At 54.6% G+C, this 140,974-nt stretch overlaps 2 protein-coding genes across 3 annotated transcripts; one reads left to right on the top strand and one right to left on the bottom strand.

Moving 5' to 3' along the window:
- Positions 1 to 30,013: 30,013 nt before the first annotated feature.
- Positions 30,014 to 105,145, bottom strand: Nup210 (nucleoporin 210). Its single transcript, XM_042679847.1, has 40 exons — positions 104,973 to 105,145; positions 96,292 to 96,428; positions 92,796 to 92,927; positions 90,090 to 90,186; positions 88,510 to 88,660; positions 86,554 to 86,686; positions 84,490 to 84,648; positions 83,814 to 83,882; positions 82,498 to 82,604; positions 81,081 to 81,221; positions 80,167 to 80,304; positions 78,698 to 78,853; positions 77,272 to 77,470; positions 73,465 to 73,610; positions 71,728 to 71,949; positions 70,709 to 70,882; positions 66,814 to 67,006; positions 66,254 to 66,360; positions 65,035 to 65,139; positions 64,844 to 64,945; positions 54,189 to 54,317; positions 52,744 to 52,871; positions 52,492 to 52,627; positions 51,225 to 51,287; positions 50,854 to 51,033; positions 48,684 to 48,764; positions 47,369 to 47,500; positions 45,817 to 45,975; positions 45,124 to 45,215; positions 43,481 to 43,655; positions 41,562 to 41,737; positions 39,678 to 39,898; positions 38,721 to 38,857; positions 35,828 to 35,951; positions 34,773 to 34,919; positions 34,105 to 34,355; positions 33,143 to 33,359; positions 31,535 to 31,630; positions 31,374 to 31,457; positions 30,014 to 30,962 (listed from the first exon to the last, which is right to left on the bottom strand). Exons 1-40 carry the CDS (start codon positions 105,143 to 105,145, stop codon positions 30,829 to 30,831), a joined length of 5,703 nt encoding a protein of 1,900 aa, XP_042535781.1. The 3' UTR covers positions 30,014 to 30,828.
- A 15,161-nt stretch (positions 105,146 to 120,306) lies between these two features.
- On the top strand, positions 120,307 to 135,798 carry Hdac11 (histone deacetylase 11). 2 transcript variants are annotated; one of them, XM_042680263.1, is made up of 10 exons: positions 120,307 to 120,411; positions 121,160 to 121,308; positions 123,818 to 123,918; positions 130,002 to 130,118; positions 130,840 to 130,882; positions 132,320 to 132,396; positions 132,916 to 132,978; positions 134,369 to 134,465; positions 134,702 to 134,880; positions 135,085 to 135,798. In XM_042680263.1, coding segments are annotated over exons 1-10 (1,044 nt in total). In that variant the 5' UTR covers positions 120,307 to 120,409; the 3' UTR covers positions 135,301 to 135,798. The 2 variants fall into 2 exon arrangements, with proteins under 2 accessions (XP_042536197.1, XP_042536199.1); XM_042680265.1 differs by lacking the exons at positions 130,002 to 130,118; positions 130,840 to 130,882; positions 132,320 to 132,396.
- The last annotated feature ends 5,176 nt before the right edge of the window (positions 135,799 to 140,974 follow it).

The following is a 140,974-nucleotide window of genomic DNA, read 5'->3' as shown; positions in this document are numbered from 1 at the left end:
TCATTCTAAATTTGGATGGCCACCCCAGGATGGGGGGACCATGGGGAGACCATGAGGAGGCCAGGTTGAGAGGAACCCAGGAGATGTGAGGGGAGAAGACGTGTTCTGAGAGAACTAAACCAGGAGAGGCTCTGAGTGGGGACCCTCAGAGGGGGGACCCCATCCTCAGGGGTTCCAGAGGCGGGGAGCGAGGTGTGGGAAGGGGCTCCGGGCAGAGGGAGAGGCAGGCACTGGGAGCGACTGACGAAGCCAAGGGCAAACTGACCAGTGGACCCAGGCCAGGCCACCCCAGGCAGTGTGGATGGAAACAGCACTCGGCGGGCGGGCGGGCGGGCGGCTGGGCCAGGGCTGTCTCAGCCCCTCTCTGTGGCCACCCACAAGCCCGAGGCGAGGCCAGGTGACGTACCAGCAGCACAGGGGTAGAGGCCGACGAGACCAAGTCCGTGCCCAGCCTCGTGCTACGTTACAACACAGCTTCTCACAAGGCTGGGGCCTCACGCACTGCAGCCCACTCAGCAGTCTCCACCCGACAAAGCCACGAATGTCACCACAGTGGCGCCCGCCCAGGGACCTCACCTGACCCTAAATACTCCCCAAAAGCCCCACCTCCAGACACTACTAACATACTTGCACGGGGACAAAGTCTCCAACACAAGAAAAGAGCATAGCAGCGGCCGAGAGACAGGAAGAGCAGGTGGAAGGGGCACACCTCCTGCTCACCCTCCACACGTGGGCGTGGACTCAGGGCCCCCCCCACCCATGTGAGGTCCCCCAGGCAGCCCCGCAGGAGTGGAGCTGTGGTGCTGGCAAGCGGCAGGATGAGAAAGCAGGGCTCCCGGGCGCGCGGGCTCTGAAGACACACCCACGGCCAAGATTTCCCCAGGCTCCTTTCTCCTCCTGGGATGTTTTGGCTGCTTTGCCATATGGCAGGAGTTAAAAATACAGCTCGGAGTGAGAGAGACGTGGCGGAAGAGAAGGAACGAGCATCCTAGGGTGGTGGGTGGAGGGCCCTGCCCCAGACCCCGCCCATGATGCTGACCAATCCCGCTACCCCACGGGTTCCAGCCCTTCAGGCCACCACCACCCACTCAGAGTGGGCTGAGCTCCGATCTGGAAGGTCCTCCGCAGGTCATGTGTACACCAGGGAGGAGGTGGGGATAGGCCCAATGGGGGTCTGTGGGGCGCCCGGACGTGCCCTTGATCAGGACTGCGGGGGCGGGGGGGGGGGAGGGGGGTCTTGGGGCCTCACCCGTGATGGGCACTGTGGAGCTCTGGTCTTGGGGAGGGGCTTGGAACTCAGGGCCCTCTACACTGGAGGCATGCCCCCAGGCCTTGGTGCCTTAGTGGCTTTTTGGATAAGGTCCTAAGAGTCTCCACTGGAGCCAGGGCCAAAGCGCTACCCTCCTTCCTGCACCTCCCTGCAGCTGGACTGCAGGGAGGTGCCACCATGTCCAGGGTATGGGTGAGATAGTCTCTCATGAGCGTTTGGCCCAGGTTGGCCTCAATCCCTCACCCTCACACTCTCTGCAGGGCAGGGCAGGCCATCATCTCCAGCGGGGTCTTCGCCTCCCATCCTGCTTCCCAAGTGTCATGGGATGAGCAGCTTCCTCTACCAGCAGGCTCCCCCTCAGCACAGGCCCCGGCCCCGGGCCAGCAGCAGGGCCAATGATGGACTGAAACCTGAGAGAAGCTGATTCTTTCAGGTCTCCTCTGGCAGTCACAAAGCTGACCGACGCAGCTCCCGGCACAGACCGGTCCCACACACAGGGAGGCGCCTGCCAGTGAGCCGCCACGGAACGCCCAGCCTCCAAGGGGCAAGAGAGCTTCAGAGCCAACCGCAGACCTTCACCCCTCCTCCACCCGACCTGGCCTTGTCCTCTGCTTAACCAGCTGGCTGGGGCAGAGGTGACCTTGTGAGACTTTCAAGGGCAAGTCACAAGAGCCTGCGCTTCCCTCCCAGGAATTCCAGAACCGTCATTCGGAGCCCCCTGGAGTACCACGGAAGAAAGGAGCTCAATTCCCCAAGTGCTGAGTGCACAGGCTGCACAGAGATGCTCTGGTCAGCTGCTCTAGCTGAGCCCGGCCCTCTAGACACCACTATAAGGGTGCCAGGCAAGCCCTCCCACCACCAGACCAGACCAGCCAAGCCCTGACCAAACTGGAACCTGCTGATCTGGAGAGGGAACACACGGCTGCCTTGTGGAGTGAGAGGCCTCACTGTGGGTCAGACTCGCGGCCTCACCACTGCCAGGCAGGCACTCTACCACTTGCGCCCCATCTCCAGCCCGCTTTTGCATTGGTTATTTTCAAGATAGAATCTGGCTTAAAGCCCAGGCTGGCCTGGGCTTTGATCTTGCTACTCATGCTTTCCTGGGTCATGAGGATGTGAGGGGACAGCACTGTGCCCAGCCACGGTGCATCCCTGATGGCGGGGTGACAGACAGCCACCACACCGGGCCCTGGCCCCCGATGGTGATCCCCCAATTCCCACCTCCCAAATAGCTAAGATTACATGCTTGAGGCACCACAGAGTTAAAATGGTGACTCTTTAAGACTAAATCTTAACTTACTATACAGTAAGAAAGCATCTAGAAAGAGTGGATGAAAGACTGATTGATCTCTTGTACCACTGATTCTTTCATTGGGAACACAATCATTAAAACCTAACCTGAAGCAGGGACCCTAATAGTTAACTAACCACACAGTCCCTGTCCTAGCCCCCAGGGAGCTTTGGGCCGGGTTCCTTGGTGCCCACTAGGTGGTTACAGGTCTATATCCATGCCTGGCAGCTCTCCCCACCTGCGGGCCGCATCCTCTGTCCAGTTCCTGTCCCCTTCCTCATCTCTTGGGGTAAGGATATGTGGGGTGTTCTGTCTCTAGAATAAGTTTTATTAAGCTCTAAAAAGTGGCCTATGAACAACAATAAACAAGGGAATTAAAACATGGCATCAGGAAACATGTAACCTACAGAAGGAAGTAGTGGAGGAAGTGAAACAATAATGAGATACAGAGAATAGCAAAATGGTATCTGTAAATCCCATTTTATTAATAATGCCATTAATCACAAGTGGATTAAACATTCCAATCAAAAGGCAAAGAGACTGACAAAATAGACTTTAAAAAAACCATATTCCAGGGGTCTGGGAAGGTGGCTCAGTGGTAGAGCGCTTGCCTTGCATGCCTGAGGCCCTGGGTTCGATTCCTCAGCACCAATAAGCAAAAAGAAAAAAGCTGGACGTGGCGCTGTGACTCAAGTGGTAGAGCGCTAGCCTTGAGCTGAAGAGCTGAGGGACAGCGCCCAGGCCCAGAGTTCAGGCCCATGACCAGACCAAAAAAAAAAAACCATAATCCAGTTACATGATGCATGCAAGAGAGTCATTTTATATCCAAAGACTCAAATAGGTTGAAAAATGAAAGGATGGAAAAAGATAGGTTGGGCAAATAGTAACCAAAAGAGAGCTAGCTTGGGCTGGGAAGGTGGCTCAGTGGTAGAGTGCTAGCCTTAAGCTGAAGAGCTGAGGGACAGCGCCCAGGCCCAGAGCTCAGGCCCCACGACTGGACCCAAAAAAAAAAAAAAAAAGAGAGAGAGAGAGAGAGAGCTGGCTAGCCAGGTGCCAGTGGCTCACGCCTGTAATCCTAGCTACTCTGGATCTGAGTAGCTGAGATCTGAGGATCACAGTTCAAAGCCAACCTGGGCCGGAAAGTCTGTGAGACTCTTTATCTCCAATAAAACCACTAGAAAACCAGAAGTGGCACTGTGGCTCAAGTGGTAGAGCATTTGCCTTGAGCTGAAGAGTGCAGGGACAGCGCCCAAGCCCAGAGTTCAAGCCCCACGACCATCCAAAAAAAAAAAAAAAAGAGAGCTGGCTATACTAAGATCAGATAAGAGACTTAGAGGAAAAACATTGCTGCTATGAACAAAGAAAGAAGTTTCATCATCATTTTATGGTAAATTTTGTATTAGTAAATCTACTAAACCCATCAAGAAGAAAGCATTATAAACATATATGCACCAAATAACAGAATCCCAAAATACATGAAGCAAATTCAGACAGAAATAAAAGGGGAAATAAACAATTCAAAATAATAGCTGGGGACATCAGTATCTCATTTTAAATAAAGAATGGAACTAGGCAGAAACTCAACAAGAAAACAGAGGACATAAACGACCACACAAATTAAACCAACTTTAATGGACACACACAGAGCTCGCCACCCAATAGCAGAACACACATTTTTCTCAAGCGCACACAGATTATTCCAGGGTTGACCATTAGACCTTAGAGTCTTTGTAAGTCCTAAATGACTGAAACCACACGTGGTGTGTTGTCTAAATACAACGGACTAAAACGGAAAGGTCTCCCTAAAAATGTCTAGATGCCAGCTCTGGGGTGCTGTGCCTGGCTGATTCTTGCTCAAGCTACCACCTTCTCCATCCCTCCCTTCCCGCCCTGTGCCTCTGTCTACCGGACATATAATGGTGATGATAATGTTCCCTTCCCCACGTGGCTGGTGGAAGTGTGCCGTCCGCCCTGGCTTCTCATTACTGATGGGTGGCAGTCACCACTGCTTCCTTCCTGATCAGGAGGAGACTTGTGTTTATGGGGTAGCGTAAGACTACAGATTGTTTGACTTGGTCCTCACTCCAGCCCGGGAGGATCATGCAGTAAATGAGGGAACGTGGCGGCGGCAAAGCCCAGGTGTAGCAGCACATACATACAGAGCTGCGGGAAGCGGGCAAGGTTACACTAGACACCCTTCTGAAGTAGGAGAGATTCCCCCAAGTGAAAGCTGGCTGCAGTAACACCTCAGAAGGATGAGGAGATGCGCATGTGTGGAGGGCTCTGAGGGGAAGAGCGGCCACCCCTGCCTTCTCCTGGGAGTCCTCCATTCACTGAAGAATACTGTCTACAGCTCCAAGCCAGGCTGAGGCTGTAGACAGAGGGCTAAAGGCACGCAGCTGGCGCCTCTTACAGGGGATGGGATTCAAAATCAGCTGTGCTGAATTCACAAAAAGGCGAGAGAGACAGGTAACAGACACACGCCCAAACCGAACTGTCTGATTCTAACCTCCGTGACTTCAACATCAAACTTCTCCTAGGGAGAGTGAAGAGTGACAGAAGTTATGCATTTACATACATTAAGGATTTACTTATAATCTTGTTAGGCAAGTAAGGAAATGGAGGCCCAGCGAGACTAAACTACCAGCCAGGAGACACAGAGCTGGTGTCAGTGGACAGACGCAACAAGACTCTGCCAGCAGCCCGGCCTTCCTTCTGTGTCCTGACCGCAGGGCTGACCCAGGCACCCAGGGGCAAGTGGACAGCGGCTCAGCGGCTCCCCACGGCGGAAGGTGAACGTGGCGTCACAGGCCCCCCTCAGCCTGCACCCATGCAGCGGCACACACCCCAGGGCAGCCTCCTGTCCGGAGCCTTTCTGCTGGGCTAGGCTGTTCTCTTCCTTCCTCCTCTCAAGGCAAGTGATGGCCAGGGGCTGTCATCTGGGTCTGAACTGGCCTGTGCCTGACCAGCTTCTCCTGGCCCAGCTAGCTGTCCCCACTCACAGACATGCCACCCCTACACCGCGCATGTGCACAGATATACTGCAGGTGCTGTCCCCCCTGCCCCGACACCCTCCTCCTCCCCGATTCCTACAGCCCCGCTTCAGGAGGGTCTCCCCTAGGAAGCCTGTGCCGGTGCCCACGCGGTCACTCGCTCCCTGTCCTAAAGCCACGTGTGGCAAGCCCTCCGTGGTGTCCACGGCCACGCCTGGCGCCCCTCATTGTGCCGAGTGCATGGCAAGCCCTCCGTGGTGTCCACGGCCACGCCTGGCGCCCCTCATTGTGCCCGAGTGCGTGGCAAGCCCTCCGTGGTGTCCACGGCCACGCCTGGCGCCCCTCATTGTGCCGAGCGTGTGGCAAGCCCTCCGTGGTGTCCACGGCCACGCCTGGCGCCCCTCATTGTGCTCGAGTGCGTGGCAAGCCCTCCGTGGTGTCCACGGCCACGCCTGGCGCCCCTCATTGTGCCCGAGCGCGTGGCAAGCCCTCCGTGGTGTCCACAGCCACGCCTGGCACCGCTCATTGTGCCCGAGCCCAGGCAGTAGTGCAGCTGCCCGAGGCAAGGGCAAGGGTCCTGCCACCCAGGGGCCAGGAGCCGGGGACCAAGGCAGCATCGTCACGTCTGCTCCCTGGTCCTTGGGACACAGCGGGCGCTCCACAAACGCTCTCTCCCCATCCGCGTGGTTCCCCAGCACAGACAATAAAGCAAGCATTGCAAAACCTTCATTGCAGGAACGGGGTGGGGGGGGGGGGGGGGAACGGACGTGTGCTGCTTGCACGGCGCTTTCTACACTTCTGGGGGTCTGAAAATGTTGAGGATAAAACAATGCTCAAAAGCATTTTCTATGCCTTAGCTATCCCCCCTCCCGGGGCGACCACTGATTGGCTGGCTCCCACAGTGCCAGGCACCGCAAACGATTCTGTCCCTTGTGGCTGCCCTCACTTGCCCTGGAGGAAGAAAGCAACTTGGAGAGGCTGGGCCTGGGATATGGCTGAGGCAGGGGCTGGATCCCCCACAAACCCGCAGCTGCCCCCACCCCCACCCCACCCCGGGGGCAGCCACCAGAGGGCCTCAAAGTCCCCAAGAGCAAGCCCAGGTTTCACTAGTGTCCGGCGCTAGTGGTGGGCATCCACCACACCAACTGGCGTCAGCCCCAGCGAGAGGCAGAATCCCCACCCCAAAGTCCCCAGAGCCCAGAGGTGCCCAGATCACTCGGGTCCGCCTGGTCCACAGCGGGCTAATTCTGGCTCCAGCCAGCCGGGCCTGAGTTTGTGCAGCATGAGGGGCAGAGCAAGTTGAAAGTCCATTGGACTTGGATGGCCGTGAGCCCCATCTGTAGCTTCTGCACCATTTCTGCGGATTCCAGGGCTCGCCCAACACCCGGTTGGTCTGTGCTTGTTTCTTTGGTAGCTCGGTGGCAAATACTCAGATGATACCCCGACAGGAACAACATGGTGTACCTGCCCGGTTAGACCAGACGCTGCTCTTTCACAAAGGGAAAACAGCATGACCTGATCAGTGGTGAAAACAATGCCATCCACCAAACAGCTGACAAACAGCTGCCAGGTGACTAAAACTGCTGATATCCCCAAAGGCTTCTTCAGCGTGACCCAGCGCTCACACTCCCCTGCCCTGAGGTCTCTGCAGGACACAGCAGGCCTGAATCCAGGGCGACCGTTCACACGGGACACACGGACAGCTCTGTCAACTGCACCTGACACTCGGTGCGCATGGCCCTGACTTCTCAGCTCCACGAGCTACAGGAACATTCCCTGATTTATTTTCCTGGTTGTAAAATAATAATTTGCTTAGCTTGTCAGACGGCTGGGAGAGCTTCAGAGAAACACGCGGACTCCCCCAGCCACTGGGAAAACGAGACCGGCCTACCCGCTCCCGTGCAGTTGAATACATTCTGTCCATCCAGGACAAGTGTCCAAGCAGGGTGCAGCTTGTTCCCGAGGAAGGGGCAGCTCCCAGCCTGGGCTGGCTTTATCTCGGCTGGGAACAACAATTATAGTTCATGGAAGCACCGGCACAGTCTTCTCAGCCACACTCACAGATCAGAAAAAAGCAAAAACAAAAACTCTGGAGCCTCTCCCCACCCACCTGGCCTTGCAAAAGGGGAGGGGAGAGCTGCACAGAAAAGCCCTCGGAGGCTGGGAAGGTGGCTCAGTGGTAGAGCGCTTGCCTTGCATGCATGAGGCCCTAGGTTCGATTCCTCAGTACCACATTAGCAAAAAGAAAGCAGGTCTTTCTGTGTCACTGCCCATAGCCAATCAGGACCTCCAGGCTGCTCTTGCCACCCCCTCTCTTGGTTCTCCTTGAGCATGTCCCCCAAAGTGACATGCCATGCCATCATCATGGTTAATGTCACCACAAACCGGGGAAGAGCACTTGTTTGGTAAGTCAACAGAGATTGAATGCCCCAGAGTGAGTCACCGACTCAGAGCCACAGGAAGAGTCCCCCCTGAGTGATGTGTGATGTGACAGGCCCCAGGGCCAGAGCGGAAGGGGGCGGAGGAGGCCACTCCATCCAGGCTGATGTTTACTTCTGCCAAGAAACTTCAGAGGATCAAAGGCTAGAAGGGATCATCTCCTCCTTCAATCCTTGCCTTCCCCCCTCTATCCCCCCCCCAGCCACTGCCTGTGTCAACACCAGGCGGCAGCCACAGGAGGGAGGGAGGGAGGGCGTGCTGGGAGAGGCTGGGAGTCCTGGCGGGGGTGTCATCATCTCACTGTGCGAAAGATGGGAGGGCAAGATCAGGGCCCAACAGCAGAGCCTAAGCCAAGCGCACACCCCTCTGAGCATGGATCTGGGAGGTGAGTGAAACGCAGAGACTGAGCACGAGGCCCTCGCTCCCCAAGACTCGGTTCTATGCTCTCTGCAATGCCAGCTGCACCCACAAAAGGCCAATCCGACTTTCTGAGGGAAAAACCATAAAGTCTACCGACCTTGCCCTTCGGGGCTTCACCCTCTCAACAAAGGACCATTCTAGAAACAGGTTATTAGAATAGCACAGACAACCACACACTAGTGTGACTACTGATGCCAGGGAAGAGTCAACAACAGAACCAAACAAATGTCACCAAAGGCACTGTGAGCCCTGCATTGCTCTCCTGCCTTCATTCTTTTCCCTCTGCAGCTGAGAGCTGATCAGGAAGGAACCCATCAAGGGGGTTCTCTGAGGAGTTCAAAGGCTTCAGGGCAGACTCTCGGGTTGGAGGGGCGTGGCCAGAGCTTCCTGAAGGCCCCAGCCCAAGTTGTCAAAGCCTCCTTCCAAGGCCCCCATCCACAGGCCTAGAAGTCTGGGAGTCAGTACCAACAGTGCCCAAAGAATGTGGGGGGGGGAGCCAGTCCCCAGAAGGAAATAACTCCACCTGCTGAAGCCTCACTTTGCTGGCACTTCCAGGAAGGAGCTCAAGCACCACAACCCACTCCCTCCCGACCTGCCTCCAGCCAGTCCTTCTCCATCCCGCCCCAAATACCTCACCCTGCCTGGCTCGACTGGTGCATGGAAATGAGAAGCTGACAGACACAGGAAGCCTGACCTGCACAGATCACCTACTAAGTCCCCTGTTCTCTCCGCCTGTTATCTTCAGAAAAAGCAAGAGAGACAGCTCAGATCATTCCTACTTTATGCATGCTTAAGAGAAGCTGGGTCTAGAAGAGGTGACAGGTAGTGTGGCATGTCCCAGGGCCACCAGCTAGCATGTCCAGGTCAAGGCCTGCCCCAGGCTGTCAGCAGCATCCCTTCCTCTCTCCTCTACTTTCTCATGGCTCCAAGCACATCTCGGACGGGCTGCACACAGACGGTGCTGCACACAGACGGTGCGTAATAAACATGTCAAGCAGGCCGGCCTTCCTATGCTATCAACCACTGTGCTCCACAGGGGGCAGAGGGATGTGAAAAAGTGATCGCTGGCCCCAAGAATGTGAGGGGCAACAGGATGCCAGGGGCCTGGGGTGTCACCAGGACAGGGCCTAGGATGTCTCCAGGGTCTCCTGCTGGGACAGCGGCCTGCCTTCCCCTCCCCAAGGGCCAGGAGCTGGCTTGGGTGTGGACAACGGGTCTTGGGCTCACTGGTACACTGTCTTAAAGGGAACCCTGCTCCTGTTCCTCCACGGCAGGGTCCTAACCAGCCCCAGCCCCAGTTCCCACAGTGGGTCAGCGACCAGCTCTGGGGCCAGCCCTCACCGGCAGGGCCAGGCACAGAGCAAGTCACCACGGCTCCAGGCTGCATGTCCAAGACTTGGAAGGTCGCGGGATTGGGCAGTGGTACCAAGACCAAGCTGTACTCTGCTTCCCTTAAAGACAGCGCTATGCTTATTTTAAACGTGACACAGGCTTTGGCTGTGTCTCGATGGGGGAGGGGGGACCATGGACACTGGCCTGGGGGGGGGGGGGCTTCTAAAATAAGCCCCTGGGTGGCCGGTGCCCTGCCCTCTACCCCAATGCTCCAGCTGGGGTCTGGGCAGATGAGCTGCCTTTCAGAGCCCAGTCCCAGCACCATCCCCTAGGGATGGGCCCACCCTGTGTCACTGTCCCGGCTGGGGCCAGGGCCTCCCCCCAAAGTAGAGGACTTCAGAGGCTTGGGCAGCCCTTGCTCCTCCTGCCTGGGAGGTCTCCCGCCAAGGGACGGCACCCAGGGACCGAACCCGGGGCGCCTGGGGCTGAGAGTGGGCAGAAAAGCGCCAGTGGAGAGACAGGCACTGGGTTCTAGTGGCAGGGGGCTGGCAGGGGTGACAGGGGGACCGGGTCCGGCTCAGCCCGGCTCCAGCTCCGGCAACACGAGTGACAGGGTGACAGGGAGGTGACAGGGAGGTGACTGGGGAGGGGTGACGCGGGGGTACAATGGGGGGAAGGCGGTGGGGGGGTGACAGAGGGGGCAGCCACGCGGAGCGGCACGGCTCCCGCCCTCGCCCTCTCCTCCAGCGCCGCTCGCGGGGTCCGCACGGGGTGGGCCGGGGTGGCCGGGTCCCTGTCCCGGCCCGGCCCGGCCCGGCCCCGGCGGGCGCACGTGGGCTGCGGGCAGGGAGGAACCGGCGAGCACAGCCCCGCCCGCGACCTGCCCCGGGACCTCGCTTCCCACCCGGCTGCTCCCGGCCGGCGCCCGAAGCCTCCCGAGCCGCGGGCGCCGCCGCCCCGCGGAGGCCGGACGCGGGGTCCGGAGAGCGGGGCCGGAGCCGGGCGGGGCCCGCGAAAGGCGCGGGGCCGGCCGCTGGGCTCCCCGCCCCGCCGCGCCCCTTAATCCCGGTCCGAAATAGCCGGTAATCCCCGCCGGGACCGCGCCTGCCGGTGACCCGGGGCCGCCGGGGTCCTGGGCCGCTCCTGCGGGCGGACGCCGGGTGCCTCGACCCCGGCCCCGGCTCCGACCTCGGTCCGCACCCGGACCCCCGGCCCCGGCCCGGACCCCGCCGCGACCCCGCCGCCCGCCCGCCCGCCCGGCCCCGAAGTTCGCGCGAGTCCCGCTTACCTGTCCGGGCGGGCGCCGCGCTCCGGGCCGGCGCCGAGCGGGGTCCCGGGGCCGGGGCCGGGGCCCGGGGCGGGGCGGCGGGCGCACGCGGCCAGGTGGCGCCGGTGGCGCTCCAGCAGGCCGGCGTTCTCCCGGCCCAGCCGCGCCACTTGGCGCTCCAGCTCCTCGATGCGCCGCCGCCGGCGCGCCAGCAGCTCCTGCTGCGCCGCCACGATGCGGGTCAGCTCCCGCAGGTAGCCGGCCGCGGGGCCCGGGGGCTCGGCGCCGCTGGCCATGGCGCCCCGCCCGGGCCGGCGCCGGCCTCAGGCGAGCGGGCGGCGGGGCGGCGGCGCGGCCATGGCCGCCGCGGCGGCGGGGACGGCGGGCGGGCGGCTCGGCTCGCGGCGCGGGGGGCTCGGCCCCGGGAGGGGCGGCGGCGCGGGGCGGGCGGGCGGGCGCGGCCCCGCCCCGGTCCCGCCCCCGCCCCCCCCCCCCGCCGGCGCCTCGGCGCCGCCCGCTGCCCGCGCCGCCGCCCGCGGTCCGCGGGACCGCTGCCCGCCTCGCGCCGGGGCCGGCAGGGCGCGGAGCTGAGCCCGCCGCCGGCAGGCGAGGAGTTTGCAAAGTGCCGGCAGCCGCCGCGACGCCAGGGGGCGGGAGGGGCGGGGCCGCGGGAGGGCGGGGCCACGGGGCGGGGCCATGGGAGGGCGGGGCCACGGGAGGGAGGGAGCACGGGAGGGCGGGGCCGCGGGGGGCGGGGCCGAGGGGGGCGGGGCCACGGGGCGGGAGAGCAGGAGGGGAGGGAGAGAAAGGGATGTGGGCGGGGGCCGGGGGAGGATGGGACGGGACCAGGGGGAGGGAGAGTGGGAGGGGCGGGGCTACAGAGATGGAAGCGTGGATGGGCGGGGCTACATGGGTGGGAGGGGCGGGGCCACAGGGAGAGGGCGGGACGGGGAGGCGCCAGGGGAAGGAGGGGCGGGGCGGAGCCTCGGGGGAAGGGAGGGGGAGGGCGCCCCCTGCTGGCGCTACCAGTCGGCCCCGAGCCCCTCCGCCCCTCCTCTCCCCTCCCCTCAGCCACCATTTTCATCTCCTCAGCCCCTCACCTCCTCATCTCCTCAGCCCTCACCTCCTCAGCCCCTCACCTCCTCATCTCCTCAGCCCTCACCTCCTCACCTCCTCAGCCCCCACCTCCTCACCTCCTCAGCCCCCACCTCCTCAGCCCCCACCTCCTCACCTCCTCAGCCCCCACCTCCTCAGCCCTCACCTCCTCACCTCCTCAGCCCCCACCTCCTCACCTCCTCAGCCCCCACCTCCTCAGCCCTCACCTCCTCACCTCCTCAGCCCCCACCTCCTCACCTCCTCAGCCCCCACCTCCTCACCTCCTCAGCCCCCACCTCCTCACCTCCTCAGCCCCCACCTCCTCAGCCCCCACCTCCTCACCTCCTCAGCCCCCACCTCCTCACCTCCTCAGCCCTCACCTCCTCAGCCCTCACCTCCTCAGCCCCCACCTCCTCACCTCCTCAGCCCCCACCTCCTCAGCCCCCACCTCCTCATCTCAGCCCCCACCTCCTCAGCCCCCACCTCCTCAGCCCCCACCTCCTCACCTCCTCAGCCCTCACCTCCTCACCTCCTCAGCCCCCACCTCCTCAGCCCCCACCTCCTCATCTCCTCAGCCCTCACCTCCTCAGCCCCCACCTCCTCACCTCCTCAGCCCTCACCTCCTCACCTCCTCAGCCCCCACCTCCTCAGCCCCCACCTCCTCACCTCCTCAGCCCTCACCTCCTCATCTCCTCAGCCCTCACCTCCTCACCTCCTCAGCCCCCACCTCCTCACCTCCTCAGCCCCCACCTCCTCACCTCCTCAGCCCCCACCTCCTCACCTCCTCAGCCCCCACCTCCTCAGCCCCCACCTCCTCACCTCCTCAGCCCCCACCTCCTCAGCCCCCACCTCCTCATCTCCTCAGCCCTCACCTCCTCAGCCCCCACCTCCTCACCTCCTCAGCCCCCACCTCCTCAGCCCCCACCTCCTCACCTCCTCAGCCCCCACCTCCTCAGCCCCCACCTCCTCAGCCCTCACCTCCTCACCTCCTCAGCCCTCACCTCCTCACCTCCTCAGCCCTCACCTCCTCATCTCCTCAGCCCCCACCTCCTCACCTCCTCAGCCCTCACCTCCTCACCTCCTCAGCCCCCACCTCCTCAGCCCTCACCTCCTCACCTCCTCAGCCCCCACCTCCTCAGCCCCTCACCTCCTCAGCCCTCAGCCCCCACCTCCTCAGCCCCCACCTCCTCAGCCCCCACCTCCTCAGCCCTCACCTCCTCACCTCCTCAGTCCCCACCTCCTCAGCCCCTCACCTCCTCAGCCCTCAGCCCCCACCTCCTCAGCCCCCACCTCCTCACCTCCTCAGCCCTCACCTCCTCAGCCCCCACCTCCTCACCTCCTCAGCCCTCACCTCCTCAGCCCTCACCTCCTCAGCCCCCACCTCCTCACCTCCTCAGCCCTCACCTCCTCAGCCCCCACCTCCTCAGCCCCCACCTCCTCATCTCCTCAGCCCTCACCTCCTCAGCCCCTAACCTCCTCAGCCCCCACCTCCTCACCTCCTCAGCCCTCACCTCCTCAGCCCCTCACCTCCTCAGCCCTCAGCTCTTCATATCATCTCCTCAGCCCCTCACCTCCTTACTCCTAACCTTTTCACCCTTTCAGCCTTTCCTCTGACCTCAGCCCCTCTCCTCATCCTCTCTGTCCTCAGCCCCTTAGTCTCTCAGCTCCTCAATCACCCCACCCACACCCCAGAATATCTCCTGGGCAGTCACCTAGGACCCCTCCCCTGGCTCTCCCACCCCACTCTACGCCCTACCTTGTTAGGGCTCATGCGGTGTGTGTTTTATGCTGTGACTCCAGGTAAGGCATCCCTGGTCAAATCCAGGAAGCCAATTACCTGCTCTTCAATGTTATAAACACATAACTTGAAGATCAAGTAGTTTAAACTGAACCGTGGAAAAGAAGATATAAAACAAATGTATGCACTCCAAAGAAAACAAAGGTATTGGAATCCAGAGGAGATACAAAGGGAACAATGCTGTTCATTCTCACTGATTCATTTTACCATCATTAATCCATAATCAACTGCTCATTAGGAGAATCCATCTTTTTAATTTATCATTTGTTGGAGAAAGTTCCTTTTCCCTCTGTGTCTTGAGGCTAATGTCTGGGCTGGATACTTCCTGGGCCCGCTCCCCAGCTAAGATTGGGGCCTCTTGGTGTTCCGCTTGTGGGTTGGGCCCACTGTGCCTGGGATTCTATGGGTCTTCCCTTGGCTTCTTTTTCCATTTTGTGTACAGCCTCAGCAATTCTCCCTGCCATGTCCTGACATGGTTGAACATATTGTTTTGCTTTGCACTTGACACTTTGGCTGGGTATAGAATTCCAGCTTAAAAAGCAGTTTCCTCAGAGCATGGAAAGGTGGGCCCTGTGTTCCTCTCTTTTGTAGCGCTGCGGATGGGATGCAGGCTGGATTCTTATTTCTTTACAAGGAGATCCCTTTGGGTGTATGGGTGCCAACCCTGGCCAGGACAGGTCCCCACTCAGTACCCATTTCAGGGTTTTTCATACAACATGCACTTCTGCCAACATGCACTTTCCCACCCAAGCCCGGCGCCAGTAGTTCACACCTATAATCCTAGCTACTCAGGAGGCTGAGATCTGAGGATCACGGTTCAAAGCCAGCCCAGGCTGGAAAGTCTGTAAGACTCTTATCTCCAATGAACCACCTGAAAACTGGAAGTGTCGCTGTGGCTCAAGTGGTAGAGCTCTCCTTGTGCTGAAGAGCTCAGGGGCAGTGCCCAGTCCCAGATTCAAGCCCCACAACCACCACCACCAACAATAACAAAAAACACAAACAAACAGACAAAAACACCTTTCCCACCCAAACTGCCAAAACACAGAGTGGGGGACGAACACTACCAGTCTTGATACGTATTTCAACTGAACGGCAAAGCAAATGGTATCTGGAAAGGTAGACAGCAAGTGAATGGAGAGACAGAAGAGTCCAGACACAGACCCACAAGGAGCCAGCCAGGAATCAACTTTCACAGAGATGCTCTGGCAAGCTGAGGGAAGGGAAAGGAGAGTCTTACAACAAACATGGAAACTGGGTGTCCATATGCAACAGAATGGCCCTCAGCCCAGAGTTAAATTGGGCTACATCATAGGCCGGAGGGGAAATGCCAAATATATACAGCCTCTAGACAATAGTAAGAAAAAATCTGAATGACCAAAAGGAAGTAAATCGTTAAGTTGACTTCGCACCATGTGAATCTGCTGTCATCCTTTCTAGCCGTGCGGGGTTTGAATTCAGGGCTTCATGCTTGCTGGGCAGGTGCTCTACTGCTTTTTGCTACCTCCTTTTTGCCCTGGTTATTTCTAAAATAGGGTCTTGAGGTTGTTTGTTTGTTTGTTTTGTCTGGGGTAAGATTGGGCTGTGATCCTCCTGTTTATAGTTGCCCCTGTGGCTGGGGTGATAGGCACACACAGCACCATGCACCAGCTTCTGCTATTGAGATGGGGAAATCTCACAGAAGCTACCTCAGCCTCCCAACGAGCTGAGATGATAGCTCTTCCGGTATCTCAAGAACTTGCCTGGGTTGGATCCTCCCAAACTCTTCCTCCTGAGCAGCTAGGATTACAGGCATGAACCACCTGGCATAAAACTTACTTTTCCAAACATCCTACTAAGAGCTTGGTGCTGGTGGCTCACACCTGTAATCCTAGCTACTCAGGAGGGTGAGATCTGAGACTACAGTTCGAAGCCAGCAGAAAATTCCCCTGAAACTTTTTTTTTTTTTTTGGTCAGTCATGGGGCCTGAACTCTGGGTGTGGACGGCTGTCTCTCAGCTCTTCAGCTGAGGGCTAGTGCCCTACTACTTTAGCCACAGTGTCACTTCTGGCTTTTTTCTGCTTATGTGGTGTTGAGGAATCAAAACCAGGGCCTCATGCATGCAAAGCAAGCGCTCTACCACTGATCCACCTTCCCAGCCCCCATGAGATTCTTATCTCCAATTAACCACTCAAAAACCAGAAGTGGAGCTGTGGCTCAAGCGGTAGAGCACTAGCCTTGAGCACAAAAAGACTCAGGGACAGCACCCAGCCCCTGAGTTCAAGCCCCAGGACTGGCAAAACAATCCTACTAAGAAAAATAAAAGGCAGCCCGGTGCAGTAGGCAAGCCATGGAATCCTAGCTATTTGGGAGGCTAAAGCAGGAGGATTGCAAGTGCAAGCCACACCTGGTCAACAAAGTGAGACCCTATAAGGAAATGACAAAAGGAAGGAAGGAAGGAAAGGAAAGGAGGAAAGAAGGAAAAAAGGAAGAAAGAAAAGGAAGAGCAAACCGCAGCTGGGAAGGAAACATAGGACTTGTGTAGAATATTTTATGGAACCCTCACAATTTAAGAAACAACTCAACTAAAATGAGTAGAAGATTTGAACAGATATTTCACCAAGGAATATATGCAAATGGCAAAAGGCACGTGGAAGCATCATTAGTCACCAGAAAATGCAAATTAAAACCACAATGGTTTATAAATGAAATCAAAGGCACAAGGAATAAAATACAAAAATAAGTGCACTGGACATCTACAAAATGAAGAATGTTTGTGCCCCAAGGGATGCAAATTAAGAAAGTGGAAAGACAGCCCACAGGACAGGAGAAAATTTTACCAATCATGTATCAGACTGGTATCTAGAATAGAATCTATCTATTACAGACAGGTATCTAGAATAGAATAAGAATGTTTACAACTCAATAATAAAAAAAGACAAGTAGATTCAAAAGTGAGCAAAAGGATTTGAATAGATACTGCCCCGAAGGAGATATGATAAGCAACAGAAGAAGCTCACAATCCTTAGTCACCAGGGGAATTCATATCAAAACAATGAGGTACAAGGGGTAGAGTACCTGCCCAGCACACCTGTGTCAATAAAGAAAATGGGGTGTGTGTGTGTGTGTGTGTGTGTACAAGATGGAATTATGTCATTTGCAGGAAAACAAGTGGAACTTATTTCACGTTGTGAGCTAAGCCAGATGGAAAAAGACAAGTTCTCATATCATGTCATGTAGATATGGACCTAAAAGAGTAAAAACAATGAAATGAATATAAAACTTGAGCATTGTTTGATGTACGAGCCGGTGGGAGGAGGGGGAGAGAAGAGGTGAAGGCAGCCGTGGATATGATCCAGGTGCTTCATGAGCATGGTGAAAATGGACTCATAAAACTTATTACAATGTTAAAAGGGGGAAGGTGTAAATGAGGTTAAGAAAGAGTAATTCCGAGGGCAAATCTGATCATTTTAATTGTATATATTTAATTTTATATTTTATATTCAGTTTTTAAAATGACACACACATACACACACACAAAAAAAAAACCTACAGCCGGGCACCAGTGGCTCACGCCTGTCATCCTAGCTACTCAGGAGGCTGAGATCTGAGGATCGCAGTTCAAAGCCAGCCCGGGCAGGAAAGTCCATGGGACTCTTATCTCCAATAAACCACCAGAAAACTGGAAGTGGCGCTGTGGCTCAAGTAGTAGAGTGCTCACCTTGAGCTGAAGAGCTGAGGGACAGTGCCCAGGCCCAGAGTTCAAGCCCCATGACTGACCAAAACAAACAAACAAAACCCTACAAAATGAAAGAACTCCTCAGTCCCCACCCCAGAGGCGGAGTTTCTGCTACTTTCTTCCAAGGCTTGCCTTTCAGTTTCAAATCTCAATATTTCCCCCCTCCCTTTCCCTCCTCCCTCCCTCTGTCTCCCATTTTTGGGGCTTGAACTGAAGCTTCTCTCTGAAACTGTGTGCAAGCACACAGTATCAGGAGTCAGACCTGCTGTGGTGCCATTGGTCTACCCTCAGACCAATTAGATGTGGCAGACTGACTTTCCTTCAAAGAACGGGAGGAGGACCAGAAAAAGGAGTCGTTCCAGTTGGGTCATTAGCAGGAGGGATCTGGGCAACAATCTCTTATTACCCATGGGGAAACTTAAGGCCGGAGAAGGGGACTAATTAATCTAAGGACACAGAGCCCATTAAGAGATGTCCTCACTGGGGCTGGGAAGGTGGCTCAGTGGTAGAGCGCTTGCCTTGCATGCCTGAGGCCCTGGGTTTGATTCTTCAGCACCACATAAGCAAAAAGAAAAAAGCCGGAAGTGGCGCTGTGGCTCAAGTGGTAGAGCGCTAGCCTTGAGCTGAAGAGCTGAGGGACAGCGCCCAGGCCCAGAGTTCAGGCCCCACAACCAGACCCAAAAAAAAAAAAGAGATGTCCCCACTGTAACCCCAAATTTGAACATTTAAACACGGACTTCATGATCTTTGCCGTGCCTGAGTACTCCAGACATGTTTTGGACTTTTTCTTCACATTTTCCATCCTGAGGTGGGTGCTGGAAAGCCAACCTAGGGCCTACCACGTGCTGGACAAATAGCTCTACCCCTTCTTCTTCTTTTTTATGTAGGGGGTAGGGGGAGGGCTGGTTCTGGGGCTTGAACTCAGGGCCTGGGCGGGCCTGGGTACTGTCCCTAAGTTTGTTTTTGCTCAAGCTGAGTGCTCTACCACTTTGAGCCACAGTGCCAACTCCAGCTTTTTGGTAGTTAATTGGAGAGCAGAGTCTCACGGACTTTCAGCCTGGTGTTGAACTGTGATCCTCAGATTCAGCCTCCTGAGCAGCGAGGGTTACGGGCGTGACCCCTGACACCCGGCTCCTCTTCTTTTTTTTTTTGGACAATGTCTTTAGTGAGAAGTTTTCTTTAAACATGACACAATGTATGCCTGCCTGGGATCTTCACCTAGTTCTCCATTAATATGCACAGCTTTCCTGTTTTTATGCGTCCATGAAAAATCAGTGTAAGTAGCAGTACTAATTTTTAAGGTTTTCCTTACTCAAATGACTCAGTCTCTAATGAAACTTGTGCGTGGAGAGGGCTTCCGCTTGGGAGTGTCTGGCTGAGCTGCGGGGCGGCGGCACTTCCCTTGCTTGCAGAGGGATCTGCCGGAGTGCAGGGCGCTGCTAGGGTCCCTCCCCACTTGGAAGTCCTGCAAGTGGCTCTGCTCACGTCCTCCACCGCCTCATGTTCTGCGCCAGGGTGCCGGACGGGGCACCCTGCGCCTCTGTAAATTGGGGGCGACTGGGTCTCCTGCCCAGGGATATTGGAGCCATGAGATTCAATGAGGTGATCCGCAAACCGCCAGCACAGCGCCCCCTGGGAGCACTCAGTCCTAGTCACTGTAATCACCCCGAGGGCAGCACTTCGCAAGACCCGGCCTTCCTCCCACAGGACTCACTGCCCAGGCAGCCGGAGGGGCCCCGGAGCCATGCCCGTGTACCTCCAGCTGGCGGGCAGTCTGGCAGAGCCGTCTTGCCTGCTTCTCTCCAGGGCCCATGCTAGGCTGTCCACCTCCCCAGATCCCCAAGTGTCTCAGTTACCCCCACCCCCTTCGTGTCAGAACCCCTTGGGCTGGGCACTGTCCATCAGCTGAAATTGAGTGCTCATAGTTCTGAAAGCCAAGAAATCCAAGCAGGACTCACCCACGGGTCCAGTGCGTACAAGAAATGGCTCTCCAACTTCGGGATGGTGTCTGTGTCTGGGGCCGGAAGGGCAGGAAGCTCTCTGAAACCTTTTATAAAAGGTTACTGTCCAGCCTTCCACTTGTAATCTTAGCTACTCAGGAGATGGAGATTTAGAGAATTGCTGGTAGAGGATGCTGAGTCAGAGGATCCAGCCCAGGCAGAAAAATCTGCTAGATGTCCATTCCAAAACAACCAGCAAAAACGGCAGGCTGGAGATGGGGTGTGGCTCAAGTGGAAGAGCACCAGTCAAGCGAGCAGCAAGCAAGCTGAGACAGCCTGGACACTCAGGGTCCAACCACCTCCGACAGCCCCACAGACATCTTGCCTTGGGCTTCAAGTTTCAACACAGAACATGGACAGACTCAGACTCACACCTTCAAACCACAGCTGGGGGCCTCTCCCTGACCCCCCTTCATTCCCTAGCAGAGGACTCAGCAGTGCCAGTCCAAACCCAGGCTGGGGAAGCCCTGAGGGGTCATCTCACACCACCACCCCCTTTACAGACGGAGACACTGAGGCCAAAGACCAGGCCTCAGCCCCTCAGCCCCGGAGTGCAGCGTGTCAGCCAGGAGCTCTCCAGCTCTGTATCAGGAAATGTATCTGAACTGGGGAGGGAAGAAGAAAACACAAAACCACACCGACACGTCAAAATGAAGAAATGTTTAATTAAATATCCGCAGAACGCAACATTCGTCAGCTAGTCAATTGCATTTCAACGCAACTCTCCCATGGTTATCCATAAATTTTATTTAATGAGGCGTGTGGGTGCCTTTTAATATGTCTGACGTGACAGCCTAGAAACGCCAAGCAAGGATCCGGCAGAGGTCTGAAAATGGCTACGCCCTCAAAAAGCAGAGAGCTTCACCCACAGCCTTTATTCATTCGGCCCCAGGTTCAGGCATTCACTCAAGAAGCCAGCAGAGCCTGGTGAGCCCCCCCCCCATTCTGGGAGGGTTCCATCTCCCCGATGGGCCTTCATCCACCTGTGTCCTGTCCTAGACTTAATCTCTCTACCCTCTTCACCAAGGCTGTGCCCAGGGGGAAACTGAGGCCCAGAGAGGACAAGGCAGGTGTGAGGTCACCTAGAGACTGACAGTGGCAGCCAGGGATGGACACACCAGTGTTGGGGTGGGGTCTCCTCCTATCCCCCCCCCCCCCCCCCCCCCCCCGCCATGAATATTCACCCGCTGACCAGCTCCCCTCCCAGAGCTGCAGGAAGCCTGCTGGGATTCACAGGCTCCAACTGCTATTCTAATTCAGAGGAGTTATTCTAATTTTAACCCCTCTCCTACTACCTCGTCCCTCCCTTCCTCTCCATTTATGTAAGGGATGCCGCCGCCACCATGCCTGTTGCTTGGGATGAATCATCTTCCAGAGGCCCACGGTGGGGCCCGGAGCAGCAGCTCCTCCCGGGGTCCCCTATCAGGCAAGGCCCACCCACTGGGAGCCGGGGTCAGGTTCAGTCCTCCAGGCCCTGCCTGGCCCTGCTTGGCCCCGCCCCACCCCCCTCAGGCTCCCTCCCTCCCTGCCCTCCCTCCCACCTGTGGTTGTCAGGTGAAATACAGGGTGTCCAGTTACACCATGTCTTTTTTTCTTTTTTAGCAGTATTGGGATTTGAACTCAGGGCCTTGTGCTGGCTACGCCATGACCTACCACTTGAGCTCAAAGCTTGGCTGGCTTTGAACCTCCACTCTTAGATCTCAGCTTCTTGAGATCTCACACCCACCAACTCTTAAGCACAAGAGTGTTCCTGAAGTTGTGTCCTCAGGCCGGTCCCTTCCTGGTCCGGTCGTAGCCTAGGCTGGGAGGGGCGGCTCCCCAGGCCCCAGAGCCCTGCAGGGCTGGCAGAGAAGGCCTCTTGTCCTCTGTCCTCAGCCACTCTGCCCCTTTCCAGGCTCCCTGGTTGTGGGGGGCTGGCTCGGGAAGGGCTTTGCCGGAATTAAATCCAGGTGGGCTGGGGCTGCGCTTCTCCCCTGACCCACACAGCCCCATCTAAGATGCGCAGAACCAACCAAACGTCCACAGTCTGCGCAAGGATGCTCACCGGGCACCTTCGAGAGCCCAGCACTGGGAGGAAGGGGAAGGGAGCCACACGTCTCTGGGGGAGGGCCCAGCCTCGCGTGCAGAGCTGCGCACATGCCTCCTCCTGGTCTGATCTGAGCCTGGGCTCCGCTTCACCTGCTCCTTCCTCCCTGGCTCTCTGCCGCTCTCCCCCACAGCTGCCCTCCCCCACCGAGCCTGGCCGTCCAGGGCTCCCCGTCCTCCTCCTCTCTTGGTTAGCCACCACGTGCTCAGCAGCCCCCAGGCCTGCCAACACAGGAATCCACCCACTGTGCTCCCAGTGCAAACCAGAGCCCCACAGAGCCTGGCACGCACCAGGCATTTGATACTTGCTGAATGATGGTGTAAGCATGACACAGAGAGAGCGCGGGAGACGCACGCACTCACGGGCCGGCTGCCCAGACGGCTCAGCGCTCCCGGACTGGGGCCTTGTCCTCCAAGGTTCCCCAGTGTTCTGTGAGCTCTGTGGCTCCCCCTACCCCCGACCTCCTCCCCGCTTCCCTCCCTTCCTTTTTTTCCTCCTTCCCTGTCTCTCATTTTTTCCCAATCAGGCAGAGATGGGACAGCTTCAGGCTCCAACCACAACCACCACTGCATCTCAGAGCAGGATGGCTTGAGAACAGCACCCGGTGCCCGGCGGTCCCCAGCACAGCTGCGTTCTGAAGTTTTATCTCTCTTTGGCCAGGATTAGAGCCGATGTGAGGTGGGCAGACTTGGCACACGGCAGCCCCTCACATGGCAGCCTTTAGCAGAATGAAACACAGGACTCACTGTGATTGGAGCATTTTATGGCATGACTTGATTAAAAAATAGGTCTTCATTGTCAAATGAACTTCTGCGAGGTTTTATGGAGTGGGCTTGCTTCCTTCTAGAAAGGGGAGAAGTCACGCGCAGTAGCCCACATGCTCACCACATTCACAAACAAGGGCAATCTAAACCAGAAGTGGGGTTCCTCTGAGCCCCGCCCTGCTGGCCTGAATTCGTGGAGCCTCCCCTGGTGGCTTCTGTGCAGGAAACCTGACAAGCCTGGCAGGGGGCTCCGTCCATCCCTGGCTATGGGGCTCCCGGAGCCAGGGTTCCACGGCACGGGGTGGGGCGTCACCCCGTGATGGGGGGGGGGGGCGCACGCCTGGCACTGGCCTCGCCCCTGGGCCAGCTGCTTTGGTTTGCACTCAGGGCTCGTCAAGTAGCTGTGACTCCCAACCAGCAAAGCCGATGGCTGGGCTCCGCTGGCCGCCATGCCCAGCTGCTGAGGGCGAGGCCTGACCCCAGGGACCGCGGGGCCCCTCTTGGGCGGTGTCTACCCAGTCCCTCTGCACCCCGTCTGCGCCCCGCTTGATGGCTGATTTGCCCCGGAGCTCTGGTGGGATGACAGGTTGGACGCTGCCTCAGGCTGCTGAGGGGGAAGCCGGAGTGGTGTCTCCACGGGGGGGGGGGGGGGGGGGCGGGGGGGGGGGGCGTCCCGCCAGCCGGCTTCCCCTCACTGGGACACTGGCTGGAACGAGCCAGCTGAGGATGAAAAGGCAGCGGCAGCCCGAGCTGGGTCGCGTGACCCCACAGCTTCGGTAGAGGGTGGTGAGGCCGATCATCACAGCTGGGGTAGGTGGCTGAGGGAGTGGCTTACCCCTTAGAAGCCGACAAGCAGACAGACGGACAGGAAGGGGCGGGGTTGCAGTATCACCAGGGGCAACTCCTACCGTGACTTAACTTCCCCCAGCGCAGCACCTCTTCCTGAAAGTCCTACCAGCCCAGAACCCAGCTCTTAGCACAGAGGCCTTCATGCGGTGTTTTCTTTTTTTTTTTTTTGTCGGTCGTGGGGCTTGAACTCTGGGCCTGGGCGCTGTCCCTCAGCTCTTCAGCTCAAGGCGAGCGCTCTACCACTTGAGCTACAGCGCCACTTCCGGTTTTCTGGTGGTTTATTGGAGATAGGAGTCTCACGGTCTTTCTTGCCCGGGCTGGCTTTGAACCGCGATCCTCAGATCTCAGCCTCCTGAGTAGCTAGGATTACAGGCGTGAGCCACCAGCGCCCGGCTTCGGTGTTTTCTTTTTTGATGCCAGTCCTGGGGCTTGAGTTCAGGTGAATGCTCTCACTTGGCTTTTTCTTTTTTCGAAGACTGATGATGAGCCACCTCTGTTAAGTGGAGATCAGAGTCTCACAGACTTTCCTGCCTGGGCTGGCTTCACACTGTGATCCTCAGACCTCAGCCTCCTGAGTAGCTAGGATTAAAGGCGAGAACCCTGGACACCTGGCTCCACTGGAGGTTTAAGATTCAATCTGCAACACCTGAGCAGCAAACCTATGAAGGAGGCTGGAAGATAATGACCATTTTGCAGACAAGGAAACAGAGGCTGAGAGGTGGGTGGTGTGGTCTGATTAAGCCATCTAGTGGAGGGCCTGAGGGCTGCCTGCCTGCTTGCTGGCCAGTTCTCCCTCTTATCTACCTCGTATGTGGAGAAGAAACCCGCCCATGAAGCCCCTGCACCCCTCCCTGCGCCCCCCCTCCGCCCCCCATGATTATAACTCAAAGTAGGGAAGCAGGGGCCCTTTCTTTTTGATTCCGATTTCCTGGGTCTCATAAACTGCCTTTAATGGCTTTCAGTAAATACTGAAACACTCATTTCAGTAAATGAAAGTGGTCATCTGATGAAACTGCTAATGAAATCCTCAGCAGAATTTTATTTGCTAATTACATACAAGATAAAACTTAAAGTAATAGACATCTCTAAACCCCGGGGTCCGCCTTTGGTTTCTTTCCCCTCTCTTGAGATTGCTTGTTTTAGTGGAGGCTGAAGTCTTGGCTCTACCTGGCTCCTTGAGGAAGAACTGAGTCTGGGTGGAAAGGTGTGGTGACTAAGCACCGGCCTGAGCAGCCTGACCTGCGCAGCCAGCGAGGCCGATGTGCCCTCCAATGCAGGACAGGCTGGGTGTGATGCTCTTGCTCAGGGCCAGTCTCTCCCCATCTGTGGGCCTGTTTCCCCATCCATACAATGGAGTTGAACATAGGTTCTAGAATTTGCCTTTGGAGGGGGCACTGGGGATGGAGTTCAGTGGTAGTTTGCTTAGCATGAATGAGGGTTCAGTGCCTCACACCGAAATGCTATTTTGGAGAATGACCACTTCACAGAAAATATCAATGCATAAGATCCAAATGCCTTCTGTCAGTTTGTACTGTGGGCTTACTGAGGCCTTGTTGAAGATACTTAGTATGGTAGAGATAAAACGTTTGCTTGATAAATGAGAACTTCTCTCTTCTCAGGGGCTAGGGCCCAACTTCCAATCAGTATGAATCAAGAAGAAAAGATGTCAGATATGCGTGGCTCAAGCCTGTAATCCTAGTTACTCAAGAGGCTGAGATCTGAGGATCACGGTTCAAAGCCAGCCCAAGCAGGAAAGACTGTGAGATCCTTTTTTTTTTTTTTGGTCGGTCCTGGGGCTTGAACTCTGGGCCTGGGCGCTGTCCCTCAGCTCTTCAGCTCAAGAGCTAGAGCACCACTTCCGGTTTTCTGGTGGTTTATTGGAGATAACAGTTTCACGGACTTTCCTGCCCGGGCTGGCTTTGAACTGCAATCCTCAGATCTCAGTCTCCTGAGTAGTTAGGATTATAGGCATGAGCCACCGGCGCCCAGCAAGACTATGAGATTCTTATTTCTAATTAACCACCCCAAAGCAGGAATGGAGCTGTGGCTCCAGTGGTAGAGGGCTAGCCTAAAAAAGCAAGCAAGAGCATAAAACCCTGTACTGTCAGAAAAGAGGGAGGGAGGGAGGGAGGAAAGGAGGGAGGGAGGAAGGCAGGCAGCAAGACAGTCCCTGAACAGTGGCCTTGCCCTTTCCTCTTCCTTTCAGGACATTTGCCTAGTGACTTTACAGCTCTTCCCACAGATCCCGTGGGATCTGCCTCCCACGGGAGGCAACAGAATGAAGTATCCCAATGAATAACAGCATACCCATCCCGCCAGCCCTTGGGAGGCGGTGTGTGTCCCCACATGCTTTATTGTACCTACATTGTCACCACCAGGACCTGCCCAGACAGAGGGGAGGAAACCCACGCAGCCAGCCACTTCCAGCTGAGCCACTCTAGATGATCAGACCCCTGGACTCAAAAAACAATGGTGGCTAAGTCACTTAAGTTTGGAAGTCATTTGTTACACAGCAATAGCTAACTGATACAGCTAATACAGCAGAGCATATTTTGGAGTGACGAAGAAAGAACTTTAAAAAGTACTCATTTGGATGGAAAACAGACAATTCAGAGGGAAATCCAAATGACCAATAAACAAACCCAAAGCTTATTTTCTCTAGCAATAAAGGAACTTGGATCAGTCATAAAATACTGTTTTCCACCTACCAAGCCAGCAAAAATAAATACACACATATGGCAATATTGTGTGTTGGCATGGACGAGGGAAACAGAACTCGTATCCAGCTGGTGGGTGTGTAATGGTTACGAGGCTTCCCAAACTCGTTTAATGGCAAGTGACAGAACTGCCAAGGGGCACCGTCATCGTGACTTAGCGACCCCACTGCTTGATATTCACCCCAGAGGGACTCTGGTCTTGGTGCCTGTACCAGTCAGCTTTGCCTTACTGTAACAAAGCACCTGAGATGACTAGCTTACACAGACAAAAGGGTAATTTTGGCTCCCGGTTCCAAGATCTGGTCACCCAGCACTCTGGGACTCTGTGGGGGGGGGGGGGGGAGAGCATGGGGGAGTGTTCTGAGTTTGCCTTGGGAGCACAAAGCAGAGACAGGGCCTCAAGGCCTCTCGGAGGACTCACTTCCTGTGGCTTAAGGCCCGCCCTTTCCAAATTCCACTACCTCCCAACAGCACCACCCCGGGGAGCAATCTTCCACACCCAAGCTGTTGTAGTGCTGACTCTAAGCAGTGCTTATCACATGGAGACGGTAACGGCCCATCTGGTCAACCACAGGCATGCAAGATGACAGGGAACAGCCACTCTATGATGGAACAGTACACACAGAACTTAAGAAGAAAAAACCCACCATGGTTCTGATGCTATACAGCACGGGTGCAGGAGAGGAAGGTTACACATCAGAAGAAGGCCAAGTCCCATCTCCTGAGGCCCAACTCTGGATCCACCCCCACATCCTCCAGGCAGATGATTGTGCCCTCAAAGCACCCTATAGCCTGAAATCCTACTCAGGAGGCTGAGATCTGCGGATTGCAGTTTGAAGCCAGACCAAGCAAGAACGTCTGTGACTCTTATTTCCAAATAACTACTCCCTCAAAAAAAAAAAACAACAAAAAAAAAACAAAAGCGAGAGTGGCAGAGTGGTAACCTGAACAAAGAAGCAAAGCAGCTGCTGGCACAGGTGGCTCACGCCTGTCATCCTGGCTACTCAGGAGGCTGAGATCTGAGGAATGTAGTTCAAAGCCAGCCCTGGGCAGGAAAATTTGTGAGACTCGTCTCCAATTAATCACAGAAAAAGCTGGAAGTGGTACTGAAACAAGCCAAAAAGCACCCTGTAAGGACGGCCGCCTTTTTTTTTTTGTCAGTCATGGGGCTTGAACTCTGAGCCTGGGCGCTGTCCCTCAGCTCTTCAGCTCAAGACAAGTGCTCTACCACTCGAGCCATGGTGCTTATGTGGTGCTGTAGAATCTAATCCAGGGCCTCATGCGTGCAAGGCGAGCATTCTACCACTTGAGCCACAGCACCACTTCCAGTTTTCTGGTGGTTTATTGGAGATAAGAGTCTCACGGACTTTCCTGCCTGGGCTGGCTTTGAACCATGATCCTCAGATCTCAGCCTCCTGAGTAGCTAAGATGACAGGCATGAGCCACTGGCGCCCAGCAGAGGCCTCCCTTTAAATGGCACATGTGCACTGAAACCTTCCATGAGGCATGTCAGTAACATCATTATACCACAATGCAGCGTGGGAATGGGCATGCGTCGTGAGAAACTGTTACGTAACTACAACCTGCCTACCACCAAGCACTACCCTACCCACAACCCCAACCAGCCTTCAAACGTGAGACGCCACCAGTCCCAGCCTGGCAGCTCCCTTGCTAAGTAAGACCTGCTCTATACTGTGGAGGGCGAGTGCTTTCACCCACACGCTGTAATAAATCCACCGGTGTGACAAGAAGACCTCGGATTGCCCTTAAGTAACAGTATGGCCACATTAGCAAACAGAAGAATCTGCAGGGTAACGCTGCATTTCTTGATGCTCTAAGTCAGAAAAGTTACCCTTGTTTGACAGAGTGGAGATCTGGAGAGCTCAAAAGCTTTGGGACCCTACTAATAAACTGGGCACCGTGGTGCATGCCTATCATCCCAGCTAAGGCAGAGAATGTAAATAAGGGGATCACGGTCCTATCTCAAAAATAATCAGAGCAAAACGGGCTGGGAGTATGGCTTGATTGGCAGAAGCCTGCTTAGCAAGTGCAAGGGTCTGAAACTTACTGAAATCACACACACACACACACACACACACACACACACACACACACACACACACACACACACACTGTTCCTAGGCTCTCGAGGGACTTAGCAAGTGCAAGGGTCTGAAACTTACTGAAATCTCACACACACACACACACACACACACACACACACACACACACACACACACACACACACACTGCTCCTAGGCTCTCGAGGGACTTAGCAAGTGCAAGGGTCTGAAACTTACTGAAATCTCACACACACACACATACACACACACACACACTGCTCCTAGGCTCTTGAGGGACTCCTTGGCCTCAAACCACTGCAGTAATGCCAGCGGCTTTCAAAAGCCACACTGCATTCCCCTGGTCATGTTCTGCGGCCCTGGGGAAGGCAGGCCCAGGTTGAGGAGGACCTGAGACCATCTCCCCGTCCCAGGATCCCAGGGCTTCCTGAGGTGCATAGGGGAGGGGAAGGCACCTTCCGCCGGCAGAGGCTCCAGGCCTGGAACAGACAAGTCCTGTGAGGAGCACCCGCCTCCCGAGGGCAGGGGCCAGGCTGAGGGCTGGGAAGGCAGGGAGCATGGCGCAGGCGGGGCAGGGAGGGCCGGTGCAGAGCCAGGTGAGCCTCCTCCTGCCTGTGGATCCACCCCACTGGCCCTGGGCTTTGCTGCCCGCGGGGCACAGGCCTGGACGATCCTGGGGTGTGGCTGCAGACCCCACAGGAGCGCCCACACAGACATGGCTCCTTCCTGGCCACACAAGGGAATTCCAGAGAAAAACAACCTATGTGCAGCATTGTATTTTTAGCACTAACTGGTGCTAAAAGCCTTTTCTGGCCCCTCAGGGAGAGCTGCCTGGCTGGTCTGCAAACAGCTAAGCTGGGCTGGTCACCTGTGTGCTCAGTGTGCCTGCGCCTCCGATGGGAAGGCGGTGCCTGGGGGGGGGGGGGCAGCGGAGCTGGACAGCCCTGGCAGGCCTGCCCCGAGGTGGGCAGAGGGAAGGAGCTCAGGATTTCCTGGCCTCCAGGGCCTGGGATGGCCCCAACAGCCCTAGCCGCAGGACGGCACAGCTGCCGGCTGCTGGGAAAACTACCTTCAGGCCTTAGGAAGCAGGACTTGCCTCTACTCTTCTTCTGGACCCTTCTGGACACTGACATGTCTGGATATGATGTGATGCCTGCCTCCTGGCAGCCATCCTGTATTTCTGAGGTGGCCTGCTTGACAGCCATGTCCAGGTGGGGCCTGGCCCTGTCTTGTGTACAGAATTCTGCGGGGCTTGTAGACTCAGCCTGTTCCCCGAGTCACGGGACACCATGGTGGGCAATGCAGGGGTGATGGTGGCCCTGCCACTCGTGGGAGGCCACATGCTACGCCCCACCCACTTTTGCAAGGACAGCAGGCTCTGCAGTGCCCATACCCAGAGAAAACTGCAGCCCACACGGAAGAGCCGGGGCAGAAGCACGCAGCCAACCTGCAGGTCCAGAGACCTGGATGTCTGATGAGGGCCTGGGTGGAGGGGCAGGAGGAGGAAGAGCGGGGTCTGCAGGCCGCTGGACACAGGCCCCAGGGGCAGGGGCAGCCGTCAGGAGCCGCCTGTCAGCTCTGCACACCTGCAGCTACACCCCAGGAACTGTGTGTGGGATCCATCCATGCCTGAACCCTGGGGTGGCGGCAGAGTCACAGCTGCCACGGGGTGTCCTGCTGGAAGCCGGGCTGAGGAGGCGGAGCTCCGGCAGGCAGCTTCCTGGCTGCGGGCACACAGGGCCCCATGGATGATAGGGAGGGGACGAGCCAACCGGAGGGCTGCAGAAGCCGGAGGAGCCGGGACAGAGCCGAGGGGGCCTGGGTGGAGGGGGAGAGCATGGGCAAAGGGGGGCTCGAGGGCAGTCAGGCATGCGGGTAACAACCACCACGACCCTCTAGGAAACCACACACAACTTTAGTAATAAAGCAAGGACAAAGGCCCCGACCACCCAGGCCTCCACCCGAGTCCAGGGAGCAGGCGAGGCGCAGCTCCTCCATCCAGCTTCAGCAAGCCCGCCGCGGCCAGCTGCCAGCTCCGAGGACTCAGGCCGAGGGCCCTGGACACACACAGCACATGCGCTGCGCGCTGCGGTGGGGGTGGGCAGGCTCCCTCCTGTGGCCGCGGGAGCGGCTGGAGCATGGCTCAGATCTGCTGAGGTACTGGAGAGTGTTGGGCGGGATGAGGGGACTTCTCAGTCTCTGCCGCCGGGGCGCGCCACACTGGAGAACGAGGGCTGAGGTCTCTCACAGCGGCCAGAAGCAGAGGAAGCTGCCCCGTGCGGCTGATAGAATCCAGCCTCTTCCTCGCGACAGGCCCTGCTGTCACGGGGCTGTGCTGAGGCGGCCAAGGAGGCCCTGGGGACAGGTCCACACAGCGCTGCACGCGCTGGGGACAGCGATTTTAGCCACACGGAGAAAATACAAACCCAGCAGCAGCGTCCAGACATCCCCGGTGCCGCGCACACGAGTGGGCCCAGGAGCACAGCTTTGCCCAATAAACCCGGAAGGAAACTAAGCCCGACTTAGAACTCTGCTAGGCCTTCCGGCTCTCGAATAAGCACCGCCCAGACTTGAGCTCTACCACAGCGGGGCAGTGGGAACGGGCCGGGCCGGACGGGGCTGGGGGTCGCGCCCAACCTGAGTATAGCAGGGCCTGGGTGCCTGTGAGGCCGGCTGGCAGCGCCATCTGTGGGCAGCGGGCGGCACACGGGCTAATGCGAGGCGTAGGCCGGGCTCCAGAGCCCCGAGGGAGGACTGGCTTTGCGGCCAGGAGGCAGCGAGTTGAACGAGGGGGGCGATGACGATGAGGACGACAAGGAAGACAAGGGCGAGGAGGCTGTGAAGTCTGGGGAGGAGAGAGGAGGTGAGCGACAGGCCGCCCGTGGCACCCGCCACTCCGTGTTCCCCGCGTGCCGCGGCCGTGGAGCCGCGCCCGGGAGCCCCACCTCATCCAGCCACTGCTCGGAAGACCAGCCCGGCCCCACAGAGCAGGGTGGTGGGAAACAGTGGACAGTGAGAGGGGTGGCTTCTCCATCTGGGACCCCCTTGTAGGGACCGTCCGGGACCTCCAGCTCCGAGTCAGCCCTTCGACCCCAGCCTGGCCCAGGACCAGCCTGGGTGCCCCCCACCTCCAGACCTGCACTCTGGGTCTCAGGCCCTAGCTTTTCTTCTAACCAGCGACAGGCCTCTGAGGGCGGGGCTCGGGGGCTCACGGCCCCCCTGCCGGGCTGTGCCCAAGATGGAGGTAGGTACTCACAGTGGGAGCTATGCCGAGAGCCGGGTCGGGGAGCCAGGGCTGGGGATGCAGCAAGATCTCGGGGTGCGCAGACCGTGTGGTAGGCTGCAAGCACACAGGATGGGTGGTTAGAGGAGGGATGTGGGCTGGGTGCCAACGCAGAGACGAGACACAGGCCTCACCTATGATGGTGACCGCTGTCCCGGCCAGCAGGGCAAAGAGCGTGAAGAACATGACTTGGTAGGAGTCCAGGGAGGGCAGGAAGAGGCCGGCGCCATCTGCGTCAGTGCGAAGATGAGTCAGCACCACGCCAGGGCTGTGGCGGCATCTACAGGCACCCAGCCCCGCCACCCCACCCGCCAGCCACGCCTGCCTCAGACACGAGGACCGGGCTGGGGAAGGACCTGGGGTCCTGGCAGGGCCCTGGTGGGTCCGTGCTGACATTCACAGGCTTCCTTCTCTCCTCCTCAGGCCATCTGAACCAGCCCTGTACCGCCCAGCCCCAGGTCCTCCCAGAAAATGCGCTTCCTGGGTGCTGGTTCTCGTGAGGCAGGTGCACTAGGGTGTCACACCTGCTCTGCGGGGAAGCGCAGGCTGCCCCGGAGTGAGGACAGCTGTTAGAATGCCCAGCAGGGCATGCGCACCATGGACTAAAGGGAGCGGCCAGCCAGGAGCCCACGGCAGACAGGGCGAGAAGGGATGGGATGGGGCGGGACAGGATTGGCAGACGGGGTTCTCTGACCCCTTGCAAGGCCAGCGGGCCCAGGGCCTCTGTCCAAAGCTGCTCAGCCTCTGGAGAGCCCCCATCTAGACAGAGCACCAGGAATGCTGGCTCCCCACTTCTGCCCGCCGCTGGGTGACTTTATGCTCTCTGCTGCTCCCAGGAGGCGGGCAGCAGCTCAAGCCCTGCAGTCCCTTCCCCATTCCACATCCACAGGTCCTGACAATGAACGTGGGGCTCTCCCCTGGGCACCGGTCCCCGCCCAGGGCCACCCCCCGCCTTGGGCTGTGTTCAGCCCTGTCCCTGGACCTGCCGCTCCCCCTGAGCAGGGCCCTGGCACCTGCCTGGCACAGTCACAGGCAGGGGCACATCAGGGACACAGAACGAAGGGTCCCTTTACTTGGCAGTGGGCACTCACTGAGCACCCGTGTGTGCGGTGCGCCCCACTCCCCCCGGGGCTGGCGTCTAACTCCAGAGCGCCTACTGTGTGTGTGGCGGGCCCCACTCTGCCCAGGGATCTGTGTGGGTGGCTGGCCTGGCATCTAACTCCTGAGGGCCGACTGTGTGTGTGGAGGGTCCCACTCTGCCCGGGGCTGGCGTGTAACTTCTGGCAGCTGGCCACAGTTTGGGGTAAGGTCTGACAAGTGGCATCTGCCGGCAGTCTGTAGGCAGCACAGTGCTGCTCGGGGCTCTGTGGGGAACGCCATCCCAGGCAGGGGCCACTGGATGCCAAGGGCTTTGCACTGGGGTGCACGCGTTCCCGAGCAGGAAGGCCGCAGGGTGGGTGCAGCCGGGAGTGGGGGAGATGAGCCGTAGTGGAAGGCTGGTCAGGCCCGGGGTCACTGTGGGACAGGGCTTTCCTCTTGGGGACGGGGAGCCGTGGAGAAGGGCCCTGCTGACAGTGGACTTGGCCGCCGGAAGTGTGATACTGCCAGGTCAGCCCGCTGCCTCCAGGGGGCCCAGCCCCCTCATCTCCTGGCTGTGGGGCCGCTGTAGGGAAGCCCAGGAACTTCCGGTCTGTCCCTCTCACCCATGTCTGTCCCCTTCAGCGTCCCTTCCCGTGACTCACAGGGACCAGGCCCGCGACGGTCCATCACGAAGGCCACGGTGACAGGGATGGTGAGGGCCTGGTGAGTGGCAGGGCTGGAGAAGGTCAGCGTGGTGGACAGAGGGCCCTGGCTGCCGGCCGTGGGGTCTGAGACGCCGACCGTGTACGTGACGAAGCTGGGCAGCCCCAGAGACTTCTCCTTCACGAAGGCCAGCACGGCGGGAGACCCGGATCGCACCTGGTAGGGGGATTTCATCGGAGGCCTGGATGACCAGTGTGGGATTGAACACATCCCTCCCAGGGTCCAGGGTCTGGATGGGGACCTCTACTGGGTATTTCTCAGGATAGGGTACCAGGAAACACTGTCCGTGCTGAGGGTTTAAGCAAGGGTCAAAGCAGTGCCTTTAAATTCTAATCAAGAGCTGTTCTAAAGGATGTTTGCCCCACAAAAAGTCCCTCATGTCTCCAGGAAGCGGTGTGGAACAGCAGGCCCCATTAGGCCGTCCCCTTCCCCCAACAACAGCACAGTCTAACCCCAGCCCTCAGGAGGAGAGGAGCAAGGGCTGCACCTCTCCCCGGAGGCTTCCGGACTCCAGAGCCTTAGAGATTACTCCCCTGCCACCCAGCCGGCGGTGGTGCGGTGTGCAGACGGGACTGAGTCCCTGGGGAACGAGAGCCCTTCCCGCGGCCCTGAACTAGTGTTTTCATAGGGGATTCATTAATTCAGGCTAAACCGCCATGGAGCGCATCCTGAGTGTCCCAATGCTGCTCCACATGCTAAACTAGCTGTGAAGATGGCAAACACTATGGAAATCGCACACACGAGCGGAGGACAGCAGTGCAGGAGAAAGGGGGACAAACCCTTAACTTTGAAAATAAGGTTCCAATTTGAAAGGGAGGGCCTGGGCGCTACGCTCCCCACTTCCTGACACGCACCCCAGCCCCGGCTCTCGCCTCACCCGGTGCACACGGCTGCCACCCACCTCCAGGTTCTCCAGGATCTCCCCGGCACCGAAGATCTTCACCTCGGAGCTGGTGAAGTAGTTGCTCAAAATGATTTCCGCCTGGTTGGCATAGAGCCCCGGGCTGAAGGGCACCTCGGCCGCTACCCTCTCTGCAGAGTGGGGGCTGCCGGGGAGGGCAGCAGTGACCACTAGAGCTGTCTTCTTCATGCTCAAGTGCTTCAGCTGCTGGTCTGTCAGGCTGTGCATCGTCAGTGTGCAGAGGTACTGGCCTGTGGAGACACAGGGGTCCCCGTACACTGATGCCGTTCCCTTTCTCTGATTCTCTGAGAAACTCCTATACATCTTCCAGAACCCAGGTGAGTAGTTACCTCCTCCAGGAGTCCTCTTGAGAACGGCCTTTCAGAGCCCCTGGTCCAGGCTGGACACCCTATGACCCAACAGTTCCTCACTGCAGAATTCTCTGCTCCCCAGCGCCCTGCTTACAGTGCTGTGTGTGTGTGTGGGGGGGGGGGGGGGGGCCTGTCAGGCCGACTCTGCAGCTCAGGACCTGGCTCAGAATGAGGGAAACTTAGTGGTAAACAGGTTTTAGCCCAGCATTTGGCTGCAGGTCAAACTGGTGTGCTGATGCCCACGGTCCTAACACAGACACAGTCCTCTGCACCTGATGCTGAGCGGACACCACTCACCGAGAGCAGCATCAAAGCCTGGCTCCACGGTGAATATGTCCCGTGCGGGGAAATCGAAGACATCTTGCTTGAACCGGAGCTGGCAGTTGATGAGGGACTCTGGGTGCGAGGTTGTGATGACTTCCCTCTGGGCAGGGGAGCATTCTCCTGAAGGTGGGGAGTGGGTGAGAAGATCGGAGGTCAGACCCCAACGCTGCAAGGGCACCACAGTTTTTTACAATTGTTGAGGATACATTTTCTAGAGGAGGGGCCACTGAATGTCCTTAACTCCAGACAACCCAGCGTGTCCTCTGGACCCGGGACCTGGAGCACAGGCCACCCCTTCTGTAGGACATCAGGAGGGCAGAGGCTCCCCACTACAACACAGCGTGCACTGGGGCCTCGTGTGTGTGTGTGGGGGGGGGGTCCAGCCACCTGCACTGAGGCAGGAAGAGATGCTACCATGACGACATAAGCCCGCCTCAATCATCACAAGAATAACGGTGGTATTTAATTCACCAGTTAAATTGTTTAAATAAAAAACCAGCCGGTACCAACTCATTTATTTCTGGAAGCTGCTGTCTGGGGCTGTCATGGGCAGGGGATGAGGTAGCATGCTCTATGCATGACTTAGGAGAGGTAATTATAAACATCAAATCCAGAAGACCCGTCTGCTAAGTCATTCGTTTCCAGCATTAATGGCAGTGACGGCGGTTGCTTTGCTCTGCTGCCCTACGGCTGCAACCACATTTCCCACTCAAAAGAGGCAATGTCTAGGAGTTGGGCTCTTTTATGAAGATGCCTTTCACGGCTCAGCTTGTGGAGGACTTGCATCTGTAAAACGCTGCAAGGAATGGAGGAGCTGGGGCTCACGGCTCTCCGGAGTTGGGGGATAAATCTGAATGTGAAAAGCATGGGCTCAGGGTGTGGCTCAGCGATAGAGGGCTTGCCTGGCACATACAGGGCCCTGGGTTCCAGCCCCTGAGCCACAAGGCCAAATCACAACAGCTCAGAGGAAGCCTCATCTGCAGATGCTACCTCCCCGCTCCCTGAACGTGACAGGGCCCCTTGGGTACCAATCAGGTTAGAGCTTCTGTCTCCCACGGTGACCATCACCCTGGAGGCAGTGTCCTCCTGGAAGCTGCTCTGGGCAGGGTGGACGCGATGGGCCACAGTCCTCTGAGGCATGATGACCGCTATCTAGGGAGGGAGCAAGACAGCACCACTGAGACCAACTGTCTACTAGACTTTTCTCACCTCACGGCAGCTTTCCAGGGGACAAGGCTGGGGCTCAACGCCTCAGGGCCAGCCTGACGTGTGGCGGAGATTGGGGAGAGCCCGGGCTGGTCAGACCTGGATGGAACAGCAGGCTGCAACTCACCGAAGGGTCCAGACCAAGCCATGGACTGTGAGGACTTAAGTTCTTGCTGTGGTCTCCCCTCTACTTATGAAGCTGGCTGCCTACTCTTGTGGCAAAGAGAAGAGATATATTCTAAAGGCTCCAGAATCCAGTCTGCCCAGATGCCCATCTCCTGTTGGTTCCCTTGGCCTAGCTTGCAACCTGTCACATCCCAACATCTGGGGGGAGGGGGGGGAAGGGGTGCCCTGTCCCTGAAGGGTCCTGCAGGCCCAGTGGTCCTTGCTGGCTTCAAGGCCACTCAAAGCTGACCACCTCTCTTGGAATAGCACCAGCACTTCCTGCTTCTAGCAAGTTCCAGCAGTGGGGGAGTGCCTGAGAGCAGAAATGGAGGCAGCTCTCCCCAAAGCTCTGAAGTCCTGGGGCCTGTGGAGGCAGAGCTGGGGGTGGGCTGTGGTCCCCTCTGGCCTCACCAGGGGCTGCTGCCGCCATGCACTGTCTCCGCCCAGCATTACTGCCATCCCGAGGAGCCTACCACTTCCGTGCCCAGTACTGCCAGCACTGCCTGGCTTCTCCTGGCCGCCATGCAGGGACTCTGACGTGAGCGTTGCTCTGCCCGCAGTTCCAACAGCTGCGGCTTTCCACAGAGCTTCCACTACGGCCAAGCTCATTCACCTGATTCCCACGGCAGCCCACTTCATCTTCCACAGTATCACCCCATTCTGTAGGCCAGAAAGCTGAGGCAAACAGAGGTCAGAACAGTTGCCAAGGCCACACTCTCTCTTGGTGGCTGATCTGGGATTGAACCCAGGTATCACGTTAAAATTTGAGGTGGGGCTAGGCGTCAGTGGCTCATGCCTATCATCCTAGCTACTCAGGAGGCTGAGATCTGAGGACTGCCATTCGAAGCCAGCCTAGGCAGAAAAAGCATGTGAGGCTCTTCAATTAATCACCACAAAAAGCTGGAAGTGGAATTGTGGTTCAAGTGGCAAAGTACTAGCCTTGAGCATAAAAGTTCAAGGACAAAAAAGAAAAAAAGAGCTCAGGGACAGTGCCCAGTACTGGCATAAAAAATGGGGATGGCAGGATGTGAATGTGGCTCAGTGGCAGAGTGCTTGCCTAGCATGCACAAAGCTCTGGATTCCTCAGTCCCACATACACAGAAAAGGCCAGAAGTGGTGCTGCGGCTCAAGTGGTAGAGTGCTAGCCTTGAGCAAAAGAAGCTCAGGGACAGCACCCAGGCCCTGAGTTCAGGCCCAGGATTGGCAAAAAACAAAAAAAGAAAAAAAGAATAGAGATGGTGTCACTATACCTGTCAAGGCCACACTCAGCCACATGTATCTGGTGGCCAAAATGCCTGGGTAATGAAGGCCGACTGGCTTGGAATCCAGGGCAGTTTGTAACCTGATCACAAAGCTCAAGCTGAGACCCTCACACCCTATGTTCCAGCTCTCCCCCACCCAGGCTGAGCTCTTTAACTGGACACACTTTGGCACATGCTGCCCAACCTGTCCACGCTCGGTGGGCTCTCCTGGAAAAGCAGAGCCTCACTAGCCACAGAGTGCCTCTGTCTGCGGCCAGCTTGCCCAACACGTGTACTTGCAGTACTACCTACGCAAACTATGAGGCTAAACTGCTGGGTTCTATACAGCACATGCTGGCTCTGAAACAGAGACGCGTCTGAGACTTGGCCAGAATTGGCTCATTGATTCATTCCTGGCTGGAGACAAATATAAGGCAGAATGGTTCTGCTCACCTCAAAAGTCTCAAAAGGTGGGGGCTGGGAAGGTGGCTCAGTGGTAGGGCGCTTGCCTTGCATGAATGAGGCCCTGGGTTCGATTCCTCAGCACCACATTACGCAGAAAAACAAAAGCCGAAGTGGCCCAGTGGCTCAAGTGGTAGAGTGTTAGCCTTGAGCTAAAGAGTTGAGGGACAGCGCCCAGAGTTCAGACCCCACAACCGGACCCCCCCCAAAAAAAAAGTCTCAGAAGGTGACTTGCCGGGGAGGCTCAACTTTGCTGGTGATGCCCAGGGCAGCAGCTTCTTCAGCCACCCCTTGCCGTGCTGCCCACATCCATGGGCCGCCCCAGTCACCACACCGGGTGATGTGGGGAGGAGGAGGAGGTTAGGAAGCGCAGGGCGAGCAGCGGCTCATCCTGGCACACAGAGCCGTGATGGCTCTGGCAGGAGGCCCCCGTGGCCATGTGTGTATCAAAGAACACGAAATGATGAGGGACAGCAAGCCCTCTGCGCTGCCGGCCCCACATCCTCACATCCAAATCAAACCACATCACATAAGGAAGACTTTGAGGAGAATACTATTCTACCTGTGTTGAACACGTATCGTTTTCTTCTTACTCTATCAGCAGTTCATTTAGCATTTGCCTTGTATCAAGTATGTAAGCAATCCTGAGGTGGTTTCAAGTACGTAGAAGAGGCACGTAGGTGCAACTGGTCTAAGGGACCTGAGAACCTGCATAGTCTGGCCCCTGAGCCAGTCCTTGAGGATGAGGCTCTCGGGCTGGCCCGTGGCGGCTTCCACCACTCTGGGGGTCAGCCACACCCTGCAGACCACTCCCCCATGCACGCCTCTGGCCCCGCTTCAGTCCTACCTCCTTGTAGGTCCTCAGGTGTCCAGCCACCTCATAGTAAACTGTCACAGACCCCACGTCCCGGGCCACAGCCACGCCTGTTTTGGAGTCAATGTGGAGGATGTTGTTGGCCGAGGAGCTCCAGGTCCCTGAGACACCTGGAGAAGAAGCTGGACGTCACCCATTTCCAGTGAAGGCCCAGCTTAGAGGGCGAGCGTGTTATCCTCCATGCTGGCCCCCACTGCCCCAGGGGCGTGCTCCCTGGCCCTGGCCTCAAGGTCTGAGCTCTCCGCGGCAGCTGCTATCAGACGCTGTGGCTCAGATCCCTGCTTGGAATCTCCCATCCTTCTCCCACAGTCTCCGCCCTTGCCACGGGCCAGCCAGGTGCTGCACCACCAGTCCCCGCCCGTTGCCCTCCCGAATCTTGGCTCTTGCCCACCCAGCCTGCACTCACTGCCAATTGCTGTCAACAACCAGAAAGCAGATGTCAGGCTCAGTGCCAGCAGCACTTCTGATTTGAACGCCAATCACACTACACGGTAAATGTAATAACCTCACTCAAGTTGTGGCAGATTATTTTTCTTCAGATAGTATTTCATTTCCTTTTAGAATGAATTAATGAAGCAAAGGGGGGGGGGGATTTGACTGAAAAGGAAATTCAGCAGGTAACTGCTGGCCCAATCTCCATTTTCTGCTCACGTGTCTAGATCAATGACCACTGACCACACAATCGACTGAAATGAGATGCTCAGCTCCCAGCTTCACTAGCCACGCTAAGCGCTCACTAGCTAGAGGAGACAGCAAACACGCGGGTCATCTCCACGCAGCAGAAGATGGACTGCCAGCGCTGCCCCAGGTCAAGGGCTGGTGCAGCTCTCCTGCGCTGCCGGGCAGTGACTGTTGTAGGAATCCTCGGGGTTCCAACTCTACCAAGACCAGGTACCGAGCACTTCCCCAGGGAAGGAGGGACCCTCTCACCTTCCAGACTGATGAGAACGGTGGCCAGGCAGAGGACATCTCCCACCACCACTGCCCCGGACAGCTCTGGTGAGATGGCCTGCAGGACCGGCAGGGGGACGTAGTCTGCGAGGCCCAGGTGCTCCCCGTCCCACACGCTGAGCAGCGTCAGGCCCACGCTGACAGTGCGGACGATGCAGGTGCTGTTGGTGGGACCCTTAGCGATCTGTACAAAGTCATCCCTAGGCGCAGGGGAGAGAGGCAGGCTCGGCTCAGGAAAGGAAAGCACAGCTGTAGTCCTCTGCTGAGCGGGCACAGACCCACTCCCTTCCTCGGCCTTCCCGGGACAGACCCTCAGCAGGAAGCAGCCCCTTGCCAAGGCAAGGAAGAGAATGACCTGTGGCGCGACAAGCATGGCGGCCAGGCCACCTCTGCTGTGGAGCAGGGTGAGCTCTGCAGCCCTGCCAGCGCTCCCTGAAGCAGGGCAACGACGTCCCGGGGACGCCACGGCCAGTGAGCTGACAAGCACTCAAAACCCTGCCTGAAGGCTGTGCTGGTGTCAAGGACTGCACTAGGCAGGGTGAGGTCCAGGTCTGAGCTTCCCGCTCCCACTGCCCCAATCTGATCACCATGACAGGCACTCCAGCCACACAGGGCCAGAGTGACCTCTGCGGTGTCGCTGAGGATGGCAAAGCCAGACTGTTTCCCCCAGGGCTTCCTAGGCCATAGCCTGACAAATGGCTGCTTCTGTGCAGAGCCCACAGATTGCCAGGGGCCCCACAACCACTCCCCTGCTTGATGAGCAGAAGACAGGCTACATTCCCAGGAGGACATGTGCAAACCATTTTGGGTTGCTGGTCTGTCTTGCCCTCCATGGACAGAAGCAGGGTTAGAAGTAGGCTTAACTCCAAATTCCTATGTGCCATGCCCGTGCACCTGTCCTTCATGTGCTCAGGGCCTGTGGAAAGCCTGTCATGGACGGTCACCAATACCTGGACCAGAACTCAGATCCCAACGAAGCAAGCCCTGGAGTCCCACCCCAAGTCATACTCTGTCCTCCTGGGACTGATATGGACCTGTCCTCAAGCTGGCCTGCACCCCCCAGGACAGTCGCTTAGCTTTACAATCCTGCCACGCTGGGCGCTGTGGTCCCCAAACTGGTTTGTACCCCTAGGGCAGTAACTCGGCTTTATAATCCCACCAAGCACCAGGCCAGTACTCCAGTGGCCTCAGACAGCTGGCAGGCCAGGCTGAAGCCGCAGCCTGGAAACCTCACATGAGGATGGCGGTTGCAGTTGAAGAGCAATGCTGAGAGACCCACACGTGGAGCTGGGCAGATTCTGGTGTCCAAACTCTTCCTGGCTATGTGGCCCTGGGCAAATGGCTTGACATCAATGGTTTGCCACAAGTCTGCTGTGGAGGCTGCAGATGTCCTGGAGGACAAGCTCAGCGGATGCTCAGCATGCTGGGCTCCTTCTCCACCAGGGCCTGCCCATTTGAAGGCTGTGTCTTGTTCTAATGAATTGTTACAGGTAGTATGGTCGATGAACCGAATCCATTGATTACAAGGCCAAACGAAAGCCAAGATTCCATTTCCCCTGTCTTTCATGGCCATATTAAACAACCCCTTACAAATCCCCAACCCCAGTCCCTAACATGTGCTCTGCCTCCTGCCAGTGGGGGCCATCTTCACCCATCAATTTCCTGCCACAGTGACAGAGCTGCGCGGCCATGCTCTCCCTCCCCTGCTTCCTCTGTCTCCTGACCAGACTCCAGTGCCGCCTTGCCTGGCCCCGTGTTCACTGGAACTGCTTCTCAGGTGTCACCCATCTCTTCCATGAACTACATCCAGGTACAAGGCAGGCACAGCCTTCACATGAGCAAAAAGCACCACCCACACTCTACCTGTTGGTGGCAAAGTTGAGGACTGAATTATGAGCATGAAAGATGTCTCCAGAGTTGTCATGGAAGTGGACAGTGAAGGTGACAGTCATCCCCAGTGGCAGGGCAGCCAGGGCCTCCTTGTGCTGGCTGTGCAGGACAGGGCTCATGGAGATCCTCAGGTAAGAAACAGGAGACACCTGCAGGACACAGCACCAGTATGGTGATGACCTGTGCCAGGCAGGACACCGCACCAGTACAGAGATGACCTGTGCCAGGCTCTTGAAGAACCCACCGCCCAAGGAGGCAACCACTGCCTCTGGGGTCCACAGCTCGGGAACAATTGCAGCCAGCTGACTTCAGGGTAATGAGGAGTAGAGAGACCTTGGTCCCTTGCCTAGGGACAAGGTTTCCACTCTGAACAAAGCAGGCTGGACTCACTGAAACACTGCTGTTCAGTCATTGGGAGAGTTGGCTCTTAGGCTCTTAAAGAAACACCACCCAGGGCTGGGAAGGTGGCTCAGTGGTAGAGCGCTTGCCTTGCATGCCTGAGGCCCTGGGTTCGATTCCCAGCACCACATAAGCAAAAAGAAAAAAGCCGGAAGTGGCGCTGTGGCTCAAGTGGTAGAGCGCTAGCCTTGAACTGAAGAGCTGAGGGACAGTGCCCAGGCCCCAGAGTTCAGGCCCCACGACCGGACCCAAAAAAAAAAAAAAAAAAAAAGAAACACCACCCAATGGATCACTGGGGCCTCACAAGCCTGCGAGTGCTCTGGCTGGAGGAAGGAAATGGGTTTCTAGAGCCATTTCTGAACCTGTATACTACATAAATAGCAGTAAAACTATCCCAACTTGAGGTAACACCCTCCTGCTCAAAAAACTGGCCCCTCAAAGTCTAAAGCCCAGCTGGGCACCAGTGGCTCACGCCTGTAATCCTAGCTACTCACTAGGCTGAAATCTGAGGATCAAGGTTCAAAGCCAGCCCAGGCAGGAAAGTCCCTGAGATTCTCATCTCCAATGAACCAACAGAAAGCTGGAAGTGGTGCTATGGCTCACGTGGTAGCACGCTCGCCTTGAGCTGAAGAGCGCAGGGCAATGCCCAGGCCCGAGTTCAGTCAATACGTATACGTTGAAATAGCAACCTTCAGATGCTTCCTGTCACTCAAACACTGAGGTGGGCAGCCCCGGCCAGGCCCCCATCTTGAAGTGCACAGATGAACAGGCCTGGGGCCTAAGCACAAACCAAAAATCCAGTGACTCTGTTTGCTTTGTCCTCTAGGATCAGAAAGCAGTGATGAGATGGGAAGCAAGCTCTGCCGGGGACGTGGATGAGGCGTGCCCGAGGTGAAGGCAACGGCTCCTTTCACTAAGCGGGCACAGAGGGCAGAGAGAGTGATCTACCAAGACAGAAGCATACAAGCCTGGGCCACGCAAAGTCTGCTGCCAAGCACTGGGGCCTGGGTCTCAGTTTCCACATCTGTAAGAGTCCCAGTGCCTGGAGTGTGCCGGATGCCATGCTTGGCAGGCTGGCTCCAGCCAGGGCTCAACAGTTAGTGGAGATGTCAGTGGTCAGGCTCTTCACAGATCTCATTGGGCCTCAGTTTCCCTATCTATGAATCAACGTAGCTGCAGTCCATAATTTCTAAGGATTTGTAGCTTGGGCAGCCCAAGACCGATCTAGGATTTCTGCCCCAAGTGATTCTTTTTTTTTTTTTATTGTGAAAATACCATACAGAGGGGTTACAATTACATGGGCAAGCATTGTTGCTTCCTCCTTTGTTTCCCCTTCCCATCCCTTCCAATCTCCCCGCTCCTCCCTTGCCCCTCCCAACCCAAGTGATTCTTAGAAAAAGTTAGATAAAGTTCTACTTAGAATTTCTCAGCCAGAAGGTGAGACAAAATATCACCTCTGAGCTATGATCCAGAAAGGGTAAAACACACCGTACCTTTACAGCAATAATGATGGTTTGATTGGCCCCAAAAGGCTCTTGGGCAGTCACTTCAACGGTGGATGTCCCAATGGTGGTGCCGGACACCAGGAAGCCTTTCTCATCAATGTGCACGACAGGAACCTTCTCAGGCCCATCCAAGACTCGGAAGCTCAGGGTGGCTGCACCGTCCCTTTGGGAAACAAGGCAGATGCACAGAGCGGGTGGGACACACTGCGGGGCCCTGGGTCAATGCCTCAGATCCAACCTCTGCTCCTGGGAGACAGAGCAGTCCAATTTTCACCCTGCAGTGCACGAGCATCTCTGCTGTCTGTAACCTCCGACGACCTCCACAGGAACCTAACCAGAACCCCTGAGTGTCAGCAGGAGTGACAGGCTGTGAGGCCAACACTCTGTAAAAGGTCACTCCTGTGGCAGTTTCAGTGTGCCGAGCACAGAGGACAGAGTGTGGGGCTTTGAGTCACACGGAGCCCAGGACAGAGAATCCTGACACTCCCTGCCCATACCTGTGTGCGTGCTGTCCCCCTGGGCTTTTTTCCTTAGCTGGGAAAAAGGTGCAACCTCCTAGCCTAGCCTATTTACTCACACTGTGAGTAGGGCAAAAACTGGACTTCCAGCTAAGAAGGGATTTGCAGGAGATAAATTATGTAGTATTTTATGCTCTTTTACATTTAGTAACAGCAAAGGGACAGGAAGGGCGGGTCCTGGTTCCATGGCAGCCTTTCCCTCACCTCTCCCTCCGCCCAGCCCTACAGAACCTCCCCAGATGATTTTAATGTTATGGCCCTGCTCAGACATTCCTCCACCAACTCCTTCTCCACAGCTGGAGGGACAACTGTTCATCCTCGAAGAGCCCTGGGTTAAGCATCTCCACCTGCGTCAGGCCCCTGCGCAGAAGCCCCTGTGCAGGCTCTGGTGTTTTCTTACAGGCATTTTCCTTTAGTCCCTTCCTGGGCTCCGTCTGTCATTCACTTCTGTGTTCTCAGAGCCTGGCACAGCATTTGGCCTTGGTTTCTTCTGGCTGAATGGACCCTGCGCGTGCGCGCACGTGCTCGTGCGCATGCGTGTGTGTGTGTGTGTGTGTGTTTCATACGACATGTACCCCAGTAGGCAACTGCCACTCCAGTTCACTCAGGTGGTTGTTGGGAAAGGCACCCCAGATGAGTGGTGGGAATCATGTCTGCACCCCACCCCCATCCCTCTGGCCTGGGAGCTTGTTAAGGGAGAGCTTTAAACACTGCAGGCCTGGGGTGGGGCCAAGCCTTGCATTGCAACGTGTTCCCCACTGATGCAGCTAATTCACAGGCTATACTTGAGTGGCAAGTCTTAAAAACACAGGGGAACTGAAAAATTTAACACTGCCAAGTTTGTACTTTCTCTCCTTTTAAAAGACTGAACTTCAGCAGTGAGCATGAAAACTGTTTCTAGGCTGTAGGAGAAAGAGGGACTCTGGGAGAAGGCCGAGGAGGCCCCCAGGAAGAGAGGGGGACACAGAGGCCGCCCCATGCCCTCTCCCCACTCAGGCAGTCACAGAAAGACTCCCAGGAAGCACCCACGGCTCCTGACAACTGTGACAAATGACTTGTCGGATGCAAGAGCAGCTCCTCGGCCTTGCTGAAAACAAGAGCTGAGTCACGCACCTGTTTGTCTGGAGCTTTATAAATGAGTTGGGTGACATTAATATTTGTTCTGCTTCTATTTCAGGGTTCAGCAGTCGCAGCTTTTCAAATACCTAGAAAAGAAAGAGAAGGAGTCTCACTTCCTATGAATACCAGTTACGACCAGTCCAGGTACCTGCTTCTCCCCTACGGCAAGGGTGAAGGGGACCTGGGCTGAAACACTGTTGCTGGCACCCACTAGGTTACTGGGGGCGGGAAAAGAAAGGCTAGCCTCCAAGAGAGGCCCAAGGTATGGTATGAAAAAGCAGACAGGCTCTCATTTGTGCACTCTGGCTAGGAGCCAGGGAACATATCTGTTCTTCCCCATTCCTAGCTAGACAGGATGAGTGGACAGTGCTGAGGAGTGAGGTTTCTTTTCCTTATTTTGTTTTTGGGTTGGTTCTAGATGATCTGGAGCACCGATTTTTAGAGCACTAAAAGTCATTCTCAAACCCCAGGCCTTTGCACATGCTGTAAGTCCTCTCCTCCTGCATTCACTCACACAGCACACCCCTACCATACCCCCAGCATCTGTCCGTCAGTCCCCTCACTGAGGTAGGTCCCTCTGCTTTCCCCAGGAGACTGAGTGTTCCTCGGGTGCAGGAAGGCCCAGCCACACCCGGACCCCAGCCCCAGGCTCTGACAACGGTCAGCCATATGTCTCCTCCCATGTACCTGGATTTGGATCTCATCTGAGAGTTCTTTGGCGAGGCCATGCAGCTGTCCTGCCGTGGGGTCCAGAGCCTTGACCACTACCCTCAGCCTGGTCCGGCCTTTCACCCGGCCATGCACATTCATGGCGAAGTTGTACTGTGCTGGGAGCTGGATAGCTGCCTAGGGAAGACACTGAACACAGTTGCAGGGAGAAGCCAGGGGCTTAGCACCACTACCCTGGGTCTTGATGGCTGGTTGCCTTTCCCAGCACCGTCAGATCTGCCACGTGGGACAGGCAGATGGGAGCCCCAGCCATGTCTGGCCAAGTTTGTAGAGTGTTTGAACAATGCTGCGGCTCCACTGGTGAGCCAGGGTCTTCTTTTGTTTTTTGGTGCCAGTCCTGGGGCTTAAACTCAGGGCCTGGGCACTGTCCCTGAGCTGCTTTTTCTCAAGGCTAACGCTCTATCACTTAAGTCACAGCGCCAGTTCTGGCTTTTTCTAAGTTTATTGGAGATAAAAGTCTCATGGACTTTTCTGCCCGGGCTAGTTTCCAACTGGGATGCTCAGATCTCAGCCTCCTGGGTAGCTAGGATTACAGGGTGGGCCACCGGCACCCTGCCAGAGGGTGTTTATGGCAAGAGATTCTTGAGCCTTGAGCAAGCCCTGGTGTGCTGTGGGCTGTGCAAGCTTGGCCCTGCACTACTGCCAGCGCCCCATGAATGATCAATGGGGCAGTACCCTAGCTCCACAGGGTGAGGAGGGAGAAGCCTTCCAGAGATCCCATGTCTGTGCCCCGCCCTCCTTACAGGCCTCCAGCTCCACTCACTGTTCGTTTACAAGGCAGAAAAGATCTTTCAAACCAGCTTCCATTGAGACTTCATGAAAAACGCCCGCCGGTGGCAGACTGCTTCCCCCTCAGCTTGCTGAGTGACCCCCGTAAGTCCTTGCTTCACTCAACACAAAGATGGACTTAGAATGCTCTGTGCGGCCCTTCCACCCGAAGGCCTCAGGAGGGGAGCCTGCCCTCCGGGGTGAAGCAGGAGAAAGACCAGGACAGCTGAGCATCACTTCAGAAAGCAGGTGAGAAACAATGGCCGTGACATTCTGGAGCTCATGTCACCTCACAAGTCTGCTCACTGCTCTGCAGCAGTGGGCTCCAATGGTTCCTGTGTTGGAAGCTGGCTCCCAGCACAGGGACAAGGAGGTGGTGCCTGCTGGGCTGGGCTTGGTGAGAGGGACTAGGTTGTCGTGCATGCTGCTCTCAGAGGGGCAGCGACCTACAGGGACCCGTTAGCTCCTGCCAGAGCGAGTCATGACGAAGGAGCAAGACCGCTTCCAGCCTTCTTTCTGGCTTCCTGCCTCTCCCCCTCACACACAGGCACCATGCCATGCCCCCACCATGTTGTGATGTAGCCAGAGCAGGGCCAATGCTGCACCATGCTCAAAACCGCTCATTAGATAGCCAGTCTCGGACACTGTGTTATGTCCGTGAGGCTCGTGAGGAGGGTGCTTGGAGAAGCCCCGAGTCTGGGTGAGAGGGTACTTGTGACATGTGGGGTCTGCAGGTGGTTACCTCGGCGTGCCGCCCGCGGAGGTCAAGGATGTCCCGTTTGGTGACAGACCAGTGGAAGGTCAGGCCTGGTACAGCATTGCCAAAAGAGAAAGGGCTCTGGTTGTTGGTGATCCCGGTGATATAGACAGGCATCTAGGGGAAATGCCAGGCTCTGTGACCACAGGTCCCAGTGCTGGGCTTTCCCCCGCAGCCCACCCCATCCCCTTCCTCAGCTTTCTGGCCGATTCTGTGCAGTGAGCAGTCTTCCCTAACTAGACAAGGACACAGCACAGGTCTGGGAAGGTTTGACGAAACAGCAAACAATCCAACTAGAAGCCCCTCCCCAGCTAGGCGGACATGGCTGCGAGATTCCTGTCCAGAATGACAGAGCTCCGGGCTGCCTGGGGATGCCCCTTGCAGCCAGGCCCACACTGCTGGGCCCTTGAATCTCCAGGCCACCTAGCAGGGGACTGTGGCCATGGGGGTGGGCGGGTCAGAGACCATGTGCTCCTGCTGTCTGTGGGCTCTGTCTGCCAGCAGGCACAGCAAACACAGCTCCACAGCTTCCAGTTCTACAACTTACCACCTGCCTGCTCTATCCTCAGGCTCTGCATTCATGGGTCAAGAATATTGAGGGAAAGGACTGGGGGTGGGCAGCTTAGGCACCAGGCCTCGGTCTCTAGCACAGCCAAAAAAAAAAAAAGAGGGGAGGGAGTGTCTATAATGAAGATGTATAAACGTTTTTTCTTGTCGTATTCCCTAAGCCCCATATCTTGACTACTGAGAAGGCACTATAGGTTGAGGGCTGTAACTCACTAGAGATGGAGTGTCTCACACGGAAGGGTAGGCTCAGGTTCTGTCAGATTTGACAGCATTAAGGGGCCTGTGCACCCTCAGATACCAAAGGCCAAGGGTCACAGCTGTGTGACACTGGACAGCATTCTGCACTGATGCATGTGAATTTGCTCATCTAACACGGTAACAATTCTGACACCCACCTCCGGGGTTGCTACGAACACCCAATGGGAGGAGCAGACAGGACACACGTCCTGATGTAAGTGCCACAGCCCCATGAGTTTCTGTCACATGCCAGATGCTTCCCTAGCTGTGGAGAGGTGGCAGTGGCAGGAAGCAGGCATCAGTCAGGAGGACACAGACACAGAACTCGGGATGATTGCTATGCACAAGGGCTGTGTCAGCCTCGTGGTGTAGGGCAGGCAGTGGGGCTGAGCCGAGCCCCACTGAAAATCAGGCTGAGATGAAAGCGCAGGGGGGCGGTTCCAGCACAAGGAACCAAGATCTGAAGCGGGATCCAGAGCCCGTGGGCCCGCCTCACCTGGGTCCCCGTCCTCATCCTCGTGATGGGCGCTCGGATCCTCACCGCCTGCAGCTGTAGCACCTCCACCTCCACGTGGTCCTAGGGCGAGAGTGGGCCTCGGGCTGACTGCCGTCCCAAGGCGAGGAGGCACCACAGGACAGACGCCTGCTCCGGGGTGGCTCAGCCACACAGACCAGTCAACCACTTCCCGAGCTGGTCCCCCCACTGAGACTGCAGCCCTACCTGCCCCAGGCCACTGTCAGGCTTGGAGCAGAGCCCAGGGTCCACCCTCCAGCCTGGACATCCTCCCGGACAGGTCTCTACAATCTCCCAACCCCTAATCCAGCCTATCTGTCTTTGACTCAGCAGGGCACAGGGTGATAATAGCGGACTCTGTGCCCTTCCTCATCCTGAGCGCAGGTCTCCTGAGTAATCTAGTCAAGAACTGACTCTTTGTCTTCTTCACAGTGCTGGATTCACAAAGACTTGAACTACGAAAACCCTTTAGCATTTGGGCTTGCGTCTGTGCCTGGGATTTGGGCCAATGCTGGGCACCCCATAAGTTCAACCCCTCCCTCTCCTTCTCGTGTCTCCTCCCACCAGTTGTGGATGTCCCTCAGGCCCTGGCTGCTGATTGTGTGACTTGGACTGGACAGGGGAACTGGAAGCATCTGACCAAGACCATATGTCCAACAGATGTGGGGGCTGCAAACTGAGCCCCTGCTGGGTGGGCTCAGAGGAGCTGGTGGCCCAGCTGCCCCTCTGCTAAGAACCACAAGGACCTTTCTCCAGCACCTCCCTAGCTGACCAGATGGGGGGCTAGGAGGAAAAGGGTCCATCAAGGCCAGATCACAAAGAGAAGGGCCAGGAGGGAAGGCAGGGCTGCATCTCCAGCCAGCTGTCCTTTCAGCCACGCCACTAGGCTCCCAGGAGGAGGAAAAGAGCCAGTTCCTGAGCGACAATCCTGACTGCAGATAGAGAAACAAAGCAGGGCATTGTAGGATCCTGCATTTTACTCTCCAGGACAGCTTTCCATGCTCGATACTTTCTTGCGAGCTTCACGCAAGCGATAACACACAACCTGGACAGCTGCCACTGCCATTCAGAAAATCTGTGGTTTAACTGGGATTCTGGGAGACAGATGCGAAAACTGGAAAAAGGAGCCAGTCAATGAACTCAATGTCAGATCAAAGTCAGCCTCAGGGAAGGACCTGAGGGCGGCCGCTGCCAGCTCCCACAGGTGCTGGGCTTAGATGCTCTTAGCTGCTCACAGGGAGGACAGGTGGGGGGGACCCGGATGGGGTCTTGTTCACAGCCATCCTGCACAGTGCTCACCACTCTTCAGGACAGACTGGGTTTCCAGTTAGCTGTGAAGTGAGGACACAAGGCAGCCTCAGGGAGGTCACTGAAGCCAGGATGGCTTATCCCGGGGCCGTCCTCAGGAGCGGTGATGGCTGACCCCTTCCCTCTCTACTGAAGAACACCCACCCCTGGAGAATGAGGGCAATGTGGAGACCAACTTACACCTGCCTGGCATCAACCCCCCTGGTGTAGGGCAGGGAGAGTCTTTTGGGAGGAGACCACTCCACCTAGGCTTGCCAGCTTCCTGTTAGCTTGGAAGAAGCAGATAAGTAATGAGCTTGCCCAGCCCAGAGAACTTCTGGCCAGCATTTTCCTGGAAGTGCAAACCTAAGTCTGAACCACTGTTTTTCATGAATCCACGCTTACGGTGCACATCTAGAACTGACACACACTGCCTCATGCTCTGGGCATCTTGGCTAGGAGCAACCCCTTCCCTTTGCATCAACACATGCCCTCCCTGCGGGAAGAAGATGTGCACACAGACCAAGGCTCAGGACTACTACACACTGGCCACAGGCCATGAGCGGTTCCTTCAGGCAGCTCGTCTGCAAAGGGGACACTAGCAAACACACAGGGTGCCAGGGTATTGGGCACAGCCATCATCATTACCACCAGGGAGTCCCTGGGATGGGGTGTGGCATTGGGGAGCTTATCCATACAGGGCAGCTGGAAGAACCAGGGAGACAGCCTGCAGAAGACCACTTCGGGGGTCTGGATGGCCTGCATCGGCGGGGCTGGCCCAGGTGTTGTCTGGGAACAAGGGTGCCCATCCCCCCGAGTTTCCTGGCTGTGGGTGTTCTCACCATTCCCAATGGCGTGACAATACCTGAGAGACAATGACGACCTTGCCAGTCTCCGCATCCACTGCCCGCACAACCCCCAACACAGAGCCGTTGCCAACCATGAGCCCGCGCACCATTCCGGCACCGCTCACCACTGCCACGCTCTCATTGCTGATGGAGAAGAGGATGTTGGACTGAGGCTGGGGGCCGCCCTCCGAGGTGATCTGAAGGGAGAAACAGTGGCGCTGTGAGGACCTGCCTGCTGACCAGCCCTGCCGCGTCCTAGAGACCTGCTGTCTCAGCCACCTCCACCATGCCAGGACGCAGACCCACTCCCTGGCCCGCCTGGACCTAGGGTGGTGGGCAGGGGCCAAACTGTGGTAGAAGTGGAGAGCCTGTGACCCTTGGTTCTTACCTGCATCATGGCCCCGATAATCAGCGTCACCTTCCTGGGTATCAGCCTGAATGGGGGGAAGACCTGGGTGTGGAGACACAGGAAGGGGGTGATGCCTGCTGTGCACAATGCACCATCCACACTTCCTGTGAGGTGTCTGTGGGACATGGTGTCACTCCTCTGAGGAGTGACCGGTGTCACCAGCCAGGGCTGGTGGGGGGCCTGCACCCCCCACTAGCTGATGCTCTGGGGAGGCCTCGGGTGCGTTCTGCTGTTTGTAAGGCCCTGTTTCTTCAGACTCCCATGAAATCATTTAACGTGTCCCCCTACAGCATCTGTTCTTGGCCTGCGTTCCCAACCACAGGAAGAGCGTTCCCTGGGGCTTTTAGGGAATGCACATTATCTGGCCCAGACCACACTTTTGGAGCCACAGGTGGGGCTGCAATTTGGGATCTGACAAGTCCTCTGCAAGATGGCTGTGCATCCTCTTGAGAAAGAAGCTCTTTCACTAAATTCTAAATATCTTGCACTCAAAACAAAACCCTCTAATTTTCTACTAAAATAAAATGCAATAGTTTTCTCTACTAGCAGACTCGAAAGTTTTCTGGGAAAAGGGGGCTCAGGGCTAGTTCCCGCTTGCCAGGGTGGACAACAGAGAGGCCGGGTGCCCACCCGCCTGGCTGAGCAGAGCATCTGCATCCGTCCTGCAGCCCTCACCAGTCCCTGCTTGGCAGGTGTGTACAACGTGCCTGAAGTGAGTGGCACAAGAGTAGATCAGGATGCTGTACTATTTACAGCAGAAATGAGTTCTTCACCTCTAGGAGGAGGAGGATGCTCTCCCACCCACAGAGGTACAAACTCTCTGCCAGCCTAGAATGCAGACCCAGCCCTTGCCTGGGAAGACTGTGGAAGATGCTGGCTGCACCCAGTTTAATGCTGCTGCTAATAGCCAACCTGCCCTGCCCTTCCATGTAGCCAGTATGTTGTGGAAGAGCTGCTGCCTGGCCCTGCCCCGTGTGACAAGGCACGGGCCTTCTCAGAGCCACACAGAACCTTAGAGCACAGAGGGACATTAAATCATTCAGCCTCGTTCTGGTTCTTCCAGTGTCACGAACTGTGCTGCTTTGCAGACCCCTGGGACTGGTGACCGTTCCTTATGACTAGAGGTCACAAGAAGGCACAGGTTAACGTGACCTTTCCATGGGAGCTTCCTGGACGCCATGAAGTCCCCAATCGAACACAATAAACACATCCCACCCCTTCCCCACATGGGAAGGACCAGTTGTACTTCAATCTGCTGTGGCGGGGAGCTGATGCGCTGTCCTGCTTTGTCTGTCACACTAGCAGATAGGCTGGTCTGGCCGATGGCCACGCCATGCACGAGGAACGTGGCAGTATAGCTGTCCAGGGCTTCATCCAGGGCCCTGAAATGGAGGGGAGAGCTAGGATCCTTCTTCCGACACAGACGGAGTGGAGAGGCTGTGGCAGGGCTGGTGCTGTCTTGAGACGCCCTCCCACCCCCCCACCCCTGGGAACTCACACCAATGTGACGATCTGAGAGGCTGCTCGGAGTTTCAGGTCCATGAAGCTGAAGTACTTGGCCAAGAAAGGCTTCTTGTCAAAGGCCAGCACTCGGACATAGGCCTTGACTGCCTTCCCGATCTCCACCTGTGTCATGAGGGCAGAGACTCAGAGGCGGCCTTTGAATGGACAGTTCCTCCTCCTGTGGTGCCCACGGCTTTCTCAGACAGCATTAACAACCTCCAACCCAGGGACCCAGGAACTGGGGATGAGTCATCTCTGGACTCAGCCTATCAACAATGAAAACTGTACACAAAGTGGCTCAGGGATGCTGAGACCATAAACTCTACTTCCTGCTCCCCACCGGGTAACAATCTAATTAGGGAGACAAGATACTGCTTAGAGCATCGGGCATACAAAAGAAACTCAATGTTCACTGATTGAACAGCTTACATCTGGTTGTATATAATGCACACAGTAAGAACTTTAGGGAATGAAGGACAAAAAAATGCTTTGTGAAGGAAAAAATAGAAATCTAGTTAGCAAATCAGCCAGGGAAAGAGGATTGTCTGAGGACGATCAGAAGCTAAGTAGAGAATATCAGTAATAACTTTTAAGAAACAGTCAAGCTGGATGTTGGTGGCTCACACCCATAATCCTAGTTCTCAGGAGGCTGAGGATCTGAGGATTGTGGTTCAAAGCCAGCCCAGGCAGGAAAGTCTGTGAGAGTCTTATCTCCAATTAACCATCAGAAAACCAGAAGTGGCGCTGTGGCTCAAGTGGTAGAGTGCTCGCCTTGATCTGAAGAGCTGAGGGACAGCGCCCAGGCCCAGAGTTCAGGCCCCACAACCAACCAAAAAAAAAAAAAAGAAAGAAAGAGAAAGAAACAATGAAAATTGCTTTAACACCCCCCTTTAATTACACACGCTTTTACGCACTCAGGAAAACAGGAACCTCAACACAACTTCCGTTTCTTCAGACCTGGGAGTCTAAAGATGTCTATTTACAAGAAAGAAAAACCCAGGTCTAGTCTCCATTTTCCAAAAAGCAGCTGGTTCTGGGGAGTTTCTCCCCTACCACTGAAATCCCAGAGGACCCAGAGCCTATGCTATGGGGAGGAAAGCCCCAGGCAGCAAGCATCTGCCTGGCTGGAAGCAACCTATGTGCGCTGGAGGATGGGGGCTTCCAAGTCAAGGCTAGTTGAGTCAGCTTCAAGCAGAATTTACTGCTGAGCTCTGTTGATGTCAACCTTGACGACCACGACGAAATGTAACACAGGACCTTAGCCCACACCATCTGCAAGGAACATAGGAGTACAAGGCAGCACCACAAACTCCTGGTAACTCGGGAGGGTCAGGGGCACAGAAACCAGGAGGAGAGGTGGACACTAGAGAAATGCCTCTGTCGCCACATTGTTTTTTCCTGTTTTCTGCAAATCAGCAGAGAGGGGTCCATATCACTGACCTTGTCCACCACACGGACATACAGCTCCTGGATGTCTGAGACGTAAACAACAGCCTTTGCTGGAGCAGGGAAGGCCAGGCACAAGTCGTGGATCATGATGGTAGACGAGCCCGGGAGCAGAGGGTGCACCTGTGTGGTGGAGACAGGCAGGGCCACTCAGCTGAGGGGCCCCGGCTCTGCTCACGGAGCCCTGAGCAGCCCCAGGAAGGAGTGGACAAGAAGAGTGGCCAAGCAGTGGCCTGCTCTCCTCTGATGAGTCCTGCTTGCCATGCGATGATCTGGGAATGCAATGTTGGTACTAGAGTGGACTCAGAGATCATCTCAACAGTATGCACTGCTCCAAGCGCGTGCATGTGCGGCCCTAGCAACCTGGAGGCAGAGTGAGGATTCAAACCCAGGATGCCATGTCCTCTCCTGGCCACCTGTGACTGCAGGCCTGGGAACAGAACAGCACTCCATGTGGTCTCAAGTGAGCTGTAAATCAAGGGCTGATAAGAGACAGTGCTTTCATGCCGGGCGCTGGTGGCTCACGCCTGTAATCCTAGCTACTCAGGAGGCTGAGATCTGAACATCAAGGTTCAAAGCCAGAACGAGCAGGAAAGTCCATGAGACTCTTATCTCCAATAAACCACTCAAAAACTCAAGCAGTAGAGTGCTCTACTCAAGCAGTAGAGTGCTCACCTTGAGCTGAAGAGCTGAGGGATGGCGCCCAAGCCCAGAGTTCAAGCCCCATGACCGACAAAAAAAAAAAAAAGAGAGACAGTGCTTTCCAAAGGCAGTTCTCACTTAGAAGGCCCAGTATCAGAGAACCTAGATCAAAGCAGAGAGGTCATGCAAGTGTGTACTCCTGGGGTCCGGCTCACCTCCATCACCCCAGCTTTGCTTGAAGTGGTGGCCTGCTAAGATGTTCTGAATGAATGAACAAACCCAAGCCAGGGTTTGCTAGTCTTCCAGCTGCTAAAGATCCCGTTTAAAATCCTTTTTTTCCTCTGCATGTAGCAACAAAGCTCTGCTTTCCAAAGGAGACAATAGGCATCTCACTAACTACAGATGCCGGGCACTCACGTGCCCAGTGTCTGTTGATCAAACCAACTTTTTTTTGTTACCACTTGTCCTATCACTAAGGTGTACGGCATCTGGGACAGGTTGAATTTGAAAACTGGGCCACTCTGCCAATTGCCAATATGACCAAGGTGGAGGATACATCCCTCCAGATGAGGCGGGCCTGCACATCTCATACAAAGGCCCACAGCAGATCAGCCAGCCAGCCAGCACTAACTATGGGTTGAGGAGTGGATTCCAGGAGCCACCAGGTATCTGGTTTTCCTGATGATTACACTGTCTGCAAAGCTGCAGGGAGAGCCAGAGCTTTCTCTGAGGATCCACCGCAGCTTGGGTCTGCTCATACAGAAGCAGCTTCTGTCAGGAGCCGGCCTGGCCTTTATAACCTGGGGACGTTGTATGGATACTGCCTTCAGACCCGCATGTTTTCAAATCCTTTTTGGGATTTTTTTTGGGGGTCTCTTCTTCAAAAGGATCATTCTTCACATTTTAAACACAGACAGAATGGAGGCTGGGGAGTGGAGGGGTCAATTCCTCTACTTGTTTTCCCAGAGGACGGAGGTCCCAGACCTCCTCTGGGTGGCAGAAGCGAGGGGTGCAGCCAGGCTGCCCTCTGGAGAGGGCCTGCCCTGCTCGTCAGCTTGCTTCACCCATAGCAGTCCTTTCGTGGAGAGCTAGGAGGCTGCCTTGGAGACCTGGCTGCTGGCCGCCGGGCACACAGCCACACCCAGCAGACCACGTGGGCTCATACTGCCTCGCTTCTCCAGGTGCCTTCTCGAGCAGCATTCAGAGAACGCTTATGAGAGACAGGAAGGGGGGTGACCATGCCTAAAGACATTCTCATTTCGAAGTGTTGAAAGTGCCACTTGAGAATGTCAGCAAATACTGCGCCCAGGGGAATGTCCTGTCAATTTGGAGACAATGAATGCATTACTGCTCATTAAGAAACCGTGACGTCTAGAGCTCGCCAGGCCCCGGGGTTCTGTTTGCTTCCTCTCAGCTCCCCCTCCCTGGACCCTGATCACACTTCAGCATTGTCCCCTGACAGGTGTTAGGTAGACATGTCACCTGTAGACTGCTATTTCTGGACACGGTGGAGCCGCCGGCTTGTTTTCTCCAGTGGGCAGGTCAGTGTCACGTCCCACACAGGACGGTGAGAACCTGTGCCCCTAACTGCTCAGCCCGAGGGAGACGGCACCCGCTCACACCAAAGTCAGGTCTTGGCCCGGGTACTGGGTGCTCTGTATGTCCCAACCGGCCCTGTGGGCTCCCTCAGGACCAGGCTGGAGATGTGCCCCACTGTCTGCACACTGGTCTCACGGGCAAAGCAGACCATCCCCCACTGCCAGCTCCTCTGCCTCAACCCTAAGACACCCGCAGATGAACGATGGCCTCAGGAAGGAGGACGCACCACCGTGGCTCGCCAGAGCACAGCCGACCTGTCCCGCAGCCCCGTCACCGCTGGACCTCAGAGCCCCACTCAGCGCCCGGCACATGACAAGCATGCCCAGCACACAGTAGGCCCCTTTCCTTTGCTGGTAAGGAAACAAGCTCTGCTCAGAGGATTTATTTTGAAATGAGAGGAAGTGTAGAGAAAAAATAAACAGTAAGTTTAAATCAGGTAAACATGCCCTTGTGCATGCCAGTGGAAAATAAAATACAGGCCTCTTGTGGAGGGATCTGGGGGCTGTGTAAGCAGAACTAATCACAGGCCTGCATAGCCTGGAGTGCATTGTGTGGGCACAAAACCTCCGCCAGAGCCCCGCCGTGTGCACTGAGCTGTGTGTGCAGGGAGTGCCGCACCCCAGGAGCCATTCTTGTGTCCCAAATGTGTATCAATAGGGAAGAATGAAGCATTTTCTCGGAGCTGTGAGGAGAATGGCTGTGGGCTTTCTTGTCTCTGTGATTAAGGGAAATGAGAATGCTGCTAATTAGCAGCTGGAAAATGCCAAAAAAAATGTGTAAATGTGTCCTTCAGAAGCAGCTCTGTGAAGGAAGCTGTGAGCACCCATCACAGACATCAGCTCTCCATGAAGCTACTGGGGAGCCAAACACTGTGAGTACTGCAGTCCAAGGGCACGGAGCTAGTGAGACTCTTACTTGACAAATAAGTTAGGCACAGTGGCATATGGCTGGATAGATAGGAGGACCAGAGAATCCAGGCAAACACATGAGACGTTATCAAAAAACTAAAGCACAAAAGAGCTGGAGCATGGCTCAAGCACTACAGTACCTGCCTAGCAAACTCAAGGCCTCAAGTTCAAACTCCAATACATGGGGGGTTGGGGAAAGCAAAAAAAAAAACAACAACCAGGTGGTCAGCAGGGTGCTGTAATCCTAGCTACTCAGGAGGCTGAGATTCAAGGATCATGGTTCAAAGCCAACCCAGGCAGAAAAGTCTGTGAGACTCTTATCTCCACTTAACCAGCAAAACCGCAGAAGTGGAGCTGTGCTAGCCTTGAGTGAAAAGGCTAAGGGACAGCATTCAGGCTCTCAGTTCCTAGTACTGGCACAAGAAAAGAAAACCATGAGGTGAAAATTCTTCTTGAGACAGGGAGAAAAACCAGGATCTGATTTCCCTTCAGAGTAGCAATAATCTTTGGCACAGCCCAAGAGGAAGGAAGACTGGGCTGGACCATTGCTTTTTTCTTTTTATAAAGGGAATAAAAATATTTAGGGGCAGCCGGGCGCTGGTGGCTCACGCCTGTAATCCTAGCTACTCAGGAGGCTGAGATCTGAGGATCGCGGTTCAAAGCCAGCCCCGGCAGGAGAGACTGTGAGACTCCTATCTCCAATAAACCACCAGAAAACCGGAAGTGGCGCTGTAGCTCAAGTGGTAGAGTGCTCGCCTTGAGCTGAAGAGCTGAGGGACAGCGCCCAGGCCCAGAGTTCAAGGCCCACAACCGACAAAAAAAAAAAACAAAAAACTTGGGGGCTAGGCATGGTAGCACACACCTATAGTCCCAGCTGTCAGGCAGGAGTACCACTTGAGCCTGGGAGTTCAAGACCAGCTTGGACAATACAGGAAGCCGTTGGATCTTAAAATAAAAAAGGCAGAGGAGCTCTTCCCAGGGTTGCAGGCTGCTGGCCTGCTATCTCGACACACACTGGCTCTGTGCTGAGGGAAAGTTCCCCTGCTTGGCTGCACAGGCTCACCAGGCCTTCTTAACTCTGCACTGTGAACAGGAAGAAGCGTCCTCTCCACCAGACAGCAAAAGACAAGGTGAAATAGGTCGGGCTATTGAGTAGATTTCTGCTTTCCCCTGAGAAGCCGGCTCCTTCCTCACGCAGCACACTGTGCACAGCCCATGTCAGTGAGGCCCCTGTGCTGACATGGTAATGTGAGGTCTACAGCTCAGCCCTCAGGAGACATGGGTGGAAGTCATAAAGCACACAACTGTTAAAACCTCTGCATGTGGTTCTAGGCATGTACAGTGAATGAAGCCACGCTTCAGCAGGCGAATTGAAAAGAAGGACATTGGTAACACCTGAAATATGATCCGCACCCCCCTTCTCTGCCTGGAGGTGGCAGCTCCACCCCACACTAGTGTACCCTAGGTCAGGTCTCAAGGCCCAGCTCCATTAGGGCAGTGCCTAGGAGTGAGGGAGAAGGTGGAGGCCCGGTGACCTGCAGCTGAGGCACAGCCCCAGGCCGGTGTAGCACGAACTCGGAGCCTATTCCTCCACATAGACCCACGCAGGAAGGAGGGGCTCCCTCGGGTGTGGCGCCTGGAGAATACTAGGACCCGATTAGTCTCAAGACTGGAGACCCAGGAATATGGGGTTGCTGATCCCAGACACCAAGTGCAACAGAGGCTCCTAAGAGCAGGAGCCAGAGAGAGGTGTCAGGTGTGCCCTCCTCCCACAGCACCAGCACTCCCCGAGGAGGAGAAGCAGGCCCAAATACAGACACTGTCGGAACACAGGAAACGCCAACTCCTCACCTACACACAATGCAGCAGTTCACACCCAGTGAAGGGAAATGGGCTCACCTGGAGGCTGCAACTTGTCTGAGAGAAATGGGCAAGTTGACAGATGGCAGGAGCCACCTAGGTGTCAGAACAAACCCCCACCATCTTCCTGGGTGAGAACTGTCTCTTCTAGGAACTCTGACTGAGATCAATGATTTAGGGTGCACTGAAGACAACAGAGCAATCAGCCCCCAGTAGTGGAGATTAACAGTGGAGGGTCTGGGAAGGGCAAAGGGCAAGGTGAAACCAGACACCAGACCTGTAGAAGCCACTGTGATCAGAGACCTCACGGCGTGCGTGTGTGTGTGTGTGTGTGTGTGTGTGTGTGCGCGTGTGTGTGTGTGTTTGTGTGTATGTGTCTGTGTGTGTGTGAAGTGGGGCAGAGGGAGGGATAGAGGGAAGAGAAGAGAGGACAAAAAAAAGGTATTCTTACCTAAATTGAATATAGTAAGACAAGTGAAAGGAAAAATTCACCGGTTGGGGGACAGGAGCTGAAGAGTGAATTCAAACTGGCAGCTGGAAGGAATTATGTGATGTGAGGAGTGAGGACAGTGAGGAGAGCCACAGAGGCATCTGGGCACCATCAAGTGCACCAGCCATGCATAGTGGGAGAAGTAGGAGACAGAAGGAGAGAAAACGTATCTGGAGCAATAATGGCTTGCAACTACCCACATATATTACAAGGCAGTAAGTAGTCTGTTACCCCAGGACGCTCCATGAAATCCAAGTACCACAGACACAGACTTACAAACAGAAAGGCCATAGTTTACTGTGGCGTGATAAAGGCCAGCAGAGGGACACTGACAGAAGCAGACCACCAGTCTGTGGACCAGTGAACTTGCCACAGAGAAACCGGGAAGGAGGATGGAAGGGTGGAATTCTCCAGAACTCAAATCTTACTCACCTTCCTTAGAAAGTTCCTTCAAAGGATCCTGGATTTGGATCAAGTTCTGAAAACTACATCATGGTTAAATAAATAATACTTAAAGCCCCAAAGGAGGAAATAAATCTAGAAACCAGCAAGAGAAAATGGCTCATCCCTGATAAGGGAACCGATTAGATTAGAGGCTAACTTCTCACCAGAAGCAAAGGTCATCAGAGGAAATAACGTTCAAAGTGTTCCAACAAACAAACAAACGAACAAACAAGAACAGAAGAATCCCTCACTCAACGGGTTACACAGAAGGTAAAATAAGATAAAAACTGGAAGAATGTGCTGCTGACAGATCTGTCTTAAGAAAAATGCCAGAGGAAGCTCTCCAAACAGCCCGTGACAAAATGTAAGCCTACACAAAGGACACCTATAGAGGTAATTATGTAATTATAAAAAACTGTGGAGAGGCATGTTTTTGTTTTTTCCCTCTGGTTTTAAAAACAAAATGTGATCCAGGCCCTCGTGGCTCTCACCTATAAGCCTAGTTACTCAGGAGGCTGAGATCTGAGTTTGACAGCAGCCTGGGCAGGAAAGTCTGAAACTCTTATCTCTAATTAAGCACCAAAAAAGCTGGCAATGATGCTGTGGCTCAAGTGGTAGAGTGCTAGCCTTGAGCAGAAATGCTCAGCAAAAGTACCCACAGCACCAGCATAAAATAACAAAACAAAAACCTGGCAAGTTTGTATTGTATTTTGGGACCTGGAACCTTCGGAGATGTAACATATCTTCCAGTAATAGCATGAAGGAGATATGTGAGAGCAAATAATAATGGGTTTGGAGATGACTCCAGACCGTAGCTCACATTAGGGCCACAAATATGAAGAGGCCATCAGTGACCTCATGCATAGCTCAAGTGGTAAAGCACCTGCCTAGCAAACACAACACCCTGAGTTCAAACCCCAGTATCATCAAAACATAATTCATAGTTTGCAAATATGCAGAAACTAAACCACATGCTACTAATGAAACTTAAACTTAGAAAAATCTGAGGTGAATGAAAAGGCAGATGTGCACAGCAACATTTACATGACAAGCTAAAGCAGACTCTAAAGGGAAATGAGGGGCTGGGAAGGTGGCTCAGTGGTAGAGCGCTTGCCTTGCATGCATGAGGCCCTGGGTTTGATTCCTCAGCACCACATAAGCAAAAAGAAAAAAGCCGGAAGTGGCGCTGTGGCTCAAGTGATAGAGCGCTAGCCTTGAGCTGAACAGCTGAGGGACAGCGCCCAGGCCCAGAGTTCAGACCCCACGACCGGACCCCCCCCCCCAAAAAAAGAAATGAAACAATAATGAAAATTAACAGAGACAAGAAAATACAAATGAAACTCAAAGTTCATTCTTTGTACAGTAGCCCAAGTGGCAAACCTTTAGTTAATGCGAGCCAGTGAGGAAAAGAATCGATGCAATGACTAGAACCAGCAAGGACAGTGGAAATTTCCAACAGACAAACAGGACTACTGGGAAAAACTGGGCTAACCGGCTGGGAAGGTGGCTCAGTGGCAGAGTGCTTGCCTTGCACGCATGAGGCCCTGGGTTCAATTCCTCAGCACCACATAAGCAGAAAAAGCTGAAAGTGGTGCTGTGGCTCAACTGGTAGGGCGCTAGCCTTGAGCTGAAGAGCTGAGGGACAGCACCCAGGCCCGGAGTTCAAGGCCCACGACCGACAAAAAAACAAAACAAAACTGGACAACCAAACACCAGTCATTAGAGGTCGGACACGGGCTGCTCCCCAGAGGCTTGTGTGTTGTGGCACTAGCTTGTGGTTCCTACCTACATGCAAGTGGTAACAGGGTGTTGGAGGAAGTAGGCCTGGGCTGAGGGGATTGCCCCTCCCCCTGGAGCTTCCCCTGCCATGAGGTGAGCAGCCTCCTACATCATGCTCTCCAGCCACGCTATCCTGCCACACCACAGGCCCAAACCCCTGGCCAAGCGACTACAGACTGAACTTCTGAAACCATGAGCCAGCAACCATGGGCTGAATTTCTGAAACATGTAAATTTTTCCTTCTTTTATTTATCTTAGGCACTTATGTCACAGCAACAGAGAGCTGACACAGCAACACATCAGACAGAATGGATAAAATGAACAAAGTCTTAGCTACCAAAAGTTAATGAATAAATAAATCATCTGAATACAACATAACACATTGAAGAAACTGAATTGGCAATTTAAAAAACTCCTCATGAAGAAAAGCTCACATCTATGTCTTCTCTGGTTAACATGCTACCAAACAAAAATAATTACTATCAATTCTACATAAATTCTTCCCTAAGTAGAAGAAGAAACACTTCCAATTTATTCTATGAGTTCAGTATTACCTTATCTATTGAAGGCAGACAATATCACAGGAAAATGACAGACCAATCTTTTACAAATAGAATGTGAAAATACTGGAATGGAAAATACTGGGGTGGGGCTGGGAATGTGGCTTAGTGGTAGAGTGCTTGCCTTGCTTAGCATGCATGAAGCCCTGGGTTCGATTCCCCGATACCACTAAACAGTAAAAGTTGGAAGTGGCACTGTGGCTTAAGTGATAGAGTGCCAGCCTTGAGCAAAAGAAGCTCAGGGACAGAGCCCAGACCCTGAGTTCAAGCCCCAGGACTGGCAAAAAAAAAAAAAAAAAAAAAATCCTGGAACAAAATACTCAGAACTAAATTCATCTACATATAAAAGATACATGCATCATGACCAATTAGGATTTATCTGAAAAATGTAAGATTGGTTTAGTTTCTGAAATTCCATTAAAGTAATACATTGCATCAACAAAAAACAAAGCCCACCTAGATCAAGAACTCAAGAGTTGTGGGGGGGTGGGGGGGAGGGAATGGATCCAAGACCTCTTCATGACAAAATTCTGCGAAACACCATCACAAACAATAATGACCCAAATCAGTGCTAGAGGCTTGGTTCAAGTAGTAGAGCACCAATCCAGAAACTGTGAGGCCCTGAGATCAAACCCCATGTGCTACAAAAACAAAACAAAACAACAACAAAAGAACCCTTATATACAAATGTTCATAGCGGCCATTACTCAGAGTATTCAAAGGCAGAAAATTCAGATACCCATTGGCAAATCCATACAAAGGACTAATTAGCCATAAAAAAGGAATAAACAAGCTGGGAGCTGATGGCTCACACCTGTAATCCTAGCTACTCTGGAGGCTAAGATCTGAGGATTATGGTTCAAAGCCAGCCTAAGTGGGAAAGTCTGTGAGACTCTTATCTCCAGTTAAGCACCAAAAAGCCAGAAATGGAACTATGGCTCAGTAGTACAGCACTAGACTTGAGCACAAAAGCCTAGGGACAGAGCCCAGGTGTTCAAGCCCCAGGACTGGCACAAAAATAAGGAATGAACTTTTGGTACATGTTACAACATGGATAAACATTGAAAACATTACTCTAAGTGAAAACAAGCCAATCACAAAATACCACACCTTGTGTGATTCCATTTACATGAAATGCCTTGTTGATGCTGTTTTGATACCCTGACCATAACGTGACTACCCTCTCAACAAAGGGGAAGTCAAACCAACTAAACCAACAACAGCCCAGCTGGGACTTACTAACTCTGCTTGTATGGTGTTGCTCTGGACCACCTGTACTTATGACTTCCAGGATTCATTTCATACATTCTGTACCGAATCCTTTTAAAGAAGATAACCAAGATGCAAATATGCTGATATTTAGGGTATTGTCTTTGCCTTTTTTAATCTATGCTTTTTTAATATAAAAAAAAATTAAAGTTTACAATAACCCAAATTCTTCACAAGAAGAGAATGGCACACCAACAACAGTGGCAGGTGTGGTGGCACACACCTGTGATCCCCGCTACGCAGATGGAGGTAGGAAGATTGCAATTCAAGACCACCGGGGGCAGAATTAACAACAAACTAAACAAACAAAATAAATAAAAAGAACAATTGCATAACTAACATTAGAAAAAGGTTAGAATGCCTAAGTACAAATGACTGCATAAAATAATATGCAGCCTACATTGCAATATGCAAAAAGAAATCTCAGGACATGATTTAAAAAAAAAACCAAGATGCTAAATTTTTCCATTGGCATTACCAAGTCTTTTTCAGCAAGAGTAGGAAAGAGCCGAGAAACATGGAACTAGGTTTGATGGCTCACACCTGTAATCCTAGCTGCTCAGGACACAGAGATCTGAGGATTGTAGTTTGAAGTCAGCCTGGGCAAGAAAGTCCTTGAGATTCTTAAAAAGTCAGAAGTGGAGGTATGGCCCAAGTGGTAGAGTGCCAGCCTTGAATGAAAAAGCTAAGCAAGAGTGCAAGGCTCTGAGTTTAAGTCCCAGGATCAGCACAAAAAAGAGAACTATGAAAAGCAGGTATTATTATATTATCTATATCTATCTCATCTCTCTATATAGATATGGACATATGGACACGGACACACACACACGAGTTTCTTTATGGTTGCTGTAGTGCTGCTTATGAAATACAATTTTAGTCTTAATTAAAAGATTGGTTGAAAGGAAACCATTAGGTAACCAACAGTGTGGGTGATAGGATATGGAGCAGGACCAGAGGTGGCGCTGCAACACTCAAGTTTCAGAGTGAGACAACCTAGCCGGTTTGATTAAGGGTGAGCTTCTGAAAGAAGCAGCCTGCAGGCCCACAGACAGCCTGGGTGAAGAACGGGAGCCAACTAGGAGGCATGGGGCAGCTCACCGTGGCAATGCCTTGGGACTCCTGGTAGGCCACCCTGGCGACATCTGCCGTGCTTGTGTTGAGGAAGAAGTAGCCAGAGCCTTCAGTGATGCGAAGTTCCGCCTACAGGGAGAGGTGTAGGAGAGGGTCAGGCCAGGTGCTGGAGGGAAAGGGGAGCTGGCTGGGTCTCTTACAGGCAGGGCAGGCTGTACCTGGACTCCAGGGTGGTTGTAGATGGTCACCTCTTCTGGATTCACCCTCACATCCTCCACCAGGATGAGTTCTATGGAGGCCGACACAGGCATGGGAGGCTCGTGCTGAAGGGGTGAGGCCCAAACCATCACATCCAGGAGAACAGGACACCTGGCCACCTCTCTGGTGGAGGGACAGATGCCCCAGGGCCTGGACTCACTCCAGGCCGCTCATTATGTCTAGGCCACAAACCCCCATGAACCCAGGTGCTCCTGGGCTCCATGGAAGGGCAGCGTGCCCTGTAAGCACCCCTTGGTGAGCCTACGTCCCGCCAGAGCAGGGGGTGGTCAAAGGTCCTGCTTAGTCACTCCAGCTGCTTACACACACACCTGACCTTCAGGGCTCACAGCAGATGGCCAGGTGTTGTGCATGAAGCACACGCCACCATGGAGGAGGACACAGACAAACAGCAAAGCCTCCGACCAGCCTGGGCATGGGTGAGGGCCCCACAGAAGGGTCTTCTGACTCATGGAAGATGAGGAGAGCCGCCACTACCTTGGGTAGCAGACAACGCACTATGTGTCACATGTACTGGATATGACCCACGTGCCACTCACCCATACATACAGTGACACACACAGCGCATCAGCGATGGACCGTGCACATGAACGGGGTCTCTAGAACGCCATCACCCAGTGACACTGCAGGTGTCTTGGCTGGGGGGTGCACACTATCATGTGCATAGACCTACACACGCCTCACATGTCTCTGCTGAGTGCCACAGGACTACACCCAAGCGCCTGTTCCATGCCAGGGATCTCAGGGCAGAGGGCCTCTCAAGAAAGCCAGCTCGAGGAAGGAAGCCCGGAGAAATGTCCGTACCAGGGGAAGCCCACAGGGCAGAGATCACTAGTGCACCAAGAGAAAGTGTACAGGCCTGCAGAGGGCCCACAGCATGCACGTCCACGGGGAGGCCCACCAGGCCGCTCATAAGCCCACAGGAAGGGACGGAGCCATCAAGGACTGGGACAGGCGAACCTTTCAGAGGTACTTCCCCCAGCAGACTCTGAGTGAAACCTTTCCAAGACACCATGAAGCTCCCCGTGCTGGCACCTAGGGTGCTCTGAATCCTGACACCACCTTTCCTTCCCAACCAGTACATGCTGCCTCCACCTTATTCAAACGCATGTTTACAGGCGCTTGCCCACGGCCCACCCACTGGTGGCCCCTGGGAGGTACCGGTTGTTTCACTCGGGCAGCACGGAGGTGAGCCTGCTGGTAGCCAGAAGCTGTGGCGGAGATGGTGGTGGTGCCCGAAGCCTGGTGAACTAAAATGGCCTGCAAGCCTGAGTTGAGGAAGGGGAGACAGGTGCGCGTTAGCTCCAAGGCTGCTCTGCAGCCTCCCTGCCTGCCTGTCTGCAGTTTTAATTCTGAAACCAGGAAATGGAGCCAACGAAACTGCCTGTCTGTCCTAAGCAGACTTTCCGGTCTTAAGTGACTACCAAACGATTTCCCAAGTAAACTGGAGGAGACAGGCTCCATGTTGGGCTGTGGGAGGGGTTGTGAACACTACAGCAAATAGCCAAGAGGCCCAGGTCTTAGAGCTGGAGAGGTGTCCTAGGGTGTGAGCCTCTGGTTCCTACTCACAACGAGCCTGTGGGGGACTGAAAGAGCGCAGTGAGATCACACCGAGCCCTGGTTTTCCTTATGGGTGAAGGGGAGCCCTAGATAACAGAGATACCCAACAGGCACGAGCCTGCCCCAGGACACTGGTCTTAACCGATCACAAGCAGCCTCACCGTGTAACTTCTTCTGGCCATTCCCATCCTCACGAGCCACCAGCTGCAGGGGCTGCTTGGGCTCTATGCTGGCCAGTGAGGGCTGGGTGGACTCCCACTGGATGCTTAGAGAGCTGAAGTTATCGAATCGGCGTCCCTGCTGGTCATAAGCACCCAGGTCCAGCAGGGGGTTCCGGTGGCTGGAGACTGGAACCTGCAAGAAGGAAACATAGATGCCAGAGCCAAACTCAGGACCAGGCCTGGCCACTGTTGACCGCATGGCTGTCCTTGAGCCAGATGGCTCCCTTGTGGGCCCAGGGTCCTGATGAAGGAGTGAGGATGAGTCACAAACCAGCACTTACTACTGCCACAGTGCTACCCCAGCCCCCGTCTACACCAGCCTCTGCTACTCAACAGGGGACTAGGCCCTCAATCACCAGAAAGCCTCTGGCAGTGGGTAGAGGTGATTTTTGATGTCACAACTGGCTTTGTAGGTACCAGCTGCACTGGTACCTACAAAGAGGAGGAAGAAATGCTGCCAGGTACCTCAGTGCATGGCACAGCCTGCACAAGGAGGACCTGCCGGCACCACAGGGTGTGGACAGCCCTGCACAAGGAGGACCTGCTGGGCACCACAGGGCGTGGCAGCCCTGCACAAGGAGGACCTGCCGGGCACCACAGGGCATGGACAGCCCTGCACAAGGAGGACCTGCCGGCACCACAGGGTGTGGACAGCCCTACACAAGGCCCTGCTGGGCACCACAGGGTGTGGACAGCCCTGCATAAGGCCTGCTGGGCACCACAGGGTGTGGACAGCCCTGCACAAGGAGGACCTGCTGGGCACCACAGGGTGTGGCAGCCCTGCACAAGGAGGACCTGCTGGGCACCACAGAACTTGGGATGGCCCCACTTGAAGATGGTCTGGCTTCTGATGTAACTAAGGTTAGAAAGCTCACCCCAGCTGGGCTACTTCTCTTCTGCCTGCCCTTGCTGTCCTTGAGACACCTCTGCCTCCCTAACAACTGCTGTGTTTTAACATGAAGCTAAGATGCTAACGTACTACTCAACACATCCTGGAGCCACCAGGGTTTGCAAAGGTCCTGCTAGAGTCCCAGAGGTAGGAGTAGGCCTCCCCATGCTACGGAATGCAAGCAGAGGCCTGGCGAAGAAAATAACTCAGTAAAGGAGAATGAGGAAGTCTCGGAACAAAGATAACTGACAAGACGCAGAGTCACCAAGCCAACCTGGGATGAAGGTGCCCTATTTTAGAGAACTTACACATAAAGGCCATTCTGATGACACAGCCGCTGAGGTCCCCACCCCCACCTCGAGGACCCCACCCCCACCACGCCTGGCTCTGCTGACATAGACAACACCTGCCCTCCTGACAGCAGTCAGGTCAGCACCACTACTTGAGCACCAAACGTTTTGCCACTAGGCATGACACAACTCTGAGAGCTTCAAGTGGGAATAGGGACTGAGAACCATATTCTAGACATCCCATCCTCTTCCAGAAACAACTGTAGGTGGAAAATAAAGGCCTTTCCAGGAAGGAAAAGGCATCGTTGTGCCCAGTACACCCAGAAGCAGACTGAACCCTTCCAGTAAGGGCATCAACACTACCCCCCATTTCAAGAGGCTGGGTGAGGCTGAGGGGTGTTGAACGAGTTGCTCGTCACACAGGCGGGGGTGTAACTCTGGGTCTGATCTTGCTTCTCCTTGGTGCCTACGCTGGCTAGTCGGTCCCCGAGCACACAACTGGTACTCGAGCACAGTGAGAACACGGGATGCCCAGAGGACGAGGTCAGGCTGGGCTCAGACTCCATCTGTCACTCCGAGCCGTCAACTCTATTCTGGTGTCTCACCTTGCCATAATTTACTCTGCAAATGTGTCTTGGGTGACCCCCGGGTTTGGGAGCTATAAAATGAAATTGATACTGCACTCAGGATGCACCATGGAGATCTATCTTCTTCAAGGTCCCCTAATGAGACCATAAATTGCAGAGGTCATGCCCGAATGGCTGCCTCACGGCGCAGGACCCCAAGGACTGATGGATCACAGCCACTCCACATCTAAGGTCCATTATTTCCTCCTGACATCAATGACACATGCAAGCTAGTTTGGAGAGCCCAGCTCCACAGGCAGACCATCCCCTTTCAGTCCAGACACAACACTGAGCTAAATCCAAGGCACAACCAGGCCCAGAGGAGACCCTTGCTTCAGAGCCAATGTTCAAGAGGAGGGAGGAGCAAGAAGGAAGAAGGAAGCCAGGCACCACTGGCTCATATCTATAATCCTAGCTACTCAGGAGGCTGCGATCTGAGGATCCCAGTTCGAAGCCAGCCCAGGCAGGAAAGGCTGTGAGACTCTTCTAATAAACTTCTCAGAAAAAGCCAGAAATGGTACTGTGGCTCAAGTGGTAGAGAGCTAGCCTTGAGCAAAAGAAGATCAGGGATAGCTCCCAGGCCTTGGATTCAAGCCCAAGGACTGGAAATAAAATAAAAAGGAAGAAGGAAGAAGAAAGAAGAAAAAAGGAAGAAGAAGAAAGAGAAGGAGAAGGAGAAGGAGGAGGAGGAGGAAGAGGAGGAGAAAAGAAAGAAAAAAGAAGAAAAGGAAAGATGCCACGGCAAAGTCAGGCGGAGCTTTGCCCAGATACACTGATTCGAGGCTTGATTATGACGCTTGTCCCTGCCACGCTCTAAATGCCAGGGCTGAGTCAGGTGAATGCTGGCTTCCTGCAGCTGCAGGCACTGAGCCTGGGGTCCCCTCCTCTGCTGAAAGGGAACGAAAGTGGATCGTCTGCCAAATCTGTGTAGGGGTGAGGGGAGCCAGTGCTCTGAGGCTGGACACTAAAAATCCTTACTTTTAACCGAGCCTTGCAGGACAGCCTTGGGGCAAGTGGCAGGGAGATGCTGATCCACAGAGTTTCAGCCTCAGAGTTGAGTGATTGGAAAAATGGAGAGAAGGCTCTCTTTCTCTCTCTCATTCTGTCTGTCTCTCTCTGTCAGCTCTCCACTCTGCTCCTCCTGCAGCACCTCCTCAGGCTGCAGTCAGTCCCCATTTTACCTCTGCTCCAGCGGCCATCCTCTCTGTGGACCTCCCTTCTCCTGTGGCTCACTCTCAAGTTTCCGGTGATGGGCTGCCTGGCCTGAGAAGCTGCCATGCTGGGAGAAGGGCAAGTGCTAGGGCTGCTGGGGGTGAGTCCCCACCCTGAGCAGCACACAATCCATACCCGGGATCTGAGTGTCCTGGGAAGTGAGCGTGGATGAGTCCCAGCTCTCAGGGGGCCCCGCCTGCGGGTCACGCCACATGTCCTCCTTTCAGACAGGCTTCAGAGACTTCCCTCCCTCCCAACTTTCTTGGAGCCTCAGCTGTCACCGCTCCTCTGCAGCTCCCACTCCTGCTCCAATCACACAGGCATGTCCACACACCATGCTCTGAACACCGCCAGGGTCTAACAACCTTCTAAGCACCCAGCAGAGGGAGACAGCGAGTCTGGGATCTGAGAGGATGATGTTCACGTGGTGCTGCCACTGGAGCTGGGAGGCTGGGTAGGACCTGCAGCTACAGAGCACAGGGACTGTGAAGCCTAAGAGGACAGGATGGCCTACCTATGCTCCAAGAAGATCCATACCCAACTTCCGGGTATGCCTTCTAACAAACGTACGATGCCGTCATCCCACTACAAAGTGGGAACCAGGCAAGCCAGGCACCACCCGCAGCAGCCACGCTGAAGTCATCCCCCCACTCCTGCCCTGAAGCTCCTCAAGAGCCCTCAGCCTTGGCAGGGCTGGCTGCTGAGCCCAGGCAGTGAGCATGGAGCTACCACCTATCAGCACTCAAGACCGTGCATGGACGTGGCCTCTGCCTAACCAGTGACACTGTCACCTGGTTCTCGAGAGCGGCCACACTCACCACCTGCTTGTTCTGCTGCAGCAGGGGACAGGACAGGTCCAGCTGGGGGCTGCCGTAGACAGGCGTGAGGGTGAGCCTGGACGGTGGGGTGCAGACAGACTTCACCACAGCGGGCTCCACCACGGGGAAGGGGTTGGTGAGGCTGGGCTGGTTCCCCACCGAGAGGGCGATGACCTGGCAGGGAAGAAACAGACACACAAAGAAGTCTCTCACCCTCTGAGCTAAGACTGTTTCTCCTTCTACAGGAGGGGCACGATGACCCCTGAACCTCAGGGGACTGAGAAAAGCCAGGGACTGAGGGGTGGGAGAGCACTTTGCCAGCATTTAAGAGTCTCGGGTGGAGCCACAGCTGCACTCTGCACAAGTCCCCAGGCAGGAAAACAGCAGATTGCAGGATGCTTTCCTAGGACCCAGCCACATTATCGATCCCATAAGATCCTGATGTCACCTCCAGAGCAGGGCGCGTGGGGGACATGCACACTGAGGAGTAGGGGACCTGACTCTGGGAGGTGGGGCAGAGTGAGGGCTTGTTACATGGCCATGCCTATGTTCCTCAGCAGCCCCATGGCCTGGATGGGCATAGTTTCACTCCTGTTCACACCTGACCCTCGAAACACCTGGTTTTGTGACACCTGACCTGGAGCTTCACCCCTCAAGAGAGGCAGTCACAAACACAGAGAAATAGCCAACCCTGGGGTTGGAGGTGTGGCTCAGGAAGTAGAGCACCAGCCAATACGTGACAGTGTCAGATACCAAGTTCAAGTCCTGATCTCAGATGAAAAGAGAAAGGGGGAGGTCACCAACAGGCGGACTCTGTGGTGGTTGGGATGTACTGAGGGACCCTACCACCCGCACTGAACCCTTCCAGTGTGCGCTCAGGCACCTTGCTTCACTGAGTATTAGTCTGCCCATCTCTTAAGTGGGCCCTGCGGGAAGGGGTCTCTCAAGGTTCTGCTGGGAACTAAATGGATTTTCCATGCCCCTTGGACATGGGGGGTGTGTGTGGGGCTCCCACTGACCTGCTCACCCAAGGCCCGACAGGTCACCAGGATCCAGTGCTGCTGGTAACTCCGGGAGGCAGGGGGCCCCAGAAGCGCCAGGCTGATGCTGCCTGTGTCCTCAGAGGTGATGTTACGAAAGTACTTGGAAGGCTCCAAGACCCAGGGTTGGGGGCCTCCTTCGAACAGCATCTCCTTGGAGGAGCCCAGGGTTACCACAGAAACAGACAAGGGATCCACAGCCTGAAGAAAGGGGAGGAGAGAGCACTCCTCAGCATCAGGACTGGAAGACTCACCTGGCTCTGGGGGAAGGCTCTATATTCTCTTTGAAACTGCATGCCTGTGCACCCACAGAGTTGTTAGGGAGATCCCATGGAGTCAGGGTTCTTTGGAAAAAAAGAAGCCCTCACTGGGGTAGGGTATGTATAGAAATTAATTTGTTTTCATAACACTCATGGAAAAGCCCTGAAAATACAATAGCTCTCAAAACAAGGAACTCTTTGAGATGCAGCTTCTTAACAGAATAAGTGAGAGAAAAGCCAGTGCATATATGAGAAGATGCTCCCTACACCGTATTTACCACAACTACAAGCTGGCAGCAGCCTCACGTTCAGATGGAGGCTAGGGAGGTGAGAGCCAGGCAGCCAAGAGATGGCACCTTGTGCAGGTCCCTAATGCACTTCTGACAAAGGGCTGCAACGCAAGACACAGATGGACTAGACTCTAACTACACTCTTCCTTTAAAAGGCAGTGGCTCGGGCTGGGAAGGTGGCTCAGTGGTAGAGCGCTTGCCTTGCATGCATGAGGCCCTGGGTTCGATTCCTAGCACCACATAAGCAAAAAGGAAACAGCCGGAAGTGATGCTGTGGCTCAAGTGGTAGAGAGCTAGCCTTGAGCTGAAGAGCTGAGGGACAGCGCCCAGGCCCAGAGTTCAGGCCCCACGACCAGACCAAAAAAAATAAAATAAAATAAATAAAAGGCAGTGGCTCAATGGCAGGGTACCTGCCTAGCAAGCATGAACCCGTGAGTTCAAAACCCATACTGCAAAAGAAAAAAAACAAATTAAACAGCCTGACATGGTGGCACTCAACTGTAACGCTAGCTACTTGAGAGACTGAAGCAGGTGAACTGAACCAAAGCAATTCTGAGGACAGCTTGGGAAACTTAGCAAGGTCCACTACCGCTTGAGCCATGCCTCCCTTTGTAAGATCCTATCTTAAAATAATAATAAAAAAAATAGGGTTGAGGTTGTAGCTCAGTGGGCAGACTGCTTGGGCATGAGACACTGGGCTCAATTCTCAGTAACACACAAGAGGAAATAAAGAAAGAAAAAAATCCTGACAGGAAAGACACCAGATGACTAAGAGAAGCACAGGATCAGGGTGCCTGCTAGCCTAGCATGGCGGTCTGCTTCCCCTTCTTTTGGTGCCGGGTTTGAACTTCTGTCCCTTACTTTTAGCTATGCTGCGATCCCTTCAGTTTTACTGGGTCTGTACAGGCTTCCAGAACAAGCCTTCGGGGCTATTTTATACACAGTACCTGGAGCTCCCTGCACACTGGCAGTGTTCACTGGCAGAGTAAATTGGCAACAAGTCCAAGATATCCTGAAAGTCTCCAATAAATGAAGGAAAGTCTGTTTTGCTGCCATGTAGACCATGAGAGCACTTAGAAACAGGGAGCCGCTTGCCCCACCCCAAGGAGCATAGAACAGGGAATGACAGGGCTGGCTGGGGAGCAAAGGACAGGAGGTTGGCTCACCTTGAGAGGAAGGTAAGCAGCGATGGTGATCCTGGCACTTAGGTGGACGTGGCCATGTGTGTAGCTCACCAGGAGTGTGGTGGATCCCTGGGTCTCGGCCCTCACCCTCACACCGCTGCAATGCTCTGACCCTGGCGGCAGCCTTCCTGTAAGAAAAGGAGAGTCAGCGGGCGCAGGTGGCTCACGCTTGTAATCCTAGTTACTCAGGAGGCTGAGATCTGAGGATCGCAGTTCAAAGCCAGCCTGAGCAGGAAAGTCTGTGAAATTCTTTTTTTTTTTTTTTTTTTGGTCCGGTTGTGGGGCCTGAATTCTGGGCCTGGGCGCTGTCCCTCAGCTCTTCAGCTCAAGGCTAGCCTTCTACCTCTTGAGCCACAGCGCCACCTCCGGCTTTTTTCTTTTTGCTTATATGGTGCTGAGGAATTGAACCCAGGGCCTCAGGCATGCAAGGCAAGCGCTCTACCACTGAGCCACCTTCCCAGCCCGTCTGTGAAATTCTTATCTCCAATAAACCACCAGAAAACTGGAAGTGGTACTGTAGCTCAAGTGGTAGAGCACTATCCTTGAGCTGAAGAGCTGAGGGACAGCGCTCAGGCCCAGAGTTCAAGCCCATGACAAAAGAAAGGAAGGAAGGAAGGAAGGAAGGAAGGAAGGAAGGAAGGAAGGAAGGAAGGAAGGAAGGAAGGAAGGAAGGAAGGAAGGAAGGAAGGAAGGAAGGAAGGAAGGAAGGAAGGAAGGAAGGAAGGAAGGGGAGAGAGTCATCTGGTCACCATGAACAAGACTTGAGCAGGAAAGGATGACAGGTTTAGAGCCCTCCTTCATCCTAGCCTTGATATACCAGCAGATTTTAAGTGGTGCTTTTTTTTAAAAGAAAGAAAATAAAAGGTAGGACCTAGTGGTATAGCTGCTAGAAGTACAAAGAGTACTGCAAACAGAAAAAATGTAAGTATGTGTGACATACCAAAATGTACAATTCACAGTGCCTATTCCCACATCTTCAGTATACCATTATCCAGATCCTGCCAGTACCTCGGCATCCTTCCCCATCCCTCCCTGACTTCTCCCAGGTCAGCTTCACATGCTGGTTCTATGCTGTGTATAAAACCAAACACAAGCTCTTCTGTGTGTAGCTTCCCGTGCTCAGCGCTGGCTGAGATCCCTGGTGTCTGCACGTTGTATGTCCTTGATCCACATTTCCATAGACCAAGAACAGAACTCAGCTGAGAACACCTGGGTTGTTTCTGGCTGGGGCCCTGCTGCACAGCACTGCCAGGAACAGTGCAGGCCCAGCCTGTGAGGGCAACCCTCGGCACCTCTGTTGGCTGTGTTTCTAGGACGGAGACCACTAGGCAAGTTCCATGTGCTCGTGCAGCTTTGATCCTGATCACCGAGTAACTCCTAAAACACTGCATCAGCCCGTACTGCTACCAGAAGCTGTTCCTTTCCTGCCATTGCCCATCAATTTTAATTAACTTAAAAAAAACCTAAATTGAATTCTGGTAAAATATACATAAATTTCACACTTTAACTTTTTTTTTTTTTTTGCAGCACTGACATTTAAACTAAAGTCCTCACCCTTGCAGCTTGTTTGCTTGGTGGGTACTCTATCACCTGAACTACAGTTTCAGCTGGGATGTTTGTTAGTTATTTTGGAGACAAAGACCTGAAGACTTTTCTAGCCATACTGGCTCTGATCTGTGATCTTCTGGGTCTGAGTCTGAGTATTGAGGACTATAGGAGTGAGCCACTGGCTTCTTGCTCTTTTTTTCTTTTCTTTTTTGGTAAGACAACTTTGCAGAGCTTTATTCAGTAAGTAAGTACGCAAGCAAGCAGACAAGCAGACAAAAAGCAGACAGACAAGCAGAAAGGAAGGGGCACACTCTAACCGAGTGTGGGTACTCTGGAGGAGAAACAGGAAGACATTGCTCCCTTCTCTTAACAGCTTATATGTGCATAGTTAAGCAACATTAGGTGTGTGTGCGCTGGGTTGTGCAACCACTGCAAGTCAATTATCACAAAAGTCAATTATCTTTTAAAGAAAAAAAAAACAATCTATATCTATCCCCTTTAAACAACAACTTGATGATTCTCTCCTCCTCCAGCCCTGATACCCTTCATTCCACTTGTCTCCAGGAACTTGACTTCTCTGAACTTAGGGGAAGAGAGATCTTCGTCTGCCCCACTGCTCCCCAGGCCAAGCGGGCTCAGAGTGGACCTCACAGACACTGTCTGCTGCCCCAGCCCTTGAGTCATGGTTTCCAGGGGCATTTGTCCACCCTGACTTTGCATGTTTCTATGACATCTTTTATACAACCTGGACCAAACACACTAGTCAATACAAGATGCCGCAAATGTATGCCAGGGAGACTGAAGGAGCTTTCTGATAGGATTCTAAGCTCACAGGACTTCTGTCTTGGCTGTCTAGGTGTGGCCCTCAGGTGGGTGAGGGCCACCACACCTTACCCATAGAGAAACCAAGGCTCAGAGATGGGGCCAAGGAACCCCACATCACAGAGCTAGTGGCTGATTGGCTTGGCCCCAAACTGCCAGCTTGGGAGGCACCTGCACAACCCCTTCCGGGGTGCACATGGAGGCGGTGCACGGAGATCCTGGGCCCTGAATGCAAGTCGGCCTTCAAGTCCTGCTTTTTCCATTCTAAGTGGTTATGTGAAAGCCATGCTGTGGGCTTCCTAAGCTGGTGACCTGAGGTGCTGGTTTGCTCAAAAGTTTCTGAAGCACGCTGGCTACCTTCCTCTGTACAGCAATGACGTGCAGCAGTGTGTAATCACTACTGCAGCATGCAAAACCACGTAGCTACAGACAGTAGCCCATGCCACAAACACGTCACATGGCCTGCCTGCCGGGACCACACCATCCTCTGTCCCAGCGCCTCCGCTGGCTCCCCAGGGCCTAAGCACTAGGTCCACGTGCTGACAGCATACAGGTCCTGCCTTTCCAGGCTGCCAAATTCACCAGCTGCAGAGAAGGACCTGGTCACCGGGGCTCTGGCACAGCCCCCTCACCAAGTGAATGGTGTCCCTGTTACTACTAACACCTGCCCGAATCTTGTGTCCATTCAATAGCTCATTAGTCCCCTGATTTTCTTCACCTGAAAATCAAAGCAAACTCCTGGCCACTAACCAAGGTCCGTGCCTCTATGAGCCACATCCCAAAGGTACTAAAGCTTTCGCACAATGCTGGACGCAGCCAGACCTGCACCCCACCCTGGCCTGTGTCAGGTGTGCTCTGAGGTAGCCTCCATGTCTTCATCTGACACACAGCCCCAGAGCAGCTCCTGCCCCTGTGGCGGCACAGTTTAAACCAGGTCAGGCACACAAGGTGCTGGCACCATGCCTGCAGGGCTAGCACTCCATCAACTACCACTGCAGGGTCACAACCAATACCACTGCCAACACCCTGTAGGGTAAGCTGAGGAGAAAAGACACTGTGCTCAGGCGGGGGGGGGGGGGGGGGGGGGGTGGGGTGGGGGTGGGAATGCATGCCACAGGTGTTAAATAAGAACTAGACAGAACATCTGTACACGATGCACCGCGAGAAACTGCACTGGCGTGCAGCGCTACTCCGATCACTCATTGTGGACATCTGCAAACTGAGGCAGAGAGGGGCAAACGATGTGCCAAATGTCACACCGCCTGCAAGGTTCACACTACATGGGAGCCGATGGTGGACAGGGCACCAATGCCATTCGTCATGCTGCAGCCCCACGCCCATTCGAGGGACCTGGCCCACACAGAAAGACCATCTGGCCCCAAACCCAGGGTTGGCACCCGTTCAGCAGAGCTGGCTTACCTGGCAGTGGCTGGAACACGCCCTGGTTCTCCACTTCCACTGCCAAGTCAAAGTGGGAGCAGTCACTCAGGGCAACCACCTCGCTGGCCTGGCCAGGCATGAGCCCGCTGATCATCAGGGGTAGCTCCAAGGTCTGCCCCAGCCTCGCCTCCACCTGGCAAGGTGCAAACTCCATGCTGCTGGGCTCGATCACATACACCTGCAGGACAGGGTGACCCATCAGCCCTCCCATGCAGGGAGAGCCCTGCAGCTCAGGTTTGGGCAGGACACTGAGCACATCTCAGAGAAAGGACAGAGCTGGGTCTGGGAGATTCAGGAACAGAATGGCCAGACAGGACTCCCTGAGAGGTCACCAGAAGCTCAGATCTGAGAATCATGTCAGAGGCAGCCAGGGTGAGGGGTAAGAAGAACATTTGGATGAAGGGATGGTCCTAGGCAAATGGCAGCTCTGTTGGTAAGGCCACAAAGGACAGTGTGGCTGTAGTGGGGGAGGGGACCAAGGGAGGGGGTAGGGCTTCCTGCAGAGCCTGAGTCCTGGGAAGGAAGCCTGGATTTGTGTGGCAGAGCTGACTCTGGTCTCTGGATCAAATAAAGCTGTGGGGTAACCAGCTGGGAGGCTTCCGGGTCAACCCACCAACAGGAGGTGGCAGCTTGGCAGGGAATGGTAGGGTCACAATCTCCGGGTTCCCATGGACACTTTCTGACATGATCACTGTATGCTGGGCAAGTGGCTGGGGAGGGTGAGTGAGGTGGTGGCAGCTGCTTCCCAGGGAAGACCTTGCTGGCTGCACCACGGGCTGCGTGCTCAGGACAGCACTTGCTCCCATCACCTGCTCTCCGCCCAGTCAAACCAACCACCAACCTCACCCTCCAGATGCACAGCCCAGCATGAGGAGAAACTGTGGCAAGCCGAGCACAGCTGGGCGTCTAGGTGGGAGCCAGTGGTCAGGCCTGAACACCAGGTCTGAGACACATGCTGCTTCTGAGGACAGTCCTCAGATTTGGCTATGCAGTGAATGGGATGAGGGGGGAGAATTGCCTGCTGGTGTCTGTCTGGGAGCTCCCTCTTCTGAGGTCCCTCTTCCCACTCAGGCCTCAATGGACTGGCCAGGCTGAGATTCATACCTTTGGTGTGGGGACCTTTCTAAATGGATCTGTGATTTTCTCTGGTCCTCTGTGCCCGCATCTCCCTGCAGAGACCCTGGCCCTGCTGGTCCCACTGCTGTCTCTGTCTGTGCAGGGTATTCTGACCAAACTCCCCTGCTCCTGGAGTTCCTGAACCATTCAAGTGCCAAACTAGACTGCCCAACCCAGGCACAGGATGGAGGGCTGGAAGGCGATTCTGATGAGGACTGAGGACTGTTAAGAAGGGTTCTGGGACCCCAACCCCAGCCCCCCCACGCTGTCCTGGCCCTGAAGATCTCACCTTCATCTCACCAAAATGCAAAGGATTCTGCACGTCATGTGCTTGGATCACTCCAAGCCCCGTGTCGCTGCCGGTGCGCATCACACCCTTGACGGTGACCGTGGCAACCATGTGGCTTGAGGAGGACCAGCTGAAGTTCCCACTGCCCCCGTGAGCCTAGGCAGAGAAACGATCACATCAACCAGCCACCTGCTTCGCCCTGCATGCAAGGGGCCGGGGCCGGGGCCACGCGTGCAGCAGTCATGCACACTCTCACGCACCCTCCCACTCACTCACAGTGACATGCTCTCTATCACACACACAGACAACAGCTGACACGCAACCCCATGCACTCACACTCGCTAGCCAACTCAGATCACACTCATTCACTCCCACGCGCGCATCTGCACACTTTATCACGGGCCTGTGCACACGTATGCTACCCACACATGTACATGGTCAGTGACCTCCCCGCAGACAATGTGACACAGGCCACATCCAGCCATAGGGTTCTTTGGCCCTTGTTCCTTTATTCTATCTCATCTCTGGTTCTTTGTTTTTCTCCATGGACTAACAAACGAACACTTGCTGTAACAGCAGCCCTAGAACCCACTGGCATCTTCCAGGGCTCAGGCTGGCCTCAAGAGCCACCTGCAGGACTCCTGCCCCTGTGATCATATACGAGCCCCAGCATACCCCCTGTGCACTCCTAAGTGTCTGCTGGAAGCACACAGCAGTCCTTCCTTCTCTAGGTCTGGCCTCGAGGCCAGGAAGGTGACACCTGAGTGAGCAAATAGACAGGTGCAGTCAGAACCCTGCCACTACTCAGGCGGACCACAGAAGTGAGGAGACTGGACTGACCACAGGGCTCAGGCCCCATCTGAGGCTAGTCCCTGCTGCTTAGTGCCAAGTGGCACCATGGCCACAGTGGCAGGGTTAGAGATACTCTTCCCTCAAATTCCAGTGTTTCTCTAAGTATTTATATTGCCACACACACACACACACACACACACACACACAACACTACAGCTGGGCACTGGTGGTGGCTCATGCCTGTAATCCTAGCTACTCAGGATCTGAGAATCATAGTTCAAAGCCAGCCTGGGAAGGAATGTCCACGAGACTCTTATCTCCAACTTATCACCAGAAAATGTGGTGCTGTGGCTCAAGGTGGAAGAATGCTAGCCTTGAGCAGAAGAGCTCAGGGACAGTGCCCAGGCCCTGAATTCAAGCCCCATGACTGACAAAACAAAACAAAAAACCATTGTGATTTAGAAAAGTGAGTAAGTGGAACTCAACACTGACTTTTGTCTGAGTTGTTATTTTCTTCCTTGATTAACTCGAATTACACTGCTAAGATGGAAATAGAGAAATTGGGAAGACTGATTAACCATTTCTATCTCTAAAAGTATTATTATTGAAAGAATGAACAAAAACCACAAACCACAGGAAACGCTAAGGAAGACATGCAGAGGTGGGGTTTCACATGCCTTTATGGTGTACTGATAGGCGCCAGTCTTTGGTTGCCATGGAAACGTCAGGATGCTGGGGTAGAGGGTGATGGGGATGTGAATATCCACCTCCTGCTGGTTCCACACAGGTACCTGTAGCACATGCACCCCTCCATCCTGCAAGGGATGAAACTGCTTCATGTTACCATGACAACCAGATCAGTAGCAGTTTTTCCCAGACATTCCGCCCCCTGGGAATCAGACCACAAAGGTAGTATTGCACTTATGGAGTGTGGAAAAGATGACAGGCAAACACAGCTTTCTTAGGCTTTGGAGAATGGCTTCCCATGGCTCTCTAATAGTCACCCATGTAATGTTGCTGGCTTGAATCCTTAGGGTACCCAACAGGATGGATGTGCTTGTCTTGTTAAGATGGAGAAACAGGCTGGGAGCACCCCACACCCCAGCGCTGCGGTGGTAGTGTTACGGGATCACTATCTGGGACACCGTGTCCTTTCCTGCTGTATACTGCTGTCTCTCACAGGTCTGGAGGGGATTTGTGCAGGATGGAGAAAGGGGAATGTGCCCACATAACAAAACAATTGGCTTTGTAAAACGTCTTGCAGGATTTGAACGGACAAAATAGGGGAATGACTTGGGGGTCTGGCTAGGGCACTGATGGACACAGTCCATGCCACTTCTAGAAGACACAGACCGCTTTCACAAGGTCAGTGAGAGGGGAGGGAAGGGCTGCTCTGTCTCCAAGAAGAAGAGCCCACAGCCCCAGGCCCTGGGCAGACTACGGAAACTAGTGCCTAAGCCCAGGTGGGCAGGCCCTCCGTTTGTCACCAAGTGGAGTGGAGCCTGGGCCCCGACCCTGCCAGATGACAGTCTTCCCTGAGGGGTGGACTAGGTGGGCCTAAGGGAATGGTAAAGGCGTGATGTGAACTTGCCTGGTCTACCACAGAGGTGAGGGCCGCATGGAGAGTCGTTTGGCCTCTCTGTATTGCCCTAACGTGATGGTATGACCCATTCTGAGAAGATGAGAGAACCTCGAAATATTCCACAGGAATCACAGCTTCAATGCGGATGTTCTGGAAGGCAAACAGGAAGGTGAGAAGTCTTCTGGGGGACCTGGGAAGGTACAACAATACTCCCAACAGGCCAGGTCTGTCCCTCCAGGACAGACAGAGGGCTAGACAAAGCTCTGGATCAGTTCTCTGTCCACTGGCCTTGATAAATGGTACTGGCCTAAACTTAGTCCCTGTTGGGTAGCCATGCCATCAGAAATTTTTTGCTGTGGTTATTTCTGAGACAGAATCTCTTTTCTCCCTGGGCTAGCCTGGACTGTGACCTTCCAATTGACCTTCCACCACAGCTGGGAGGACAGGCATGCGTCACCCTCCCTTCCCAGCTTTTAATGACTGAGATAGACATCTTGTGAATTTTTTGCCCAGGCTGACCTTCAATCTACAATCCTCCTGATTTCAGCCTCCTAAGTAACTAAGGTTATGCCAAAATCATGGCTCAAGTGATGGAGTTCCAGCCTAACAAGCCAGGTAACTAGGATTACAGGTATGAGCCACTGCACTAAGCTCCACTCCAGCCTCTGACCCCTTCCTAGCCACCCTTTCTGCATGGCCTGATGGCCTGGCCCCTACTTCGACCATGCCACTTCCCACCCAGGACAGCTTTCCTATATCCACGGTCTCAAACTGGAGCTAGCAGATAAGGAGTAGGAGGAGCAATGGAGACATCAAGTCCCCCAGAGACTTCCAACAAAACAGTGACCACTCCAGCCTTTGTTCAACAAGATGAAGACAGTAATGACTTCAGCAAAGAAGCCTAAAGGAGAGAGCCTGGTTTCCTTCAAAAGCACCACCGGGAGGGTCCTGGAAGTTGTCACAGGGGACACAATGGCCACTGTACCTTCATATCCGCCATACATTTTATACACTGTCCCAGAGCCAGAAAGCTAACTGGGGTGGGCCTCAGCCACCCAGAGGCGTCTGGATGGGCCATAGGAATTCCTGCACTCAGGAATGTTCCCTAGCCCTTTGAAAAGCAGGAACATGATGGTGCTCCCAGCAAGGAAGCAGGAGGGTACCACCATCTCCTTGGATCCTGCCACCAGAGGATCCCTCCCGCAAGCCCTGCAGGGGGTCTGCTGGGGAGGCGGCAGTGCAGGTTTGTAGCTCGCAGCCTCCTGAGATGCTCCCATCTCCACAGACCCAGGAGAACCCCAGGAACTTGAAGACTCTCTCTCAGACTTCCTGGGTAGGGACCAGCACCCCAGGGGCTGCTCTCCGGGCAGCTGCTCCAGTACACCACCCACACCATCCCCCCACAAGAACTCCACCAGGCACTCACGTCAGACAGGTACACCTTGTTGCTGGACCTATCAAACACTTCAATGGTGATTGTATACAGGCGGCCAGTCTCAAGCACCCACCTGTCACCAGGGTGAACTGTGAACCCTAGAAGAGGCAAAGTGTGGGATGTGAGCATTCAAGTCACAAGGGCAGAGGAAAGAGATGCAACCAAGTCCCATCTATCTGGGGCCCCACATCCCCCCTCCCCCCTCCTCCTTGACTCTCAGAGAGGTGCGAGCCTGCTGCCCACCAGCACCCTGACCATGAGAATCTGAGCGGTCCTCTGAGTCCTGAGTCCGATTGCCTGCCTGCTGCCTCGGGCTGCTCAAGCACTCACGAAGCCGGAGTCCTGTCCTGAGCAGGGCTGCCCTGCAGCTCTCTCTCCTATGCCCACACAGGAAGCCACAGCAGCTTCTCCCATCCCCAGGATGCTCTGCCGCCAAGACGCCCTTCCCACAGCTCACCGGACACATGAGGTCTCCACAAGTCTGCCCTCTGCCCTCACGATTATGAACTCCACAACTGTTCTCTGACAGTGTGTACAGGTCTCTCCTGAGACACTGAGTCTAGGACCCTCCTACTCTCCTGAACCCCAGGGCCCAGCACAGGCCAGACAGGTAGACAGTACCAAGGGAACCTCCTGGCCACCTTCCCTGGGCCTCCACCCTCCCTGGGCATCCACCCTGTCAACACAGGTCTGCACCCAATAGGCTCTCCTCCACCAGGTGAACCATGTATGTTTACTGTGCCCTGGATAAAGGCTCTCCTGACTGCACCAGGTCACGTGCTTAGCAGGTGATTCACCTCAGCCCAAGGAACAGGCATCATACAACTCCCATGATGCAAGGGTACCAGGGTCTCCAGCGGCTGTCACTGAAGCTCCCGGGCCCTGGCTGTGTCTCTGAGTCCCCAGTGCTGCAGGTTCCCCCCTCCTCTCTCAGATGCCTCCCCCATCTGCCTACTGACCTGACCAGTACCCCCAGCCTCAAAAGAGCCACAGAAGCTGTCAGGTCAAGTCTGCACAAAGCCTGGCACAAAAACCAAGAGGCAGTGTTCTCCACCTCTCTCCCCACCCAGGACAGACAGGGCTGAGGCTGGGTTCTGAGCCAATGGTCACTGGAAACCTATGGTGAGGGCCACTATCCTTCTTCATTGTTTGTTTGTTTTCAGCACTAGTGAAGGAATCTAGGTCCTCACGGACTACAAAAGCATTGTGCCACTAAGCTACACCCCAGCCCTCGCTTCTGCCTTTTCATCTCTGGAGCTTACAGTCACAAGCAAACTGCTCAGGAAGCTCCAGGAGGCCTTACTCACCCAGGTACCCAGGTTCAACCACGTAGATGGTGCTGTTGGGGAGCCTAGACGCACCCTGCATGCGGATACCTGAGGTGTTCATTAAGGGACACAACATGAGGCAACAAGAAAGCATCTGACAGCTCCAGCCTGGCTTAGAGACGGCCCGGCCGCCGTGCAGACCCGCATGGCCGTGCAGACCCCGCATGGCCGTGCAGACTCCACACAGTGCAGGAGACAGGAGGGCACTCTTGGGCTTAGCCCAGCTGCAGCCAAAACATTCTGCAGAGTCAAGGCCTCACTGTGCTTTCTATTCTATAGCAACGTGGAATCTCAGAAAGGGGCACCAGGGTACACAGCACACATACCCTTTGGGACACCAGCTACCTGTATGCCAGCACAGAAGCAGCCTCCACCAGCCTCCACCTCCTCTGGTGGGGCTGCAGGCAGCAGTTTCCGGATGCCAGGAATAACTAGCGCCAGCCCCCGCCACCAATCTCTGGGAGTCTCTCGGTGAGTCACCACAGAGGTGAGCAATTCCACTCAGCACTGCTGCTATTTAGGTTCTTTCTGATTTTCAGACAGTTGGGGAAGACAGAACTATTTTTAGCCTCAGCTAGTTCTCAGGAAGAAAAACAACCTGACTTCAAAGCAGCAGGCACAGCACACCTATGTGACAACACGGCAGAGAGGATACTCTTGTGGCCCAGGACAAGGCTGCTCTGTCCCAGCTGCACCGCGGTGACCCTGGACGTATCCTGGGCCAGGATGGCCACAGGCCGGGCGGGGTCTCCTTCAGGGCCCGGGGTACTGTTCTGAAGCTGCAGCTCATACTGATCGGAAGGCATTGAGAGCTCTGTGGAAAACAAACCACAGAACAACAATGGAGAGGGGAGAGGGAGAGAAGGGAAGATGTGGTGTTAGAACCCCCCCCCCCCCCGAAACTGCCCCTTCCAGCCCCGAATCTCTGGGCCCTGCTGTCAGTACAGCTGCTTGACATATTTTACTTAATTTTCTCAGTGCTTTCGTGTTAATATTATTCTCCACATTGTGGACAGAGCTGACACTATGAGTTTGCAGGGTGACCAGTGCTTTGAAGACTGCCATAGCTTGCTGCTTTCTCTTTAAATTAATGACAGGTGAAATTGTCAACTTCTTGAAGAACACCAGCACTAGAAATTTCTGATCATCCCTGAAGTGAGAGATCTCTACTTCTGCATCCAAGGCACCAGAATGATTCTCTCATGTACTGCCTGCCATCTTGAGCTCCCAAAAGGGTCTGGTCCATGCTCTCCCACTGGGTTCCAGGTGCAAAGAGTTCTTGTCCTGGTCAACCTCACTGTAACCCAGGCTCACGTCAAGCCCATTGTGTGGAAAAAGGACTCACCTAACTTGAGCTGAGATATAGAGGAAACACCTTAGGAAATAACTGGTTCTATAAAACCCATCTTCTTCCTCACCCTGCAGGCAGACATGAGCACTGCAGACACAAATGGCAGCTGTTGGCACAGCACTTGCCTAGTGTGCACAAGATTCCAGCTTCCACAATCAATAAACAAGAGGAAGAGAAATAATGACTGCTGGTGAGAGAATAGAGGCCTCAGACCTATGTTAGGTGTCCTCATGAATACATTTTCTCTTCTCATCCCTCGACAACCCAGGGAATAGGAACTACTGAAACCCACACTTTAGGAATGACAACAGAGGAAGTCAAAATGAGAAGGGTGTTCATGGTCTGCTATGGTCTGAATGTTTTAAGCATGACCCCAAACGTTCACATGCTGGAAGCTTGGTCCTCAGTATGATGACGTTAAGAGGTGGTGGGACCTTTAAGAGGCAGGGTCTAATGGAAGTTGGTAGGGTCTCTAGGGGTATCGTCCTTTGAAGAGATTAAGGTCGCTGAACCACGAGAGCCAGCCTGGCTCCTGAATCTCTCTGGCTGCTTCTCTCACAATGTGAGCTCTCCACCATGATGGCACCTCCATGATGTGAAGCATGGAGAGGACTGCAGAAGGAAGCCAGAGCTCTTGCTGGTAGAGTAAAATTTATAAAGCACAGGGCCTTGGGTGCTTTGTTGGGGGAAAGATGGACAGAGCTGAGATTCCCACTTCAGAGAGCCTGACGGCCTTTTTACTCCCTCTCCCGACTCACAGAACGGCTCAACAGACACCCACTCACAGCTACAGCTGGAGCGGGTTCTCGACCCTCTACACGAAATCCAGTAGAAGAAACCCTGGGAAACTAGTTGATTTGTGTTTTGCAATCAGAAGACTCCTAATTATTAAGCAGACAGTAGTTGAACCTGGACTATAATCATAGCGATGTTTTATAAACTGTTCCTTAGAATATTTGTGCTCTCTGGCCTTTCAACATGCTATGCTTTACTTAGCAATAAAAGGGAAGAGAATTTTGACATATACTACATGGATGAACCTCTGAAGTGTGCTAGGTGAACATAAGCCAATCTCAGAACAAATACTGCAATATTCTACTTCCTCGAGGAATCCAGTGAGTGAGGAGTTAAATTTGCTGACAGTACCTAAGCAACAGCTACCTGGGAGGTGGGTGGGAGTTAATGTGTAATGCAGTCTCAGGTGAGAAGATGGAAAAGTTCTGCTGGTGGCTGTGATGATGTAGGATTGTACGTAATGTGCACTGGGCTGGACACTGACAGTTGCCTACAATGGTAAACCGTATGTGTATTTTATCACAACAAACAAGGCAGGACATATTTCCCAGGATTTCTGAGTCACGGGCACACCTGTAATTTTTCCTTGTCTGATCTTTTGCACCTTGTAGTCGATGGAAGTCCCCACCAGCAGGTAGACATCATAGGCTGGGTTCAGAAGGATGTTCTCCAAAATCAGCAGCCTGACTTCTGCAGGACGGACGTTCTTAGCACAAAGAGAAGGATAGAAGGGTGAGGTGGAGGCAGGCGTGGGGACAGAAGATGTGGGCAAAAGAAAAAGGTTTCTTGATCATGTTTTTTTTCTTGAGGTGCTGGGATGGAACTCAGGACCTGATGTATATAGGCAAGTATTCTCCCACTGACACACATTCCCAGCTCCCAGAGTTTTACTTTTTAACTTTCAGTGTATTCCTAATGGAAGAGGGATGTAAAGGGTGAATAATCAAGATTTCACCCAGGACCCTGCACCTTCAGAACCCCGCACCTTCAGAACCCCAAGTCCCAGGAACACCCTGGGCTATAGCCGGCATGCACTCAAAGCTCACTGCCAAGAATGTATGCGCCCTTGCTGTACACTGTCACATTGTATCTCAATTTAAAATAACAGTAGTTACACAGAAAGAAGAGTGGGAGGTCAGGCGTGCTGTCCATGCCGGTGGCCACCAGGAGCTCAAGTTCTCACCTCACAAAAGCTCCAAGGTCAGGGAGGCTGGGAAGCCCCAGGACGGCCTGAAAAGGGGGAGCACGTGTCTCTGACGCATCCTCAGCCCCTACATCATGGCACCTTCTCCTGTCCAACCCTTACTCCCACCTTCTTCTTAAGATCACAGAGCCTGGAGGACTCTGAGTGCCCCAGGTAGTGAGTCATCCAGGGGCTGTCTCTTTCACTGCCTATGAGAGCTTCATAAGATAGAGAAAATGGAGAGCATAAAAAATAATTCCTACTGGCAGACATGTAAATATGCTGCTACTGATAGAGTGCAGTTGATTACTGTCCTGTGGACTTGGGAAGTTTTGCATCTCTTTGTAAATCCATTTCCGCATCCTTGATGCTTATGCCCATCTTAGATGGTTGGCTTCTCTGCTGAGCCTGCTGTGATAGCTTAGGATTACTCACTGAAACCTTCCCAGCACTTCATATGGGTTTGGGTTCTATGGCAGGTGCTGTGTAGCATAGCTGGCAGGGAAGGTTTTATGTAGACCCTACGCAGGATAGTAAGTTTGTACTTTAGCTTAGTAGTGGGGCATGATTCCCAGCCCAGAGTGCCACACATGAGCACACTCTACCTGTACAGTCCTACAGAACTGGCCCTAATTAACATGTCCTCATGTTCCCAAACTTCTCCAGGTCTCCAAACCAGTGACTAAACCCTCAATAGATGTCTGCAGAACAGAACATCTCTTTGCTGTCACTCTGCTAAATTAAACTGCCCCCAGCCCTCCTGCCTATACTTCAAAATGAGACAGACCACAAGGCAGACCAGGCAGACATTAACTGACAAACACCGGAAAGGAACCAGGACCCTGGCTAAGCCTGCACCTGGCTGACTACCTTCTGTCCGAGTCCTCTAGAAATGGGGCACTAATATCTCCCACTCTGAGATAGTAGGGAGAGGCTGGGAAGATAAAGGGTGGTTGGGGACACGAGGTAGAGACCTAGGTTTGTACAGCAGGGACTACTGAGCAGCTGGCCTCAGGCGTCAGGGAAAGACAACACCGAAGACGCCTGGGGTTCAGTGCTCGGGTGTGCACAGCATGGGGAATGCCTGGTGGAAATAACGTAGGACTAAGAATCCTGCTGCTCTGGTACCTCCTTCAGAACTGACAAACAACGAATGATTTGTGACCCTGCCCCCCCAAGAAAGTGACACCGCATGACTCACTCTCCCTTTCTAGTGCCATGACTCAAACAAGCCTAACCTGCAAGAAACCTAAAACACCCTAGAGCCACCTCCTTGATGCAACCTGTCCAAGGGCATGAAAGAGTCGACCTGAACCAAGCCAGAGACCCAGCCCCTGGAGGCCCACCTTGTACACGGCCTCCTGAATGCGAGCCTTGAGCTTGGAGCTCCCCGTCTTCATTCCAGACACCAGGATGGTGTCTCCCTGTTTGGCTGCCCGTTCCATCTCTGAGATGTAGGAAGGAGGTATATATGTAGACTCCAAGAAGGTGAGGATTCTAGAAAAGAAACTTGTCATCAGACCTGACACAAAGGATTGTCTTGGGATGGGCCAGCAGTGACAGCAGTGGTCAAGCAGGACAGGAAAGCGCCCAGCACAGGGTACGAACAGACCCGTGAGGAGGTGCGTGCCCTCTGTGTCTGCACTCCTGCCATCCCTCCAGCAGCCATACGGTCTCACACCTCTGCCCTGTCTGTTCTCTAGCCACAGAAACAGAGTTGGAAACACAACATTCAAGTTTACCAGGGCCTCCCAATGTGTGCTGCACCCTGAAGTAAATACTACTACCCCACCACTTAGAAACGTGTTGCTGCAACTCTCGTCTCTGTAGACTGCAGACTCCCAGGGCCTGACCCACACTGTCTGCAAGAACAGGCATTACATCAAAACCCACGTTGGATTCTGAGACCCGAGCTTAGTCCATATGCCCAGCCCATATGGGAAAGGCCCACAGAAATGAAGCACTAGGCCCAAGACCTCAGGCCCAGCCAAATACAGTTAGCAATACCCAGGACATCCCCAAGGAAAAGCGAGGGTTGTAGCATGCCCTTCCCTGCATTCAGCCTACTAAGCAGGGCTGGCTTAAGAGATCCCTACTATAGTCTTTCACTCCATCTTGCAGTTTACAAGTGGGCCCATGTTCCTCCCCAAAGGGGCAATCTGTTGGCAGACTTCTGTTACTCCCAGAACCAGTGGGGGCACTGTGCACACTGGGATTTACTTTCTTGTTCAATGTGGTAGATGACACAAACTGAATTTTATGAAAATCAAGGACAACTCTGTTCCAGCATGCCTCGGATCTTGGATCTTGACTCTGTCTAGCACACGGAGTCTCTAACCACCAGTTCAATCCTAACTCTGGCCTCACAGAAATTGAACTTTGTATTCTTCCCAGCTGAAGCCTAAAGAAGAACTGTGCTCCCGTGTTGGACAGTGAGGATCCACACAGACCTGCCACCCACCAATGTCAGACAAGAGGCACAGTGTTTCCAACTCTGTTTCTGTGGCTAGAGAACAGACAGGGCAGAGGTGTGAGACCGTATGGCTGCTGGAGGGATGGCAGGAGTGCAGACACAGAGGGCACGCACCTCCTCACGGGTCTGTTCGTACCCTTTGCTGGGCGCTTTCCTGTCCTGCTTGACCACCGCTGTCACTGCTGGCCCATCCCAAGACAGCCCTTTGTTATCTGTGGCATCTCCTTTCTCTAGAGCACACCACAGCATGGTTCAAGCAGCCAGGTGCCCCTGTGGTTGGAGGAGGAAACTCTCTCTCATTGGGAGTCACTGTAAGTGTCACAGGCGTGCTGAGAAGCCTGTGGGGCTCCTTCAAGGAGGGACGATGGGTTCGTTCCTGAGAAGATGAGTGCCTGAGATGCTTCCCCTCCAAGGTGGCCGGGGTAGGTGCAGCTGAGCCCCTGGACCTCGTACCTCAGTGCACTGTGAGAATCTGAGAACCCATCTGCGTCTGTGTCTTTCACAATCGCCCAGTCAAAGACCAGCCCTGCCAGCGTACTGAAGGTGTTCCCTGAAAAAGAACACACATAGGAATGGGTTCCCCAGGGCCCAGGGGAGAGGAGAGGGGAACTCGCCAAAACCATACTGTTTTGTTCCTTTGCAAAACATGCTTCGTGACCCCATTTCCAGAAGGAGAAACTAAGTCTGGCAGAGTCAGCAGCACTAGCCCACAGTCATGTGGTTATGAGGCCTGCGCTGGGATTGAACCCAAGCTTTCCCACTGAGCCTCGCCGTCTCTAGCTGCTCTGGATCTACAGCACCCTCTTGTCTACAGCACTTCACAGTTGAGGTCACCAAGGCCTGCACCATTCATTCTTTCCACCCCCTCCTGTGGTAGAAACCCCTTCTCTCCAAGCAGGGAAGGATAAGGGTATGGAATTGGGAGCACTGACCCAGCTGCCTGGTGTCTTACTACTCTTCCTGTCTCTTCACCTTGACTGTAACGCTCCAGGGACTCCAGAGTTTGGAAGACATGAGCCAGTCCCAGCCAGCCTGACCTCTGAAGGCCTGGCTGGCTGTGAGCCTTGTGATCCTTTCATGATCATCAATGCCATGTGAAGACCAGCTTCCAAGTTCTCTCAAAAGCCCAAAGATCCGGATGCCTGGGCCTTGCTCCCACTGCTGGCCGTAACTGGCTCAGCCTCTCCAGATGGACACCTCTGCTTTGCCACAGTCCCTTGCTGCCCTCCTATCTCAGTGTACACTGTGTCCCTGCAGAGGAATCCTGTGTTTGGACACTCCTGTGGCCGCACATGAAGGTCTGCCTTCAGCATCTTTAGGCTTTACCCTGTCTCCCCCTCACTCCCACCACATTTGGAGGTAGAAGAACAGATGAATGCCTGATGACTATAACAGCAAAAAAGAATCCTTGGGCCGCTGTAAGCTTCACTACCTCAGGAAGAGGCAAGTGTGCAGCTAGCTGTGTAATTTGCAGGGCTTAGGCAGATGAAAATGCAGAGCCCGGGCTGGGAAGGTGGCTCAGTGGTAGAGCGCTTGCCTTGCATGCCTGAAGCCCTGAGTTCGATTCCTCAGCACCACATAAGCAAAAAGAAAAAAGCCGGAAGTGGCACTGTGGCTCAAGTAGTAGAGCTAGGCTAGCCTTGAGCTGAAGAGCTGAGGGACAGCGTCCAGGCCCAGAGTTCAGGCCCACGACTGGACCAAAAAAAAAAAGAAAATGCAGAGCCCTCATTCAAAAAGTCAAGCGAGAGAGCCATAAGAAGGCAAGTCAGAGGTCAGGAGAAACAGGAGAACAGGCACAGGGCCAGCTGAGGGACTGCTCCCTCGAGTATAGGGCAGTACAGAGTGACAGCAGATCTTAAGAGGATCCTGGAAGCCGTGCCCTGAAGCATGAGACACACATGCACCAGCCAGCAGCTCGCTACTGGCTTCCCCTCATGCCACCTTTCACCAACAACACTGTCTCCAGGTGAGGTGATCTGCTGCAGGAAGCAGTCAGGGCCTCTACCCCTGAAACCTCACAGCCAAGCGCTGACATGAAGCAGGACACACAGGGACCCAGGCTCCCCGCCTCCCTCTCCCAATCCCAGGAGGGCCACCAAACAACATTAAGCAATTCATCTGAACAAACACTTTCCAGGTGCTCACAGAGCCCAAAGTCCAATGTCGAACAGGGAAGCAGCCAAAATAAAGAAGTGGCTTCAATTCTAGCTACCAAGTGCTAAACCTGATGAGACAAAGTAGTAACACCTCATGCTCTAACGCAGCCTGGCAAAGGGTGAAGCAAGGATAGCAGGGAGGTGGCCATTCCACCATGGGCAGCCTCAGGGAGCCTGCTGGGAGAGACCTCCGGAGCAAGAAGTCCCAAAGGAACCAGAGCTCCCACAGCAGAGATGGGGCAGGCCTGGGGCTCCGTGTGGGACATGCGGCACGAGGAAGGGAGGAGGGGCACTGCAGAAGCTGAGCTCATCCAGCTGGACAGATGCGCAAGGTATGAGGCCGAGGACATAATTTCCAAAAAAAGCACCTGGCCTCCGGCCATCTGGGAGCATTGTACCCATTTCAGCTAGAGTAACAGAATACCCAAGACCAAGTCTGGATTTTGAAATGTCCCCCAAAGCCCAGGTGCTAAAGCCTAGTCGCCAGATTGTGGCACTCCTGGAAAACTGGGAACCTTAAGGAAAGTTAAGTTACTGCGGGCATGCCCATGAAGGCTCTCTCTCTCTCTCTCTCGGCCACTCAGCCTCCATGAGACGAGCTGCCGTGCCCTCCTCTACCACTGGCTCCTGCCACGATGTTCTGTGCCACCTTAGGCCCACAGCAACAGCATCAACATACGGACTGAAACCTCTGGAGACATAAGCCAAAATAAATACCTTCTCCTATTATAAGGTAATGAAGAAGGGAAGGGCAGCACACCAGGGTCGCGCTGTCCCTGGTCCACTTGCACACACACATACACACGCATCCACTGGACCAGGGAACCAAAACCAGCCCTTTAAGCCAAGCAGAGAGAACGGCTCCCGCTGGCCACAGTGTGCTTGCCTAGCCAGCCCTCCCACTTCCCATCACTGCCCTAAAGTCAGCTTTACCAGGGACGATCACTGTGGCCACAGACAGAGGCCACAGCAGAGGTTATCGGAGACAGGGGATGGCAGTCACCTTCTGAGTCCAGAGCCTGGATCTTCAGCTCCAGAGGGGAGTCTTCAAGGTAGAGCTCCCGGGTGGTGGAGACAATCTGAATGCCATGGATGAGGTCCACAATGGCATCGCAGCGCAGCACCTGCCCCGTGGCTGGAGGACAGAGAGAAGTCAGCACTGAGGACAGCACCAAGCCCTGCCCAACCTCCGGGGCTTCAAATTCCAAGGGTCTGTTACTTTGGAGAAGACAGCAACTAAGGAAATACCATCACAGCCAGGTTTGGTGGCTCATGCCTGTAATTTCAACTAGAGAGACAGAAATTCATGATTCATGCCAGCCAGGCAAAAAGTTAGCAGCCAACAAGTCAGCTACTTGGGAAGCTGTGGCAGGAGATGGCGTGAGCCTACAGACTTCAGGCCAGAACACAGTGAGATCTCATATGCTTGCCTCAGTGATACGGAAGTCTATCCTAGGGAAGAAATAAACTAAAAGAGCCTAATTAGGGCTGGAAAGGTGGCTCAGTGGTGGAGCGCTTGCCTTGCATGCATGAGGCCCTGGGTTCCATTCCTCAGCACCACATAAGCAGAAAAAGCTGGAAGTGGCACTGTGGCTTAAGTGGTAGAATGCTAGCCTTGAGCTGAAGAGCTCAGGGATAGCACCCAGACCCAGAGTTCAAACCCCATGACTGATCCCCCCCCCACCAAAAAAAAAAAAGAGGCTAATTTTTCTCTGTATATTTATTCTTGCCAGGCGCCAGTGGCTCATGCCTGTGATCCTAGCTACTCAGGAAGCTGAGATCTGAGGATCGCAGTTCAAAGCCAGGAAAGTCCGTGAGACTCTTACCTTCAATAAACCACTAGAAAACCAGAAGTGGCACTGTGGGCTCAAGCAGTAGAGCGCTCTCCTTGAGCTGAAGAGCGCAGGGACAGCGCCCAAGCCCAGAGTTCAAGCCCCGTGACCGACAAAAATATATATATATATAAATTACAGACATGAGTTGTCATACCTGGCCGAATATATATATTCGGCCAGGTATGACAACTCATGTCTGTAATTTGAGCTCCTTGGGAGGCTAAGAACCAGATGGTTGTGGTTCAAGGCCAGTTCAGGAAAACGTTGTGCAGTACTCCATCTCAAGCAATAAAAAGCTGGTTGGTGCCACATGCCTGTCATCTCAGCTACCCTGGGAAGCATAAATAGGAAGAAAACAGTGCAGGTCAGCCCAAATAAAAAAGCTGCACAGAGATGGGAAGGTGGCTTAATGGTAAATGCTTGCCTAGCATGCATGAAGCCCTGGGTTTGATTCCTCAGTACCACATACACAGAAAAAGCCAGAAGTGGTACCGTGGCTCAGGTGGTAGAGTGCTAGCCTTGAGCACAGAGAGGCTCAGGGACACAGTCCAGGCCCTGAGCTCAACCCCCAGGACTGGCAAAACAAAACAAAACAAGGAAAAAAAACCAAAACTAGACCCTAGAAATACAATGAAAGCCAAAAGGGCTAGGGAAATGGCTCAAGTGGTAGAACACCTGTGTGGCAAGCATAAGGCCCTGAGATTAAACCCCAGTGTGGCCCCCCAAAATTATGCATCTATCTATCTATCTAGATATAAATAGACATATAGATAAATATACGTATCTGAAAACACTTTAAATGCCCAATATAAGGAAATGCTTATACAACTATTCCCTGTTAAGAATATTTTTTTGAGCTGGGAGCCAGAGGCTCATGACTGTAATCCTAGCTATGCAGAAGGCAGAGATCTGAGGACTGAGGTTTAAAGCCAGACCAGGCAGGAAAGTCTATGAGACTCTTATCTCCAATTAACCACTACAAAGCTACAAGTGGAGGTATGACTCAAGTGGTAGAGCACTAGCTAAGAGACAGTACTCAGACCCTGAGTTCAAGTCCCAGTACAGGCACACACACACACACAAAAGATTATTATTTGGCACTAAAAATAATTCTACAGGGACTGGGAAGGTGGCTCAGTGGTAGAGCGCTTGCCTTGCATGCCTGAGGCCCTGGGTTTGATTCCTCAGCACCACATAAGCAAAAAGAAAAAAAGCCAGAAGTGGTGCTATGGCTCAAGTGGTAGAGCGCTAGCCTCGAGCTGAAGAGCTGAGGGACAGCGCCCAGGCCCAGAGTTCAGGCCCCACAACCGGACCCAAAAAAAAAAAATAATAATTCTACAGCAGGAACTAGGGGTGTCAGTGGTACAGAGCATTTCATTAGCAAACACAAAGTCCTGTGGTCAATTCCCAGCACTGTGAAAAAGAAACAATAATAATAACTGCATGTGAAATGGACACTACAGTGTCAGTCAGGGTGGTGAGAAGTATGAGAGCACTTAATGTTACTTTTTTTTTTTTTGGGTCCGGTCGTGGGGCCTGAACTCTGGTCCTGGTGCTGTCCCTCAGCTCTCAGCTCTTCAGCTCAAGGCTAGAGCTCTACCACTTGAGCCACAGCGCCATGTCTGGCTTTTTTCTCACTTAATGTTACTTGATGAGTGCAACCATCCCTGTGGGTCTGTGAGCACCATAGTAAAAACAACCAACCGCAGACTGAAAACATCCAGTACCAAGAGGTGGAGCTGTGGCTCAAGGTTGCGCCAGCCTTGAGCAAAAGAGATAAGCAAAACATTAGGTCCTGATTCAAGCCTCAGTACTAGCACAGCAAAGGAGGGGAAAGGAGAAGAATGGAGGGGAGGGAAGGGGAAAGAGGAAGAAGAGTGAGATTCAGGAAGAAAATATCTCTACACTAAACATATGCTAACCTTTTCACTTTTTTTTTTGTTTTTGGTTGGTCATGGGGCTTGAACTCTGGGCCTGGGTGCTGTCACTCAGCTCTTCAGCTCAAAGCTAGTGCTTGAGGCACAGCACCACTTCTGGCTTTTTCTGCTTATGTGGTGCTGAGGAATCGAACCCAGGGCCTCATGCATGCAAGGCAAACACTATACCACTGAGCCACCTTCCCAGCCCACCCCCCCTTTTTTTGGTGGTGGTGGGACTGAACCATGGGCCTTGTACAGGCTAAGCAAGAACCCATCACTGAGCCTACTCTACTCTTGACATTTTCCTGTCATGTTCTCTAAACAATACAGAACCACCATTTCCACAGCACTTTCATTGTGTGGGGTGTTAGAGATGGTCCAGGTATGATGTGTTCAGGAGAGGATGCGCAGCTTCTGTGCAAAAACCGCACAGGGTGGCATCAGCGGGGTCCTGCATCCAGCCCTCCCTGGACACCACATATGATAAGTTAAATATGGGGAAGGAAAAGATAGGATTTCTTGTTTGGGACAACTTTCTTCAGTGTAATTTGATATCCAGTGAAATTCACAAAGCCAGCTTCCACAGAACACTACAGAAGCTTCAGGGAGAGGATCGGCATGGACGCTGCTCTGGCTCCAGGTGGGGATCTCAACAAGACATTCCCCATCTCTCTCCACCCCCATTCCCACCTTCCCCCTCACACCTTCCCCTCCCCCCAGAGGCCAGGGCATTCACAGTCCTTACTGATGTCCTCAGCAAAGATGATGCTGGTCAGACGGGCGGGCTGGGTGAGTCGGGCCTGCACCACTGCCTTCTGGGAGCACTGGTGTTCGTTGGAGCCGAGCGGTTCGATGCTGGCCACTTCTGGCCGGGTAGATGACCTGGGAGAAGTGGAAATGCACACTGCAAAGCATAGCCAGGCTAGAAGCCCGAGCTTGCTCTCCTCTGGGACTCTGACTTGGATTCACATACGGAATAGAAGTGAGCAGCTTCACATAGAGGAGAAAAATAAAAACCCAGCCACAGCCCCTCCACCAGATGGCTCACACATGCGGAGCTGCCCACTGCAAATCAAACAGGAGACCCCACACCTGGAAACAGCCTTGACACTCAACTTGACACATGGAGAAGTTTTGTAGACCTCTTATCTGCTGGTGGGGGTCCCCAAATCCCCAAAGCCACAGGGGATAAGAGGGAAGGAGAGAGGGGAAAGGACTGGTCAGGGCCCACTGTACACATACGTGATGGAAACATCAGTGAAACTAATATACGCTACTGTAGAGGAAAAACCCTATGTCCCAGGCCAGTTCAGCATGCTGCTCTTAAAGTGAGAGAATATCCAGACAGCAACAGATACACTCAGGACTCATGCCAGCATGTTGGGCAGTAAACAGACCAAGGCCCAAGGCCACCATCCACCCGAAGCCCTGCCTCGGCCTGCACACCGGAAGCCATGCTGCTGGGCTTTCCTTTACAAGCCTGTCTACCACCCTCGTTCAGCCCAGGGCTGCGCAGGGCATCTCCCCGCAGTCCTCACCTGACCTGACATAGTCATGAACCTATACTTCCTTGTCTCCAACAACCCCGCTCTCATTACGCGTGAACTGGTAGTGAGCTCAGGAGACAAGATGAAGTGCATGAGCCCCATCCCCCACTGCATCATGGTGCATGAACCCCTGTGCAAGCCGCTCTCGTTCACGGTTTACTGCGGGGCTCATCCTTGGTGCTGCAGGCCCTGGGGGCTGGGACAAATGGATAGCTGTTTTCGCTTTGCATGGGTCCTGGGGTTTGAACTCTGGGTGCTGTCCCTGAACTTTTTTGCTCAAGGCTAGCTCTCTACCACTAGAGCCACATCTCTACTTCTAGCTTTTATAGTGATAAACTAGAGATAAGAGTCTCACGGGCTTTCCTGGCTGGGCTGACTTTGAACTGTGATTCTTAGGTCTCAGCCTCCTGAGTAGCGAGGGTTACAGGCGTGAGCCGCTGATGCCCAACATGTACCCACTCTTACACTACAATACAGAGTAGTGTCACCACCCTTCACATCCTCTGTGCACTGCCTATTTATCCACACATGGATATTTGGTGGTAACGGCTGCTGAATTCAGGTCCTCACACTCGAGCTACTCTGCCAGCTCTTTGTGCTGGGTTATTTGTGAGAGAGGGTCTCACTTTGGGTCTGGGTCAGCCTTGGAGTATAGTGGCTCTACCACTTGAGCCACACCACCACTTCTAGCTTTTTTTTACTAGTTAATTGAAGAATATATAGACTTTTCTGCCCAGGCTGGCTTCAAACTTCAAGCCTCAGATCTCACCTCCTAACTAAGATTACAAGCTTGAGCCCCCAGTGCCTGGCTATAATTTGTTAAAGCACTTTTTCCTCTGTGGTACTGAGAACGAAACCCAGGGCCTCATACAGGCTTGCAGAGCCACACCCCAGCCCAATTTATAAAGGTTTAAAAAAAAAAAAAGGATTTTCTGATTTTTGAATTTTATTTTTAATTCTTTTCTACGATTCACTTTTCCAACTGTCCAAAAAGCTTTCTTTCTTTTTGCAACTATCTTTAAGTAGCTGTGCACAGGGGCTTCAGTTCAGCAGTTCAGCTTGGCAGTGTAGGAGGTGAAGCACTCTTTTACCCGGTATCCCCCGTTCCTGTGAGGAAGGCAGAGCAGGAGGCCGAGGCTGGCTGGAGGATGTGGACAGCCAGTCCACAGATGCGCACCTATGCCAGCACACCTCCGTGGGTTTTCATGCCTCTCAAAGTTGTGGCGCTAAGGGGCCTCAGAATGTCCCAGGAGGAAGCTGACCACCTGCAGAGACGCTAGGGCGAGTTCCCCTGTGTTGGATAGGGTCCAAAGGAGAGCAGATCTGTGCAAATGAGGCTGGGTGTGGGGATGTGGCTGGCTGCCTAGTCTGCTGCTGCTGCTGGGTCTCAGCACTTTACCATTTGTCATAACTCCTTCTGCACAGAGCTTTGTGGGACTCATGTCCCAGGCCTGTTTCCTATGGGCAGAGATGAGGCTAGGAGGCACGGGCAGGCCTTTATCTTATCTGCTGGCTGCATTTATTGCTCTGTTATCGGCCCTGGGTGCTAAGAGGTGCGACTGTCTTAAAATTATTAGACTACTCAGCAACCGCAACCCCCCCCCACCTTCCCAAGCCCTGCCCTTGGCTGGGTTAGAAGATATCCACAGGGCGCCTGTTGACTGGAGCACCGCTGCTCTGGGAAGCCAGGCCCAGTGGCTTTCCTGCTGAGAGCACCCCTTGCCTCCCTAGGTGAAGTGAATCACCACTCACCCAGGAGGCGTGTCTCCTGCACACACAACTGGTAATTAGCACCACTGCCCACTCCCTCTTCACCACCATCTTGCAAGAAACACACATCAGAATGGAGCATCTGTCTCTTCTGGGGACCAGGGTACAGTGCAGAGATAACGGGGGGGGGGGGGCAGATAGGCATGGCCTCCTCAATTTCTCTCAACAGCAGGTGAGGTATGATACAGAGCTGCCACTCAACCAGCCATGTGACCTTGTGCCAGTAATTTAACTTCCTAGGGCCTCCATTTCCTTCTCCCAACAATAAGAATAAAAACAGTGTCCAACTACCAAGGACTGGGTAACTGGGTGAGATCGCAAACAGAAAGCTCTTATCGCAGCTCTCAAGTTCAGGAAAAAGAAGGGGCTCCCGAATAAGGGGGGGCTCCTGAATGAGGAGGGGCTTGCAGACCAGCATGATTCTTAGCACTAGAACTTTGCTTTCTAAAGAAAGACGGGAGTGTCGGTTGTTCCAAATCGGGGTTACCCATGCTTGAACCTGTCCACCCTGCTCCCTGAGGCCTAGTCCCAACCCCTCCCATGAAGCCCTCCTTATAAAGCCCGTCACCACCAGGCATTGGGCTAGCTACTTAGGAGGCTGGCAGCTGAGGACCAGGGTTTGAAGCCAGCCCAGCTCAAGCACGTTACAGTCCTCGAGACTCTTATTTCCATTTAATCACCAAAAAGCTATGGCTCAAGTGGCAGAGTGCTAGCCTTGAGCAAAAAAAGTTCAGGAAAAGTGCCCAGGCCCAGAATTCAAGCCCTAGACTGGCACAACAAATAAAAAACAAAATAAAGCCCCTTCTCCATCCAACCATAGATGTCCTTGGAGCCACTGGTAGAGGAATGAAGTTACTGGCTTAAGGGTGCAGCCCTGGCTGGAGCCTAAACCATCTCACATCAAATCTAACCTCTGCTCAGAAGCCTCTCCTGGCTCCCAGCTTCTCCCCCTCCTCTCCTTTGCTATGCTGTTCCCTACATGTTACGAGCCCCTCTCACCAGGATTCGTCCTGACCAGCTTTTGTTGTTCAGACACATGGCAACTCCTGCATGGACCCATCAGTTCCTCTCATCACCCCTCCTCCTCTCGGGAATCAGAACCGCTGGGCCTGGCGTGGAGAGGGTCGCTAATGTAGCCACTCTGAATCTTCCTGTGTTAGCTCTCCACAGCTACAACAAAATACCTAAATCACCTAATAAGAAGGAAAAGTAGGGGCCAGAAAAGTGGCTCAGTGGTAGAACACTTGCCTTGCATGCATGAGGCCCTGGTTTCAATTCCTCAGCACCACATAAGCAGAAAAAGCTGGAAGTGGCGCTGTGGCTCAAGTGGTAGAGCGCTAGCCTTGAGCTGAAGAGCTGAGGGACAGCGCCCAGGCCCAGAGCTCAAGGCCCATGCCTGGCAAAAAAAAAAAAAAAGCTGCAGTGGGTAGCAGTGAAGGTCACAGCCTTTGGGGGACATGGCCACCAGGCAGAGAACTGACCTCTGCCACAGTCTCATCATGAGGCGACGTTCTGACACAGGCCCAAAGCACCTGGGCCAAGAAGCAGCAAACTTGTGAAAGCATGTGCCAAGTAAACCTTTGCTCTTGAAAGTCGGGTGTCTCAGGTATCTTTTGTCATGGCAACGGGAAGCTAACACCCACCTGCAGCCCTCCAAGTCACCTCAGTGCAGTTCCATCCGAATACCACTCGTATCTTTTCTTTTCCAAAAAAAGTAATGTAAAAGTAAGTCTTACAGATTCTTGGAAACAGACAATGTATGTGATCTGCCAAACGCCAGATGCAGCCAGTGTTCTGAGACCGGGGTTAAAGACACCCTTGGCCGCAAAGGCTCTCGAAGACAGGCTCGTTTTTCACAAGTGCTAAGAGAGGAGAAGTGTGGTTACCAGGCTGGGGTAGGAGGAAACAGGGAGTTAGAGTTTAACGGATGCTGAGTTTCAGTTTTACAAGTGAAGAGTCGGAGGTGGCTGACGGTGGCACTCATGAGAATGCTCCTGTCACTGCGCTGAACTGGACGCCTACCAATGCTGAGAGTCCTAGGCTTTGTTACAAATGTTTTTTCTTTTTAAAATGAAAGAAAAAATGCTAACATTCTGAGAGCAGAGGAAAGTTTCTGAGGGTATGTAAAGGACTGAGAGGGGATCTGAAAGGACCAGGGATGCAGCTTGCTGACGGAGCGCTCGCCTGGCATGTGCAGCTCGCTGACGGAGTGCTCGCCTGGCATGTGCAGCTCGCTGACGGAGCGCTCGCCTGGCATGTGCAAGGCCCTAGGTTTCATCCCCAGTCTGGCAAAAATAGTAATAACTACATAACCAACAAATAAATAAGCCAACGGCAAGTAAACAGGGAAGGGTGACTTTCTCACGCTGGCACACAGAACTTGCCAGAGCAGAGGAGAGCTGGGCAGGGCCACAGGAACCCAGGGCACCAGGTCAGGCCAGAAGCTACAGTGGGGAGGAAAAAAGAGGGAGAAGTGAAACTTGTGCAAGGAACCAGGATAACGCGGGTGGCAACGTCCAGCCCGTCCAGGCACCGCCCTGCGTGGCGACCGAGGCAGCGACCGAGGCAGCATCCGCAGTGCAGGAGCCCCCTCCCTCAGAGGCTGCTGGAACCCAGGCAGAGTAGGAACCCACAAAGGAAAACAACCCCAGCAGCAGCTCAACTCAACAGATACTTCCCCACACCTCCCTCCTGCCTGTTGGAGGACAGGGGCGAAGCACAGTCCCAGTCCAGCTGTGCAGCCAAGGCCAGTCCTGGGGAAGCCTCAGATACAGGTGGCCCTGAGGGTGTTTAGGAAAGGGTAAGGTCGCAAAGATCCAGCATCTACCAGCCCAACCCAACACCTGACCCAGCAACCCTTTCCTGCCCCCTAACCAAAACCCACAAGATCCCTTGCAGCCGAGGCCTCTACAACCTCTCTAACCTCACTCCAAATTCACTGCTTCCTGTGAGCTCTTCCAATGAACTCAGTCCCACCCCCGGCCCTCAAACCTGCAACTTCCTCCAGCAAGGCCCACTCAAGTTCCAGCTGGACCCCAACCAGATGTGTCCTGACCACCTGTCCCACAACACATTAGTCTCCTGCACATTCATTCCTGCATCTTCTTAATTAGTCAACTCCCCCATTCAACTACACACCAGGAAAGCAGGACACCATCTGCTCCTCCTCTGAAACGTCCCCAGGACCTTGAACAACATCCAGCTCATAGGAAAGAGTCACAATTATTGTTCATCTGTTTGTAAGAGATTCTCACCCAAAAGGAGCTCTGACTGAGCACCCTCACACCCTGCTGAGGGCTGCAGCACATATGAGAGAAGGCATGCCGAGGCCCAGGACCAAGACTGGCAAACACATCAAGCAGCTTAAGAGACAAGAAAGGAGGTGGCCAATTACACCAGGTAAGGCTAATTACACTGGGTGCTATGTCTAGGGGAGGGGCTGGTGAGGGCCACTTTACCCAGGGCCTGGAGGTAGCGTGACCTCCTTCCCCTAAGAGCAGCCAACGGCTGACCTCAGGCTAAAAGGCTCAGGCTTGGTCTCTATTTGCGTTAGGCAGGGCAAGTGGCAGTACAATTACACTGTAGAGGGGCCAGTGGATGGCCTGACTTTCACTAGAAGAACATCCTTGCCCACCTTCCCTTCCCTATCTGATCTCCCAGGAACGCCACCTCCCTCACATGCCCAGGGAGCAGTCTCTTCAAGGAAACCAAAATGGTGCCAGGGATTATACTGGAGTTGAAGGACTAGGGTCAGGTGTCCTTTTCTTGATTCTCTCAAGTTTCTTTCAGGGTGTCATTTTGCATATGAATCCATGCCTTCTAAAGAAACTGATGCAAATTTACTTTACAAATAATTCTCAATAGAGCACAACAGAGTAAATTATCTAAATGAATCAGGAACGTGCAATGCTGGCTAGGTACAACCAGAAGGATCAATTAATGTGGCAGCTGAGGTGGGTGGGCACACTCCAAGTGAGCAGAAGGCTGAAGGTCCCCAGGAACAAGGAGGTAAGGAGGCCTCCCAGTGGCCCTTACTTGGCTTGATCCTTCTCTGTCAGTAAGCTACCTGACTCTGTGACCATCACTCCCTAGTCTGAAGTCTGGGCCTTCCAATCTCTCGTGTGGGCAGCTTGCTCTAGATGATGTCTGTAGTTCCCCTCACCCAAAATTGTCCCACTATTTGATACTAAAAATCAACAAACAGGACGAATAACCTTGAAGCCACTGGCACCAACATGCAATGATAAATTTTAGGACAGTTGGAACTCTACAACAAAACTCCCCCAGGATTTTTGTTTTCATTGCAGAGACTTAACAATGAACTTCATAGATAAACAGATAATTTCCTCCGAGGATTTTGTGACTGTAGTAAAGAGCTTGTCTACCAACTCATAGGCTCCATAGGAGAATCTAAAATGAAGGCAATAGATGACTGCACTACAATAAACAGCATTTCTAAAAACAAAGCTAACATTTTTACTGCTTGATTGACAGAACACTGTCCTGTGAAGGGAAAAATGCAACCACCAAACACCTCTGAGACACTCAGCTAAGGAGTCACATTTACAACGTAAACTAAGGACCAGACACTAAATATGTGAGGTACTCAGCATTTCAGTGATGCACAGATTAGGAGTGGTTTTCCCCTTCCTCCCATCAAGTAAACAAGTGTCCACTTTGTTCATCTCCTCTCAGAAAAGAAAGTTAGAAAAGGGGAAAGAGGAGGGGAGGTGAAGGGAGGGGAGGAAAGAGAAAGGAAGGGAAGGGAAAGGAAAGGGAAAAAGGAGCCTTGGAAACACCGGAAAGGAAGAGACAAAGGGTCCTCGGAGATGGAGGTACCCTCAGAGCCTCACAGGAAGTAGCACACAAATGCGTCCACAGGGGCTCCCTTGAAATCTGACTTTATTACCCAGCTTCCCCTCCACAGGCCCCTTCCCGAGGCAGCGCACGCGTCTGCCCGCACGAGGCGGCAGGCGGCCCGGGCAGGAAAGCACCGCGCCGGCGGCCAGCCGGAGGTCGACCCGGAGACCAGGGCTCCCCCGCCTCAAACGCCAACCCCGGAACGCCACGGCCTGGGCGGGCACGGTAATTCACGTGAATTCTGGGCCGGGCTTTGCAGACGCCGGCGATGCACGCGGTGTGGAGGACGGGCGGTGTGGGCCGGGGCCCCGGGTGAGCAGGCCGACTACCGCGCGGAAGCTTCAACGACAGACAGAGACAGGCAGACAGACGCAGGCAGGCAGGCAGGCAGGCAGAGACAGACAGACAGACAGACAGACAGACAGACAGACACACACACACACACACACACACACACACGCGCGCGCGCGCGCGGCTCAGCAGTGCGGCTGCACTGTCTTAGGCTTCGACCTGGCGAGGGCCCCGGGCACCGGGCTGGCGGAGCAGGGCAGGGCGGGCGCGCAGGCGGGGCGGGCGGGGCGGGGCGCGCAGGCGGGGCGGGCGGGGCGCGCAGGCGGGGCAGGGTACGCGGGCGGGGCACGGCGGGGCGCGGCCGGGGCCCCCGCGCGGTGCCTCGACCCCCCCCACCCCGCGGGCCGGCCCGCACGCGCCCGGGACCAGGCCCCACGCATTTCGCCGAGTCAACGGCCCCCGGTCGGTCTCCCGCCCCCCCCAAAAAAACCCCTTTCAGCCCAACTTGTGCTCCTCCCCAAGCGGCCAACAGGCCCGGTGGTCTCCACCGCCCGGGCTCGTTCGGTCGGTTCCCGCAGGAGCCGGGCGCCGGGACACGCGGCCCGGGCCTCCGCTCCCCGGGGCCACGCGGCCCCCGCCCGGCCCGGCACCCCGGGCCCGCGTCGGCCTGCAGGAGCCGCGGAGGCCGCCTCCAGCCCAGCCCGCTCCCGGGCCCCGCCGCCCCCGCCGGCGCCGCACGCGCGGCCGGGCCCCACGCGGCGCCCCGTCCCCGGCGGCGCCGGCGCAGAGGCGGCGCCCCGCGCGCACGCCGCCGGGTCACGCGCGGCCCTCCGCCCCGGCCGCGGCCGCCGCAGGCCCCGCCCCGCGCCGCGCACCTGCTCCGCGGCCGCCGGGCCTAGGCCTCGCGCCGGCCACGCGGGCCGCCCGCCCGCCGCCCGCCGCCCGGGCCGCGCCTCACCAGCGGTAGCAGCCCTCCGACGCCTCCAGGGTGAAGTTCACGCGCGTGGCCCGCGTGAAGGGCAGCAGCACTTTGGGAATGTTGAGCTTGGCCGCCGCGGCCGAGAGGCCGAGCGCCAGCAGCAGCGCGAGCGCCAGCAGCCGCCGCGGCCGCCCCCGGCCCCGCGCCGCCATCCCCGCCGCGCTTCCCCTCCGGCGACCCGGCGCCCGCTCGCCCGCGCGCGCGCTCCCCCTGGCGCCCTCCGGCCCGCGCGCCCGGCCGCCGGCCCGCAGGTGACGGCGCGGCGGGCGGGGCGGGGCGGGGCGGGGCCGGCCCACTTCCTGGGCCTCGCGGCGGGTCTGGTGGGCGCGCCCCCGGGGCGAGGTGAAGGGCCAGGCCGGCGCGGCCCCCGTGGTGGGGGGAGCGGGCGCGCGCCGGCGGAGCGCCCCCGGGCCGCGCGGGAGGCCGGGCGCTGCTTGGGCCGCGGTGGTCCCGGCCGCCCCGGCCCTGCCCCGGTTCACGGCCGCGGGTTGCCCGTGCTCTCTGACGTGTGGCGGGCCCGCGCTGCCTCGACGTCCCTCGCAGGAGAGGGCCCCAGGCTCAGCCCGGGCTGCCACGGGAGCCCCCCCTGCTCAGGGCCCCGCACCCTGACTTCTAGAAGCGTCGGGAGTTACCCCGAAGGGCAGGCACACCGGGCCCCAGAACACGCTCGCAGCGCCCCAGGTTCATCCGCGCCTTGCGCTCCCGGGGCTCCAGTTGTCTGGGAGGAACTGGGGTCCCCGGTTGGGGGGGTCCGGGTTGGGGTCCGGCTGGCGGGGTGTCAGGGAGGAACCGGGGTCCCCGGCTGGGGGGGTCCGGCCGGCGGGGTGTCAGGAAGAGGTGGTCCCTCACTGGGCCCAAAGCCTGCCCCTCCAAAACTATGGAGCTAGCAGTACTTGGGGTTCACCCTGGAAGTCTGCACACCCTAGACCCGGGCTGTGTGTGATGGGAGGGATCTGAGACCTCCAGAGAGGGGGGGGATCTTTGATGTATGGAGCCAGGTGCTCCCTGCTTTGAAGAAGCGGCCGAGGGAGTGGCTGTGAAATCATCTTGTGTGTTCCTCTGTATGCTTTTTTAAAAATAGCACTGGAGATTGAACTCATGCCCTGGTGCTTGCTAGGCAGGTGCTGTATCACTTGAACCACTTGAACCACTCCAACCCCTCTTTGCCTTGGTTATTTTTGAGATAGGGTCTTGCTTTGTGCCCAGGCCAGCTTGGGCGTTGATACTCCTATGTACTTCCCCTTGTTGCTGGGGTAACAGGCATCTGCGATCGACTTGTCGTCTTTGGTTGAGATGGAATCTCAAAACTTTTATGCCTGTCCTGCTCTCTGCCTCCCGAGTAGCTGGGGTAACAGGTTGCAGCTCCTGTGCCCAGCTTCTTTCATTTATTTTCTCTATCTTTAATTTTTTTCCCTATTGTGAGTATCCAACCTAGGACCTTTAACGTACTAAGCAAGTATTCTAGCACTGAACTATCCCACCTCCCCCCCCCCCCATTCATTTTGAGCAAGTAATTGAGTCAGATGGCTAAATTAAAAAGGCTGGGGGATTCTTTCCCCTCACAATTTCATCACTTCCCTGTTGGCAACCAGGGTCTTCCACAGAGAATACACAAATGAATTTGAAGGAAAGCTTACCGGTACACAAGCAGATAAATATGCTCGTATCCCTTGCCCAGAAGGTAGAGCAGTAAGTAAAACGTCTCACGCAGGGCCCAGGGGCTGAAGGGCTCAGGATTGTCTCTATCGCCAGATCTTCTATCAAGGAGAAATCAATAACACGGATTGTAAGGTAAAACATCTTGGTTGTAAATAATGGCAAGTAATTTATTAAAAAGAAGCATTCACTTTCTTGGACATGTAACCCAGAGAAAGGAAACAGATTCACACAGACACCTATACACAAAATGATTCATAATGAACCCCTTTTCCTTCCACTGGGCCCTCTTCAGTATTTCTCTGAGAGGAGGAAGGGGGCTAAGCAGACCATTTGGCCCCTGGGCACAGAGACCTTCAGGAACAGAAGAAATTACAGGCTAGTGTGAGACAGTTTGTCTGCCTGACAAATAAGGAAATATTCCCTGCAAGCTGTTATCAGTGCCTCCCAAACTTCTGTCATTTCCTAGCACCCTAAAAAAATTTTTTTTACAATATCTGAGTACCACCTGTACTGTTATTTCCTATTTGTCTTTAAGTCAAAGTGTTTGCAAATATTTAAGAAGCAAGATTTACTGTTTCTATAAATAGAAAACCAGTATCTGTTGCCAAAATAGAAATAGCCATGAAATAAATAAAGGAAACAGAGATGCTAGCCCATTACACCAACTGCTGTTCCCTGCTGCAGACTCAGGGCCTGAGGCTCACTGGCGGTGGCCAGCCCTGGCTTTCAGCACCCAAGGCTGGCTCTCAGGGCTCTCAGTTGGAAGGTGCCAAGCACAAGACCCAGCCACAACCATCAGTCTATAGCATGTTAGGATGAAGAGAATTTTCTTTTTGCCAGTCCTGGGGTTGAACTCAGGGCCTGGGCACTGTCTTTGAACTTCTTTTGCTGAACGCCAGCACTCTACCACTTGAACCACAGCACCACTTCTGGCTTTTTCTTTATATGTGGTACTGAGGGATGGAACCCAGGGCTTCATGCATGCTAGGCAAGCACTCTACCACTGAGCCACATCCCCAGCCCCAAGAGAATTTTTAAGACAATTAACTTTATCCTATTAGAAACAAGTAACTTTCCAAAATCATTTTACAAGCTGAGCTTGGTGACTCCATCTGTAGTCCTAGAAGCTCAGGAGGCTGAGGCAGGGGGATTGGGAGTTTGAGGCCTAGCTCCAGCAAAAAGAGGTGGTGAAACCTTGTCTCAAAATAAATAATAAATGGGCTGAGAGATTAGATCAAGAAATAGAGCACTTGCCTAGCATGCACAAGGCCTGGCTTAATTCCTGAAGTCCATGTTCCAGGTGGGAGGAGGGAGGATAATTTACAATGGAGAGCCTCAAATGGTTACAGAAGTAGAAAGACTACAAGAAAGCCAATGTGTGGCTACAGTCCATGGCCTGCTCTTCTTCTGAAGCCAGCCTTCCACTGTCTTGCTTGGAACACGAAGGACATCCTGTCCTTCCACTGGTGTCTCTACAAGATGAGAACCCTTTATGCTTCTAGCCACAATGCTACTTGGGGGTCTTTTGTGCACTTGGCTCTTAGCCAGAAATCTCACCTGTGGGATTTTCTCCAAAGGACTGAGAGCACAGACATGACTAGATATTTGCAGCATCACTGACAGAAACCAAAAGGTGGAGAACAGTGAAAGGTCACCCACAAATGGGTAAGCAGGACCTGCTGTGCGCACATGTGGAATGCTATGCAGCCTGGAAGTGAAAGTAGGCAGTTCTGCCACGAGTAATGACATGACTGAGCCTCAGGCACCCCGGGCTGAGTGAAGGAAGCTCGCCCGCCCATGATCCCAGAACCTTCATATCCAGGACAGGTAGAATTGTGATTGCCAAGGGCTGGGCATCCCGTGGTGGGGGGGAAGTTCTGTGAGATGAAAAAGTCAGGAGATTAGTTGGAAAGCAGTGTGAACATACTGAATGATACTGAATTGGATACACTTAAAAATAAGATGGCAGCCAGGCGCTGGGGGCTCATGCCTGTCATCCTAGCTACTCAGTAGGCTGAGAACTGAGGATCATGGTTGAAGCCAGCCCAGGCAGAAAGTCCATGATACTCTTATCTTCAATAAACTACTCCAGAAAAAGCTGGAAGTGGCACTGTGGTTCAAGTGGAGAGCGCTAGCTAACCTGGAGCAAAAGAAGCTCAGGAACTGCACCCAGGCCCAGACTTCAAACCCTAGGACCAGTTAAAAAAGAAATAATAAAATGATGGTAAATTTACATTAGGTATATTTTTATCACAATTAAAAAAAAAAGATTTGGTTAAAAAAAAAAAGCTGCAGCTGTAGAACTTACACCAGGATTTTTGGGGGATGTGCATTTTACTTTATTCTAACATTGTTTAATTCTGCCTATGCATGGCCATAAAACAACCTTGAGTCCATTTGTATCCTAAATTTCCCCATGGACAGTGCCCACTCTTACTGCCATATCCAGAGTGGGCTGAGCCCCCCACCCCACCCCCACACCTAGCAGCTCACAGTAAAACCCTGCATGCATGTTGGCCGGGTTGAGGCTCTGCCATCTATTGGCAGTGTGCCCGAGAAAGTTACTGAGTTTCTAGCAAGATTGCCAGTGGCTTATACCTATAATCTTAGCTATTTGGGTGGCTGCGATGGGGAAGATTGCTGGTCCAGGCTAGCCCTGGACAGAACTCCAGGAAACGCAATCTCAAAGGAAGAAGCTGGGTCTGTGGCATATACTTGTCCTCCCAGCTAGCATAGGAAACCCAAATAGGCAGAACTCAGTCAGGAAGTAAGAGTCCACCTCAAAAAAAACCCCAAAAACCCTGCACACAAGGCTCAGCCCCCAGTTCAAGCCCCGTGACTGACAATAAAACAGTACAAAAAGGCTGGAGGTATGGTTCAGTGGTAAAATGCCTGCCTAGCAAGTTCAAATCCACTACTGCCAGCACAAAACAAAAGGATGATCACTAGGACTGGATATGAATATGGTGTTGGGAGGTTGCCAGAGCAAAGGGAAATTACACACACACACACACACACACACACACACACACACACACACACACACACACAGCCAAAACCCTCTAAGGTTTGCTGAAATGAACTGACAATGGGATTAAATAGGAGGAAATGATTTATTAATGTGCAGGAGGAGGGGTAATAACAGTACAGGAAAGAATTGTAGAGAGTGATTACATATCACCCCAACATGATCTAGGAACTTCTAGACCCTTCTTCCTATGGGGGGTGTCCATGGGAAAAGCTAGTTATGGGGAGATGTCAGTGGCCGGGGAACAAACGGTGGGTGTGGAAGGCAATGGTGGCTGACCAAAGCAGACAACTTCATTCTCCAGGGAGAAAAAAATATGCCAAATTGCCAACACACAGAGGGAAAGCGCAGAAATGCAGCCGACTGTGGGTTTTGTTTTGTTTTTCCCTTGTTTCTGAAGAATCGTTTCCAGTGTGACTGTAGCAAGCCTGGGCCAAGACTGGGGACCCTCAGCTGTTGGAGCGGAAAATTGGTCCTTCCGATGTCAGGGAGCATTTCGATCTGCTAGCCATCATTGAAAATATGTGAGACCAGAATATATTCATTTTAGTTGAAAGGCTGTTTGTGTGTGTGTGTGTGTGTGTGTGTGTGTGTGTGTGTGTGTGTGTGTATACCATCCTTACATTCCTCCTCCTGGAGGCTTAGGAGATACTTCCTTTGTCAACACGAAGGGATTTCTGTAGTCAAACTAAGACTCTTACTGTGCTGGCACCAGTGGCTCACGCCGTAATCTTAGCCACCCCAGAGGCTGAGATCTGATGATGATCAGGGTTCAAAATCAGCCAGGCCACCAAAAAGTCAGAGGTGGAGCTGGGCCTGCTAATGAAGAGGTTCGCAAAGGTGGGGGGGGAGGTGTCCATGTGACCACATGCCTTGAGGACATCATGCTCAGTGAAAGAAGGCAATGAAAACAAGGACAAATCCCATGACACCATGTGTTCCTGGTGAGAGTGGGCAGCTCCATAGAGAAGGGTAGAAGGCTGCCAGAGGCCGGTGATAGAGGGAAGAGAACGTTTTAACATTCTACCATCAGACAGTGGTCATGGCAGCACAACTCTGTAAATATACTAAAAACTACCAAACACTAGTCTTTATTATTGCTTGTGAAATGTACAAGAGGAATTTCGTGTATTTCCACGTATTGTTACCATTCGGTCAGTCCACGTCAGAAAAAGACATACTTCATCCCCAAGTTCACAGCCGAAGCACCAAATATGTTACCAGAAATTCAGGGCAGCAAGTTACCTCCTTCTATCTGGCAGGAGAAGAATTCAGGCAAGAAACAAACATAATAAAGGTGATGGAAACGTTTATTAGAAAAGAAATGTGCCCACAACGTCATGTCTTCATTTTTTTGGTCCACACTTCCTAGTTCTTTTGTAACCCCCCACATTGTTTGCCGCCAGGCAGGTTTTGGCCTATCAGCTGATCTTGCCGTCTGCTCGCGGTGTGGTGTGGTGGTGTGGGGCTGCTGCAGTTCCTGCGTCATCCATGTGCCTCAGGCTGTCTTCTCTGCTCCATTTCTTTCCTAATGAACTTTCCTGTCACTGATATTAAAAAACAAATCAAGGCAGATATAGTGATCGTGGTTGGTTAATTCTGAGTTTTTGTTCGTTTTGTTTTGTTGGTTGTGGGGAACTCGGGGTGGGTACTGTCCTTGAGCCTCTTTGTACTCAAGGCTAGTGCTACACAACTCCAGCCACACAACTACTTCCTGTTTTTGAGTGGTTAATTGGAGATAAGAGTCTCACAGGGACTTTTTTTTTTCCTTTGGCCCAGGCTGGCTTCCAACCGTGATCCTCAGATCTCAGCCTCTTGAGTAGCTAGGGTTACAGACATGAACCACCAGTGCCCAGTTATTTGAGATTTAAAGTTACAGATTTTGTGTGTGTAAGTTAGCATGTACCCAGGCCCTGAACTCAAGCCCCAGCACCAATGTTGTGGGTGTGGCTCACCGGTAGTGGTAGTGTTTGTCTATCCTGCCTGAGTTCCTGATTTGATCTCCAACACCAGATAACAATAATAAGGGGACTAGAGCCAGGAACAAATGGCTCAGGCTCAGGCCCAGAACCTAGTTCTTGGGAGGCTAGGAATGGGAGGATCCTAATTCAAGGCCTGGCTGTCTAGAAAAGTTCGAGAGATCCCTTCTGAGAAACCTCAGGTAAGAGCTGTCCTTAAAGGGAAAGAATTTTTTGTTGTTTGGTTGTTTGTTGTGGGGCTTGAACTCTGGGCCTGGGCCCTGTCCCTCAGCTCTTCAGCTCAAGGCTAGCACCCTACCACTTGAGCCACAGCTCCACTTCCGGCTTTTTCTGCTTATGTGGTGCTGAGGAATCAAACCCAGGTCCTCATGCATGCAAGGCAAGCACTCTACCACTAGCCACCTTCCCAGCCCAAGGGAAAGAATTTTTCATTCAAAAGACAAATCATACTCATGATTGGGAGAACTGAGGTTCAAGTCCAACCTGGGTGAAAGTTCAGAAGAGCCCTTTTCAACCTATAAGCCTAGTGTGGTGGTATGTGTCTGTAATCCCAATCTTAGCAAAATTAAGATTAATAGACTTTGCCAGAGAACCACGCAGACATCCAGGTACAGAGAACAAAGAAAGGTTTATTGCCCGGAAAGGGGCCGGCAAGACTCCTCCAGGGAGGAGTGAGAAGCACCACCAGCTATTGTCCGGGATGACCTATATAACCTAGGTTTAGGACGGGCTAGAAGGGGCTAGGAGGCGGAGACCCTGGTGTGGACATGTGGGCCAGGGGCTTCATCATGTCGGACTAGGATTTATGGCTGCTGTCCTAATAGTAGATTAGGGATCCTGCAGCTGCCCAGACCTGAATGTCACTCTAAGGGGCTCTTGTTGTCTGCCCATCCCAAGTGCCCATCCCAAGTGCCATCCCATAGTAAAGGGGGTTGGAAGCTGAATATTTACTGCCTTTACTACATGGGCCTAGTGCTGCCTAGGAAGGGAGCGTGCTAAGCTGTGGAGAAGGGGAGTGGACTAGGCTATAGGAAGGGACTCAATTTGTTAACAGATGTAGACAGAAGGATTGGCTCAAGTGCAGATTCCCCAACTTTTCTCCAGATTCTGGCTGGGTGGGCTTGGTGGTTATGGGGGCTGGGGCTGGGGCGGGGTGCTGGGGTTTGGGGAGGCTGGAGAGCTGTCTCATTAGTTCCCTGTAAGGCAGTGGTGGCCCCCACACCTGCCTTTCATCCACTCACCTAAGCCACTCAGAGCTTTTCTCAATGTGATCTTTACAGTGACTTGTTTGGATCGTTTAGGCAAGTATGTAAAGTGTCACTTCTGAAAAGCAACTTCTGCAACCTAAGTCCCTGGAAGGAAATGCCTGTGACTGGAGACAGCCACTGCCCATCATCAAGTAGCAATGCCGCTATGCTCCCTGGCTGGCCTGGCCCCCAGGGGCAGACTGGCCTCCCTGGACCAGACACCAAGGCACCACTCACTAGGGACCCACCTGGGTAAGAAAAAAAAAGAACCTCACCGGTACCTGCTGGTCCACAGCGCCACCTGGAGGCAGCTTTGCGAACAGGTCAGGCAGGATAGAAAAGGACGCTTCCTTTGGTGGATGGGACTTAGGTTCTAAAGCTGGCATGCTGAACCTATTCATAGCATGCTTGAGTCTATTCACCCTCAGATCAACCTCAATTAACAGAATTCAGGATCCACTATCGTTTGGCGGTTGATTGTCCTTGTTGCAGGCTTAGGCCCCAGGGGACCCCACAGGGAGGTGAGATAGAGCACTTAGGGTGTCCCAAGGCCCTGGGGGGGAGCAACTCTGGGGACTCCTGGCTCAAGTCAGTTCTGCGCCACATGCTCTCAGTAGGATCCTCTACCTTTGAAACCAAAGAGAATCCAGTGCCATGAGCTGAGATAAACCTTGTCTCATAAATTGATTGCCTCTGGTGTTTTGTTATAGTGATGGAAAACTAAGAGAACTTGAAAGTTTTTTGCGGGGGGGGGGTCTGGTCATGGGGCCTGAACTCTGGGCCTGGGCGCTGTCCCTCAGCTCTTCAGCTCAAGGCTAGCGCTCTACCACTTGAGCCACAGTGCCACTTCTGGCTTTTTTCTGTTGCTTATGTGGTGCTGAGGAATTGAACCCAGGGCCTCATGCATGCAAGGCAAGCGCTCTACCACTAGCCACCTTCCCAGCTCCCGAGAACATGAAAGTTTGAGAGTTAGCAGTTAATGTTACACTCTCTCCACACACACCCCTTTTCCTGGGGCTTGAACTCAGGGCCTTGCATTCTTTCCCTCCCCCCCTTTTTTTTTTCAGTTGTGGGCTTGAACTCTCGGCCTGGGTGCTGTCCCTCAGCTCTTCAGCTCAAGGTAAGCACTCTACCACTTGAGCCATAGCACCACTTCCGGTTTTCTGATGGTTAAGTGGACATAAGAGTCTCATGGACTTTCCTGCCCAGGCTGGCTTTGAACCATAATCCTCAGTTCTCAGCCTCCTGAGTAGCTAGGATATAGGCATGAGCCACCAGTGCCCAGCCCTTGCATTTTTGCTTAGCTTTTTTTTTTTTCTCACAATAGGTGCTCTACGAGTTAAGTCATACCTCCACTTCTGGTTTTCTTGCTGGTTAACTGGAGATAAGAGTCTCAAGGATGTGTCTGCTCGTCCTTAAGCTTCCATCCTTAAGCTCTTGGCCCCCTGAATAGCTGAAATTACAGGCATGAGCCACCAGTGCCCAGTTGGAGATTTTTCATGGTCACTGAGGTCTAGAGAGAGGCAGAGACCCACCCTTGAGGACGTGAGGAGCTAACAGCACACCTGCTGGCTGGCCTGGTGGCTGGCTGTGAAGCCCAGTGAGGTCACTGATGTTGAGGGAGCAGCTGCTTCCTGTCTCTCAGGGTGGCCTGCAGGCCCCTCCCCTTCCAGCTGTCCTCAGGGGCAGAATCCTGAAGCCAGACCAGAGCAGTTTAGAGGTGGAGGTGTTGACAGGGAAATCGCTGAGAGCACAAATGTTCAGCAAGCAGCTGATTAAGCAGGAGACTCCAATTAGGAAATAATTTGATTGTCTGAAGCACACCCCAGCAGCCACTGCCGCAGAACCAGACGCTCTGGCTCAGGCATTGCACCCTGCAAGAGCACTCGGCTGCTGTTGCCTGCGCTAAGAAATGAGGACAGCAGGCTGGCGGGACCACGGTGCCCCTCGGGCCTCACAGCGAGGGAGGATAGCTTCCCCTGGGTTGGAAAACTTTCCCCTGCATGCTCGTATCTTTGTCACCCTCTCCACTTTCAACAGGAAGACACACCACACACACACACACTCTGCCAGTACTGGGGCTGGAACTCGGGGCTTCTCACTCTCCCTTAGCTTTTTGATCAAAGTTGGTGCTCTATGAGCACTTGAGCCACACCCCCACTTCTGGCTTTTTTTGTTAACTGGATGTAAAAGCCTCATGGAGTTGTCTGCCTTTGAACTTGGATCCTCAAATCTCAGTCTCCTAAGTAGTTAGGATTATTGGTGTGAGCCACTGGTGCGAGCTTTTTTTTTTTTTTTTGCAATACTCCAACCTAATTCCTCTTTCCAGATCTCATGTCTCCAGGCTGACAATTCAAGGATGTTCTTCTTCCTTCTCTCCAGAAGGATTCTGTGTGGCTCCAGGTCACATGTAGGCAGCAGTCAGCAGCCTCCATGAGACATCCTTGCTATCTGCACCTCAGGACTGGTTGCTATGGAGATCGCCTTCCCATCTGCTGAGCGTGGGGCTTGGGGTAGATGACAGCAATGAGGGCCCCAGCGATTCCTGCATCCCGCTGTTCATGGACCTTGGCAGTGTCTCTCTTCTGCCCTAGATGTAGGCTTGGCCATGTGACTTGCTTTGGTGAATGGAATCAAGGGGAGTGAATCAGAGAAGACATTGGAAGATGGTGGTGGCTGTGGAATCTTGCTACTTCCACGAGGACACACTGGGGCTGGCTGTTTGGCACGATGTAAAAAGCTATGGGTTAATGGACAACTAGCCCAGAAGGCTGAGTCATCCCAGCCAGAGCAGACCCCCAACTGTCCAGTCACACCAGCCAACTACCACCCAGATTAACAGCAAAGAAGACCACCAGACTTGAAGGAGACAGTGAATGCTTTGGTCTTACTTTTTGAGTTTTGAGGTTACAAAATAATAACTAAGCAGTACATGTTCAAATCCCAACACTGCCAATAAAAAACTTTAAAACTGCACCTGGGCCAAGTGCAGTAGTTCATGACTGTAATCCCAGCTACTCATAAAGAGCAGGAAGATCATGGTTTGAGGCCAGCCCAGGCAAAAAAGTTCTCGAGGCCCCATCTGACCAATGATGAAGCTAGATGTGGCAGTGTATACCTATCATCTTAGCTATGTGGGAAGTATAAGTAGGAGGATTAAAGTCCAGGCTGACCTCAACAAAAGCAAGATCTTATTTGAAAAATAACGAAAGCAAAAATGCATAGGGGTGTGGTAGAGCACCTGCTTAGCAAATCCAAGGCCCTGAGTCCAAACCTCAGTACTTGCTTTGGCAAATGCACCTGTACAAACATGTATAGACATTTTTTTCTTTTTTTTTGGGGGGGGGGGTCCGGTCGTGGGGCCTGAACTCTGGGCCTGGGCACTGTCCCTCAGCTCTTCAGCTCAAGGCTAGCGCTCTACCACTTGAGCCACAGCGACACTTCCGGCTTTTTTCTTTTTGCTTATGTGGTACTAAGGAATCGAACCCAGGGCCTCAGGCATGCAAGGCAAGCGCTCTACCATTGAGCCACCTTCCCAGCCCCCGTATAGACGTTTTTCTTTGTCACTATAAATAATATAATAATAATCTATAATAATAATAATAATAATCTGAGCTGGGTGCTGGTGGCTCACACCTGTATCCTAGCTACTTAGGAGGCTGAGATCTGAGGATCAGTTTGAAGTCCGCCCAGGCAGAAAAGTCCCTGAGAAACTCTTATCTCCAATTAACCACTCAAAAAATGGGAAGTGAAACTGTGGCTCAAAATGGTAGAGCACTAGCCTTGAGCAAAAAAGAGACCAGGGACAGCGCCAGGGTCTGAATTCAAGCCTTAGGACAAACGGAAAAAAAAGGATCTGTCAGGACCCACCATGTCCTGGGACGGGGCAGTAATGGAGACCAAACCATGGAACTGAGGTTTGGGGCATCCAGGGCCTGAGGTCTTCTGCCTGCTTCATGTGCCCAAGGTCCTTTACACAAGGTATTTATTGAGTAGGGTTCAGGGGTGTATGTGCAGAAAGTAAGGTAACAATATTCTTTTTTCTTTTTTTTTGGGGTCCGGTTGTGGGGCCTGAACTCTGGGCCTGGGCGCTGTCCCTCAGCTCTTCAGCTCAAGGCTAGCCTAGCTCTACCACTTGAGCAACAGCGCCACTTCCAGCTTTTTCCTTTTTGCTTATGTGGTGCTGAGGAATCGAACCCAGGGCCTCATGCATGCAAGGCAAGCACTCTACCACTGAGCCACCTTCCCAGTCCGGTAACAATATTCTTGAAGTCACAAGCACCAATCCTGTGGTACAATCTTATTTAACTGATAAATGACTTCCTTATCTTAGGAATAGGAAGTAGAGGTAAGCAGTAAATGACTTTGCATAGGCTTTTGTCTATCCCCATGCTCCCAGAAAGTTTGGGGTGGAATTAAACCTACATCCAGGATAGAAATCTGAATTCCTATCAAGCCAGGACTGATGGACCTTTTCAGGAAACTCTCAGCGTCCTGAGAGTATGTTGGGAGAAGCCTTCCAAACTCCCTGTCCTTTCAGGTCTCACAGCTCGGTTTCTGGGGCTCTCACATCTAACAACTGTTTGCAGAGCACTGACATTGTGTGGGTATCATATGCCATCTAGAGATGATTTAAAGTAGATGGGGTAAGTTCTGTGAGAATGCCACACCACTGTAAGGGACTGGAACATACATGCTTTTGGTTTACATGGCATCAATTCCTTGTGGATATTTAGAAAATGCCTATATTATTCATGTCGATATATTTAAAAATGCACAGAGACAGGACTTCACACTCCTCCTATTAGCAAAATAAATGCAAGCATAGACATTCCTCCTGTATTACTGATAAAGGTATAAAATAACACTACCTTTGGGGCAGACATCTTAGCCATCTCTGTCAGAATTAAATGTGGAAATATGGTCAGATGCCCAGGCTCAGGGCATCAAGTACCCCCTGAGGCATCCTGAGAGCAAAGGAACTAGAAATGCATGCACAGGGACAAAAGATAGTCCTGCAAGGGGCTGGGAAGGTGGCTTAGTGGTAAAACGCTTGCCTTGCATGCATGAGGCCCTGCGTTCGATTCCTCAGCACCACATAAGCAAAAAAGAAAAAAGCCAGAAGTGGCGCTGTGGCTCAAGTGGTAGAACGCTAGCCTTGAGCTGAAGAGCTGAGGGACAGCGCCCAGGCCCAGAGTTCAGGCCCCACAACCGGACACCCCCCCCCCCCAAAAAAAAAGATAGTCCTGCAAAGGAATATAGCACAGCCACTAAAAAGGTGGTAGTAGATTAGGTCCTGTTGATGTTAGGGTATCTTTAAAGATGTGTTTTAGGTTTTAAAAGGCAAAGTGCAAAATAACAGGCAGTGTGTGTGTGTGTGTGTGTGTGAATGTGCATCTGGGGTGGCATGTGGCAGTTGTGGGGTGTGTGTCCATCAGTGCAGCTGGGGAGCATGTGTCATGTTTGTTGCTGGCAGCCTTGTATGCTAATGAATTCCCAGTCCTGGAATCTCCTGAGCACCAATCCTTGTAGGCATAGCAAGCCTCTGGCTGCCAGGAGCCGAGAGCAGGGAGGGGTGACTTCACTCCACCAAGTGCGTCAACCTCCCTGAGGATGAGACTGGGGCCTGCTGAGGTTGTAGCAGGGGTTATGGTGGAGGCAGGGGCTTTGGGGCCACTACCTGGTCACCAGGATGGACCAGCTCCTTGGCTTTGGTGAGATGTGGCTAGGATTAAAGCCCAGATTTTCTTGGTGACAGGCCCTGTGAATGCATCAAGTCTGCAAGGCCTCTGCAGGAAATGCCAGGGACAGGAGGCAGGGCCATTGCTAAAGTCCCACTCACTCCAGTTGCTCAGTTGGAGAGGGCTGGAGGAATCTCCAAGATTGCCCAGAACACCAGAGTTTGTTTTGTTTTTTCCTTCTCTGCTTAACTCCTTCCCTGGACCTCACTCACCATGTGTGTTAGCTTTCCATCACTATAAACAAAATGTCTGAGCTAACCACTTACAGGAAAAAAAAAGGGGAGGGGGTTCATTTTGGCTCATAGTTTTGGAGGCTCCAGGTCCTGATCTGATGGGCCTGTAGATTTAGGCCTGTGATGAGGCCCTAGGAAGATGTGGCTGAGCAAACCCACTCACATCATGGCCAGAAACCAAAAGAGAAGGTGAGGGAGGGGGCCCAGCGCCCACATCCCCTTCAAAGACAGGTCCCAGTGCCCTCCCCCCTCCCCCCAAAGTGGTGTCAGTACTCCCCATAGCGACCTGCAATGGTTAGCTTCCATTACTACAGCTGAGACCACCGACTGAGAAAGAGGAAAGGTTTGGCGGGTCAGTTGGCAATACTTTGCAATGGAGTTGCCTGCTGGGGAAACCACGGGAAATAGAATTAGAAAGCAGAAGGATTCGGCAGGAGGGGTTTCCAAAGTCCCGCAGGGCTGGCGCGGACCAGGGGCCAGGCCCCACTGAGAAGGACAGGTCAGCTCTGCAGACCCAAGGCTACGCGTCACTCCAGGGCACACGGAGGGCCGCGAGGTCCCGGGCTGGCCAGCGCCCGGGAGCACGGGGGGGGGGGCAGCACCCCTCGGGAGGCGGCCCGGAGCCCCCCTGCCCAGGGCCACGCGATCCTGGGCAGTCGTCACGGTGGCAGGTCCTGGCACAGGCCCCGCCGGGGACCCGGGCCCGGCCCTGGCCAGCTGCTGCTGTCTGCTGGCGGGGACAGCTGGGCCAACAGAGGGCCACTGTTCCCGAGCTCTGGGCCCTATTGTGGGGCCTCCTCCCGGTTCCAGCCGCAGCACCCCCAGCTGGCGCGTGGGCCCGGGACGGGGCGGGGTACCCCTGCCCCCCAGCCTCAGAGAGGCTGCTGGGAAGGTGACCCTCTGCGCAAGGGGGCCGCGCGGCCGACCTCTAGGCGGGAGGTCATGGCTCCGCAGCTCAGAAGACGAGTAGCCCCCACCAACCGCACGCGTGTCTAGTAGAAGCAAAGGTCCAGAGAGCGCGGGGGCCTTGCTCAAGAGCGCATGCGAGCCCGGGGCCGGCGGCGCCCCCGTCGCCCGGCTCCTCTCCTCCGGGAGATGAAAAATAGGCTGGAAGCGTGGAGGAGGAGGGACACGCTGACCACGCCTCCGAGGCGGGGCGACGCCGCAGGTCCCACCCCCTCCCGCCACGAATGAAGCGCAGCCCTACGTGGCCCGCCTACCAAGAGGCGTGGCCTTCTGAGCCAGGTGGAATTCCATTGGGTATTGGTCTGAGGCAGGCGGGACATTGCGCGTGACGGGCCCTGGGGGCGTGGCCTTCTTTCGGCGGGCGAGCTGGGCTCGGGATTCTAGGGTCTGTGACGCACCGCGGCGTGGGACAGGAGGAGACAAGCCTGCCGAGGCCCCGCCCCCAGCGGAGGCGCCGCGGCAGCCTGGGGGCGTGTCCCGGGCGGGCCACGCCCGCCCGCCCGCCCCGCGCTCCCCCCTCGGGTCGCCGAGCTCCGGCCAGCGCTGGGAGGGCCGGCCCCGGGATGTGAGTGCGGCGGGGCGGGGGCTCGGGCAGGGCCGCAGGGGTCCCCGCGGGCGGCGGAGCGCGCGCGCGCGGCCCCCGGGCCCGACAGGTGCTGGCCTACTCGGGCGAGCCGGGGCGCGCGGGCCCGCACCGTCGGCCGCCCCGGGCGCCGGGCCAGCCGCGCGCGCCTGCTCGGCGACGCGGGGAGACCGGCGCCGGGCCCCTCGGGCGGGGGCCCTGGGCTCCCCTGCCGGGCCTCAGGGTGGGACGCCAGCAGCCCCTGTGGGGCCGTCACGCGGGGCCCCCGGCCGGAGCCCAGGCCCCCGGGCCGCGGCCTGCGCCGTCTGCGCGCCTCTCTTCAGATGCCGTGCGCGGTCGGTGCCTCGCCACCCCCCCCCCCCGTCCGTGGTGGAGCCGAGGCCCAGCCCCCCCCCCCCCCCGAGGGGAGCGGTGCGGTGCTCTGGTGTGGAGAGGGGGCGCCGAGGCCTTGGGACTAGACCCCCCCCCAGCGCACCGCGGCCTCTCCACGGGCCTGTGTGTGACCTTGGGCCGTCGGGTCCTTGAGCAGCCCCCGGTGGGGGTGGAGGGCCTGTCTCCCCGGCTGCTGCGGGGAGGACCGGCCAGGGGCTGGGCTCAGGGCCAGCCCGTCGGGGCCCAGTGAGGATCGGCTCTTATTCCTGTTGCTGCGGCAGAGTGGGAGGTGGGGGCCAGGGGAGGGGAGGCCTCGCTCCACACTGAGGTTTTCCTGTCTGTCCTGTGCATGCGGAAGGCCACACGTGACCCAGCTGTACCAGCATGTGTCAGAAAAGCGCTGGCCCATCGTGTACTCGCCTCGCTACAACATCACCTTCATGGGCCTGGAGAAGCTGCACCCCTTCGACGCTGGAAAATGGGGCAAGGTGATCAATTTCCTAAAAGGTATGCAAAGCCCCTCCACCCCCAGCCCTTCCTCACCCCCTGCTTCCTTGGGCCCACCTGTCCTCCCCACACATCTCAAGAGAAGCATCAGGACCCTCACCCCCAGCTGCAGACTCCACACTGCCTTCTGCCCCTGCTGCCAACAAGATCTTTGCAGTAGAGTCCTAAGCATGATGTGTCTTGTTTTCACACTCCCTCTGGTCCGGTGCCTCTGCCCCAGTAGAAGAGGAGCTCATTAAAGCTGAGCATAGAAGGCTGGGCACAGGTGGCTCACGCCTGTAATCTTAGATACCCAGAGGGCTGAGATCAAAGTTCAAAGCCAGCCCAAGCAGGAAAATCTGTGAGACTTTCGCCTCCAATTAACCAGTAAAAGCCAGAAGTGGAGCTGTGGCTCAAGAGGTGGAATGATAGCCTTAAGAAAAAAAAAAAGGGGCTGGGAAGGTGGCTCAGTGGTAGAGCGCATGCCTTGCATGCCAGAGGCCCTGGGTTCGATTCCTCAGCACCACATAAGCAAAAAGAAAAAAGCCGGAAGTGGCGCTATGGCTCAAGTGGTAGAGCGCTAGCTTTGAGCTGAAGAACTGAGGGACAGCACCCAGGCCCAGAGTTCAGTCCCCATGACTGGACCCAAAAAAACAAACAAACAAAAAAACAAGAAAAAAAAAAGCTATGGGACAGCACTTAGGCCCTGAGTTCAGGCTTCATTACTGGCACACATACACAAAGCTGGACACTTAGAAGCTGAACTTTGGAGGAATCCGGTGTCCCTTCAGCCTTGCTGATTAGGAAATTGGAGCTGGAACAGTTAGAATATGGACAGTGCCACACAACTACTATGTGGGATTATGGTCTGGAAGTCAGCTCTGGGACCAAGATTCCTGGCTCATGTTTGGACACAGCTCCAGTGGAGGCCCCATTAGGAAAGCATCATTTTACCTGTGATCTGATTTGGGGAGGAGTTTCCCTGCATTTGGGGAAAACAGGAAGTGTGTCTGGCACAGGATGAAGCACCCCTTCTGACTACAGTGTGGAGCAAGTGTCGCCAGCCCACCTTTAACACCAAAGCCCATCTCCTTTCTAAACAGACCTAGAGCAAGTGGTGGGCTCTCCATCTTGCAAAAATACCATCAGCTCAGAGATTAGTAACACTGTGCTCCCATTGGATTTTTCATTTCTGGTTCTTCTATTTATGGCAAGGGATACTGGTTTTCTGATTACAGTAGTGAGCAAACTGAACACTCAAAGAAAGAAAAGCTGAAGGATAGGGAACATCGCCTGCGGTTCCTAAATGTGTGCCTTCTGCCCTGTCCTTTGCCCTTCTTCAGCCCCTGTATTGCCCAGCAGCTCCCCAGTGGCGTTCCGTGTCTTCCACTCCTGGGAGACAACAGTTGTCTCTGTTCCCTTCTGTCTTCTGGGATGAGGGTGGAAGGGAGGTGGGGCCACATGGCTGGGGCCTTGGGTGCTGTACCAGGAGAGGAGCCAGCCCTCTGCGGGAAGCACTGGAGACCATGGGGTGTTATAGAAAGGGAGCCCTGCCTGGTCTGTATGTGGAAAATATTTGCAACCAGTTGGTTTCTACCAGGCTTGATTTCTAATCACAACTCATTGGAGCTGGCGATGTGTTGAGAATGTAGAGCATTCTGGTCTAGCCTTGTGGGGAAGGGAGACACTGCCTGTGCTGGGCCTCAGTTTCTTTAGCAAAATGGTATTTGTGAGGGCTGTGGAAACCGCACAGGCCTCCAAGCATAAGTTGCCGTCTCCCTTGGGACCTGGCCATCCCCCCCCCCCCCCCCACTGCATATTGTTACTGATTCTACCTCTATTTTAAAAACTAATTTAAATTGGTTTTTAAAGGAAATGTGTCATCTGAGTGGGGAAAGGCAGTTTTACTTGCTTTAAATAGAGGCTGTGATCAAAACAAAACAAAAGAAATGCAATGAAAACAAGCGTAATCCAGCACTGGCGGGGTCCGGTTCTTGTAGTTCAGCCCTGGCTGTCCTGATGTCCACTGGCCACGGACTGGCAGCTGCTGTCCTTTGCTTATAAGGAGAGGTGAGCAAGGGTAGGTCAGGCTGTACAGTGGCCACCAAGGTTCCAGATGGAGGCAGAGGTATGAGGAAGAGTGTGGCTCACTTGAGAGGAGGCCATTTCCCTTCTGTCTTCTGAGGATGAGGGTGCGAGGGAGGTGGGGCCACATAGCTGGGGGCCTTGGGTGCTGTGGTGACCATGTGTCACCTGCCTGTGGACGCCATCCCCTCACACTAGAGCTCACCCAGTGGCTGTGGGCAGCTTTTGGGACACACAAGGGTTGCTGTGAGTCCAGTATGCAATGTCCTGGGCCAGGGAGTCTGGCCATCATCCACACTGGCCTGGCTGGCAGCCTGTTGTGGGAGGCCTGCAAGCCAGCAATGCCTACCTCACCCTGGGGCTGCTGAGGGTATACCTGCAGCCTGGGGGAAGGGGGTGGGCTTGAAGTAGCAGCAGGAAACAGCAGCTTACTTTGTGGTTCCAGAGGAGAAGCTCCTGGCGGACAGCATGCTGGTGGAGGCGCGGGAGGCGTCCGAGGAGGACCTGCTGGTGGTGCATACAAGGCGCTATCTCAATGAGCTGAAGGTACATGGTGGTGATCAGAGGAGGGGGCCTGGCAGGCAGCACGGGAGTCTATGCTGGATAAAGACCTCCCTGTCTCAGGGTGTACGAGAGCAAGGATGGCCACCGGTGGAAGTAGAACCCTCTAGAGACTGGGGGATTCTGCATCAGTGATTTTCAACCTCTGCTCTATGGACAGGCCTCACAGATCTCTGCCTGGATGACCACTTTGGTCTATTTTTATATTGGGCTCAGTTTAAGTTCAAGGTCTTCTTGTAAAGACTTGTTGCAAATGGTTGGGCTAAAGACTGGTTTGGAACTCCCCCTGGGGTCTGGCAGGGAGAATAAAAAAGCAGGCAGGAGGTATCTGGGGTACACGGCAAAACTGCCATCTTCCCCACGTGGGTGTCTGCCACAAAGCTCCTCTGTGGGCCCCACATGACCAGACCACCCAGCTTTCTGAGAGATGTGAAATGCAGGCACTTAGATGACGTCCCCTGATTCCTTCATCGTGCAGTTCTAAAGTCTCCAAGCCCTCGGCAGCCCAAACTGGGCCTTCAGCTACTGGGCTGCACTCTCTTTCTGGGAGGGGGGAGTGTCCACTGAGCTCCCACCAGAGCCCGCACTCACTTGTCCTTCTGTGGGTGAGGCAGGAACTGGCATAGGGGTATCAGAACCTTCAGCAGCCAGCCTGAGCTGGTGGGGGTGGCGTCAGGTGTGCCACAGGTACTCTGCCCCCAGGCTTCCTGGCTGCACTTGCCGTGGGCTCAGAGCCCCAGTGAATGCTGGAGTTGAACAGTGCCCTCCACTCAGTAGGAAGAAAAGCCACGGCCCAGAACCAGGCTGAGCCTGCTCAAGGGCACCTGGGCAGTGGGTCGGGCCTGGGGGAAGCTGCCAAAGCATCCACCCAGTCTTCCAGGGTTCAGTCATAGCTACTGCCCTTCCTCCTCCTCTATCCGTCCTGCACTGTGGCAGTTCTGCATGGAGCTGTGAGCTCCTGAAAGATTACCAGGAGGAGGGTGCAGCTTGGCTCCCAGGAGACAGAGGTGTGTGAGGCGTTGGCAGAAAGCCCTGCGCTGGCTGCCCTGGTTTCCTGGGGCCCGGGCATGCGCAGTCACAGTCCACAGCCCAGGGGGCCAGGTCAGAAGGGCATGCTGCCTGACTGCAGAGGGTGAGGAGCGTGTGGGACCCGGGGCTCTGAGTCAGGCAAGGGCAGAGCAGAGCAGAGTAAGGCCAGGATGAGGTGAGAATGAGTGGATAGGCTCTAGCACCACCCCAATTTACAGGCCCGTGGGGAAATTGCAGGGCAGGCTGCAGCCCTTGCCCTGCCCCCCCCCCCCCCCCAATTCTGAGAGCAGCATCTTCTGTAATAAGAAAAGTAATTTCAAAAGCATTAACAGGTAGTGTCCCAAATAGAAAATCAAGGAGAATCCAGACCTGCCAGCACAAAGGGCTCCACGGGTGTCTTCGAGTTCCATGGCAGCCAGAGCAAAAGGAACAAGATCGTTCCTGTGACACCCCAGGCCTGCCAGCTGTGGAAGGAGTATGGATTTTGTTCTGGGTATCGTGGACAGTCACAGGGTGAGGGGGGGAGAAGGGGAGGCAGGGTGGGAGCTGTCCCTGACACTCAGGTGTGACATTAGGGCTCCAGCTCAGAGTGGCCCCCTCTCTCCTGCCTCTCTCCACTCTGCCCCTGCACTGATGTGGCCTTTGCCATGGATCGATTGATCATTGAAGGCAGAATAGTGACCTGTTGTTTGCAAGGTAACATCAATGCAGGGACATGAGCATATTGAGCACCTGCCATGTGCACGGCCCAGTGGAGGGGGCAGCGGGGCTGGGCCAGCACTGGGTCCTTGTCTTCTGCTGATTCCAGGGGAAATCTGCCCTCAGGAGCAGGGCAGTGTGTGCAGCACCCAAGAGCTCATCCCTGCACACTGCGTGCGGCTCATGGCGCGTCTGTCAGAGGGGACCCAGTGAGCACGGCACTCTATCCAGTGCTGTGGGGGCACAGAGGACATCAGAGCATCCATGTCCCTTTCTTGTGGTGTGGAAAGCAGCCCAGCCCCTGATGACACGGCCCGGCTCGGCAGGTCTAGCGCACAGGTGTGAGCCACTGACGCCCAGCCAGGCTCCGTCATTTATTTTTTTATGTGTGTGTTGGTACTGAGGCTTGAACTCAGGGCCTCAATCTCTCATTGGCCTTTTTGCTCAAAGCTGGTGTTCTACCCCTTGAGCCAGGTCTGGATAACTTGCAAGTTAATTTTTGAGTATGGTATGAAATGAAAGTCCAATTTCTTCTCCCCTCCCTGTTTTCTTCCTTCTCTTCCTCCCCCCACCCCCTCCCCTTTATGATTGTAGACATTCAGTTCCCACAACACCATTTATTAAAGACTGAGTTTTCCTCAGTGGATGTTCTTGGAAACTTTGTAGGAAATAAAATTGGACAAAAATATGGACTTATTTCTGGACTTTCTTTTTTATTGTAAAGGTGATGTGCAGAGGGGTTATGCCAAGGTAATGAGTACTTTTTTTCTTTTGATGTTGGTCTAGAGCTTGAACTCAGGGCCTGGGCTCTGTCCCTGAGCTCTTTTGCTCAAGGTTAGCACTTCACTACTTTGAGCCACAGCTCCATGTATGGTTTTTGAGTGGTTAATTGGAGATAAGAATCTCATGGGGACTTTTCTGCCTGGGCTGACTTTGAACTGAGATCCTCCTGAGTAGCTAGGATTACAGGTGTGAGCCACCGGTACCCAGCTAGTTTGTTCGTTCGTTCGTTCCTTCCTCTCTCTCTCTCTTTCCTTCTTTCTTTCTTTCTTTCCTTTCTTTCTTCCTTTCTCTGTCTCTCTTTCTTTCTTTCTTTCTTTCTTTCTTTCTTTCTTTCTTTCTTTCTTTCTTTCTTTCTTTCTTTCTTTCTTTCTTTCTTTCTTTCTTTCTTTCTTTCTTTCTTTCTTTCTTTCTCTCTCTCTTCTTCCTTCCTTTTTCTTTTTTGTTGGTCATTGGGCTTGAACTCTGGGCCTGAGCACTGTCCCTGCACTTTTCAGATCAAGGTGAGCTCTCTACCACTTGAGCTATACCGCCACTTCGGTTTTCTAGTAGTTTATTGGAGATAAGAGTTTCACGGACTTTCCTGCCCGGGCTGGCTTTGAACCATGATCCTCAGATCTCAGCCTCCTGAGTAGCTAGGATTACAGGCATGAGCCACCGGCGCCCAGCTTTTCTCTCTCTCTCTCTCTCTCTCTCTCTCTCTCTTCCCTCCCTTCCTCCCTCCCTCCCTCCCTCCCCCCTCTCTTTCTTTCTGTCAGTCATGGAGCTTGAACTCTGGGCCTGGGCGCTGTCCCTTAGCTCTTCAGCTCAAGGCAAGTGCTCTACCATTTGAGCCACAGTGCCACTTCCCGTTTTCTGGTGGTTCATTGGAGATAAGAGTCTCATAGACTTTCCTGCCTCGCTGGCTTTGAACCTTGATCCTCAGATCTCAGCCTCCTGAGTAGCTAGGATTCCAGGCATGAGCCACTGGTACCAAGCTTACATTTCTTTTTGAACAATATTACCCTTTCCCTCATTTTCTCCCAGTTTTATCCCTCCCGACTATTTCTGGATTTTCATTTGATCTGTATATCTATCATGTCAGTACCATACTATTTTGGTGACTGCAGCTTTGTAGTAGGGGTAAAATGTGGAATTGTAATCCTCTAGTTTTCTTCTTTTTTCAAGATTGTTTTGACCATTTATGGTCCCTTAAGATTCCTGTGAATCATAGGACCAACTTCTTGATGTTTTGTAAAAGCTATAAGTCTATATAGGTCTCTAGGAGTTCTGCCATCTTAATGAAACTTGGTCTTCACATGCATAATTTTGGACTATTTCCAGGTTAGTTAGGCGTTCTTAATTTCTCTCAGCGATGTGGTAGTTTCCTGCAGCTAAGTCTTGCACTTTCTGTTTACATTCTGTTTTATTCCTTCTGGTGCCATTGTGAATGGAATTGTCGTCTTAGTTTCCTTCCTAGTGCCTAGGAATGTAGCTTATTTCTGGATGTGGATTCTATATCCTACGGCTCTGCTAAACGTATTTTTCTAGCTTTCATAGTTCTTGTGTGCATGTTCCTTAGCGCCTTCTATGTATAACATCACGCTACTGGCGAGTGGAGACCATTTTACCTCTTCCTTTACAGTACAGATACTGCTGATTGATGGATGATTGATCGATTTCTCTTGCGTAGTCAATCTGCTGGAACTCCAGACTGTGTTGAGTAGAGATGGCAAAGCAGGAGACTTTGTGGGAAGCTTTTAGCCTTGCTATTATCACTGTGGGTAGTTGGTTTGTTTTTAATAAATGCCCTTCACCATACTGGGAGAGTGTTCTTCTCCAAGTGTGTGTAGTGGTTTTTATGCTGGAAAAGGGTTGGATTTTTGCCAGACTTTCTCTGCACTTGCTGAGGCATGCTCTTGTGTTCCCTTCCGGCCCTTCTCTCCTTTTGTGTGCTGTTTCACTGGTGGAAGGGACTCACCCAAGTTGGGGGCATTCTGAGTAGATTTGCAGCCCATCCCTTCCCCTAGAGCATTTCTTGTTTTGAACCTCTGTGGGCCGGGGGTCTACCTGAAGGAGTCAGGTGACCAGTGTGCACTCTTGTGAGCACTTTTGGACCTGAATGGTTAGGACAGTAGGTCCCAAGTGGGTCCTGCAGTTTGTGGCACCCACAGAGGCTGCTTGGTGTGGAGCTTTGCGGTGGAGAGGCTGGAGGCCGACTCTTGGTGGCTGCGGGGGCACCTCACTCTTCATTCAGCCTGTGTTGTGGCTCAGAGCAGAGACACGTCAAGTGGAGCCAGCATCGGAATCACTGGACAGCTTGTTACAGCCCAACGGGCTTCTGGGCCCACTTGTTCCTGAGGCCTGATGTCCAGGGCGGGCTTTGAGGGTCTGCTTTCTTCACACATTCTTAGGTGACACTGGATACACCATAATGCAAGGAGCAGGGCCACGGGTTGGGAGCTGGGTGACTGTGATAGCAGGCTGCGGAGGATGCTGGGCACTTAGGAGCCCACAAATCCCAGGAGGACTATTTCCATTTTGAACCACAGTGCCACTTCTGGCTTTCTGGTGGCTAATTGAAGATACTCATGGGCTTTCTGGCCTGGGTTAGCTTTGAACCAGGACACTGAGATCCTAAGTAGCTAGGATTATAGGTGTGAGCCACTGGCTCCTGGCTTATTTTTTTTCCTGTCCCTGGAGATACTAAAGCAGTCTGGGACAGCACTAGATATGGCTCTTTACTGCTCTGTACGACCTAGAAGCTCACATGACTGGTCCTAGCTCTGCCTACTTCTCTTCATTCTGGCCTTGCACCTCTGCCCCAAGTTGCCTTTCCAACTTGACTCTTGTTCACTGTTCACCTGCAGGGGGCGCCTCTCCCACGAGGCCTGTCTGTCTGTCTACCTCCCTCCTCATACATGCCCTGCTTCTCAGTCATATTTCTTCCCATGCCCACATCAGGGCTTGTTCACGCTGCTAGGGCCTGACAAAGTGTTTACAGCCAGTATCTCCAGACATCAGCCAGGCTCAGTCTGCTCCTCCTGGGGCTGCTGGAGAGCAGGAGAGCCCTGAGCGTCTCCAGCTGGGCAGATGATGGCGTCTTCTGGGGGCTGTCAGGCTGCCTGACAGACCACAGTACTGTGGTCTGGAGGTCGGGGGGCACGCCCTGCCCCTGGCCTTGGAGCACATGTGTCTGGCTGTTCCGTAGACCCTCAGCAGCTGGGGCAAAGACCGTGGCCGGAGGAAGGAGACGGAAAGGCCCTCCCTTCCAGGCCCCAGTGGCCTTTTCTTTACTAGGGGTCAGCTGAACTCCTCAGACATCCTGGCAGCTCTCTGCTGCCCTTGTTCTGGGCACAAGAGGGCAGCCGCGCACTTCCAAGTGCTTCCCAGTGCTGGGGAATTTGGACCTTGCTCTGAGAAATGCGGACTGCTTTTCGCTGCACCCAGAGCCCAAAGCTTGGCCAGCCCAGTGGTGTGGGGATGGCTTGGCTCTCATTTCTAACCAAAGAAGTATGTCCCAGGGCAACTGGAGAGCATCCCCGGGCCGGGCAGGGGCTGATTTCCATTTCTTTCCACAGTGGTCCTTTGTCGTTGCCACCATCACCGAGATCCCCCCTGTCATCTTCCTTCCCAACTTCCTTGTGCAGAGGAAGGTGCTGAGACCCCTGCGGACCCAGACAGGAGGAACCATAATGGTAGGTGGGGGAGGAGGCGGACACAGCTCCCTCCCCTCACATTCCCTGCCCCCCTCTCCGCCCCCCCCCTTAGCCCCTGTCTTTCCCTGCCTTGTCCTTCCTCCTCCATCTAGTAGTTGAGCAAAATCCCAGCTATTCCCCAGACCCAGCAACAAGGACCCTTTCTGCGAAAAGCTTTCTGTCTGGGGAATTGGATCTCCTCCCCTCCCCCAGTTCCTGCCCTCCCCCCCCACCATTACCATATTTGCTGGCATATAAGGCCCATCTCCACAATTCCCACCACCACAGGGTATATTCTACCCCTGGGGCTCTAGTGTAAATGGCAAACCGAGCCAAACCGAGCCAAACCGAGGGACATTTCACCAACTGTGAGAGCAGTATCTTTGATCCACTCGTCTTAATTATGTATTCCTGCAGGATTACAACAACAGGTCTACCAAAACATGCTCTCCCCCCCCCCCCCCCCAAAGCCACCTTAAAGTCCTCAGTTCACTGGGATGAGTTTCTTCCACTTCTTGCAAGTCACATAGGGCCTTTAGCTGTGTGCCTCCTGTGCCAGCCGGTCTGGTGCTGACTTTGCTAGACTGACCAACCGTGCTGGTGGGTGAGGGGTCCCGGTACCTCGCTACAGCTTCTTCCCACCCCGGAGCTGGCCAGGGGAGGGATCAGTGGGTGAGAGAAGGGGCTGGTCACCTGCCCTCACCCTCTGCTTGTCTCCAAGGCAGGGAAGCTGGCTGTGGAGCGAGGCTGGGCCATCAACGTAGGTGAGTGCTTGGGCCTGCGCACCTCTGGCTGGCTTGAAATGGGTCTGGGGGAAGGGAGGGCCAAAAGGACCCGAGCCCTGCAGCTTCCTCAGGTGGATCTGCAGCCTCCTGTGTCTCTGTCCAATGTGGGACCTTGTATACAACTCCGGCCCAGCCTTTTACACACACCTAATAACTCCCCTGCCCCTTCCCAGTAAGTCTGCCCTCCTCTGTGTGGAGCGATTCCCACCTTTGTGGGGCTCCCCTGGAAGACTTCATCTGCATCCTGGGGCCCAGGTCAGCATACAGCATCAATATCACCTTCTCAGGTCCTAAGGGAGACTCCTTATAATCCAGTCCCTCAGGGTGGGTCCTGGGAGGGCTGCACACACGGGAGTCCCTGTCACTGCCCCTCACGGAGCACGGCGTGTCACAGGTGCACAGCCCCTTCCCTCCCAGCCTCTGGTTTGAGCTGCATAGGTGTCATCAGGCGATCTCACCAAGAGCCCCTCCCCCTTCCCCCGGAGCTCCTGGCTCTTCCGTGAGCTTGCACGGCCAGCCCGGTTCTCCTGCTGCTTGGCATCCCCAGGGATCCAGTTAGGTCTGGCCCAGGGTGGTGTGCTGATACTTGGTTGCACCAAGGAGTGATTCATGTCCGTGTCCACAGCAAGGGGCCTGGGGCCTCTGCCCTGGGAAGTGTTGTGGCCTGGTTGAAGTTAAGAGGCAGGACCTGAGCCGTCCTGGGTCTGCCATCACCTGGCTGTGTGGCTCTGGGCAAGCTACTGATCCCTTCTGTGCCTGAGTCTACGCAGGGGTGAATGGGGCTGTTGGTGACTTCATCCCCTTCTGGCTGTAGGGAGGCCTGAGCCGAGCCCAAGCCCAGGGGCCTGTGGCCTGGGGGTGGAGACCCGTGCCTTGTCCCTTTTCTGTAAGTTCATGTCAGTGGGTGGAGACTTGTCCCTTATGTGCACTCTTGCTGGCCGGTGGGCCTGCCAGGGAAAGGCTCGTGGGCTCCAAGGCTCCAGGCTGAGTCTCAGGTTTGAAGGAAGACAAGTCATCCCCTTTGCCTTGGGCAGCCATGGCCAACCGAGCCCACCCTCCCAGCCTCCCCAGCCTCCCCTAGCAGAACCAGGGCCCAAGGCAAGCTGGCTCTGGACCACCTGCTTCCCGATGGCGACCACAGGGCCGGCCCAGCTAGGTGGGGACAGGAGCGGCTCTCTGCCGTGGGGATTGCGAGCTCCCGTGCGGGGAGTGGTTGTGAGAGGACACTTGTGGTCCGCATGCCCGGGTCTCCCCGAGAGCTAGCCCTTGCTCTGCACTGGTGGCTGTGGCACAGAGCTGCCTTGTGGCCCGTGTGGCATGCCCAGGTGCAGCCTGGGAGCTGGAAGGGGAGGACGGGGAGGCTGGGCAGGGGGTGCCTAGACCCAGCCAGACAGTGCCGCCACCCACCCTCCACAGGGGGCGGCTTCCACCACTGCTCCAGCGACCGCGGCGGCGGCTTCTGTGCCTATGCTGACATCACGCTTGCCATCAAGGTGTGTCTGGGCTCCCGAGAGCCCTCCCCGGGGCCCCAGAGGAAGGAAGCGGGGCTCAGGGTAGAGTGGTCACAAGCTAAAACCATGACCCCCAGCACCAGTCCCGTACCCCATGACTGACCCCGTGCTGCGCATGGTGTAGGCCAACACGGCCCCCGTCCACACAGGGCTTTCAGGAGCCGGGGGGCCAACAGGCCTGGCATTGGGGCTGATGGTAGAGCAGGAGGCCTGGCAGGGCAGAGGAGGGAGGGAGGCTTCCTGGAGGAGGGGGCACTGGCCTTTGTCTTTGGAGGAAGAGGCAGAATTTGGGGGATGAAGTTGCAGGTCTGTGGGGGTTCCCCTCATGTCCCAGGGCATCTGGGGAGCTCAGGGTCTGCCCTCCTCCGGAGCCCTCTCACTACTGGCTGCACATACCTAGGCAAGCGGTGTCTACCTGCTGGCCTGCACACCGAGGCCATGCATCCCCTGCCTGCCCCTCGCTGTCTGTGGAGTCCTCATGCCTCTTCTCTTCCCCGGCAGTTTCTGTTTGAACGGGTGGAGGGCATCTCCAAGGCCACCATCATTGACCTGGATGCACATCAGGTGAGTGTCCCAGGAGCCTGTCCCCCACCCCACCATCGGCTCCCCTCACACGGGACTCCTGCCGCCCTCCGTTCCTGCTTTACTCAAGCTGGAAGGAGCCCTGCATCCAGCCGTGGGGAAGGGCCTCCTCCTCCCTCTTGAACCCCGGGATCCTCCCTCCTATCTGACCGAACACTGGTGGTGCCTCTTCCTAAAGCCCAGTCTGGTTGTGCTGCGTCCTCTGCTGTGAGTCTCAGGTGCCTGCCTCCTGCCCTGAGCTTGAGAGACTGTGGACCAGCCCCAGGCACAGCCTCGGGTCCTTGGGCCCCGGAGGCCACCAGAATTCATGGCACCAGGGACTCTGAACACACACAGTCACAGTTACACAGTTCTATGCACACACAGTCACACACAGTCGCATGAATGCACACACGTGCACATACACACCCACCCACATTCATGTGAACACACACATGTACACATACAGTCACACAAGTCACACGAACACACACTCACATGTACACATACATATACAGTCTCAGTCATACACAGTCACATGAACACACACTCACATGTACACACAGAGTCACACACAATCTCAGTCACATGTACCCAGTCACACGCAATCACACGAACATGCACTCACATGTACACATACATACACAGTCACACAAACACATGTACACATACATACACAGTCACACAGTCACCAAACACTCACATGTACACACAGAGTCACACAGTCTCAGTCACATGTACCCAGTCACACGAACACGTACTCACATGTACACATACATAATCACACAGCCACATGAACACACACGTATATGTGCACAGTCATACACAATCTCACAGTCACATGTACATACCATCACGTGAACACACTCACGTGTACACATACACAGACACACAATCACAGTTGTATAGTCACATGTACACATACTTATATGTACACATACACAGTCACATAGTTGCACACAAGCCACACTCACACATATACACATACACAGTAACATAGTCACACAGCTACATGTACACTCGTAGTCACAGTTTCACATGTATACACACATGCACACCCATACAGTCACAACACAACACATGTACACAATGCACCATCACACATACGCACAGCCATACAGAGTCACGCTCACTCACACATGGGCCTGCACAGTTTGCATTCCTCATTCCTGGCCCACCTGATTCCACTGTAGGCCGAGGGTGGCAAGGCTGGAGTTCCTACCTCAGTTTCCATGGAAGATTCTCTTTGTGCTTGTGACAGGGCTGCCAGAGGCCCTGGGGCCAGGTGTCCAGGTCACACCTCAGTTGTGCAGCTCCCTCTGGGAACGCCTCAGGTGTGGGGGTACTGGGGTCCCGCGGTACCTGCCATAGCAGCGGCCATGTCCTTCCACAGGGCAACGGGCATGAGCGAGACTTCATGGGTGACAGGCGCGTGTATATCATGGATGTCTACAACCGCCACATCTACCCCGGGGACCGCTTGGCCAAAGGTGAGCTGTGTGGCCAGCAGGCCACCCTGCCCCCAGCCAGCCCCCAGCCCCTCTCGGCACTCCCGGGAGTGGCTCCTCTAGCCGCTGCTTTCTCAGCTCAGCTGGAGGAATGAAAGGCCCCAGTGAACTAAAGTCAGGTCCATTTCCAGTCCTGCGTGGTGACAGGGCCCACAGCATTTCCCGCCCTGAACCTGTTTCCTGCCCCACACACTGGACTATTTATGTCTTCCTTCCAGAGGCCATCCGGAGGAAGGTGGAGCTGGAGTGGGGCACGGAGGACCAGGAGTACCTGAGTAAAGTGGGGAGGAACGTAGAGAAGGCGCTCCAGGAGCACCTGCCCGACGTGGTGGTGTACAACGCTGGCACCGACATCCTCGAGGGGGACCGCCTCGGGGGGCTGTCCATCAGCCCAGGGGTGTGTCCCAGCACCCCCTTCTCAGGCAGCCATTGGGGGAGGCTTCCCATCAGCCCAGGGGTGCATGCCAACCCTGGGGACGTCCCTGGGCTCCAGGCGTGCTCTGGGAGGCAGGGAGCAGCCGCAGGGAGGGAGGGAGGACGTGTCAGGGAGGACAGGGACTGATGAGTCGGGGTCTGAGCCTGTCCTCCCCATCCCTCACAGGGCATTGTGAAGAGGGACGAGCTGGTGTTCCGCGTGGTCCGAGGCCTCCAGATTCCCATCCTCATGGTGACTTCAGGCGGGTACCAGAAACGCACGGCCAGGATCATCGCCGACTCCATCCTGAATCTGCACGACCTGGGCCTCATCGGGCCCGAGTCTCCCAGCGTCTCAGCACAGAGCTCAGACACGCCGCTGCTTCCCCGCACTGTGCCCTGACGCCGCCGCTCAGTTCTCCCTGCCCGCCGCGCCCCTCGCGAGCCGCCCTCACTGCTTAATGTCGTCTAACTTCCTGGGGCTGCGGAGGCAGCACAGTGAGCCAGAGGGGCAGAAGGGCCGGGCCTGGCCATTCCTCCATTTCCCCCGGGCTGCCCAGGTTCTCTAGGCCACTTGGCGTGGCAGAAAGCAGAGCCAGTTCCAGGGAAGCCTCTTCATGGGGTGGTGAGCAGGTGGGCACGCCCGGAGAAGGACAAGGAGGGCCCGGAGGTGTCATGGTGACTGGTCAGGCGGAGGAAGTGACCATCTCTTACTTTCTGTTGGTGTGGAAGGGGCCTCCCTCCTCGCGAGGGCAGAGCTGCGGGGTGCAGCCTCAGCCCGCCCTGGGCTCCCAGACAGCAGGCAAGTGCCCTGGGTGGGTGTAGGGCCTTTGGAAAGCAGTTCGGGGGCTCTCACAGCTGGGATTCCCCACAATAAAGCAAAGTCCGGGCTTGCCGTGAATGGGGTCCTGAGGATTCTCACTCACGTACTCCCTGCCCGCGCCCTCCCCCCCCCCCCCCCCAGTCTCCCTGCTGGGCCCTGGAGGCAGTTTTAGGGGAAGAATTCTTGGCTCACCAAAGGGCACTGGTCCTAGAGGGACCAGGTGGGGAAGGCAGAGGAAGTGAGGCCTGGCCGCTTCAAGTCCTGGGAGGGCTGCTTGCCCAGCGCGGTCTGCAGATGCTGTGGCCCCAGGAGGGACTTCCTGGGGTCTGGGGCTAGCCAGGTAGGCGAGGGGAGAAGCGGGGCAGGCTTGGGGGCTGCGGTCTCCACTGGCCTCACCCAGAGTGCCCAGTTCCCACCGCTCCTTGTCCATGGACCCAGGTGTATCTGCCCTCTGTGCTGCTCTGAGGGAGACATTGGGGTCCTCCAGGAAACTGAGTGTGTGCCCTCCTAGCTGGTGACTGCCACCCTGACCAGAGGCGAAAGGGGAGAGGAGGAAGCGAGTCAGCCAGGCTGCGTCAGCCTCAGTCAGCCCCACGCAAGACACTCGTGACCATCCGGTGCTTCCCTGCTTCCATGGTATTTCCCATGCCCCCTATGTGGGAGGGGTCACAGGTCACCCCAAATCTTGACCTACTAGGCCAGACCCGAGGCTCTAACACTGCACAGCGCCACCCCCTTGCCATGTCCTCTGTTGGACTCGAGGTCCCCGCCGGGACAGCTTGTCATGGGGTGTCTGCCCTAGAGCGTCGTAAAGCGTGGTTGGGCTGGCCGCTGTGTGTTCTCACAGTGACCAGTCCCTGCCTTCCAAGAACTAAAGGAAATAAAGGTTTAAAATTCACAGAGCAGAAGACCTGACTTGGGGCAGCTGTCCAGGGGGTAGGGGCCCAGGCCCCGCCGCCGCCTCCAAGCACCAAGCCGCACAGCTGGCTGCAGGCTGGCGGGGCCGGGGGAAGGCCCTGGGGCTGGGGCTGGGGCTCTGCTCTCCATGTGGCCTGGTAGAGAGAGCTTCCAGCGGGAAGCCGCAGTGCCCAGCTGTGGGAACCCCCCCTACAGGGACCCCAGGGAGTGCAGTTTTACAGAGTCCTAGTGGAGGAGGGGGCAGACACAGGAAAGAATGCCCCACCCGACGCCAGGGCATAAACAAAGGCTGGATCCGGCCAAGCTCTCCCGGCCTAGCGGGACCCCTGGGCAGATCTGAAGGAAGCCATTTGGGCTGCCTGCTCAGCGCCTGTAGCCACACATTAGGGGTAGGGGCCAGGACCACCTCCAGGCGGCTGCCCTTGAATGGCATCCATTCAGACCAGTTGGCCCGGCCTGGGGATGCCTGCCACCCCAGAGGGGTGGCCACCTGATGGCCAAGGAGGCGACAGCTCAGCCTCACCACCCCTCACCAGCTGGGTGACTGCCTCCCTGTGCCTTGGTTTGTTCCTCTCTAAAATGGGGTGACAGTGACATTTGTCAAGTACTGAAGTAAAGCGTGGGGTGAGTCTGCCAGGTACCTCACCAACATGGTGAGAAAACCTGGGGTGACATGCCCGGTGATCGATGGGCAGTGGTGTCCAACAGTGCCAGGCGCGGCCCCTGCAAGCCCTCCCTGAGGCGGCGGTGAGACGGGCAGGGATGGCAGGGCCAGGTGGAGGGCAGGGGGGAGGAAGGGGGGGCGGGTGGAGAGGAGTAGAGACTACAAAGGCTGGGGCCTTGGAAATGCTGTTCAGCTGGGAAACACACTGAGCTTCCTGAGGGCCGTCTGCCTTTCAGCTTCAATTTTCCAAGTACAAAGTGATGGCTTTCAATAAAACGGAGCGGGCAGCTGCGCGGGGCCTGTGGATTGGCATAGGCAGGGCTGGAGCCAACTGTCCTGGAGACCACCTGTTCTACCTCGCGCCGTGGGGCTGAGGGGGCGGGGGCTGCGGCCGGCCAGCCGGGCGGGCGAGGAGGAGGCCTGCTGGCACCCTGGCTTTGCACTGGCTCTTTGCAGTCCGATTGCTTGATGGCCAGGGGGACTTCCCGGAGCCTGCTGGGAGGCAGGACCCACCTTCAGGAGGGCGGGGCCTGTGCCCGGCACGCCCTGCAACCTGGGAAGTCTGCCCCCAGTCCTCCAGCCTGGGCAGGACCCCTGACTGCCCTGCACTGTCCGGAACTCATGACTCAGGGGCCTGCAGGCACCGCCCACGCCTGACGGCAGCCAGGCAGAGCAGAGGAGCGCCACTGCCACCTGGCAGCGCGGTGGGGCAGCGGGATGTGTGCTGTACCAGGGGCTGAGTGGCAGTCGCAGAAACACAGGTCTGGGGTTGGGCAGAGTGGGCTAGTGTGGGAAGCACCCTCCGGGCTCAGTCCTCTCTCCTCGCTCCAGTCAGAAAAACAGGCACCAGGGACCCAGAGGGCAGCGGGCGGATCAGGGTAGCCGGGAGCTCTGCCGCCAGAGCTGAGGTCTGAACTTGAGGCCGCGCTGGGCCTCAGCGGTTCCTGGGACATTCCGTAGGTGCGTGCTGTGCTGCCATCCTACCTGCGGCCTCCCGGCCCCTCGGCTCTGTGGTGGATGGCGTGGCCTCATCCTTGTGTGGCTGTGCTCTGCAGACGAGGTGGAATGGGTGTCTTTGCAGGGTCTTCTGGCCAGGGAGGTAGAGGTTGGGCTCCTCAGAGCCTGGCACCCCGCCGGCCGGTGTTTGGGGGGCGGGCTGGTGCTGGACTCCCCTCCTACCAGGAGGTGAGCCATTCTGGCTGGGTAGCTTCTGGAACCTGCCAGCTCCGTCCTAACTCGGAGAGTGTGAGGTTGCAGGTGTGTGCCTGGCCTTGGAGCCCTAGGGAAGAGAGGGGCGTGCCGGGGCTCCTGCTGGGGGCGCCAGGAGTGCACCTCCTCCTCGGCTCTCGGTGAGTGTGCGCAGCCCAGGCCGGCCGTCTTGGTAACTGATACCCGGGCAGCCAGACGAGGTGGTGGCGTGCGTCTGAGAGGCTATTTTGTCTAATATGCTAAAAGGCCTTTGGAAATCCCCGCAGCCCATCTGGTCCTAGTTACACCATAATATTGCCGTCTCTTCAGCTGCAGACAAGGGAACACTTTTGTTTCTGCCTTTGGAGCTCAGGAATGCACCTCACACACAAGCCTGAGTTCCCTGGCCGCGCCTCAGCCCGTCCCTGTGCTTCCCCTCCTCTCAGCCCCCTGGGCCCATCCCCCAAATCCCAGAGTGCCTGCCATGCTTAAGAGGTGGCCCCTTGGCTTTGTGATGCAGCCCAGCTCCTGAAGTATTGACTACCAGCCTGGTCCGCGGTGGAGGCCCCTAAATGCAGGCTTCCAGCAAGTTCTTCTTCAGCCAGCTTTGTAAACGCGGAAGGGAAGCCAGCCACCTAGGGGATGCCTGTCCCTTCTCCCTGGCCCCAACACCCACCCTAGCTACCCAGCACAAGCACATGGGTGCACAAGTGGACCGAGGTCTGTGGGGGCTGAGCCCCTCCCGGGCTGGTCTGGGGCCTGGCTGTGTGTGTGTCCTAGAGTTCTTGTCCTCTTGGGTCCCGTGGGACTCCCACTGGCTGCAGGTCCAGAGCTGGGCGGGGCTGCTCAGGCCTCCTCCCTCGCACAGGGCCCTCCCCCGTCAGGCTGGCTGACTCAGTTGTCTGAGCCTGCTGCCCCCTGTCCCTTCCATGAGGAACTTCAACTCCTAGGGCCCAGGGCCGTCCTCAGAGCACAGGGGGTTCAGGCGCAGGTAATGCCATGCGGGCTCCTCCTCCAGGCTGGGCAGGGGTGCACCGCTCTGACCTGTCGCGACCGCCTTGACCACCAAGAAAGACGCGACACGGAACTCTTCTCTCTGCAGCTTATTCAGGACCTTTGAACAATCTTCTGACCCCAACCCCGGGGAAAATTCCCCACAGCCTTAAGTACCCGCTGGGTAGCCAACCCTGATATACCACGTGGGATCCACCAATAGGCTCAGGTGCTCGGAAGCAAGCCAGATTCTTTGCCTTAGCCATATAAGGAGTTGTTTACCACAGAGAGCACTGGCCATCGGGAAGGCGGAAGCTGGCGCCATCTTCCAGGTGCGGCCTCTCGCAGCTCTCTACACTGACCCCTAGGAGGTCAGAGGTGAACATGACTCTGGACACCCCATAACTTCCCAGCAGAAGGTCTGAGTGTCTCCCGTCCCTCTGCTGTGGGGACGGGGAGGGGAACTGGGAGAGGGTTGTGTGTCAGCCATGACATTCTGCACTTTGGGTCCCTGCCAGCCAAGACATGCTTCTCATTAAAGTAGGATTGAAGCCAGTTGCTGGTGGCTCACACCTGTAATCCTAGCTACTCAGGAGGGTGAGATCCGAGGATCGAGGTTCAAAGCCAGCCCAAGCAGGAAAGTCCGTGAGACTCTTATCTCCAATAAATCACTCTGAAAACCGGAAGTGGTCCTGTGGCTCAAGCGGTAGAGTGCTCACCTTGAGCTGAAGAGCTCAGGGACAGCGCCCAGAGTTCAAGCCTCACGACCGACAAAACAATAAAAAATAAAAAATAAATAAAGTAGGGTTGGTAGACGGTGAGAGCAAAGAAGAATGCCTTGTCTGGACCACGAGGGCTGGGGGCGGCTTGTTACGGAGCATAACTTGGCCCAACCTCACTGGTACAATGAGACTCCAGCTGGCCTAGAGTCCCTGCCTAGACATTTCCATTTCGAGTTTCTGAGTTCCCACCACAGAGGCAAAGTCTGCCTTCAGTGCGAATGAGAAAATTCAGGGAGAAAAAAAGAAAATGTGTCAACTCCATTACTCCTTAAGATGGTGGTGGAGAGGCGCGAGTTATGTGGGGAGCTCACACATGCAAGTCTGAAGCTAGATAAATGCCAGTGCTGTAGAAGACGGGATGGTGTCCACCGAGGTCCGGTTCCCAGCTGTCCCCGGGCAGGAGGCGCGGCCCCACCGGCCAAGGCCTGACCCCACTCCACACGTCAGCACAGCTCTCTCCTATGACCTACATAGAGGGGAGGGGGCTCCAGAGGTTTGGGGGCAACTATGACTTTGGAGTCAGAAGATCAGAAGTGGGGTCCTGACACTGCCTTTCCTAGCTGCTGAGGGACCCCGTGATGAGCCCTGGAGCCTCGGGACCGTGTCTCTGAGATAGAGCTGCTGGTCCCATGTGAGGGGCCAGGTACGTGTGTGTGTGTGTGTGTGTGTGTGTGTGTGTGTGTGTGTGTGTGCGCGCGGGTACAAATGG

The sequence above is a fragment of the Dipodomys spectabilis genome, unplaced genomic scaffold (genome assembly GCF_019054845.1).
Source record: "Dipodomys spectabilis isolate Male_0828 unplaced genomic scaffold, ASM1905484v1 ptg000054l, whole genome shotgun sequence".
Taxonomy (NCBI): Eukaryota; Metazoa; Chordata; class Mammalia; order Rodentia; family Heteromyidae; genus Dipodomys; species Dipodomys spectabilis.
This window is presented reverse-complemented; position numbering and strand designations above follow the sequence as displayed.

Excerpts from the sequence above, each read along its gene's own strand:
- Nup210 (XM_042679847.1), bottom strand. The coding sequence starts at position 105,145 with ATGGCGGCGCGGGGCCGGGGGCGGCCGCGGCGGCTGCTGGCGCTCGCG. Across the intron at positions 96,429-104,972 it reads TCGGAGGGCTGCTACCGCTG|GTCATCTACCCGGCCAGAAG; the intron begins GTGAGGCGCGGC and ends CACTTCTCCCAG. Across the intron at positions 31,631-33,142 it reads CCGTCGCGGGCCTGGTCCCT|ATGGCGCCGGCCTCTTCCTG; the intron begins GTGAGTCACGGG and ends GCACTGACGCAG.
- Hdac11 (XM_042680263.1), top strand. Across the intron at positions 123,919-130,001 it reads GCTATCTCAATGAGCTGAAG|TGGTCCTTTGTCGTTGCCAC; the intron begins GTACATGGTGGT and ends TTCTTTCCACAG. Across the intron at positions 132,979-134,368 it reads TTGACCTGGATGCACATCAG|GGCAACGGGCATGAGCGAGA; the intron begins GTGAGTGTCCCA and ends GTCCTTCCACAG.